This window comes from Halichoerus grypus, chromosome X, assembly GCF_964656455.1.
Source record: "Halichoerus grypus chromosome X, mHalGry1.hap1.1, whole genome shotgun sequence".
Classification (NCBI taxonomy): Eukaryota; Metazoa; Chordata; class Mammalia; order Carnivora; family Phocidae; genus Halichoerus; species Halichoerus grypus.
The window spans coordinates 46,925,095-47,041,521 of NC_135727.1; the positions used below are offsets into that span (position 1 = coordinate 46,925,095).

Consider the following 116,427-nt stretch of genomic DNA (forward strand, 5'->3'; position numbering starts at 1 on the left):
ACCATAGGTGGTACTAACCAAGGTTGTTGAGGGCCTACGCTGCCATTCCTTGAAAGAATGGCAGAGAAGGTGATGCCAGGTGTTGGGAGAAGCAGACACCACATGGCCATGTCTGCATAGGTACTGAAAGTATATCCAAGGCCTTGTTCAGATAGTTCATTTGAATGCTACACCAATCACAAGACAAGAGTATCCAGTTGAGGGCTGGCTTTGTGATTGGCTTCCCTAAAACAGCTGCTTCAAGGCAATGCCCAAACTTGATACCTGACACGGAAAGTGAGCCAACAGAAGAGCAGATAAGAATACACACTAGGAGGTTACCCAGGCCATCAGGAGGTCCCACTGTGAAGACAAGCAAGTGGAACTGGTCACTACACACAGTCAAAATGACAAATGCTGCGATAAAAGAAAATTGAATTACTACTTTGAGTAACTCCTATAAGAAATGCTAAAGCAATTTGACAATTAAATCATTACATTCTATGATACCTTAGCAAATGAGGAACATTTCAGCAATTAGCCATTTAATGTATGAACTAATAAAATTTGTATTGTGTATCTAAAACTATTTTTAATGCATTCTTTTTTTTTAAAGATTTTTATTTGACAAAGAGACACAGCGAGAGAGGGAACACAAGCAGGGGGAGTGGGAGAGGGAGAAGCAGGCTTCCTGCTGAGCAGGGAGCCCAATGCGGGGCTCGATCCCAGGACCCTGGGATCATGACCTGAGCTGAAGGCAGATGCTTAACGACTGAGCCACCCAGGTGCCCCTCTAAAACTATTTTTTAAAGATTTTATTCATTTATTCATGAGAGACAGAGAGGCAGAGGGGGAAGCAGGCTCCCTGTGGAGCAGGGAGCCCGATGTGGGGCTCGATCCCAGGACCCTGGGATCACAACCTGAGCCAAAGGCAGACGCTTAACGGACTGAGCCACCCAGGTGCCCCTAAAGCTATATCTTAAAAAAATCACTCAAGAAGGCAAAACCTATACAATATAATTATGGTACTTTTCTGTTACACAGACATACATAGAAGGGACAATTAGGATATAGCAAGCCAGGATTCAGATGTATTGATCAGGAACTCTAGATGAACAAAAGGGCCAACAGAATTCTGAGATCTATCTGCAATATAATGATAATAGCTGTGCTTCGCTGAGGGTATGCATACTATTTGCCACATACTGTGCTAAGTATTTTACATGGGTCATCTTTTTAAAAATTATAACTCTATGAGAGAAGAACTATTATCACCATACCCATTTACAGATGGAGAAGGTGAGGCTCAGAAATTTGAACTTATTCAAGGTTACACAGCTAATAAGTTAGAGGGATGGTATTTGAATCCAGGCAGTTTGACCCCAGAACTAATGGTTTGAACTACTACACTAAACTACCTCCTAAACTTCCTACCTAAAGATAGGAAGTAATGTTTCTTTAAAAGGAACATTTCATTCTAGAGAGCATGGTATGGTGGAAAGAGCATAGGCTTTAGAGTTTCAGAGTTAGGCAGAACTGGGTTCAAATCCTGATTCCACCTGCCAACACCTGTGTGACCTTAGGGACGTCACTTAGCCTCCGATCTTCAGTTTCTTTACCTATAAAACTGAAAAGGTAATGCCCACCTTACAGGGTTGAAAGAAGAAATCACATGTAAAGCACTTGACACACTCTAGATGTTTAAATGGTAGCTCTTTACTACTATTTTTCAGAACTGAGCATCTTTGATAACCCTGGTGGAGCCATTACCTGGGAGAACAAGAGAAAACAAGTCACTTAATGAAGTTGACTAATTGAAGTGGCAGAGCTAATGGAGCATATGATATTAAGAATTTTGAGTTTTATCTCGCAATCAATGGAAACTATTGGAGGATTTTAAACAGTGGAATAATATAAGGATATTTGTACTTTTTAAAAAAGACAACAGTACTACATGCATGTTTTAAAACTTTCAAACAGTATAGAATTGTTTAAAATAAATGAAAGTCCTCCCCTTACCATCATGGATGTATTTCGATCACTTTAACAGCTAAATGGTAGCTGGGTTAAGGCAGAGAGAACGGTAGTAAGAGTATTTCGCTAATTGAGCCAAAAGACTGTGGAAGACTGGATTCAAATAGTGCAAGTGGGGACATATTAGGAATTTGGGGGAGCTGTGAGAGAAATCTGGAGTAACGTGGAAAGGGAGTAAAACAGGAAAGGAGGTAGGGTATAGGATAATGTGCCAATAAGGGGATGCCTTGAGGTGCAAAGGGCAGCAAAGGTGAGCAGGGAGAGAGAAGGTATCAACTGATCACACTGAACAGGCTGCAGAGAGGAAGGTACACAAATGGCTATCCCCAGTTCCATAGTTCCAGTGTCTGGGTAACCCCTGGAAATGTTTCTTGCCATCTTCCGATTTAAGGAACATAAGCATACCCCTAAAGTCAGAAATACTTAAAAGATTACTCATAGATACAATGTTCTATGTTCTATAAACTTCTTAAAAAATATTTTATTTATTAGAGAGCACGAGCTGGGGGGGAGGGGAAGGGCAAAGGGAGAGGGAGAAACAGATTCCCCACTGAGCAGGGAGCCCGACATGGGGGCTCCATCCCAGGACCCCAAGATCATGACCTGAGCCAAAGGCAGATGCTTAACCGACTGAGCCACATGGGCACACCTAATGTTCTGTAAACCTCTAACAGGAAAGTTGAGAAAAAAGCCAAAGAAAAAGTAAGATAAAATACCATTTGGGTTTTAATACTGTACTTTGATAAGGAAAGGAGGCAGGAGTCGAATGACAAAAAAGAAAAAGAAGGAAACGGGATTCAGGGACTCAGCAATATTTGTTAAACTGTACTTGAGACCTATAGTCATTTCCTTAAGGCTTAAGCCATTTTCTATATAATGTGACTGACTTGTGTACTAAGCCAGTGTTGTCCAAATTAAAAACCTAATGTGGTCATGATATTGCTAGTTGTACCTTGTCACAAAAAAGGAAACATTATCGACACTGTCTAGTTCTTTTAATTTTCTTTTTATCTAGTTCTTTTTCTAAACAGCTCTCTTTCATTATCATTGTGTGGCAGGTTACACCACCAGGTCGAAAGAGCTGATCCCCATTTTTCAAGCACTTTCTTCTTTTTTCTTCCCTCAGGCAGGTCCCAGGGATGCTTTCTTTTCCTCTTAAAGCTGCCAACACTTTGGGATTCTTCTTCCTACCAGATTAACTATTATTCCCAATTCACCCCATTCTTCCTATTCAAGACAAGCACATAGGCCCTCAACATGTCAAGGGCTTTGTTTTAATCACTCTGGGGAAATAGACATGGGGACAAAATACAGAATAAATATGGGGAAATTGCAAAGACTGGAATTTTAGAAATTTCTAACGGTCAACTGATTCACATTCTCTTCCTTACTGATATAGTGATTATTAAGATCCCCCCTCCATCTTTATTGAGTGAGCTTTCACCAAGCTTCCCCATTTCACACAAAACTCAAAAGCCATAAAATAAAAGGTTGTTAGTTTTGTCTACATAAGAAAAGTTCTGAACAGCAAAAACTTCCATTAGCAAAGTTAAAAGAAAAACAGGAAACAAATATTTGAAACTTTTCTACAAAGGACTAATTTCCTTATTACATAAAGGGCCCCTACAAATCAATAACAAAAGACCATTCAGTAGAAAAATGGACAAAGGATATAAAGAGACAATTCAAAGAAATGGAAATACAAATGGCTTTGAACGTGTAAAAAGATGTTTATATTTAAGAGAAATTTAAAAACCTGCACTGAAATATCACCTCTCACCTCTTAGACTGGCAAAGCAAAAGCCTGATAACATAACTGTTGTGTGGCCAGTGTAAGGAAACAGTTGTCCTTACATTCCTGGTGGGGGTATAAATTGGTACCATCTCCATGGACAACAGTTTAACAATATCTACCAAATTATATATGCATAAACCTATTCCAGAAATCTGACTTGTAGGAATTCATCCTATAGATATACTCACATGTTCAAAATGACAAAGTTATGCACTGGAAACAACCCAAGTGTCTCTCATTGAGATGTTGATTAAATAATGTTCCTACAATGAGTGACTTAACTATGCAGCTATAAAAATGGATAAGGAACCCCTATATATGTACCAATATGGATTGAACTCCAGTACATAGTTAAATTAAAAGAGCAAGATTCATGACACAGCATGCTACCATTTGTGTAAAAGGGGGGAGATTAAAATATATGTACACATTTGCTTGAATAAGCATAAATTATCTCTTGAAGGATATTGTGAAATGTTGGTTGCCTCCAAGAAGAGGGGCTAGGTGGTTAGAGGGTAAGGATGGGGAGAGACTTGACATCTTTTCTGTATGCCTTTTGAATTTTGAATCATTTGAATGTATTACCTATTCAAAAAATAAATATTATTTTAAAAATAAAATTTCTTCCCACTTCAGAACTCTGAACTCTGTACTATAAATAAATAAATAAATAAATAAATAAATAAATAAATAAAATATAAAAATAAGAAAAATAAAAAGTGGGGAGGTAAGATGGAAACCACTTCCAGGAATAAAAGCTCTATATTTCAACTGCAATACTTTCAGATGCCCACTAGTTTCAGATGGATTATTTATATACCTAAGGATCTCAAGCAAGTGTGGGATAAGTGTGGGATGAATAAGGCACTCACCGTGTGCACAGAATTTAAGGGGATACAAAAAGAAAACCTCCATAATCTAGATAATTCCGCATTTGTCAACTAAAATTAATGCAAAAATCCATGATGAACAGAGTATCAAAATTTTAAATAAGGACAAGATCAACAAAAGTGCCATATTGAGCCGTACTGGAGCTTGAGGCAAAAGGAAAAAATGTGGGCCCCATATACATGTTTTTATGTATTCCTGAATGGTTAATTTTTTCCAGAACATTAAAGCAGTCGAAAAATTGCAAAGTAGATACATTAAAACTCACAGCATTAAGGCTAAATATTTTATTTACGCCAACACCAGAATTTATTAAAGTTTACTTTTCTGGCTTTAATGAAAGCAAATTCATCAATAATATTTTCATTAAAACCAGTAATATTTTCGTTAAGTATTTTCTTGGGCCTAATAAGAATATGTAGAATTTGGGGGAAGTGCTAGTAATCTGGTGCAACTGAAATGCAAAGTAGATACTGGAGAATCTCGAGATAAGAATCACGAGGTAGACATGGACTATTTATGCTATGCTAAGGAGTTTGCATTTCATTTTGAAGGTGATGGGGGAACATCTAAAGTATTTTAAGCACGTGTTTCAGGCAGATTACAATCACAACAGGGCCAAGGACTGAAGGACAAGACTAGAGGTGGAGACTGGATAGATTTTTAAGGTAGAAAGGTAATTACAAGGTAGATAGGCTGGGTTTTGATGACTCAGAGAAGAGGGAAAAAATGAGGATGACCAACCATTCAAGATTCACCCATTTACAACCTATTCTGTATCCATATTATATTATACATTCATTCTTGAAATGTGTGAAAGGAGATAAATCACTCTCTCCTTTCTAAAAGGCATGCCAAACAGCTTTTACTTCTGTAACAGAGCTCACCAAAAAACTGGAGAACCATTCATCTGATCAATTTTCTCATATTAAAAATGACCCATCCATAATAAACACACATATGTGAGAGGTATCCTCCCCACCTTCACTATAGTCCTTGGCAAGAAACTGGCAAGAAATCTGGTATTCTGCCAAATGTACCAAGACTTGGATAAAAAGATTAATAAAAGAGGCAGCAGACCTCAGGTAACTGGTAGGTTGACAGTTTTGTTTCCTTTTTTAGGCAAGCAAAAAATATTTAAAAATGGAGTAGGGCAGAAAAAAGTCCATTTACACTCTTCTGTGAAAGGGGGATGGCCTCCTCAATAACGGAGTAACATCTAAGCCAGTGCTGCCTGCCATCCTAAGATTATTTTCCTTTAAAAATTATCTTTCATGTCCATTTCCAGTAACGTGGTGAAAATAACCTGGAAGTCTGTCCATACTGTAAAACATGGAGAAATACAGAATAAAATATAGCATCCTTTCAAATGTATAGCTGAGTTTGCAAGTAAGTAAAGGAAATCATTAAGGGTCCAAACACAAAGTGGGAAACCCTAAACCAGAGCATTTAGCAGGAGCTGAAGCTTTAGCCGCTTTAATGGTGGGATGCAGGTGGCTTAGGTTTTGAAGACTATGCAAAGGCAGTAAACAGAGCCTTGGGCCTAAGACAGGGGGTTGGAACTAAGACACCTGTAGAAAGTTGAAACTTTCAAGGACTGCCCCTACAATAAGGGTGAACCAGACAAAAATCCACTCACTAGCATAGGGAAGACAGCCTGGTATCTGGGAAGGCAGAAAAAAGGTCTCCCTATGAGGATTTGTAATCGCAAGCCTGCTTTCACATGTGTTTGGGATTTAAAACGTATCCTGCAAGGTCCAAGAATGCTACAGGTCAAAATATTAGTAGAGAGTGGTTCCTAGCTGTTGTTATCCCTTGAACTACCTGGCAGAAGCAACATAAAACAGCTCTAGGGGAATGAATCTTCCACAAGATCCCCACAGGTAAAGCCACACTGAACACAATTTATAATAAGAATATTACAGAACACATGAAGCAATACCCCATCAGTAGCCAATGCCTGAAGACACAACAGCAGGATTAGACTCCAAATCTTCAGATAACTCTTCAGTGTTAGAATCATCTAACACAAGAACTCCGTGTAAAATGATTACAGACATAATTGAAAACATGAGACGGGCGCCTGGGTGGCTCAGTCGTTTAGCGGCTGCCTTCAGCTCAGGTCATGATCCCAGGGTCATGGGATCAAGCCCCGCATCAGGCTCCTTGCTCGGCGGGAAGCCTGCTTCTCCCTCTCCGGCTCCCCCTGCTTGTGTTCCCTCTCTCGCTGTGTCTCTCTCTGTCAAATAAATAAATAAAATCTTAAAAAAAAGAAAACATGAGAAAAGGACGATTTTTTTTTTTAAAAACAGACCAAATAATTTTTTTTCATCAGCAGAAAGGATCTCATTTCAATCTACCTGCTGTTAAATCAACATTTGTTGATTTCTGCTTTTTTCACTATCCCAAATTTTTAAGAAATAATTCTAGAAATGAAAAAAATAGTTTTAAAACTAAAACCTCAATGGACAGATTAAACCACAGATTGAGCACAGCTAGAGAGAAAAAGTGGTAAACTGGAATATAGATATACAGAAAACAGCACAGAGAGATAAAGAAATAAAAATATGAAAGAGAGGTGAAGACACATAGAGGACAAATGGGGGAAAAAAGTAATATTCAAAGAAGTAATGACTGGGGGTGTTCCAGAACCAGTGAATTAAAGATGTGAATTCTCAGATTCAGGAAGTCTGAGTCCTGAGCAAGATAAATACTACTAAATTCACATTTAGACCATTTTGGCAAATCTTCAGAACATCGAAACAAATGACCATAATGATAATACGTTCCATTTTTTATGTGCCAGGACTGTTCTAAATGCTTTACTTGAAAGATAATAATTTTAATATGTTGGCATATTTTCTTCTAGCCTTTTATCCATATATATATGTGGATATACATATATATAAATTTCAAAGAAAAATCAGAATAATACTACATAGAGTCTTGTATTCTACTTTTTTTTGCTCAATATTTTCCCATAGTCATTGTCCCGTGTCAGGAAAGCAGCAGATGCTGCAACAGCACAAATAACAGCTGACATTTTAGAGTTTTGGTCATGAACATGGGTTTCGAAGTCCAAATTTCTGTGTTTGAAGCCCAGCTCCCACTTACTAGCCATGTGAATATGTGAACTTGGGTAAGCGACTCGTCCTCTCTCGGATCCCATTTTCTCATCTGTAAAAACCTACATCCTAGGGTTATTGTGAGTTACTATTTACTGAGCTACCTGCCAGGCACTGTGCTAAACACATGAAAAAACTTGCCAAACCTTCACGAAACCGCATGGCCTGAAACTCTTATTGCCCCTAGATTACAGGTAAGTGGGGCTTAGAAAGACTATGAAGTGATTTGCCTCAAATCACTCAGCCAATGATGGTGCTTCAACTTGAATCCAGATCCGTTTTCCAAAACTTATGCTCTTGGTGCCTGGGTGGCTCAGTCGGTTAAGCGTCTGCCTTCCGCTCAGGTCATGATTCTGGAGACCTGCTCAGCGGAGAGCCTGCTTCTCTCTCTGCCCCTTACCCCACTTGTGCTCACGCACGCTCTCTCAAATAAATAAATAAAATATTTAAAAAAACCAAACCTATGCTCTTGATTGTTATGCCTCACTCTTCTTCGATATATTTGAATGGCTTCAGAATATGTACAGATCATAAAGCTCACCACCATATTCCCCAAATGTTGCACATTTAGATGCTGGTTTCCACTTACTTCCTATCACAGATAACCCAGTGAAGAATATATTCGCACATAAAACACTGTGTGCAAGTTAGATAAACCCTTTAAGGTAGTTACTCTGAAGTGGACTTACTAAGTCAAAACGTATGAACATCTTAAAGCTCTTATATGCTGGCAAGCTCCTTTCCAGAAAGGTCAAAATCATTTACATACCATTGGTACTGTATGAGAGTAAGGTTGAACATTTCTTTTCACATATTGACCACCTATTGATATGCTTTTGCATATCAATTGTTTCTTTAAAGATGTTCATTTTTCTAATTTGTTTGCATGTTATATATACTATATGTTATATGTGTATACATGTTACATATACTATATTGTCATATATTAACTTTCGTATATAGTTATATATTATATATTGGTCAGTGTTATCATACACACCCTCACGTATATATATTCTTTTTTTGTCATTCTCATGTACTTTTTTATGAAGTATAGTTGATGCACAATGTTACATTAGTTTCAGGTGTACAACATAGTGATTCCACAAGTCTCTGTAAGTCTACATATTATGCTACACTCGCTACCATGTGTTACCATTCAACGCTATTACAATACCATTGACTATTCCCTGTGCTGTCTCTCTTATCCCCATGACTTATTCATTCCAAAACTGTATCTCCCTCTCCCCTTCACCCATTTTGCCTATCCTCCCCACCCCTGCGCCTCTGGCAACCATCAGTTTGTTCTCTGTATTTTTATCATATATATAGTTTAACAATCTTTTTTATTTTAGAATAGCTTTAGAGTTCCAGAAGTTGTGAATGGGACACCTGGCTGGCTCGCTCAGTTGGTGGAGTGTGTGACTCTTGATCTCGGGGTCATGAGTTTGAGCCCCATGCTGGGTGTAGAGATTACTTAAAATCTTTAAAAAAAAAAAAAGAAAGAAAAATGGTGACGATTGTACCGAGAAGTTTCATATACCCCACACCCAGTTTCCCCTGCTGTCAACAGCTTACATTAGTATGGTACATTTGTCACAATTAATGAACCAATATTCATACATTATTATTAACTGAAGTCCATACTTTATTCATATTTCCTTATTTTTCACCTATTGTCCTTTTTTGCTTCCAAATCTCATCCAAGATACCACAATACATTTAGTCGTCATGTGTCCTTAGGCTCCTTTGGCTGTGGCTGTTTTTGTCTATCACATATTTTTACAAATCTTTTACTTCCAATTTATAATCTGCTTTTCTCATTTATGTGTGTTGTTTTCTAATGTGTATAAAAAATTAAATTCTATATATAGAATATATATATTAAATTCAATTATATCAACATTTTCTTCTGTGATATCTTCTGCTGTCTTTATACTTAGAAAGTTTTTCCTTATACCCAAATGAGGGAAATGTTTACCTATATAATTTCTTATTGTTTCACGGTTTCACTTTTCATATTTATATCTAATTCGCCAATCCATATGGAGTTTATTTTGGTATATGGTATGAAGTAGGGGCCTAATTAATTTTTTTCCAAATAGTTGCCATTTCTCTGAAACCCTCTCTTACAAAATCCTTCTTCTATTTAAGATTTTATTTATTTATTTGAGAGAGAGCATGCACAAGCAGGGGGTGGGGAGAGGAAGAGGCAGGTTCCCTGTGGAGCAGGGAGCCCAATGCGGGACTCCATCCCAGGATCCCGGGATCATGACCTGAGCTGAAGATAGATGCTTAACTGACTGAGCCACCCAGGCACCCCAAAATCCTTCCTTTTCCCACTGATTTGTGATTCCCTCTTACCTATTAAGGTTTGTTTCTGGGCTTTCCATTCTTTTCCACTGTTGGGATGACCAACCATTCTAGTTTGTTCAGAACTGTCTCAGTTTGGGCACTGAAAGTTTTGTGTCCTGGGCAACCCATCACTCCCAGGCAAACTGGGATGTTTGGTCACCCTATCCACTGCCTATTCTTATGCCGTTGCTATACTATCTTATTTATTGTTAACTTTAGAATACATCTTACTATCTAGTAGAGCAAGTACCCCTCACTGTTCTCTCCAAAAATTGGCTGTTTCTTCTCCTAGATGAAATTCAGAATATTTTACCAAATTCCAAAATAAAAATCCTATTGGGCTTGCATTATAATTGCAAATAATTTGAGAACAGATATTTTTGCAATACTGAGGCTTGCCCTCACGAAACATGGCATACTTCTTTCAAGTCTTCTTTTATGTTTCTCATTAAAGATTCAAAGTTCTTTCCATATAGGCCCTTACATGTATTTTTATTCCTAAGCAAGCTAAAATTTTACACTGCTGGGTGCCTGGGTGGCTCAGTTGGTTAAGTGTCTGCCTTTGGATCAGGTCATGATCCCGGAGTCCCAGGATCGAGCCCTGGATGGAGGCCTGCATCGAGCTCCCTGCTCAGCAGGGAGTCTGCTTCTCCCTCTGCCCCTCACCCCGCTCATGCTCTCTCGCTTGCTAGCTCTTTCTCTCAAATAAATAAATAAAATCTTTAAACAAAGAAAAATGTTTAAAGTTTTACACTGCTATAGGACATGGGATCTTTTTTCCCCCATTATATTTTCTAAATAATTAAAAAATATTTTCACATATATCCACACAATTTTACCTAAATGTGTAAATGTGAATACATGGATGCTTTATTTATTAACCACAGTCTTTTTTTTTTTTTCTTTTCTTTTCTTCCCTCTCTTTTCTTTTCTTTTTCCTTTTTTTTGGCTTGGCTACCCCAACTCTTCTTCATTTCTACCCTTGTCACACATATTAACAACTTAATATATATCTTTCTACTCCCCCGTACGTAGATAAGGATAGATAGAAAGATAGACAGATAGATATGATTTTGATCATAGATTGTTTTAAAAAATGGGATCGTATTATATGCATCTTTAACATTTTTGATATTGCCAGATTGCTTACCATGACTATGATACTAAATATTTCTACCATCAATGTGTAAGAATACTTACATGGAAAAAAAATACTCTTCTTCCTGTGTTTCTCTTTACTCTCACACTACTACCGCATAATACTTCTGACACCAGATGTGTGGGTTTTCCACACATCAGGCAATTCTCTGACACCAGGTGGGTGTCTTACAATTCAATTCGGTTCCAACACTACCTAGAGTTGGCATCAGATCCCACAAGTTAAGGGCTCACTCCCACAAGACTGCCCCACTTCAGACACCAGTTCAAAGTCCCAGGTTGTCACCTGAACTTCTGACTGACCAGCTATAAATTGGGGTTCCCATGACCCCTTCCTTTGGTTTGATAATTTGCTAGAATGGCTCATGGAACTCAGGGAAACACTTAATTAGGTTTAACGGTTTATTGTAAAGGATATAATAAATGCTATGACTGAGCTAGATGAAGAGAAACATAGGGCAAGGTCCGAAGGGTCCTGAACACAGGAGCTTTCGTCCCTGTTGAGTTGGGATGTGCCACCCTCCCCCCAGGTATGTAAATGTGTAAAACTCAGAAGCTCTTTAAGCCCTATATGATTGGGATTTTTATGGAGGCTTCATTACATAGGATGATGGATTGTTGATTCCGTTTCCAGCCCCTTTCCCCTTCCTGGAGGATGGGGGGCCGGGACGAAAGTTCTAAGCTTGTAATCATGGCCTGGTTTTTCTGATGGCTAGCTCTAATCATGAAGGCATTCAGGAGTCCACTAAGTGTTGCCTTGTTAGAATAAAAGACAGCCTTATCACCCAGGAAATTACAAGGGATATAGGAGCTCTGTGTCAGGAACTGGGGTTAAAAACCAAATATTAGGGGAAAAAATCCTACTGATGCTCTTATCACTTAGAAAATTACAAGGGTTTTAGGAGCTTTATGCCAGGAACTGGGGACAGAGATCAACATATATGTTTTCTATTATTTCACAATACCCTTTCCTCATATAGCCAGTCTTAAATCACCCAAATTTCCATCATAGGAGATTTTCTGGGTAAAATATGGTACATTGGAACAACAGAAGACCATACAGCTGTAAAAATAAATAAGAAAGGTTTCTATATGCTGCTAAGGCGTGATCTCCAGTATATACCGTTAAGTGAAAAAGCAGAGTGCAGAGCAGTATTACAGTATGTTAATTTTTATGAAATAAAGGGGGGATATAAGAACATATATAGCTATTTATGTTTTCAAAAATAAACAATGAAAGTATAAACTAAGAGCTAATAAAAACAGTTACATCTAAGAAGAAGGAACAGGCTGTCAGACTTCTCTGAATGTGTCTTTCATAGTTTTGACTTTGGAATCATGTAAATTTTTTTCATGATTATAACAAAACTTAAACCAAAAGCCCATAAAAGTTGAAAACAAAACAAAACAAAACAAAAATACAACAAACGACTCTAAATATATATTAGCTGTTGGCAGAACTACACAGAGAATTATTCCAGTTTTCTTTAAAGCACAGCAATTTGACTAAACTGATGGGCTATGCTCCAAAGACAAAAATAATCACACAGAAATATTAAATTAATTCAATAATCATATTTGTTAGCAATAATACTAGAATTGATATTTTAAAACTATTAGATATTTAGTAGAATAAAGTAAATAAATAATTATGTTAATGTCACTAGCAACTGAGATTTCAGCATAAGAGAAAAGAGATACAATTATAAAATCAAAAAAGTTGAGTACAAATTCTATGATCTTAATTTTGAACTGGAAATACCAGAATGAACTAATTTATTTTTCTTTTTTGAAAAAAATATATTTCTAATATTTGTATAGTTGAATAGGTCTAGCTCTTCTTTTAGGTAGCTTATTATATCCATAAGCCATATCCAGTCATTATTAGAAAGATTTCTTCTGCCACTGCCCTGTACCCCCAATCTGCCAGACTCTCCATGTGTACCATTTTACTTTTATATTAAGTATTAAGACATCTGGAATTTATTTTTGAAATTGTGTAAGAATCCATTTTTATTTTCTTCCAAATGGATAGCCAATTGTGCCAGTTTCAATTATTAAATAATCTACCCTTTTCCCACTGAACTACTGACTTGGTCATACATTAACTTTTCACGTACCCTGGAGTCTCATTCTGGATTTGTTATTCTGTTACATTGACCTGTCTAATCTTGTATTACTATTATGCTGATTGGATCACACTGGCTTAATAGTATTTCCTAATACCTAGGAAGGCAAACCCTCCCTCAGTGTTCTTATTTTTTATACTTTTCTTGGCTACTCATTATATCCAATTCCCTCTAAAAAAAATCTTGTGGGGATTCTAATCAGAATTGCATTACATTCGGGGCGCCTGGGTGGCTCAGTCGTTGGGCGTCTGCCTTCGGCTCAGGTCATGATCCCAGGGTCCTGGGATCAGGTCCCACGTCCAGCTCCCTGCTCGGCGGGAGGCCTGCTTCTCCCTCTCCCACTCCCTCTGCTTGTGTTCCTGCTCTCGCTATCTCTCTCTCTGTCAAATAAAAAAAAAAAAAAAAAAAAAAATCTTAAAAAAAAAAAAAAAGAATTGCATTACATTCATATGTTAATTCCAGGAGAATCAACATTTTTATGACATTAAGTCTCCCCATTTGAGAAGACTGCATGTGGCTTTTCATGAGTTCATGAGATTGTTTCATATTTATAAAATATTTATAATGAGATTTTATAGTTTTTTTTGATGTTTTAAACATTTTATTTTTTTTTTTTTGTAGTTTTTAATTTTATTATATTATGTTAGTCACCATACAATACATTATTAGTTTTTGATGTAGTGATCCACGATCCATTGTTTTCGTATAACACCCAGTGCTCCATGCAGTACGTGCCCTCCTTAATACCCATCACTGGGCTAACCAATCCCCCCTCCCCCCTCCCCTCTAGAACCCTGTTTGTTTCTCAGGTCCATAGTCTCTCATGGTTCATCTCTCCCTCCAATTCCGCCCCCCGCCGTTTTTCCCTTCCTTCTCCTAATGTCCTCCATGTTATTCCTTATATTCCACAAATAAGTGAAACCATATGATAATTGACTTTCTCTGCTTGACTTATTTGACTTAGCATAATCTCCTCCAGTCCCATCCATGTTGATGTAAAAGTTGGGTATTCATCTTTTCTGATGGCTGAGTAATATTCCATTGTATATATGGACCACATCTTCTTTATCCATTCATCTGTTGAAGGGCATCTCGGCTCTTTCCACAGTTTGGCTATTGCGGGCATTGCTGCTATGAACATTGGGGTGCCTATGGCCCTTCTTTTCACTACATCTGTATCATTGGGGTAAATACCCAGGAGTGCAATTGCTGGGTCATAGGGTAGCTCTATTTTTAAATTTTTGAGGAACCTCCACACTGTTTTCCAAAGTGGCTGTACCAACTCGCATTCCCACCAACAGTGTAAGAGGGTTCCCCTTTCTCCACAACCTCTCCAACATTTGTTGTTTCTTGCCCTGTCCATTTTGGCCATTCTAACTGGTGTAAGGTGGTATCTCAGTGTGGTTTTGATTTGGATTTCCCTGATGGCTAATGATGATGAACATTTTTACATGTGTCTGTTAGCCATTTGTATGTCTTCTTCAGAGAAGTGTCTGTTCATCTCTTCTGCCCACTTTTTGACTTGATTATTTGTTTTTTGGGTGTTGAGTTTGAGAAGTTCTTTATAGATTTTGGATACCAGCCCTTTATCTGTAGTGTCATTTGCAAATATCTTCTCCCATTCTGTGGGTTGCCGCTTTGTTTTGTTGACTGTTTCCTTTGCTGTGCAGAAGCTTTTTATCTTGATGAAGTCCCAAAAGTTCATTTTTGCTTTTGTTTCACTAGCTTTTGGAGATGTATCTTGAAAGAAGTTGCTGTGGCCGATGTCAAAGAGGTTACTGCCTATGTTCTCCTCTAGGATTTTGATGGATTCCTGTCTCACATTGAGGTCTTTCATCCACTTTGAGTTTATCTTTGTGAGTGGTGTTAGAGAATGGTCGAGTTTCATTCTTCTGCATATCTTTCAATAATCACTCTCAACGTGAATGGCCTAAATGCTCCCATAAAACGGCACAGGGTTGCAGATTGGATAAAAAGACAGGACCCATCCATATGCTGTCTACAAGAGACTCATTTTGAACCTAAAGATACATCCAGACTGAAAGTGAAGGGATGGAGATCCATCTTCCATGCCAGCAGACCTCAAAAGAAAGCTGGGGTAGCAATTCTTATATCAGACGAATTAGATTTTAAACTAAAGTCTGTAATAAGAGACACAGAAGGACACTATATCATTCTTAAAGGGTCTATCCAACAAGAAGATCTAACAATTGTAAATATCTATGCCCCCAACATGGGAGCAGCCATCTACATAAGCCAACTGTTAACCAAAATAAAGAGTCATATTGATAACAATACGTGAATTGTAGGAGATCTCAATACTCCAGTCTCAGCAATGGACAGATCATCTAAGCAGAAAATCAACAAGGCAACAAGAGCTTTGAATGATACATTGGACCAGATGGACCTCATAGATATTTAAGAACATTCCACCCTAAAACAACAGAATACTCATTCTTCTCGAGTGCACATGGAACTCCAGAATAGACCATATACTGGGTCACAAATCAGGTCTCAACCGATACCAAAAGATTGAGATTATTCCCTGCATATTCTCAGACCACAATGCTCTAAAACTGGAACTCAATCACAAGAAAAAATTTGGCAGAAATTCAAACACTTGGAAGCTAAAGACCAGTCTGCTCCAGAATGTTTGGGTCAACCAAGAAATCAAAGAAGAACTTAAACAATTCATGGAAATCAATGAGAATGAAAACACATCGGTCCAAAACCTATGGGATACTGCAAAGGCGGTCCTAAGGGGGAAATACAGAGCCATCCAAGCCTCACTCAAAAAAATAGAAAAATCCCGAATTCACCAACTAACTCTACACCTTAAAGAACTAGAGAAAAAGCAACAAACGACTCCTAAGCCATGCATTAGAAGAGAAATAATTAAAATTAGAGCAGAAATCAATGAATTAGAAACCAGAAACACAGTAGATCAGATTAACGAAACCAGAAGTTGGTTCTTTGAAAGAATTAATAAGATTGATAAACCACTGGCCAGACTTATCCAAAAGAAAAGAGAAAGGACCCAAATTAATAAAATTATGAATGAAAGGGGAGAGTTCACGACTAACACCAAGGAAATAGAAACAATTATTAGAAATTATTATCAACAACTATATGCCAATAAACTGAGCAATCTGGATGAAATGGAGGCCGTCCTGGAGACCTATAAGCTGCCAAGACTGAAACAGGAAGAAATGGACAACCTGAATAGGCCAATAACCAGTAATGAGATTGAAGCAGTGATCAAAAACCTCCCAAAAAACAAGAGTCCAGGGCCTGATGGATTCCCTGGGGAATTCTACCAAACATTCAAAGAAGAAATAATACCTATTCTCCTGAAGCTGTTTCAAAAAATAGAAACAGAAGGAAAACTTCCAAGCTCATTCTATGAGGCCAGCATTACCTTAATCCCCAAACCAGGCAAAGACCCCATCAAAAAGGAGAATTTCAGACCGATATCCCTGATGAATATGGATTCCAAAATCCTCAACAAAATCCTAGCTAATAGGATCCAACAATACATTAAAAGGATCATCCACCATGACCAAGTGGGATTTATCCCCGGGATGCAAGGGTGGTTCAACATTCGCAAATCAATCAATGTGATAGAACGCATTAATAAGAGGAGGGAGAAGAACCATATGGTCCTCTCAATTGATGCAGAAAAAGCATTTGACAAAATACAACATCCTTTCCTGATTAAAACTCTCCAGAGTATAGGGATAGAGGGAACATTCCTCAAGCTCATAAAATCCATCTATGAAAAACCCACAGCGAATATCATCCTCAATGGGGAAAAGCTGAGAGCCTTTCCCTTAAGATCAGGAACACGTCAAGGGTGCCCACTCTCACCACTGTTGTTCAACATAGTACTAGAAGTCCTTTATAGTTTTTTTTCAAATAAGTCCTGTGTGTTTATGTTTAAATGTATTCCAAATATTTTATAAGTTCTTTAAACATTTTTTACCATCTGTATTGAGGCATACTTGACAAATGAAATTTGTATATATTTAAGGTGTACAAGATGATGTTTTGATATATGTATACATTGTGAAATTATTGCCACAATCAAGTTAATTGACATATATGTCACTTCACATAGTTATGTTTTGTGTGTGTATGTGTGTTTGTGTGGTGAGAACATTTAAGATTAAATCTCTTAGTAAATTTTGGACAGAACAAACCACAAATAAAGGAAGAGAAGAGACCACAATGAAGAAGGAGCAGGAGACATAACTGGCTTTTCTAACACAGAGAAGAAGGGAGAGACTTAGACAAAATGCCAGGACAGAGGAATTTATCCCAAATGAAAGAACAAGATAAGGCCACGGCCAGAGATCTAGGTGAAACAGATATAAGTAACATGTCTGATGGGGAATTAAAAACAATAATCATAAGATACAGAGCTTGAGAAAGGAATAGAAGACATCAGTGAGACCCATACCACAGACATAAAAATTAAAAAAGAATCAGAGATGAAGAGTGCAACAAATAAGATTGGAAATGGGCTTGAGGGAATGAACAGCAGATTGAAAGAGGCAGAGGAACGAATTAGTGACCTAGAAGATGAAATAATAGAAAATAATGAAGCTGAACAGAAGAGAGAAAGAATTATGCAACATGAGAATAAGGCTAAGGGATCTCAGTGACACCATCAAACGTAATAACATTCGTATTATAGGAGTCCCAGAAGAAGAAGAAGAGAGAAAAGGCAGCAGAAAAATTATTTGAAGAAATAATAGGTGAAACTTTCCTAATCTGGGGAAGGAAACAGGCATCTAGACCCAGGAGGCACAGAGAATCCCCATCAAAATCAACAAAAGCAGGCCAACACCAGGACATACTGTAGTTAAATTTGCAAAATATAGTAATAAAGAAAAAATCTTAAAAGCAGCAAGTCAAAAGTAGTCCTTAACTTACAAGGGAGGACCCATAAGGCTAGCTGGAAATTTCTCAACAGAAAGTTGGCAAGCCAGAAGTGAGTGGCATGATATATTCAAAGTGCTGAATGGGAAAAATCTGCAGCCAAGAATAAGCTACACATTAAGGTTATCATTCAGAATACAAGAAGAGATAGAGTTTCCTAGACAAACAAAAACTAAAGGAATTTGTGACCACTAAACTAGCCCTGCAAGAAATATTAAAGGGGACTCTTTGAATGAAGAGACCAAAAGTGACAAAGACAAGAAAGGATCAGAGAAATCTCCAGAAACAATGACAAAACAAGTAATAAAATGGCACTAAATACATATCTATTAATAATTACTCTATATGTAAATGGACTAAATGCTCCAATGAAAGGACATAGGGTGTCAGAATGGATGAAAAGAGACCCATCTGTATGCTGCCTACAAGAGACTCGTTTTAGACCTAAAGACACCTGCAGATTGAAAGTGAGGGGTGGAGAGATTTATCATACAAATGGCTGTCAAAAGAAAGCTGGAGTAGCAATACTTACATTGGACAAACTAGACTTTAAAACAGAGTGTAACAAGAGACAAAGAAGGGCACTATATCATAATAAAGGGGACAATCCAACAAGAAGATATAGCAATTGTAAATATCTATGCACTCAACATGGGAGCAACCAAATATATAAAACAATAACAAACATAAAGGACCTAATTCATCCTAATACAATAATAATAGGGGATTTTAACACCCCACTTACATCAATGGAGAGATCATCTAAACAGAAAATCAATAAGGAAACGATGGCTTTGAATGATACACTGGACCAGATGGACTTAACAGATATATTCAGAACATTCCATCCTAAAACAGCAGAATACACATTCTTTTCAAATGCATATGGGACATTCTCCAGAATACATCACATATTAGGTCACAAATCAGACCTCAACAAATACAAAAAAGAGTGAAATCATACCATGCCCCTTTTCTGACCACAACACAATGAAACTGGAAGTCAAACACAAGACCACTAATACATGGAGGTTAAACAACATGCTACTAAACAATGAATGGGTCAACCAGGAAATCAAAGAAGAAATTAAAAAATACATGGAAACAAATGAAAATGAAAACACAACAGTCCAAAACCTTTGGGATGCAGCAAATGTGGTCCTAAGAGGGAAGTATATAGCAATACAGGCCTAACTCAAGAAGCAAGAAAAATCTCAAATAACCTATCCTGACACCTAAAGGAGCTAGAAAAAGAACAACAAACAAAACCTAAAGCCAGCAGAAGGAAGAAAATAATGATTAGGGCAGAAATAAATGATATGGAAACTAAAAAACAAGAGAACAGAACAATTAAACCAGGAGCCGGCTCTTTGGAAAAATTAATAAAATTGATAAACTCCTCGCCAGACTTATCAAAAAGAAGAGGGAAAGGACCCAAATAAATAAAATCACAAATGAGAGAGGAGAAATAACAACCAACACCATGGAAATACAAATAATTACGAGAGATTATTATGAAAAACTATATGCCAACAAATTGGACAACCTGGAAGAAATGGATAAATTCCTAGAAACATATAAACTACCAAAACTGAAACAGGAGAAAATATAAAATTTGAACAGACTGAAAACCAGCAAAGAAACTGAATCAGTAATAAAAAAAAAACTCCCAACAAACAAAAGTCCAGGGCCAAATGGCTTCACAGGTGAATTCTACTATTTAAAGAAGTTAATACCCATTCTTCTCAAACTATTCCAAACAATAGAAAAGGAAGGAAAACTTCCAAATTCATTCTATGAGGCCAGCATTACTCTGATACCAAAACCAGATAAAGACTCCACTAAAAAAGAGAACTATGGGCCAATATCCTTGATGAATATGGATGCAAAAATTCTCAATAAAATACTAACAAACCGAGGAGCTCTTGGGTGGTTCAATCAGTTAAGCATCTGCCTTCAGCTCGGGTCATGATCCCAGGGTCCTGGGATCAAGCCCCGCGTGGGGCTCCCTGCTCTGCAGGGAGCCTGCTTCTCCCTCTCCCTCTGTCTGCCGCTCCACCTGCTTGTGCTCTCTCTCTCTGTCAAATAAATAAACAAAATCTTTACAAACAAAATCTTTTAAAAAATACTAACAAACCAAATCCAACAATACACTTAAAAAATCATTTACCATGATCAAGTGGGAATTATTGCTAGGTTGCAAGGGTGGTTCAATATTCACAAATCAATCAATGTGATATACCACATAAATAAAAGAAAGGATAAGAAACATATGATCATCTCAATAGATGCAGAGAAACAATTTGACAAAGTACAACATCCATTCATGATAAAAAAAAAAAACCCTCAATAAAGTAGGTTTAGAGGGAACATATGTCAACATAATAAAGGCCATATATGAAAATCCCACAGCTAATATCCTCCATGGGGAAAAACTGAGAATTTTCCTCTACAGTCAGGAACAAGACAGGGATATCCACTCTTACCACTTTTATTCAACATAGTACTGGAATTCCTAGCCACAGCAAAAAAGAAATAAAAGGCATCTAAATCAGCAAGGAAGAAGTCAAACTTTCACCATTTGCAGATGACATGATACTATATACAGAAAACCCTAAAGACTCCACCAAAAAACTACTAGAATTGATAAATGAATTCAGTAAAGTCACAGGATACAAAAGCACTGTACAGAAATCTGTTGCATTTCTATACACCAACAATGAAGCAGCAGAAAGAGAAATTAAGGAATCAATAATTGTACCTAAAACAATAAAACACCTAGGAATAAACCTAACCAAAGAAATGAAAGCCCTGTACTCTGAAAACTATAAAACACTGATGAAAGAAATTTAAGATGACACAAAGAAATGGAAAGATATTCCATGCTCATGGATTGGAAGAACAAATACTGTTAAAATGTCTATACTACCCAAAGCAATCTACACTTTTAATGCAATCCCTATCAAAATACCAACAACATTTTTCACAGAGCTAGAACAAACAATCCTAAAATTTGTATGGAACCACAAAAGACTCCAAATAGCCAAAGTAACCTTGAAAAAGCAAAGCAAAGCTGGAGGTATCACAATTCTGGACTTAAGTTATATTACAAAGTTGTAGAGATCAAAACAGTATGGTACCGGCACAAAAACAGATACACGGATCAATGGAACAGAATAGAAAATCCAGAAATAACCCACAACTATAAGGCCAATTAGTCTTTGACAAAGCAGGAAAGAATATCTAATGGGAAAGAGACAGCATCTTCAACAAATGGTGTTGGGAGGACTGGACAGCAACATGCAAAAGAATGAACATGGGCCACTTTCCCACCATACACAAAAATAAATTCAAAGTGGATTAAAGACCTAAATGTAAGACCTGAAACCATAAAAATCCTAGAGGAGATCACCACAGGCAGTAATGTCTTTGAATTTGGCCATAGCCAACTTCTTTCTGGATATGTCTCCTGAAGCAAGAGAAACAAAAGCAAGAATAAACCACTGGGATTCTGTCACAATAAAAAGCTTCTGCACAGGAAATGAAACAATCAACAAAACCAAATGACAACCTATGGAATGGGAGAAGATATTTGAAATGACGTATATGATGAAGGGTTAGTATCCAAAATCTATTATGAACTTATAAAACTCAACACCCAAAAAACAAATAATCTGATTAAAAATGAGCAGAAGACATGAATAGACATTTTTCCAAAGAAGACAGACACATGAAAAGATGCTCAATATCACTTATTATGAGGGAAATACAAATCAAAACTATCCCCTTACACCTGTCAGAATGGCTAAAATCAACAGGATAAGAAACAACAGGTGTTGGCGAGGATGCGGAGAAAGGGGAACCCTCTTGCACTGTTGGTGGGAATGCAAGCTGGTGCAGCCACTCTGGAAAACAGTATGGAGGTTCCTCAAAAAGTTAAAAATAGAAGTACCCTATGATCCAGCAATTGCACTACTGGGTATTTACCCAAGGAATACAAAAATACTAATTCAAAGGGATGCATGAACACCTATGTTTATAGCAGCATTATCTACAATAGCCAAACTATGGAAACAGCCCAAGTGTCCATTGACTAATGAATGGATAAAGAAGATGTGTTACACCTGAAACAAATAATACGTTATATGTTAATTAAAAAAATAAATGAGAAAAAAAGAAGATGTGTTACACACACACACACACAGGAATATTACTCAGCCATAAAAAAGAACGAAATCTTGCCATTTGCAATGACATGGAATGGAGCTGAGAGCATTATACTAAGTGAAATAAGCCAGTCAGAGAAAGACAAATACCATATGATTTCACTCATATGTGGAATTTAAGAAACAAAACAAATGAGCAAAGGGAAAAAAAAGAGAGTGAGGCAAACCAAGAAACAGACTCTTTTTTTTCTTTTTAAAGATTTATTTTATTTATTTGACAGAGAGATAGTGAGAGCAGAAACACAAGCAGGGGGAGTGGGAGAGGGAGAAGCAGGTTTCCCGCCGAACAGCGACCCCGATGCGGGGCTCAATCCCAGGACCCTGGGATCATGACCGGAGCAGAAGGCAGATGCCCAACAACTGAGCCATCCAGGCACCCAGAACAGACTCTTAACTATAGAAAACAAACTGATGGTTATCAGAGGGGAGGTGGGTGGGGGGATGGGTGAAATAGGTGAAGGGAATTAAGGAGGGCACTTGTGATGAGCACCAGGTGTTGTATGGGAGTGTTGAATCACTATATCATACACCTGAAACTAACATTATACTGTATGGTAACTAACGGGAATTTACATAAAAACTTAGGAAAATCTCTTAGTAAATTTCAAGAATACAATACAGTATTACTAACTATAGTCGTCATTCTAGACATTAGATCTCCAGAACATATTCATCCTACATTAATGAACCTCTGTCACCTTTGACCAGCATCTCTCCGTTTCCCCCATGTCCTCTCCCCAGACCCTGGGAGCCACCATTCTACTCTCTGTTTTTATGAGCTTGATTTTTTTGGATTTCACATATAGGTGAAATCACGCAGTATTTGTATTCCTTTGTCTGGCTTAGGGGCTCTTTTTTTCTGCTATGGTAAGTGTGACATTTTTTCTCATTTCCATTTCTAGGTATGTATAGCTATGGTACAGAAAATTGTTTATTGTGTGTATTTATCTTGAATCCAAACTCTTTTAATAATTACAGAGTTTTTGTTACTGAAGTCTTGGGTTTGCCATGTATATAAGTATACACGAGGCAAAAAAGATCATTTAATCTCATCTTTCACAGTATATACACAGATTTTCTTATCTTACTTCATTCTCAGAATAGCACTGTCTAGTGGAATGTTCTGTGAGGATGGAAATGTTCTATAGCTGTGCTGTCTCATAGAGTAGCAACTAGACACATGTAGCTACTGAGCACTTTCAATGTGTCTAGTGAGACCGAAGAACTACATTTAAAATTTTATGTAATTTTAATTAATTTAAATGTAGATAGCCACATATGACTGGTAGCGATCATACTGAACAGCACAGGTATGAAATATCTAATGTTGAATAATAATAATAGTAGGGATATCTGTATAGTTTTTTGGTTTTTTTTTTTTTTAAAGATTTTATTTATTTATTTGACAGAGAGAGAGAGACACACAGTGAGAGAGGAAACACAAGCAGGGGGAGTGGGGAAGGGAGAAGCAGGCTTCCCGCGGAGTGGAGAGCCCGATGCGGGGCTCGATCCCAGGACCCTGGGACCATGACCTGAGCCGACGGCAGACGCTTAACGACTGAGCCACCCAGGCGCCCCTAGTTCTTTGGTTTTTAAAAAGATTTATATATTTATTTCTTTCAGAGAGAGAGAAAGAGAGAGAGTGAGTGGGACGAAGGACTGAGGGAAAGAATCTCAAGTAGACTCCCCGCTGAGTGCAGAGCCCAATGTGGGGCTCAGTCTCATGACCCATGAGATCATGACCTGAGCCAAAACCAAGTGTCAGATGCTTAACCAACTGAGCCACCATGGTGCCCCTGTATAGTTCCTGCTTTTAAACAAAATGCTTTGTCTTTTGCTACTTAGGATACTCTTTGTTGTTGGTTTTTGGTAAATATACTATTATTTAGGGTTTTTCTATTCCTATTTTACTTAGAGTTTTTATTAGGAATTCCTGCTGAATTTTATCAAATTCCTTTTCACTATGAACGTGATCATAGGGCTTTCTCCTTTAATTTGGTGATACAATGGATTATGATGATAGATTTTCTTATATCTAACCACCCTCATTACTGGAATAAACCATATTTGGTCATACTTATTATTAAGTAATTTTAAAATAAAAATTTTGAAGTGATTTTTAACCAGAAATTATGTTTTAGTTTCTTCAGTCAGTATTTGGATCTTTCAATTTCTCCACCACCTATGACAAGGTAGAATTCTGCTGCCCCTTTTGGGCATAGATCATTATTACTGTAGAGCCCAGAACACTCAGGATGTAGCCCATCTTTCTATGCATAATCAATTACTTCATTCAAAAAGTATGAAGATAGGGGCACCTGGGTGGCTCAGTTGGTTAAGCGACTGCCTTCGGCTCAGGTCATGATCCTGGAGTCCCGGGATCGAGTCCCGCATCGGGCTCCCTGCTCGGCAGGGAGTCTGCTTCTCCCTCTGACCCTCCCCCCTCTCATGCTCTCTCTCTATCTCATTCTCTCTCAAATAAATAAATAAAATCTTTAAAAAAAAGTATGAAGATAAAAGTGAACTAGGGTGAAACAGATAAAAAGTAAATAAACCAAACATAGGTTAGGCAACTCTTGGAAAAATTCTTGGTAAAAATGACCAAGTCTACTACAATTTCCTTATACCATACAGATTTTTTTCCCTAGTGTTTTGATAGGAATAAAAATGGCTGATAGGAATAAAAATGGTCCTAGGAACAAAGTAAGAAGCAGCAAAGGGCGTGTAAGGCAGATAAATTAACTAAAGAAATGTTATTGTACAAGTAACAATTTAAGGAATGTTATAGTTGGAGGGCTTTATATAAGGGCAAATATTTGTTGAAATATATAGTATCTTCTAAACACAATAAAATTTAAAATTTCTCCTAAATGAAGAGATAAGGAAAATAAAAGACCATCTTTGGCAGAAGTAAAATACTATCAGAACTAATTTGGGAGTATAAAAATTAAAAATAAGAATGAGAAAGATAGAATAAAAATTATGATGATGTTAACAGAAGTCCCAGATAAAGCATCTTAATTCTGCTTACCTGACTAATATACTCAGTGCACCCAGGGGATGCTAGTGCAAAGGCACAGGCTACAAAATTGGTAGCTGTTCCAATTCCCACTGCAAAGGAGACATGAAGTTCATGACTAAGTGAGGGAACATGACTATAAACAAAACTTGGCATATCTGTACTATTTTTTACATACACTACACTTCCTCAAGTCAAGTCCAGCCCATGTAAAGAATCAAAAGCTCTTATACATACATTTGTGCTAAATAAACTCTGAACATCTACCAAATTCCAGTTTAGTGCTATGTTTTTTCCCAATTCAATAAAATTCCACAGTAGCTATAAAATAGGATAGTTCTTACTGATGCTCTAGTAGTTATCATTATTCCAGTGAGCCAAGATTGATAGGTTTTTTTAGGCTGATAATTTCTAACATGTTATGACCCACCAATCAAAGTATCCGCAAATACGTGTAAATGACTGGTAAATGAGAAGAAAATACATCATGTTTTCCAGAGAAATGAGCAGTAGATAAGCATTTAATTTCTATTTCACTATGATTAAGAAAGCTCTACTTCTGCCAGAAAAGAAGACCAAAAAGGCAGGATTTTATTGAAAGGTTCACAGACAGTCTCAATTTCTAGAGTCTGACATCAACATTATCCTTATCTCTTTCTGTTATTTGTTCCCAAAATGCTCCCTCATTTGGAGACCTTTTCTGGGAAAGTTGTTTACCCATAGTGTAGGCCTTGAACAGTGAGACTCAGCTATAACTCTAAGCCAAGTCAACGAGAGCTGAAGTTAAATTTGCTTTTGACTTAGCTACACAGAAACGGATCTGAATGTAGGGCAGAGACAAAAATAGACTATTGAGATAATTTTTTATTATAGAAAAGTAAATAATGTTTATGTGACTATTTCTGTGTATATGAGTATACAGGTAATTATGGGAGGAAATGATATTTTACTGAAAATATCTGAGAAAAAGAGAAATCCTGAATCTCTGTTGGCTTATTCTAAACCTGACTGTGATCTCCGAAAAAAATAAACTCAGTTTTTTTAATATGAGCATTGGGTTAAATATAATTCCAATAGGTTATAAACTGAAGAGTGCTTACTGAATATTAGTTCAACCCACCAGAACCATTCTTTCAGGTATGTATGACCACCATGACCTAAAGAAAGGCCAAAAAATTATTAACTATCAATTCTAGAACACTGTAATATAATAAAGTAATACTTCAACTATTTATATTTTTCCTCAGGTGAAAAGATAATTGAAAAATGTAATGTTCTTCATGAGCATTAGTAAGGAGCTTGGATGCTTCCTATCACATTCATGAAACTTTTTATTCCAATTATGAAACAAGATATTTACCTGTTTTTGAAGAAGCTTGATTTTTTTCAGATTATAAAATTGACATGTATGTTAACTGCAAAGAAACAGGAAAATACAGACAAGTAAAAGGAAGGAAATGTGCTAATGGAAAGAAAAGCAAGAGGGAGAGAAGAAAAGCTAAATAACCTTTTTATTTTTATTTTTTGATTATTCTTTAAAAGTTTATTTATTTTTAAGTAATCTCTACACCCAACATGGGGCTTGAACTCACAAACCCAAGATCAAGAGATGCACGCTCTTCTGACTGAGGCATCCAGGTGCCCCTAAATAATCTTTTTTCTTTTTTAATGTAGAGATTTCTCTAATAGAAGTACTGCTGGTCATTTTAATAAGTCCTATCTTCTTTAAGATAGAGCTTCCTCCAATGAAAATGCTGGAGCTGAGAGCCAACACTAGGCTAATATAGACAACAGAGTGACCAGACTTTGTTTCCTTCCAGCAATGATTCTCTGGTGGGATAAAATACTGGGATGGGCAATTTGTCCAGATACAAAAAATTCCTGTGTTTGAGTGACATCAGCAAAAATGACAGAGTAGGAAACTCCAAAAGTCCTTCTCTTCACAAAAGCAGGAAATAAACTGGCAAACACTCTCAAAATCAGCTTTTTAAGAACTCTGGAAGATAATAACAAATTTACAGCAACTATGCTTGTTGAGTGACATCACCAAAAATTGCAGACTAGGGAATCCCAGGGTTCCATCTCTTCACAAAACAACTAATTAGATGGGAGGCTGCAAAAGGAAATATGTGGGAGAATAAGTGTTTTTAACAGCTCTCATGTATACTGGGAAATTGAGAAAGCCACATGCATGCGCAGAGCTGCACACATGCTCAGAAAAGGCCTGAGAAGACCTACGCTTTCACTCTGGCTGACCTTCAGGATTTGTGCCAGTGAGAACTGAAGGTTAATGCAGAATTGTAACTGGGTTTGGCTAAGCATCGAAAGAGTCCCCCAACACAGAGCCAGTCTCCAAAAATTGGGAGAGTACTTTTTTCTTTCTCTTTTTCCTCTTCTGTTTTTCTTTCCATGATTCCAGACATTTAAGGAAATTCTGTCAAAATACTAGTTGACCACTAAGCTAATGGAATACAAGTTTCATTGGCCATATTCCAGAATAGAGACTTTACAAAAATAGTTTAGACTATTAAACAAACAAACAATAACCACCTACAACAACAAGCAAAAACACACCCTGGGGAGTGGGGAAAATAATATTCCAAGGGTTCCCATATTATAATATTTAGAACATCCAGTTTTCAACAAAAATTGCAAGGCATGCAAAGAAAGCAGAAAGTATGGCCAATTCAAAGATAAAAAGAAATTAATAGAAACTTCCTGAAGAAGCTCCTTGAAGAAACATTGGATTTACTAGACAAAGACTTTAAATCAACTGTCTTAAATACATCCAAAGAGCTAAAGGAAGCCAAGAGCAAAGAATTATAGGAAACCAGTAGAAGAATGTCAAACCAAATAGAGATTATCAATAAAGAGATAGAAATTATAAAAAGGAACCAAAAAGAAATTCTGGAGTTGAAAAGTACAATAAGTGAAATGAAAAATTCCCTAGAAAATACAAATCAAAACCACAATGAGATACCACCTCACACCAGTCAGAATGGTTAAAATTAACAAGTCAGGAAATGACAGATGTTCGCAAGGATATGGAGAAAGGGGAACCCTCTTACACTGTTGGTGGGAATGCAAGCTGGTACAGCCACTCTGGAAAACAGTATGGAGGTTCCTCAAAAAGTTGAAAATAGAGCTACCCTACAACCCAGCAATTGCACTACTGGGTGTTACCCCAAAGATACAAATGTAGTGATCCGAAGGGGCACCTGCACACCAATGTTTAAAGCAGCAATGTCCACAATAGCCAAACTATGGAAAGAGCCCAGGTGTCCATCAACAGATAAATGGATAAAGAAGAAGTGATTATATATATACACACACACATATACATACACACACACACACACACACACACACACACACAATGGAATAGTACTCAGCCATCAAAGTAATGAAATCTTGCTATTTGCAAGGACATGGATGGAACTAGAGAGTATTATGCTAAGCGAAATAAATCAATCAGAGAAAGACAATTTTCATATGATCTCACTCATATGTGGAATTTAAGATACAAAACAGAGGATCATAGGAGAAGAGAGGAAAAAATAAAACAAGACAAAATCAGAGAGGGAGACAAACCATAAGAGACTCTTAATCATAGGAAACAAACTGAGGGTACTGGAGGGGAGGGGGTGGGGGGATGGGGTAACTGGGTGATGGACATTAAGGAGGGCATGCAATGTAATGAGCACTGGGTATTATATAAGACTGATGAATCACTGACCTCTACCTCTGAAACCAATAATACATTATATGTTAATTAATTGAATTTAAATTTAAAAATAAATAAAATAAAAATTAAAAAAAAAAGAAAAATTCCCTAGAGGAGAGAGTTTTGAGCAAGATTTGGGCTAGCAGAAGAAAGAGTCAGTGAAACTGGAGATAGATCAATCCAGATTATCCACTCTCAGGAGCAGGAAGAAAAAAGAATGAAGAAAAATTAATAGAGCCTAAGGAACTAGTGGGACACTATCAAACATATTAACATATAAATAATGGGATTTCCAGAGGGAGAGAAGAGAGAAAGGGGGGAATAAAGAATATTTGAAGAAAGTATAGCTGATACCTTCTCAAATTTGATGAAATACATGAATCTACAGGCCAAGAAGCTAACAAACTCCAAGCAGGATAAACTCAAGGGACCCACACAGATACATTATAGTCAGATGGTCAAAAGCCAAAGCCAAAGAGATAATTTTGAAAGCATAAAGAAAGAAGCAACTCATGATGTACATGACAGACTCAATATGATTAACAGTCTATTTCTCTTCAGAAATCATGGAGGCCAGAAGGCAATGGGGTCACATATTCAAAGTGTTGAAAAAAAAACTTGTCAAGCAAGAATTCTGTATCTGTCAAACTACACTTCAGAAATTAAGTAGAAATTAAGACATTCCCAGATAAACAAAAAACTTAATTTGTTACTAATAGACCTGCCCTACAAGAAATGCTACAGAGTCCTTCAGGCTGAAATGAAAGGACATTAGACAATAACTCAAAGCCATATGATAAAATAAGGAACAAAGCAAAGGTAGCTACAGAGGCAAATGCAAAAGCCAGTATTATCATATTTTTGGTTTGTAACTCCTCTTTTCATCTTCTACAGTATTTAAAAGACAAACACAGAGCAATAATTATAAGTCTATGTTATTGAGCACACAATTTATAAAGGTGTAATTTGTGACATTGAGAACATAAAGGGTAGGACAGAGCTATAAATAGAAGTAGAATTTTTTATACAATTGAAGTCGAGTTGGTATCAATTAAAATTAGATTTTTATAACTTTAAGATGTTATATGTGTTCCCCATGGTAACCACTAAGGAAATATCTATAGAAGAAAGGGAAGGGAACCAAAACGTGTCACTACAAAAAAGGAACTAAACACAAAGGGAAATCAGGGACAAAAAAAAAAAAAACCCTATAAGTCATGTAGAAAACAAATAGCAAGATGTCAGAAGTCCTTTCTTATTAGAATTTACTTTAAATGCAAATGGATTAAATTCTTCAGTCAAAAGGCAGAAAGATTGGCAGAATAAATAACTATTGGGCAAAAGAAGAAATCACAAGGAAAATTAGAAAATAACTTGAGACCAATGAAAATGAAAACACAACATAATAAAACTTATGGGATGTAGCAGAAGTAGTGCTAAGAGGGAAAGTTTTAGCTAAAAACACATTTAGAAACATCTTAAATCAACAACCTTACTTTACACTTTAAAGAACAAGAAAAAGAACAAACTAAACCTAAAGCTAACAGAGGGAAGAAAATATTAAAGATTAGAGCAAAGATAAATAAAATAGAGAATAGAAAAACAATGGAGAAAATCAATGAAACCAAAAGTAGATTTTTTGAAGTTATCAACAAAATTGAAAAATCTTTAGCTAGACTAAGACAAAAAAGAGAGAAGACTTAAATCAATAACACCAGAAAAGAAGCTGGGGACATTACTGTCGATTTTACAGAAATAAAAAGGATTACAAGAGAATGCTATTAACAATTATATATCAGCAAGTTGGAGAGCCTAGATGAAATGGAAAGATTCCTAGAAACACACAGCTGCTGAAACTGAATTATAAAGAAATAGAAAATCTCAACAGATTTATTACCAATAAGGAGATGAAGTCAGTATCAAAAACCTCCCAACAAAGAAAAACTCTGAATCAGATGGCCTCACTGATTAATTCTACCAAACATTAAACATATTAACTCCTACATTTTCCAAACTATTCCAAAATATACGAGGAGAAAATACTTCCCAACTCATTGTATGAGTAAGTGAAAGAATCCAGATACAAAAGGACAAATATTATGACTCTACTTATATGAGGTACCTAGAGTAGGCAAACTCATAGAAGCAGAAAGTGGAATAGAAGTTACTAGGGGCTGGGGGGAGCAGAAAATGGGGGAATAACTGTACATCTAATTGTGTAGGGGAAGTCTTTGTAAACATCAACACAGTCAAGGGACCTGGGATTACATTACGTATTGGCTCCACCATTTACTACATGTGTGACATGGGTCAAGTTAATTAACCTTTCCAAATCTCAGTTTATCTGGAAAAAAACCCCAGGTTCATAGTCACACCAAACTCACAGAGCAATTGTGGGGGTTAGATGAAATAATACATACAAAGTGCTTAGTAAGGAGCTTAGCATCTAATAAGTGCTCAATGAATGTTAGCTATTATTAATCTTAGAGTGGTTTCTGGCACATAACTGAATACATTTCTGTTGAAGGAAAACATGCAACTGCATACTTGCTATAATGATGAAATTGATCAAAGTCACAGTTGGGGGAGAGGATGGGGTCCAGAAGAACTTATTGGAAAGACAGCAACATGACAGAACAGAGCCCAGAAATATATTCTGTATCTATTTGACAATATGATAATATGCGTATGACAGGTTTTTTATCTGTACATCAGTGCTACTTCTTGGATCAGCTCTCTTCTAGCAAGATGAACCACAATTTTCATGCCCTTTTTCTTCTTGCACATTTTATCCCCTTCTTCCTTAAGAAGGGGCTGGAAATCTGGCAATAGAGGAAAAATTACATATATGTATGCCTGTGTCTTAAGGGTAATTTTTGCCTCCTTCCATGAAACTCTTACCATATTTTAAGCATCTAATAAATATTTAAAATCTAGTCTGGCACGTGAGATTTCCAACTAACATTTGTTGGATGATTGAATTTATACGTGAATAGTTACTATGTTCCCTTCCTATAGGGATGTTCCCCATAACACTTGTCAGAGTACTATTTTTATTTATCTACTATTTATATCTGACTCTCCTCTTTTAATGTTTTTAAAGTGATTAAAGTGATCTCTACACCCAAGTGGGGCTTGAACTCAGGACTCCCAAGATCAAGAGTCACACACTCTACTGACTGAGCCAGCCAGGCACCTCTCTGATTCTCTCTTTTTAAAAAAATATTTTATTTATTTATTTGACAGAAAGAGATCACAAGCAGGGGGAGCTGCAGGCAGAGGGAGAGGGAGAAGCAGGCTCCCGGCAGAGCCGAGAGCCCTACATGGGGCTATCCGTCCTAGGTCCCTGGGGTCATGACCTCAGCCCAAGGCAGATGCTTAACTGACTGAGCCACCCAGGCGCCCCTCTCTGATTCTCTTTTTAAAAAAGTTTTGAGGGGTGCCTGGCTGGCTCAGTCCGTAGACTCTTGATCTCAGGGTCTTGAGTTTGAGCCCCACAATGGGTGTAGAGATTACTTTAAAAAATAAAAAATAAAAACCTGGGGCACCTGGGTGGCTCAGTAGGTTAAGCCTCTGCCTTTGGCTCAGGTCGTGATCCCAGGGTCCTGGGATTGAGCCCCGTGTTGGGCTCCCTGCTGCTCAGCGGAGAGTCTGCTTCTCCCTCTGCCTGCTGTTCCTGTTTGTGCTCTCTCTCTCTGTCAAATAAATAAATAAAATCTTTAAAAAATAAAAAAAAACGTTTTGAAGCAGCCTTCAGTGTTACTGCACAAGATAAAAATAATTAGGGGATTGGGAGAGAATATGGTTATTTTTATTTTTTTTTTGAAGATTTTATTTATTTATTTGACAGAGAGAGACACAGCGAAAGAGGGAACAGAAGCAGGGAGAGTGGAAGAGGGAGAAGCAGACCCCCCCCCCCCCCCGCTGAGCAGGGAGCCCGATGCCGGGCTCGATCCCAGGACCCTGGGATCATGACCTGAGCCGAAGGCAGACGCTAAACGACTGAGCCACCCAAGCACCCCAGAGGGGATATGGTTATTTAAGATAACAGAAAGATCAGCATATGCCAATAAAGTTCACAGTGGTTCCAGGTGGATTGTAAAATTGGTTCTGAGCTTCCCTAGCAGCTATCACAAGGAATGTTAATTACATAATTCACATGGTCTATATGATTCAAAACACAATTACTCAGCTATTTCAGTTACCAAAAAAGGAATTTTTCCTTTGAATTATTTTTTTTTTAGATTTTATTTATTTACTTGACACACACAGAGAGCGAGAGAGAGAGGGAGAGAGAGAGCACACAAGCAAGGGGAGCCGCAGGCTGAGGCCTAAGGAGAAGCGCGCTCCCGCTGGGCAGGGAGCCCTAGGTGGCGCTGAGCACGCAGGACGCCAGGATCATGACCTGAGGCAGATGCCTAACCCACTGAACCACCCAGGCACCCCCCTCCTTTGAATTATTAAAGAAATATTATGTGATATAAATGCTTTCAAGAATATAGTACACTACATGAAAAATGAGTTTCATTGGTCTATTTTGTATTACAAGCCTTGATATAAAGATCAGTGGATGGATTCCAAAAGGGACCAAAACAATTTTGTCTAGGTCTGAAACTTTGGATAATTTAGCTTCACTGAATGAAAATCTTACCCAGAAGAAATGACTGTACAATAATGAGTCTTCCAAAAATATTTATCCCATATGATTAAGTTTAGATATGTATTAGGCAGTAGAGATTTCACCGCCATCTTCTTTAACAGGCACCAGTAATGTCCCTTAATATTATCCCTATGTCTTTAAGGAGGATACCTTTGACATCATTTTATTAAAGTTCTGGAACCTTCAGGGTCACATGACTAAGTCGGAAGCCATTTTACAACCTCGAGGAGTAGACCATGGAGCACCCTGAGGGACAGCCTCCGGATCCGTTAGAAAATGATTCCACACTGAGAGTTTCAACATCAGAAGTAACCGGCTTGCAAGATCCCCAAATTTCTGTCGACAACGGGGCGGAAACCGTCGGCGTCCAGGGCGCCGAAAATGCCAGCTACCAAGTCACCCAAACTGCTGCTGACCATGTCACCCAAGCGGATGCCGACAGCGGCGCCCAGGCTGGTGCCACAGCTCCTCCGGAAAACTTACCAGAAGGGAAAGGTAAGGGGCTTTATGTATGTATGTATGTATGTATGTATGTATGTATTTTTCCTCATAGGTTAAGGATATTTTGGGGGAGAAAACTGCTAAAAGTTTATTTGAACTGAGACTCCCTTTAGGAGAAATAAGCCGTGTCACTGGTGTCCCTGTCTGAAAGATGTACAGTGGTGACTCTCTTGAGGAGAAGAGAGCGGCTAATTAGGTGAGAGTAGTTTGGGCGCGGATTCCAGTTATTTAATGGTTTTGCGCGGCGGCGTATTTGTCACCAGGCGAGGTCGTCTCGCCAAGGAACAAATCGGTCCAACCTAACGGCTTCGAGGAGCAAGCGAATGTACCGCCCCTTTTACAAATGCCACTATGTACCGCTAAGACTCCCGCGGCCGCCCCGAAGGTCGCCTCCCTGTAAAAGGAGTTTGTTTGGAAGCTTTGCTCAGCAAGGTCCCCGCCGCGCTCAGCGCCTTTCAAGCCCCCCCGCCCTGGCACGCGGTGAACTGGCCGCCTTCACGAGGCCACCCGCGGGTCCAGTCGGGCCGCGGCCCAGGAGGCGTGGCTAGGCGGGGAGGGGCGGCGCGCGCGGCTCCTACCTGTCGCCACGCCGTCGGTCCGCAGCCCGCCTCCACGCCCGCTGCCCGTGAGCCCACTCACGCCCTCGCCGGAACCCGCCCCCACCCCCAACCCAGAGAAGAGAGGCGGGTCCCCCCGCCGCCCCGCTCCCCGCGCGCAGCCTCTCCGGTCCTGGCGCGAGTCAGCGGAGCAGCGGGTGAGTCGGGGCCGGCAGAGGGTTCCCCGGCCGGGTCAGCGCCCAGCTACCGCGCGCCGCACTTCCCTCCCCAGCCCGCCTGGACGGCGAGGCGCGAAGGCTCGGGACCCTGGGCCCCGCGGGAGGTTTTCCAGGAAAATTGGGTCAGGGCCTAGGAGCTGGACTCTTCCTTGGAAGCTGAGTGCCCCTGGGATAAGGATGGGGTGGTCATTGCCTCCAAATTGCAGCCAGCGGCTATGAACTTGAGAAAATACCAATTTACGCTTGTGCTGACTTGTGCTGCCTGGAGCATGCTGTTAGGCACCCTCCAGCTAGCTGTAATTCTAATTCCAATTCTGATTTCGCTGAAACGAGATGGAGCTGGGGATGAATGGTGGAGAGCGGTCCTGTTAGTTTAATTACTTATCGAAGAGTGCTTGTCTGAAAAAAAAAAAAAAATGGATGCCTTTTTTTAAAAGATATACGGTACACCGGGTTCATTGGGTAAATGAAAGTAAAAGGTAACAAATTTTACAAATAATTAAAACTCGTTTCACCTAGGGTCGTCCACCTTCTCTGAGATAGTTTTGATTCTTACATTCTTTCTCTCTTAAGAGAGGAGTTGCCAGAAAGGCATTGAAATGAACAAAATGCCCTAGTCTTAGTTCTGCTGAAAACTCTAAAAGTTACTTCTGATCTGATAAAATCTTGCTTAGCAGCTAGTTCTTCAAATAATCTGTATTTCTGCCCCCAACCTTATATTTGCTACTTTTCGTTCTGTTAGGCAGTGTGCCCAGCCCCAAGATTTTTATTTAATTTATTTTAATTAATTTTTTCCTTATGTTCACAGTTTCTTTCTTTCTCTCTCTCTCTCTCTCTCTCTGTGTGTGTGTGTATATATACACAAATATATATATATATATATATATATATATATATAACTATATAAGCAGGAAGAGAAGAATCGACTATCACAAATAATCAATCTTTCTCTCATCCTGGGTGTCTCCTTTTCCACGGCTGACCTCTCTTTTGCTTTCAGTGCCTTTCTGGTAGTTTCCGAAGTCATACTAAAGGACTGGTGAATGATTTCACCATAATAGGATCTCAGACTCACTTGCATGTGTTTTTAAAAATGGTTCCAATGCTTTTAAGTGAGATTCATATGGTTTACTGTGTATTGGGAGTATTGGGAGCTGTGCTTAACTGGAGATTTTAATCTAATTTAAGGTATAATATTTTATAACTTGGTGTATAGCATAATGTCCTTAGAGCATAGGAAGACCTTGTCAGGTTTCATATATGTATATTGCTTTCTTTCCACCTTTTGAGAAAAAATTTCCTCAGAAGTGTGAGCCCAACATGCAAGTCACTTACAGATATATCCCAAATAGATGGAAAGTAAAATTAAAAATTAAGATGAACGTTGATGAGATTATTCACTTTACAGAAGTTTTTTTTTTTTTTTTAAATAAAGGGATCCATCTTAAGATTCCTTTAAATAACTTTTAGGGGCATTTCAAGTAAGTGGTGGTTATGAGGATTAAATGAAATAATAGACCTAATGCACTCAGTGAAGTGCCTGGCATATAGAATGTACACAGTAAATGTTAGTAATGAATTGATTAATTGGGTTTTCTGATCTTTTATATCACCCCTTCAAGAAAGTGTCTATTCCGTGAACTTAAGTGTACTCATATAGATGGCCTAGCCATAAGAACTGGACTCCTAACTTTTCTCCAAGATAGCCCAGAGCCGTTGATGCTGACTTTAGAGTTGTAAAAGCTACCTGCTATCCCATGGGCTTAATTCCTACCAATCCATTAAGGTGAATGAAATATTAAAAATTATGCTCTTTCCTTCAAATCATCATAGAACATTTCTGCCCATGGTTTTGGTTGATTTTGGCCTTTGGTTGGCACTCTTCCCTGCAGAGGCATGTAGTTTGCTTCGGTAGCCACCACTGAGTTGATGAATTGTGGTCCTTTACCTAAGAGTCTAAGAATATCATTAAGAAGACTAAATCATGTTTCATAACAACTATTACTTCATTTGTTATCATGTAATTTGGACTATCCTTGGAAAGTCTGCATATATTAGAGGGGAGATAAGGTGACTTTTAGAAATAATCAAGTTATGTCAAATAAGATACTTCAGAGCTGTGCACACATCATTCCAGTGAGGGTTATGGGCAAGATCTTGTATAATGTAACCAGTGCTACCAGAAGTGGTCAGCAGAGGGAGCAAGATGAGTTTTTGGTCACTTTCTGTCGATTTTGTTTTTGCTTTCATGAACTCAAAAACAAAGAGATGAGTAAAAGCCAGGATGAACCTCCTCACGAACTTGAGAACCAGTTTATATTGCGTCTGCCTCCGGTAAGAAACCCTTGTATCTCAGACCAAATATCTTCAGTGCATATGTATTAGCTCTGCTTGGATTCTGTGGTATTTCTATTTAAGGTATGCTATAAAAACTAAGGACATTTGTTTCCCAGGAATCACATTCTATTCAACAGTCCTATCCTAGTGTGTACTCTTTTAGCAGAATTTCTTTCATCCTGTACATGCTGCCTATCATGTGGGCTGATTTCCTGGCAAACGGCTGTGACAGTGAGGGATTCAGTCACTTACCAGAGGTGCTAACAGCCTGTTCACTGGACAGCCAAGATAAGACTCTTTTAAAATCCTGTCACCTCCAAAGGGGCAGTGAGAAGGACCATCACTATTTCCTCAAATTTATCACCATGCCAGGCTGTTGAAGCTCATCTTAACATTGTGTTAGGGTCTCTTCTCCCTTTGATACCTGGATTCAAGTCGTATTTAGTCTAAGAAAGCTATATTAAAGACGGGTTTCAGAAAGGTATTTTCCCAATTAGGGCTACTTAATATACCCAGTAAACTGCAGCTAAGCCTTTCCTTAGCAACTACAACTGAAGGGCAGCCGTGAGAGGCAGGAATGTAGAGCTAGAAGAAGGCATTAACTGTAGCTACTAAGAAACAACACTGAGACTAGAGTCAGCCTCATCCTAACTTGTCTTACACAGTGCACGGTATGCCATGGTGCATGGCATTGTTCTTAACATTTGGCAGGTTTAAGGCTTTATTTAAGGGAGGACTGTCTGTGACATATCTCTTCTATTAGTTGCCAAGTAGACAATTCATCCTTCTGATTTTTCAACCTCCCTTCTTTTTAGGAACATGCATCTACTGTCAGGAAGATACTACATTCTAGAAGTGTTGCCATGAAGGATAAACTCAAAATTGACTTATCTTGTAAGTAGTGACTGTCCATTTACCATACATTGAACAGTAATTTATTCTGGGATTGCTATGTGCCAGACACTATACTAGATACTAAGGATATGACAAAGAACAGAATATGGTCTCTGCCTCGATAGACTCTAAGAAGTCTTAAGAAGCTTTAAGTCACTTTCATAGCTTCTTACTGAGGAAAGGAAGTAGAAATTATGTAATTTGAGGTAATTATTATAGTGTGTATAAGGAAAAACATGGGGGCCAACTGTGCGATTTGTCTACTGCTGTTTGGCTTTGTGATTTCTAACTGTCCAGGGGAATGACAAATGAATACTGTTCTTTGTTTATAAAAGTGACATATCTTTCTCTCTTTTAAATAATATTTATTAGGTGTTTTAAGTACAGAGAAGTATATAAAGAAGAAAATTTAAAATGGTCTATAATACCATCACTCAGGTAGCCCTTATTAACATTTTTAAAAAGGTAATACAAGTTCATGGTTAGAAAATTCAAATAAAACAGAAGAGTTCAAAAAGAAGAGTGAACCTCTCCTTTGCAGTGCTCCAATGTTAATGCCAAAGATAACTAATAATAATTGTTTCTCCTTGTGTTTCCTTACAGACAAAATTTTTATGCACAATACCAACATTTAAATCATCTATATCTTTAAAGTTACTTTAAAGAATTAAAGACACAAAAAGAATCATGTCCAACATCATTCTGCATTTTTTTCTTTTTCACTTACTATTAGAAGATTTCACTTGAATCTTCTTGTGTTAAAGGACATTCATGTTTGAGACATCTGGGCAGGAGTCAGGTTGTCAGTATATGAATATATATATATATATATTCCTACCGTATATGGATATTGTGTAGACTAATATCTTTGTGAAGGTAACTAGAGATTGTAACTTCAGATTTACTAGCACCATTCTGGGATCAACCCTTCCTTCACTCAACCCTTCACTCGACATACCCATGTGCAATGACGTAAGTGAGTGCTTCTGATGGTGTCAAAATGAATGGGTTTGAATGGAGTTTGCCCTTCAGGAGGAGAATGAAGCACTTACCACTTCATCCGCATTTAGTTCACAGTGATTACAAAGAAACTTAGCTACTTTTGATCAAGTAGCATAAACATATACCCTGCCTTCTTTTCTCTGGGAAGTTACTAATTACATACACAATTCTAGCATTATGAGAAATAGTAGGGTTCGCTGAAAGACTAGTCTGTCCCACGTAAGTCTTCATTACTCAAACTCTAGGAAGCTTAAGAATGCATTGGGAAGATGTCAACTTTAATTTTTCCTACCTCTCTTCAGCTGATGGACGTCATGCAGTTGTTCAGGTAGAAGATGTCTCACTAGCTGCAAAGGTGGTTGATTTGCCATGCGTTATTGGAAGCCTGAAAAGTCTTGATAAAAAAACTTTTTATAAAACAGCAGATATTTCTCAGGTATGGACGAGTTTTCTTAATCTACTAGCTCTTACATCGTTCAAGGAATCCCTTTCTCCCTACTTTTCTCTTTCTTTCAGTGCTCCTTCCCACTTGGTGAACGGCTGCTTATCATTTCTAATTCCAGCTCAATTGCACAGGAATACAATGTCGTGTTCTGGTTTGGTGTTTGAGCCATAACTTTTGACTACTTAATTTTATCCAAATAGCTTTTAGATAATAAAGGTTTATGTTTGCCATTTATAATGATTTTCATCTGAAAAAATGAGGATCTGGGATCTTCTTTTTTTTTTTTTTTTTTAAAGATTTTATTTATTTATTCATAAGAGACAGAGAGAGAGGAGGCAGAGGGAGAAGCAGGCTCCCCGCTGAGCAGGGAGCCCGATGCAGGACTCGATCCCAGGAGTCTGGGATCACGACCTGAGCCGAAGGCAGACGCTTAACCATCTGAGCCACCCAGGCGCCCGAGGATCTGGGATCTTCTGAACTTTCTGCTAAAGCAAGATGCTGTGAACTCTGGAGATTATATTTGTTCTTTTCATCATCTTGTTGTTGATTTCTTGTTTGTCTTCTAAATCAAAATGCTAAGACGTATTTGTTTTGAACATATTTCCTCTGCAGTGGTAAGCATTTGAGCTAAAACAAACAAACAAATAAAAAGAAAACCCAGAATCCATATACAATGCTGCCAAGACAGACAGAGAGAATGAATATGTATGTATATTAATACTTGGTTTTCTGGAAATGCCAAGTAACATTCTCCTTACTTCTGTGCTCCAGGATTTCTGGTAGTAAAAATCATCACAATTCATTACTAACCCAAGATTTGTGGCTGTAATCAACTTCTTTATCTTTGTTAAATGTAGATGCTTGTGTGCACTGCTGATGGTGATCTCCATCCTTCTCCGGAAGAACCAGTTACCTCTACTGATCTTAAAGTAATCAGGAAAAATGAAAAAAAAAGACAGAAACAATATGTCTGGAAGCATGGCAGTAAGTCACCAGCCCCTTGCTCATTCTGGCTGACTACATTTATCTGCTGAATCCTAATTACTCATGAGCCAGGGACCTGTTACCACACTTAGGTGTTTGGTTCGTTAGGCATCCAGACACTCTTCAAGGAACAGGTCATGTCATGAGCTAGTGGCTTATAGCGTGACCTTTCTCTTTATCAAATTCAGATAGATGTGTGACTACCAACAGTCATATATACATTTCACCATGTTGAATTTATTTTAGTTACTCCACCACTTAAGAATGTCAGAAAGAAAAGGTTCCGCAAAACAACAAAAAAGGTTAGTTGCATGCTACTTCTGTGTCTACTGGGTGGATTGGAAGAGGATTATGAGTGGGGAGGAAAGGGAGACAGTCAGTTGGGGATTAATTTGTTCATTCCTTTATATGTTCAATATGTTATTGTGAGCTAAATGCCAGGCACTGTGTGGTAGCAGTTGGGATTCTATAGTGAACAAAAACCAGACCTGATCATTTAGGGATCATTTAGGGATGTGTCATGAATTTGAAACTTCTGCTAATGCTTTCAGTTTTCAATTGCAAGACCTAGTTTTACGGTGAACCCATCTAGAACCTGAGAATTGAGAACTGTGGTTATATTCCTAACCTTACCTCAGACTTGTAGAACCTTGGGCAAGCTACAGGATTATTGTGGCTTGGCTTCTTCTTTTTTAAATTAACTTTTGATTTTGAAATAATTGTAGGTTCACATGCAGTTGTAAGAAATAAAAGAGAGATACCATGTACCCTTTATCCAGTTTTCATCATTGTGACTTTTTGCAAAACTATGGTACATTATCACAAACAGGAAATTGATATTATACAATTCACCAATCTTATTAAAATTTCTCCAGTTTTACTTGTACTTGTGTTTGTGTGTGTGTGTGTATGTTTAGTTCTGTGCAGTTTTATCCCATGTGTATGTTCGTGTATCTGCCTACACAGTCAAAATACTGTGCAGTTCTGTTACCACAAGGATCCCTCATCTCACCCATTTTTTAAAGATTTTTTAAAGATTTATTTATTTATTTTAGAGAAAGAGAATGAACGGGGGAAGGGGCAGAGGGAGAGAATCTTCAAGCAGACCCACCACTGAGTGTGGAGCCCGATGCGGGGCTTGATCTCAAGACCCTGAGATCATGACCCGAGCTGAAACCAAGAGTCAGACGCTCAACCGACTGAGCGACCCAGGCGCCCCATCGCCCTTTTATAGTCACACTCATCTCCCTCCTACCCCACTCCCACAGTCTCTAACCCCTGGCAATCACTGTTGTGTTCTCCATCTCTGTAATGTCATTTTCAGAATGTCATATAGTTGGAGTCATACAATGTGTAACATTTTACTGGCTTCCCCCCCCCCAACTAAACATAATTCCCTTAAGATCCATGCAAGTTGTTGCATGTATCAGTAGTTCGTTCCTGTCAATGCTGAGTAGTATTCCATCTTACGGATGTACCACAGCTTGTTGAACTGTTCACCCATTGGAGGACATTTGAGTTGTTTGCAGTTTTTTACTATTATAAATAAAGTTGCAAGCAGGTTTTTGTGTGAACATAAATATTTGTATCTTTGGGATAAATGCCCAGGAGTGCAATTGCTGGGTCCTCTGGTACTTGAATGTTTAGTTTTGTTTTGTTTTCAGAAGGGGGAGGGGCAGAAGGAGAGGGTGAGTGAGAATCTTTTTTTTTTTTTAAGATTTATTAGAGAGAGCACGGGCGGGTGGAGGGGGGAGGAGCAGAGGGAGAGGGAGAGACACAAGCAGGCTCCTCACTAAGTGTGGAGCCTGATGCTGGGCTCCATCCCCCGACCCATGAGATCATAACCTGAGCCGAAACCAAGAGTCGGATGCTCAACTGACTGCGCCACCCGGGCACCCTGAGAGAGAGAATCTTAAGCAGGCTCCATGCCCGGTGCAGAGCCCGACCGTGGGCCTTGATCTCACAACCCTGAGATCCTGATCTGAGCCGAAATCAAGAGTCAGACGCTTAACCGACTGAGCCACCAGGTGCCCCTTGAATGCTGAGTTTTATAAGAAACTACCATACTGTTTCCAAAGTGGCTTTTTTTTTTTTTTTAAAAATTTTATTTATTTATCTGACAGAGAGAGACACAGCGAGAGAGAGAACACAAGCAGGGGGAGTGGGAGAGGGAGAAGCAGGCTTTCCACTGAGCAGGGAGCCCGATGCGGGGCTCGATCCCAGGACCCTGGGATCATGACCTGAGCCGAAGGCAGACGCTTAACGACTGAGCCACCCAGGCGCCCCCCAAAGTGGCTTTAACATTGTACATTCCCACCAGCAGCGTAGGTGTGATCCAGCTACTCTACATTCTCATCAGAATTAGGTGTCTGTCACTATTTTTTTTTATTTTAGCCATTCTGATAGATGTAGTGATCTAATTGTGGTATTAATTTGTATTTCCCTGATAGTTAATGGTGTCAAATATCTTCTCATATGTTTTTTTGCCATCCATATAGTTCACTTTAGTGAAATGTCTGTTCGTGCCTTTTGCCCATTTTCTAAATGGATTTGTTATTATTGAGTTTTAAGAGTTCTTTTAATATTCCAAATACTAGTCTTGTCTGTAGAAATTTGTAGATATTTGCAAATATTTTCTCCTAGTCTATAGTTTGTCTTTTCATCTTCTCCACAGGGTCTTTCAAAGAGCAAAAAGTTTTTTGTTTGGTTAAGTCCAAAGTATTGATTTTTCCTTTTAAAGATCTTGCCTTTGCATCAGGTTTAAGAACTCTTTGCCTAGCCCAGATCCTGAAGATTTTCTATTTCTTTTTTTCTAAAGTTTAACATTTTACATTTAAGCCTGCAATCCATTTTTGAGCTAATTTTTGAAGGTTTTTTAAATTTATTTGAGAGAGAGAGAGAGAGAGATTGAGAGAACGAGTGAGGGGAGGGGCAGAGGGAGAAGCAGACTCCCCACTGAGCAGGACCCTGGGATCATGACCTGAGCTGAAGGCAGATGCTTAACCGACTGAGCCACCCAGACACCCCTAGTTCAAGGTTCATTTTTTTTCTTGCATTTTGCATGTCCAGTTCCTCCCACACCATTTGTTAAAAAGACTATCCTTCTGCCATTGTATTGCTTTTGCACCTTGTCAAAAATCACTTGAGCATATTTGTGCGTGTCTGTTTCTGGGTTCCCTATTCTGTTCCATTGATCTATATGTTGATCCTTCTGATATCACAGTGCAGCTATATAAGTCTTGAAATCAGCAAGACTGTTCTTTATTTTTCTTTGTCAAGATTGTTGTAGCCATTCTAGAGCCTTTACCTTTCCACATAAATTTTAGAGTATGTTTGAAGTTTAGAAAAAGTTTTCTATGTCTATAGAAAACCTTGTTGGAATTTTGGTAGGAATTGCATTAAACCTATATAGAGATCAATTTGGGGAGAATTGACAGCTTTATTGCGTTGACTCTCTCACTCTATGAACACAGTTGCCTTGGCTTTTCTACTGTCAGTCAACAGCATGTACTGAGTGCCTACTAAATATAAAACTAAGTTAAGAATAATTTTACAATTCTTTAAGCTTTAGTGAAGGAGAACAATCGTAATATAACTTCATTGTTTGTGTTTTATTTCGTAGCTGACTGATTTCAAACAAATTGAAGAAATCAGCTTTCCGGAGGTAGAGCAATCATAATATAACTTTATTGTTGACCCTTGGTGGGTTTTATTTCATTGCTTATTACTTTCAAGCAAATCAAAGAAACCATAAAGGTTACTTTTAAGCCTGCCTTCGTATCTCTAACTGCTGCTGTCATGCACAGACACTGAATTTGATTCACTTAAAAATGGATTCATTGTTTAATGTGTGCTAACTCCTAGAGGAAAAGATACAATTTGGCTAGTGACTCTGTATTCTAATCTGCTTTTTTTTCCTCTGGTACTTATTTTAAAAGCCATTTCTTGGAAGCCAGAGTTCACTTTTACCAGCAGTTTTTTGCAATTGCTTATTCCCCCTCAAAGTTCTAATTTCTATTTGTGGCATGACGAATTGGTTGCTGTGGAGATAATTGTCTAAAATTGGATTTAAGGGAGAACATGTAGCTAAGACCCAGTTTTTATAGGAAAATCTTTAATAATAAAGATGTGGAGAAGTGAACCCTGGGAATTTGGATCTTTAGACCAACTTACTGTTAAATAACAAATAAGGAATTGTAGTTCTTTGCCAACATGGGCCAGGGCAAATAATTAATAACCGAGACCCAAGGGTTGTGCCTTTGAGAGAGGTCTTTAACACAGAGTTGCAGATTGAAAAGATTAAATGTCTCAAGTAATTTGTTTGAATGGGGAAAAAAATAAGCTTATCGTACAAAAACCTAGACCCTGGTCAAAGATTCCTTCGTAAATAGCATTATTTAAAGTTGAAATTTGGTTGTATGCATGTTGAAGAGGCCTAATTATTTGAATTCATTTGTACGTAGGTAAAGGGCATTCCTGCAAAACACGGGGTGTTAGATGACCTTACTGATATTCCCCCTTCCCCCACTTTGGTTCAGTACATCGAGTCTCCCGATGTGGAAAAGGAAGTGAAAAGACTTCTGGGTTCAGATGCTGAAGCTGTCAGTGCTCGTATCCTTTTATACTAAATATTTTCCATGTAGTCTCTTCCACCCCACGTGCACTTGCTGACCAAGCCCTCACTTCTGGTATTCGTGTGCGAATTGTGATGTGTGGAACTTAAGATTTTTTGGAGATGTTATTTCCTAGCTAGGAACAGTAAATTCACATGATAGAAATGTATTTACTTGTGTAACTCAGTATAAGGTACTTCTTCATACTAGGAATTCAGATACAAATGGCCTGAAGTTGGACTAAATTAAATAGCATTTTCAGCCAGAGAGCTTCTTCCCTTTCAACTGGGCCTTCTCCTTTCTTTCTGCTTGTTCCTTAACTGACCCACCTTTCAGGATGGGAAGTAATTGCTGAAGATGAAACCAAGGAAATAGAGAGTCAAGGCTCTATCCCAGGCTTTGCAATATCCTCAGGAATGAGTGACTATAAGCAGGATCGTGTCTCATCAGGTATGTCTATAAAAGCGAAACAGGAGCTTCAGAAAGTGCAGGTGTTGACTGTGTAAAAGGCCAGTCTCCGTAGACTCACAGGCCAATCACAGAAAAAGGAGGCCTTTGCCCTTCTTTCCTCTTATTGGTCCCTCAGTGCTTCAGGGGTTTTAGATTGATGTTCTAATCTCCCACCCATCCCTGGTATCCTAAATTCCTAGAGGCCCTTTGATACTCTAAATGTCTTGATCATTGAATACATGAATGAATGTTAGTGTTTTGCATTTCCTGTCATTGTTCTAGGAAGGGAATAATCTTCCATCAAGAAAATTATTTATAAAATTCATTGGTTGAGTGAATTTGAGGGGAGGGAGTATAACTGCAGCTAGAGTGGGAGTCATTTGAAGATTCATAGAGTTTTATCTTCCTCTTCCTTAAAACCAATAGATTATGGTATGCTTCGGGAGGTGTTCAGTGATTCTAGCAGTAACAGTGATGAGGATGAGGATGAGGATGAGGATGAGGATGATGACGATGACGATGAGGATGAGGAGGATGAGGATGAAGAGGATGACTATGATGATGAGTACGAAGTTGAGGAAGATTATTATGAAGAGGATCTGGAAAGGGAGCTACAAGCCAAGTTCTTTGCATCTGGCCAGTATGAGGCAAAGGAAGGAGCCAGTTCAATAGGTAAGTCACAGAGGAAAAACCAAAGGGATGGGACAGAGTGGGTGGCAGTGCTGAAGATGGACTCTAAACACGTGTTAGATGCAAGGCTAAGTTTGAGAAGTTATTGCTGAAATGTGTAGTGGAGTTTTAGTTGATTTTGATCTCGGTCCACTAGTTTAGGCTATGTTTAGATAAAATTTCTGTCTATCTCTGTTAGTCATGGATATTCAGAAGCAGATTCATTACATGGAGAAAAAGCTCCAAGTGATTCGATGCAAAGCACAAAGACAGAGGCATCTCATAATGAAAGTGGAAAACCTGATGCTCAAGGTAAATTCCTGTTGGCTGGGATAAAGATATCTTGAAATCTTACTTTCAAAATCCCATCTTTGTGTTTCTACTCATGTTATCTCTGTGCAGCATTCTTATTCATTTGCACACCTAAAACAACCTCTTAGAAACCCCTAATAAAACATAGCCCTATTCCTTTTACCTGAGTAATTTTGATCATCTCGCATAAGCAATTTTGGGAAGAGACCAGGAGACCTGAGATAATAATTACCGATGCTGAGCATTTGTTATGTGAAAGGCACATAAAGAGCTAACCATTTTCTACGTATCATCTCATTTCATCCTTGCATTCCTGAAACACAGGTACTGTCACTAGTCCTATTTGACAGATAAGGAATTGGAAATTCAAAGAGGTTAAGTAACTTGCCGAGGACCACAGTAAGTGGTAAGACATAGATTGAATCCTGTTGTTTGTACCAAAATGTATTCATTGCAGTGAAAGAAAATTAACTAAATTCATTTTTAAATGTTATGATGCATGCCTTAACAAGAATAATTATCTTGCTTTATATTTGTTAACACATATTTCAACCAAAGGAAAATGTATGTTTAGGCCATGTTTGCATCCTTTTTTATAGTGAGGGAAATTCTGAAGAATCTGGAAAATTCCTTGCCAGATTTCATTTTCTGGAGAGCTGTAGTCATCAAAATGGAGCAACGTGACACAGAACTATACCTCTTTAGAGTGTTGTCCTTTAGAATAACCAAGTAAGATGATAGATGTGGACACACTTTGGAAGATACAGCTGTATGGTATTATTAGGATGTTGCATGAAGTACTAGTTGGGAATAGTACTCTTCTGCCCTAGTGCAGGGAAATGAATGAGTCAGCATCACATTCCAAGCCAGCTTTTTAAATAGTTCACCACAGTCAAAGGATTTGTGGTAAAACTAAAGAAAGGTACCGTGAAGGTACTCCAACCATTTATTTTAGGGCAAGAAAAAAAATGCTGTGTGTAGGGTTATAAAATCCAATCAGATGGTTCTGTAGTTAGGGCGTACAAGTTCTTAGACTCTAAATCCTTTAAAAAGAGTGCTCTTGTGTTACAACTGACCATTTTCTTTTCAAATTATTTGCCGAACTCTTTGTCTCGCTTGGTTCTCTTTTCCCTTGAGACTCAGCATTCATCATTTATACAATTTGTTTTCCAGGCTCATTTACAGTCTGTCCTGGAGCAGCTTGAGTTACAGGAAATACAAAAAAATGAGCAGGTGAGAAGTGTGTTTTCAAATCACCCGGGAAACATTTGATACAAAGACTTCCCCACCCCCACCCCCAGGGTCATTTCTGGCCGCTCCTGTCGCAGGAGTAGTAATGGCCAAATCTTCTAAATGAAGGGTAGCAGGTCGGAACAAGGTTTTTGTGAAAATTCACTCACTCAACAGATATCGAATGTCTATTAAGTGAAAAGCACAAGATGTACAGACAGCGTTGAATAAGACAGAGCGCTTGTCCTCATGGAGCTAACTGTCTAGCACAGAAGACTGGCAGTGAACAAATTAACAGACAGATCTAAACGTGCAAATCGTGAAGAAGTGCTGTGAAGGAGAAAAAAAAAATCCGTGGTTCTATTTGAGTAAAAAGAGTCGTGCATTAAATTGAATTAAATTAAAATGATCGGCCTTTCTGAGGAAGTGATATTTCAGCTTTGACCTACAGGATAAGTCCAGGTAAAGAGGGAATGGAGAGCCTCTTGGGTGAAGCATATGCCAGGTCCCACACTGGGGAAGAACCTGGCCTCTTGGAGGACCTCTGGAGTATTTAAAGCAAGGAAGAGAGTGACTTAACATGAGGTTGCCGAAGTAGGCAGAGGCCATAGCGTATGGTCCCTTGCAGGCCACGGTGAGGAGGATGGGTTCTCGTGTGAAGTGCGGTGGGAAACCCATGAAGAGTTTTAAGCGGGAGAGTCACGTTTACACTTGATCCTAGCCAAAAGGCCGAGAAGCGATAGGAGGGTCACATTTAATTTAAGCTTTTTAAAGAACACCCTGATTATTATCGGGAGAATGGATTACAGGGGGGAGGACTAGAAGCAGGGAGGCCACTTAGGAGGCTGTGTGGTGGTCTCTCATAAGAGGTGGTGACAACTTGAACTAAGGTGGTGGTGGTGGATTTGGGAAGAATATAATATTTTTTAACTGCAATAAAAAGGTTTCTATGACAGCTTTGTTGAGATATAACACACATACCACACATTTGAACTGTACAGTTCAGTGGCTTTTAGTGTATTCACAGAATCATGCAGCCATCACCACAATCAATTTTAGAACATTTTCATCACCCCAGAAAGAAACCTGTACTCATTAGCAGCCACTCCCCATTTCTTCTGGATTCCTCCCACCTGCCGGACCTAGGCAACCACAAATGTACTTTCTACTCATCTACTGTCCCTATTCTGCTTATTTTATCTAAAGGGAAACACATAATATGTGGTCTTTTGTATCTGGTTCTTTCTCTTAGCGTAATGTTTTCAAATTTAATCCATGTTGTGGCATGTATCAGTAGTTTATTCCATTTTGTGGGTGAATAATATCCTAGTATTCCATGGTGTGTGTGTGTGTGTGTGTGTGTGCATACCATACCACACATACCATGTTTTGTTTATCCATTCATCCATCGATGGACAGTTGGGTGGTGTCCCCTTTTCAGCTATCATGAATAATGCTGCCACAAACATTCATATATGAGAGAATGTATTTTAAAAATAGAATTGATAGGACTTGGGTCAATTAGTGGGTGTTGAAGGAAGTGTTAAGGATGCATGCCAGATTTCTAACTTGAACAACTGTATTATTTAAAGCCACAAGAGAGTGACCAGAGTGCAAAGAGAAGAGGGTAACTTGGGATAAGTGAGGGTCAAGTAGCTGTACAGAAAATGTATGCTGACTTCAGCCCTAGAAAATTGAGGGTAACAGTTTTAAAGGAACCGGAGGTCATATGCTGATGGGCTTCGCATGAGGCTCTGAAGGTAGAGACACCATCCCTCATCCCCATTCCACATGCCAGCAAGGTGAGGGGAATTCTTCCATATATTCCCTTCCCCTCGGCAGATCACTTAACCAAGTACTGCTTATAAACAACCATGTGAACAATTAGTGCCAAATTGCTTTAGCACCCACCAAACGTCTTTGTTTTCATTCACATAAATAGTATTGGGGAAGTGCTATTTTCAACACAGAAATGTAGCTGTAAACTTTATTCACCCACAGTCCTTTATGTTAGTTCATTTAGTCAGCGTAGATGGATGCCTGCCTTAAGCTAGGTTCTGCAGGGAGGTACAAAATGCTTGCCACCCAGTCTCTGCCTCCATCTGGGGAGAGATCCATGAGAGGGACAGGAATTTAAAGGAATGAGGGCTCACTTTTGTCCATAGAGATTAGGGAAAGACTTCATAGAGAAATGGTGTTTGGCTGGAGCCTTCAAAGGTGGGTGGGGTTTTAAGAAGGATATAGGGAAAGGAGGGCGTTCTCTACAGAAAGCACAGTGGCTCAGAGGGGCAGTGGACAGGCTAGAGTTGAGACTTTTGGCATAGGGCATAATGAGCCATCAAAGCTTTTCTATCCGGGGAGTAACTCAAGAAGACTTCTCTGCCAGCAGTAGGTAGGAGAAATTAAGAGTGGGGAGAGACTAGAGGAAGATCCAAGTGACAGAAGGAATCAGAGCTTAACAATTGATTGGATTTACGGGGCAAAAAGGAGAACAAAGAGGAGTCCAAAGCCTGAGCACCTGGAAAATGGTATGGCACTAACAGAAGACACCAGGAAGGGGATTATTAGGGGGCGTTGTGGGGTGTTGGTGGAGAAGGTGATGAGCTAAATTGGAAGCACGGTGCAATGGAAGCACTTTTGGAAAATGGGAGAGCAGAGGTTGGCTCATGCAGAGAAATGATCATTGAAGCTGTGGGGATAGATGAGTTAGCCAGGGCGACTGTTTAGCAAGAAGTCTGAACCTGGGGGTGGTGAGAGAAAGAGCCCACAAAGGGGAAAGAACTGGAACAGTCAGTGGTTGTAATCATGTCAGCATTTGAGTGTAAAGAGCCTCCAAATTACCGTAGGGAGCAATTCTAGTAATTCGGTAGGTGATGTGCAGCATAGAATCATTTTATAATGTTCCGTTCCTTTCATTTCACAGAATGAAAATCTACACTTGGTATGGAGTGACCTAAATTGAGTAACACTCAGAAACAATCTTTGCCCCAAAGATAGTATACCTCTCTTAATGTTATTGGTCACTTTGCCATTTCAAGTAAAAAAAAAAAAAAAAAAAAAAAATTAAATCCTATGCCACGAAAGGTTCAGGACTTCTGACTTAGAAAGACCCCAAACAGCTAGAACATCATCAGGCTCCTGACTGGTCGGGTCTCTGGCTCAGTTTCTCAGTGTCTCATAACATGGCAAGAAGCAGCAGCTAAGACTAGTTTAAGAGTCAGCGTGTTCAGGGAGACAAAAGGCTATCCCAGCTGCTTTATTTTCTGACTCTTTGAATATGGCTACAGTGATCCCCCCCTGTACACTCTTCCCAGAAGCCCAGAGTCTTAACAGCAAGCATATTTCATTTTTAAGCAGATTCAACTTTAAAGCTTCCTTTTATAAGTCTGGCGCAATAAAAACCGCACTCAGCATTGTACATGAATTCACAACCACGTGCTGTGCTTTGGAACATTGCAAGACTAAGATAACCTTATAAATACCAAGTCACAGTAGTTCTTTTTGGTTCCTACAAGTAAATTCTAGATCAAGTAACGGAACTTAAGATTTCAGATGACTTTTTCACGTTTTCCCGCCTCTCCCTACAGCTCGTTTCCCTACGGGAACAACTGAAATATTTTTTGAAGTGAGAGAGCATTCAGCCTGGCCCATGAGCCTGGGATTCACTGTCTAGACCGCTGAAGACTGGATGAATTGTACGTGTTTCTGCCCCTTTTGTTGCCTTATGTCGAGTCATTTGTATTTGTTTATCTGAATCTCTGTTTGCTAGTCAAATTTGGAGTTTAGCAGGTTGCGTAGAAAGGGACAGAATATAAAAAAGTAGTAGACCTAAAAACCCAACTCAGTATGGAACTTTGCTTCTCTTTATCAATTTGAGAATTGCTTATATTGCTTCTGTTCTGTTGGTGCCATCAAATGATTCAGCCACGCTTGCCAAAGCAGATAGTCCCGCTTGAAGGCCACACAGCTGGTTTGCATATGTTTCCAGTTCCCTTCTCCTGTTAATTTTAAATATTTCCTAAGACATGGAATGAATCATTTCTACCAAAGGCTAGGACCTGCCACAGTGAATTGAGTGCCTACCTCGCAGCAGTTAATGCTAGGTTTCGTCCTGTCTCTGTTAAGGTAATAGGAGCTGCTTTCCTGCTCAGGGATGATTTCTTGCTGCTGCTATCTTTGTTCTGTTGCATTTTTAGGATTGTGTCTGGTTATTATTTGCCAGCTAAGAGAATAGTTAGAGCAGAGATGAAATTCTGAGCTGTTATCCTTATTCTGAGCCTCTTCATCCTAACCCCTGCCAGAAAAGGTTAGGAAAAATCAGATGCCTGTGAAGCCTCCCTTAAAAACCCTGGGTGGGTTTGTTTGTTTTCTGCTGTATTGTTAAAGTTTTCTGGTCTGTGTTCTTTAAGCAATAAATGAATTTCTCATTTTAAATGGATTGCTGTCACTTTATGAAACTGCTCCCATGAGGAGTGCACTCCTATCCAAAAGGAAACTGGAGAGACAGGCAATAAACTCTACCATTAGGAAATGACAGAAGATGGTGTCCGTACTGGGGCATCCTTCTAAAGAGCCCTTGGGATAACTCCTAATGAACCAAGCAAATCATCTCCTATCAACCATCTAACACTGGAATTTCGAGAAAGAGTATAGAGAAGTGATAAGAATGGCAGCTCCCGTATTTGCGTCAAAGTACGCTGTAGTGGAAAGAACACAAGGTTGGAGTCCTGGCTCTGCCGTTCACCTTGGGCAAGTCCCTCCACCCCTTAGAGCCTCTGTTATTTTCTCATCTGGAAATCAAGGGTGATAATGCTTATGACCAAGAGGCATCTGGGGGTTTTCTGGAGGTCGTTCAGCTAGACCCAGGTCTGGTCCCAATTGATGGAGTCAGTGCTGCTCTAGGAAATGTACTCCCAAGTTTTCTGTGCCACTTTTAGTGCTCCCGTTCCAAGTTGAAGTTAATAAGCCAGGGGCAATGAAGAGCAGGTCAGTGTGTATGGGCAGGGCCCGCGGAGGAGGATGGAAGACGGAAGGAATGCTGGGGGCAAATGCAGGGAAGAAGTGGGACTAAGGGGGCTAGACATGTTAAGGGCAAATGAAATGAAGTTAAGATTAGGAGAGAAGTTAGAGGACAGCTTGAAAACCAAGACGATATAAAAACGATTTTTTTTTTCAGGGGCGCCTGGGTGGCTCAGTCGGTTGTGTGTCTGACTCTTGGTTTCCGCTCAGGTCATGGTCTCAGGGTCATGGGATTGAGCCCCACGTCAGGCTCCATGCTGAGCGTGGAGCCTACTTGGGATTCTCTCTCTGCCCCTTTCCCTGTGCTCTCGCGGTCTCTCTCTCTCTCATTCTCGATTTTTTTTTTTTTTTCAGAAACCCAGGCTTTAAAAGATGAGAAGGAGAGTGGGGGAAAGGAATTGAGTGTCAGAGGCAGAAGGTGTGGGGGAAGAAGCAAGGTTTGCAAAGAAGACAGGCCTTCCCAGATGAAGGAAGGCAGGGGACTGGAGCAGAAACAGATAGAAAGCTCCCTGGGGACATGGCTGGAGAGACTGAGGCTAGCGAGGTGACACCTAGAGGTGAGAGAGGTAGAAGCGCCCTAGTTCAGCATCTTGTCCAATACTACAGCCCAAGAGCAGCCAGAACTGTGCTGCCGAGAGGCAGGATGGAAGGGAAGACAGCAGCCAAGGGGCAAGGGCAAATCCACGTGTCGGCACTGACCTTCCATTCCCTTTGCTGCCGCATCTCACCGTAACCCAGGGTAACTGCTTCACCACTGCCCTCCAGTCCCCCAAGGCTTACTGCCGCCCTGACTGTCCACCTTACCCCCCTCCCACACACACACACGTGATACCTCATGAGGTGTTCTTTTTCTACAGTCCCGTGATTCTGAATTTTGCATGGTACAGACCTGCGCTGGCCAATATGGTACCCACCAGCCACACGCAGGCTTCGAGGCCTTGACATTTGGCTAGCTCGAACTGAGACATGCAGTGAGTGTAAAATACACTCTGGGTTTCTGCAGGGGGACTGCTCCGGGCTGGGGCCCTGCCGACCTTGCACTATTAACACAGGCCACGTAGGCGAGGCTCCACTGCAGGCTGCCCCCGGCCTTGGCAGAATGCCCCGTGATCCTCCCGCCGCAACACGGGAAGATAGGCCGTCTCATGAGAAGTCGCTGCAAGACCATTTCTCACTCACCTCCCTATCTCGAGGGAAGCTTCTGGGAGGCTGTTTCTCATCGGCCTCCCTCATTCGGGTGAGGCACAGAGCTTTTGGCCTGCCACACCACCCGCAAAGGGTGCAGGGTAAAGGCCATAAAACTGCTTAGCGGCAGTGTGGAATTGGCCACTCAGCAATAGGGTGTCCCACCATTCATGTTGCGTGTCCTTGGGCCCCTTCTGTCGCGGCGTCATCCTGTGGGACGAGGAATGCAGGGAGGTGATACCATTGCCGATCTTGCTTTTGCTGTCTATATGAGTAATAAATTGTCGGGATATATGTGGGTTTCTTACTTTGTTTTGTTTTGGTTTTTTCCCAGCTGAATCTGTCAGCCTGCTTGGCAATTTCTAGGACTTAGTTAAAAAAAAAAAAAAAAAGGATTACAAAGTATCTTAATAATTGTTTTATACCGATAACACGTGGAAATGATGTTTCGGATATACTGGGTTAAATGTTAAAATGAATTTCACCTGGGGGCGCCTGGGTGGCTCAGTTGGTTAAGCGACTGCCTTCGGCTCAGGTCATGATCCTGGAGTCTCTGGATCGAGTCCCACATCGGGCTCCCTGCTAGGCAGGGAGTGTGCTTCTCCCTCTGACCCTCCCCCCTCTCATGTGCTCTCATTCTCTCTCTCTCAAATAAATAAATAAAACCTTTAAAAAAAATGAATTTCACCTGTTTATTTTTTTTAAAATTTGGCTGCTAGAAAATTTGTGTACATGGCTCACATTATATTTCTATTGGGCAGTGCTTTTATAGATTGGTGAGAAAAAAAACTGGTGGTGGGGAAGAGGGACTCACAGGGTTTTATTTTGCCAGAAAATGGCATTTTAAAAAAACTATGTTCATAGTTTTATTCCCATAGTTACAGGGACATTTTAACACTCCAAATATATGTAAATACCCATAATGAAGGACAGACCTTTAAATTGAATAAATGTAACTCTATGGAAACTCAGTGCATTGTCCTGATTTTTCTCATATTGCTTCAGGCTGGTGAAAAATCCCTCAGATTGTTGAGGATGGTATTTAAGTACTGTTGGTGTAGAGAGCTCCACCTAGGAGGGGATAACTGGCTAATTTGTGTGGGACCTTGAGAGGCAACCAATCCAGGTAACAATAGTGGATGGGGCTAGTGCAGGTGGGTTTCTTTTTTCTTTTCTTTTCTTTTATCTTCTTTCCTTCCTTCCTTCCTTCCTTCCTTCCTTTCTTCTTTCTCTCTCTCCCTCTTTCTTGTCCGGCAGGTGTTGAACTCATCTGGTAGCCTATGTTTTTTAGTATTCCTGTGGCTTCTTGGCCCACGCTCTCTTCCCACACCCAAATAAGGGAAGGGTGTGGAATATCAGAGTATAACCGGAAGAACCAAAGTAAACAAATACAAATTTATTATTTTCAAAGCAGAGTTCCAGGGAAAGGGGAAAAGCACCACGGTGAGTGGCAAAGTTAACCAGTTTGTTCCCAGCCCCGCCCCTTTGTCCCAAACTTTTCTAGACTTGTGTGCCACCCTTGCCACCTCCCTGTCCCCTGGATCCCTTCCCCAGCTTCCATTGCTTCCATTCCCGAGACCAGTTCTTGCAGCCAGCAAGCAGCAGAGCAGGCTCCACTCTGGCCTCAATACTGCCCTGGGGACAGCAAGGACATTCAGCAGGTCTCCCCCAAATGCAGCAGCTGTGGGAGGAGATGGAGGCAGGGAGCTGAGCCCTGGCCTTGAGCCTTTCCCTCTCCCGAAGCTGGTGGTGTTAAAAGAGTAAGGAGCTGAAGTATTCCTTTGTTCCCAGGGCAAGATTTCGGCAGGGAGGCCTAGAGATAGAGCTGCCCAGCTGAGCAGCTAAGCCGCCACGACCCTAGGGCAGGGCCCCCAGGCTCTCCCCCGGGACTGTTTATCTTAAGGCAGCTTACTTTTCTGGACCAGCTGTCACCCATGTCAAGGGAACTTTAATGAGATTCTTGGCCTGAAACCGTGTCAGAGGCCATGAGCCGGCCACTGAGACTGCGTGCTCAAGGAATGTTCTGGCATGAAGCTGGACATGGATGGAGCCCAGATCCCAAACACACACCTCAGGCAGCATGGGTATTCCTTAAAATTAACCTGGAGGGGAAAACCTCTCCCAGCACAGGCCTCTGCCTGACCTCAGGGTTTCTCATTACTGTGGCCTGCCAGCCCAGTTCCTGGAGCCCAAGAAACTCAACAACAGGTTTCTCTACAGGGACATATTTCCAAAGTTTGGGCCTTGAAGGAAATGGGCGCTTGAGAGCCTTGATCTCAGCCTTGCCATCCTGGAGGGAAGGGCACGTGTCCTCCCGGGGAAGGGCCCCCCTCAGGGAACCGTACAGCAGACAGCTTGGTGTTCTGCAGCCAGTCAGCCTTTTCTGACAAGTTCCCAGTCAACATGACTCCACTCTGCCCTCATTCGGAGCAGAGGCCCCCTCGTAACGGCTTTCTTGGCCTCTGTCAGATTCCGTCGAGAATCAGTCGCCTCTCGATTCTACCTATTCCCCGATACTATTTGACAACCACCCCGGCAAACACTCACATTCCTTCGCATGGATGCTGATCTCACGTCAGAGGTTTTCTTTAGGCTGCCTCCCCGGAAACTCCCTTTACCACTCCTCCAGCACAGGGCCATAAATTAATGCAGCATCGCAAAAGATACCTCTAGGAGACAGATGCCTCACAACCTGCAACACATCTCAGTAAATCTCACCCTGATTTGGATTCACGGTGCCCAAGGATCCATTTACCTCACTGTGGGCAGACGGCCCACACATGTTGCAGTGACTGTCACTGGACCCTTGAGTGACATACCTCGGGCACACACACAGGTACACACAGGACCACACACAAAGTGTCAGCGGCCCCACTAGTGAGAATTCAACTCTTATCCTGCTGCTTCGGTCCACCCACAGCACAAATCCTACATAGCAAGATCTACGTCTTCCCTACCATGCCTAGCCCACTGCGGCTGCCACAGGCCCTCAGCAGCCCAAGATTTCTTGGGTGAGGTGCGGGGGGGCGTATAGAAAGGGTTTTCTAGGACTTCCCTGGTAAAAGATTGTTTCATAACATCTGCCCTCCTAAGGCTTGGGCAGGATATGCCTCAAAGACCCTGAGCTCCCTGACCTTTAGCACATTTCTTCTATCCCATTCCTGCCCACAAAATAGGGCCCTACAAATATGGCCTCCTTCTGCCACCCCCACACCCACCCCCAACCCCCCACCCCCGCCATGGACAGATGCCCATGGTCTGTGTCTGATGCCTGCCTACTACCTGTTCACCATACATCCAGATACCCAGTCCTCCCATCCAGACACCTCATGAACACTGAGGCAGATGTCATGGTTAGGTCTGATACCCCAGACCTGTGGCCTAGTGCTCCCTGGCCATTCGAGAAGGAAGCAATCCTAGGCTTCTGGACCCAAGCTACTGCCCTCCCTCCCCTGCAGCAGAGAAATCTAACTTCCCAGCAGTTCTACCCATGGACGGATGCACTACGTGATTATAACAGAGCACCCCACCTATCTCATACCCTCCTGACCTTGGTGGCAGCCACTGCTTTCTTTAAGACCCTGAGGCAGACTTAGGACCTGGAAGGGGCTGGAGGGTGTTCTCTGTGTCTTAGCCTGGCAAAGGCCAACAAAAGCCCATCTGTTCCTTCTTGTCTGCATGGGATGAGTAGAGCTTGCCTCTGTTCTGTTTTGGCACCTGAACCGTTGTTTAAGGGGAAGCCCAGGAAAAGTTCATCCAGGGCCCAGGTCTCAAGGGAACAAGATTTGGAACGAGTGAAGAAAACAGAGTGACTCTTCCCGTTAGATCCCACTGTGGCCACAGGCTTCTCTTGCTTTGGTCTGGAGGACAGCTCACCCCAAACATGAATGGAGAGACATCCTAGGGGAGCGGCCAGGTTGCATGTCTCTGTCCAGCCGGAGGCTGGGGCTAACAAAGAGCAAGGCAGAACATTAATACTTTAAGAGGTATTAGAATTTAATGTGTGAGTGAGGCCAGGGGAGTACCGCTGTACAGTACCTCTGCAGGACAGATATGTATGTATATAAACTTAGGCAAATTAAATCAGCTGCAGGGCTCTGGGTTATAAAGCTTCTTTTGCAGAAAGCTGCCTAAGTGCGCTCTGACTCTGTTCAAATTCCCCAAGCCCACTCCCCCGCGCCCCACCCCCACCCCCTGCTATCTACTCTGAACGGTTTCTGGATAAAGGGATTATGGTCTAGGCAGCCTAGCAAGAGTTAGTTTACTTGGAGGATCGGGTTCACCTTCCAGAGTTAGAAAGAACAGTTTTATGCAAAGGAAGGCCTTGCTGTTGTCTGGGTGGGAAGTGGCCAGCTTCCTGATTTGTGGCCAGCGGTTCCTGGGAAGGGACCACTATTTAGGGCTGCTGCTTGCATCTGCCTTGTGATTAGCTGGGGACAATCAGCCGCCTCATCTGATTCCGCCTGAAAGAAACAAGGGTCACAGCCTGCAAGAGTGTTGGGCAGTCACACTCCTCCAGGCTAGTGAGTGGCTTCCCCTTCCTCACCCAAGGAGAGCAAGACCCCCTTGCTGAGCAAGCAGCTGCCCCTGCCCCAGGGCTGTGAGGGCAGACCCGGAAGAGTGAAGGGTGGCTTCAGCTGGATTTCCGGAGCAACTTCTGGTGTCTCAGGAGGCTGAGGCCTTCAGGAAGGAGGGGGGTCGGGGTGGGGGGTGGGGTGGGAACTAAGCCCATAAGTATCTCTTTAATGTTTCCAAGTGTATGGTGTAAGTAAGAATCAGAATGAACTTGAGCAAGGGCGGCCAGGGCCTGAGGCAGAAGGAACTGAAGATATTCAAAGGGGAAACAACATCTAGGGAGCATCAGGATGGGTAGAGAGAGACGCCGTCAAACTAAAGTAATAGGACACATGCTGCCCAGACATTTTCAGGGGCACTTTTTTTTGGGGGGGGTTGTGTCTTGGGGATGCCCTTCTGCCTCCCTGAGTTGGGCCAGAGAGTAGGGCTAACCCCTGTGGGTTCCTAATGCTGGAACCGTGGGGTCATGCGGCTTCCTTATCTCCATAATGCCATGGAGAAGGGAAAGGGGCCAATGGGCACTGCTTAGTTCTGCAAGGCAGCTTCTCTGCTCCCCATCTGCCCGCACCGCGACAGAAACATACATAAGGGACTGGTCTCAAACTTGAGGATTAAAGGGCACGTTTCTAGAGTTGGGGGAATCATGCCTCTCCCTCTCCCAGCCCTGAAGCATCCACTTCACACATGGGCAGATCCCTGCTGCTGCCCCGAGCCCAGATAACTCTGGCTGAGGAATGTGGGCCCGGGAGGGACCGGAAAGGTTGGGTGAAGGCGTGAAGGAAGACTTGGACCAGAACCGGGAGAGGACTGTGGATTATAGGATGGGGATCTGGCTCCATCAAGAGGCCAACAGGGGGTTGGCAGTCCCATCAGAGCTTTGCACACCGGGGAAGGCGTGGCGGAGCTTCTCCATAATGTCCTCCAAGCACAGGCTGACATCGTGGCTCTTGGACCCCACATCATCTAAGTTGGAAAAGAGAGATTTGGGGAGAGAACTAGGGATTCCCTGCTGAGGCCAAGGGGCTGAGGCGGGAGGCTGCCCGCTGAAGGACGAAACCCCACAGCGTTTGTGTCTTCCCAGCACAACGCCTAGAACATAGGAGGTGCTCAATATACACGTGTAGAATAAGCAAACAAACGCTTCAGTCGATAAGCCAGTATCCCTGACACTAAGCTCAAAGCCACGAGGGGAAACCCATGGTCCAGCCCTAGCAGGACCTTGGGCAGATCTGGGGCAGGATGAAGCCATGGAGGAAGGGGCTGGGAGGGGCCAGGGGGAACTTACCTGCAGCTTCAGTATCTGGAGTGGTCTGTCCCTTCTCCTGGGGGTGACTGCCTTCTGACTGCTGCGGAGAGGAAGCTAGGGACGAGCCTGCAGAACCATTGCCATCTGATTCGGTGGGTGGCTGGCAAGAGGTAAGGCATGACTTAGGTGGCTTTGCTTTTCTGACCTCACTTTAACAGACTCCTGAGCTTAGAAGGGGTTTTAGAGACCTCGTGCCCATCCCTTTGCCCTGGGACTTTAAGAAGTTTTCGGTAGTGCCCCAAACAGTGGCTTCCCCTTTGAAGAAACTTCTTAGAATATTCAGTTACCAGTTAACCTTCCTCCTTCAACATGTGTCAAAGACTCCCAGTTGCACCTAAAGGTCTCTTGCTGTCCATCTCAGCTATAATTAAGCTATTTAGAACCCGGATCTCCCTGAAAATATAGCGTTACACACCTGATCCTCAGTTCATGATATATGTTAGGACCTTTAGGAATTCATCTAGAGGCTATCCCTCAGAGGATCTGGGGAAGAGGCATGGGGTGGTATTATTGGTACATATAGTGATTATACAGTTGACCCTTGAAAAATGTGGGGGTTAGGGGCACTGACCACCCCCGTGCAGTCAAAAATCCACATATAATTTTGACTCCCCCAAAACTTAACTGCTAATAGCCTACCGTTGACCAGAAGCCTTACTGGTAACATAAACACTAAACATTTAGTTTGTATGCATTATATACTACATTTTTACAATAAAGTCAGCAAAAGAAAAGAAAATGTTATTAAGAAAATCATAAGGGGCGCCTGGGTGGCTCAGTCAGTTGAGCGTCTGACTCTTGGTTTTGGCTCAGGTCATGATCTCGAGGTTGTGAAATCAAGCCCCAAGTTGGGCTCCGCACTTAAGGGTCTCTCTCTCTCCCTCTCCTTCTGCCCCTCTCCCTCACTTTCCCTCTAAAAAAAAAAAAAGAAAAAGAAAATCATAAGGAAGGGAAAATACATTTACAGTACTGTACAGTAAAAAATCCGCATATAGGGGCACCTGGGTGGCTCAGTCAGTTAAGCATCTACCTTCGGCTCAGGTCATGATCCTGGGGTCCTGGGATCCAGCCCCACATCCCCACATCGGGCTCCCTGCTCAGCGGGGAGTCTGCTTCTCCCTCTGCCTCTGCCCCTCCCCTCCTCATGCATGCTCACGCGATCTCTTTCTCAAATAAATAAACAAAATCTTTTAAAAATCCGCATATAAGTGGACCCACACAGTCCAAACCTGTGTTGTTCAAGGGTCAACTGTAATAGGTAACGTTTACAAAGTATTCCCTACATTCTTGGCATCGTGCTAAATTCTTTAAATACATTATCGCATCTTAGGTTCACAATTCCACGAAGTTGGGATGTTATTATCCCTGTTTTACAGATGAGGGAACTGGGGTAAGTGAGGCCAAGTAACTTGCCTAACACCTGACAGTCATGAATTGGCACAGCCACATTCGAACCCAGGGCTGTCCGACTCCAGAGCTACACCATGCCATATATACAACCCCTCAAGGAGGAAAGGGACAAACAGGAACGAAGAGCTCCCTTCCCGGCAAACATCATTGTCTCCCCCAGCATGTCCAAACCTGCTTCTTTCCAGCAAACATCACGGTAGCGAAATCAATGTTTTGGATGATTCTTTGAGCTTCGTCCTCTCGATACCAGATTCAGATGGGTCGTGGGGAAGTGAGCACTCAGACTTGGCCAAGAGCACACCGGCCCCTTCCCGAGTCCCCTTCCCTAATCGTCGTCAGCCCAGTTCTCTTCAGAAAGTCATCCAACAACAGCCACCGCCAAGGAGCGCTTTCGTTCCTGCCCTTTGCTGCACTCCCCAGCTCCCCACGTCCAGGAGGTGGGGGGGGGCAGTCAGCAGCTCTGGTCCCCCCCCCCCCCCCCCGGGCTCCAGCCTCACCTGCAGGAGCAGCTCCCTTAAGCGCTGCAGCTGAGACTCCAGTTGCTTGTTGTGGTCCTCGAGGATCTGCATGCGTGTCTCCAGGCGGCTCTTGTGCTGCCGAAGGATCCGGGCCTCGGCCAGGAGCTCCTCGTTGCGGTGGTCCTGTGCTACCTCGGCAGAGCCCTCAGCCAGGGTGGGGGCCTCGGCAGCCTCCTCATGCTGCCACTTCAAGCGCTTCAGCTCTCCCTGGAGAATCCTGCCAAGGAGACAGGAGCCAAGACCTATGGCCTTAACAAAGTACTGACTGTCTGGGTCCCAGATGTCCCCTCCTACCTAGTGGTGTGCGGTCCCTTTGCTCTCCCAGCCCCACCCCCACCCCAGCCATGTTCGGGCTCGAATGGCCATATCCATTCTTCTCCAGCACACATGTCATTTACTCTGCCATCCTCGGGCCTCAGAGCAGAGAGAGCTGACATTTCATCTAACAAAGGTCTCAGGGCTTTGATGTGCTGCTTCAGGGATTAATTCTGACCTTAAAATCAGGCAGAAACATAGTCTGCAAATAAATGAGGCATTAGGGCCACAGATTCACCTACTCCATTTTTAGATTTTTAGATTCCAGCGGAAGACAAACAAAAGATCACCCATCTTGCCTCTTCTCTCCACCTACCCTCCTGTTTGGCCCCCTTTGAATACCCCTGTTGAGTCATCAGGAAACAGAATCGCTCTCTCACCAATGCTTCCCCCGGGCCTGCCCACTGCTGATCTAACGCAGTGCTTCTCAAACTATCCGTAGCAGAAAACCAGGGGAGGTGGGGGTTCAATCACTGTGGACCAATAAGTGGTCCAAATGCCTAGGGCCAGCACACAGCTCCCATCACACGTGACTTGCCACACAAGTTCAACAGCACGCAAATGGGTCTATGGCTGATTCCATGAAAAGTCCACTAATTATGTGCCTGGAACACATGGCCATGTCGAATTGCTCTAAAGGTTTCTAGAAGCTGACTTTCTATGTCTGTATTTATCTTGTCTTGAACCAGTTAGCGAACACTTGGCAGACCGGCCCTGTTCTAAGGACTTGCCACTCCAAGTAGTCTGGGGGCCAGCACCATGGGCATCCCCTGGGAGCCGGTTAAAAATGCAGAACTCAGGCCCCACCCCAGACCTGTGAATCAAAATCTGCGTTTTACCCAGCTCCCCAAGTGACTTGTATGCACACTAAGGTTCGAGAAGCACTGGTCTGAGGAATCCTTTGGGTTTTATCGAATGCCCCCAAAGTGGCTTGGACCCTTTGACACAGGCTGAAAAGTACCAAAACCCGTATTTTATGGAGATTAATGTCATCCTCGTAATCTTCACCTTCCCTCTTCCAGTCCTCACATACTCCATGCAATGTCACCCTTCTCTTGTTTTATTACTTTCAGTGAGTGATAAGTGCCTCTTTCCATTTCCAACACAGAAAGTTCCTCGAGGGCAGAGACATGCATTCTCTCTTCTGTATTCTCTGTGTTTGCACTCTCTCTGCTTGCATCTACTGGGTACTTGAAAATATTTGGGTTGGGTTAAAAGGATTCCAATTATGATTAGAATTGCTAGCATTTATTGAACCCTACGATAAGCCAGGTACTGGCTAACGCATTTATATGCCTGATTTCATTGGAAATTCACAAGTGACCCTAGGAGGTAGATACTATTATTGTCATCCTTATTTTATAAATGAGGAAATGGGGGATCACTGAGTAGAAGTCACATAGCTAGGATGTGGAAGTGTCAAGACTCGAAATTAAACTGTTTGACTCTCCCACCCGCACAGATCTGTGCCATCACCGCACCCACCGGTTCTCATCCTCTAAGTGGGCCAGGATCTTCTCTAGCTCCCCCTTGCTTTCTGTGGCCATGCTGCACGGAGCCTGCTGTCCAAAGGCCGGCTCCCGGTCTGTAATGGGGCTGGAGTGCCGCAGCAGGTACTGGTCCTCATCTCTGCGCGGGTGTGGGGAGAGAAGAGGAGGTGGCCAGGCAGTGAACCAAGAAACATCTCAGGGCAGGAGTTCTCAGCTCCCAGCTCAGGCCCCAGGAGACATAGGCTGGAAGATTCACTTCTAAGTCACATAGAGAGGGAAAGCCTATATATTCAGGTTTAAGAGGGATAAAGGTGTTTAAAGGTGGCAGAGGTCGTGGTTGAAGGTATAGGAGGGAGTGTTTTCGGGATGCTGGGGCTTCTGGGTTCTACCTAAAGCCCCCTGGGAAACAATGAGCAAATCACTTCCCGGTGTGTGCTGTTCCCTGACCTCGTCCTCCTTTGCTTCCTCACCCCCCCCCCCCGCCAGGGGGCTCACTGCCTGTCTAAGTTCCATCGGGGCCAGCCTCATCCATTGGCCAGTAGCTCCTAAGCCCCCTGAGCTTGTCAGGGACCTCCCTAGGGATAAGGGGCCCCTTCTCTGAGCTATAGCACCAGGGAATCCCTCTGGCCACACTTCAGTCAAGTCCCTGGTGTCTCCCCAGGGTGTGGCACTGGACGGGGCTTTGGCACCTTGAGCGGAGATAATGGCTCATTTCTGCAACTTTAGATGAGGGCATATTCTCCTTCCTTCAGAGTTAGGCATGGAAGGACGGGATCTTGCAAGAGGAAGGGACCTGGGCATACGGCGGCTCAGTCAGTCGATAGAGGGCTTCTATTACTAAACACTGTGCCCAGAAAGCAGCCTTCCTTCCTTGGGGCCTCTGGGACCCTGGCCACCACACGTCCCTCTCCTGGAGGATATATCCTTCCCAAATGGTGGCAGAGGGATCCTAAGGAGAACTCTTTCTGGAAAATACGCAGCTGTGAAAACTTACATGCTGTCATCTGGGGACAGGCTGTCATTAAAGAAGGAACAATTCTGACTTTCCATCTCAGCAAGCCTGAGAAGAAAAAGCAGGAACAGAAGGGAAAGCAGGATGTGGGGGCTTGCTTTCATCTCAAGGACTCTAATCCCACAATAGGATCATTAGCTTTGGGGGGCTGCCCCAACCACCCTGGAGTGTTGGGCCTCGCTGGCTGCCACATACCCCACTGTGCACACCCCCCTGGTCTAGACGCCATTCTCTTTGCCCTGACTGAAGACCCCCTCCCCCTTAGACTCTTTAAAATCTCCCTCCCCCGAACCTGGTGGTACCTGCTGGCAAAATGCTCAATGCGGGAGTGTGTGTCGGCGTGTGGCAACGTCGGGGAAGAAGCCAGCCTAGAAGAAAGCAGCGGACTCAGAGGACCAAGGCATGGGCAGCTGAGCAGTCTGTTTCCTTATCACCACCCTCTCCACCCCCCCCCACCCCCCCACTAAACTAGGCAGATGGCCAAGAGTTGATGGGAACAGGATGCAGGGGCTGGATTCTAATCTATTTCTCGGGCCAGCTCCCTAGCCAGGCCCAAGCTGACCCTCCCTGTTGCTAGTCAGGTTGGCCTCGGAATACTCCTCCGCCCCTACACGGTGCATCCCACCCCCAGCCCGCCAGGGCCCGCAGCCCCTCCGCTCAGCGCCTGGTACTCACGTCTCACTGTAGTCCGCCTCCAGCACCGACTGCACGGGCAGATAACCTCGCTGAGGGTGTCTGCTGAAGTAATGCTTTGAGCGGAATTTGTTCTTTAAGGTCGTGGCGAAGTCCCTCATGTTCTCACTGGATGTGGTCTAGGGGCAGATAGGGCAGAGGGACCCATCTTAATGGCTTCGGGGTGCTGGGGAAGTGGGGATGCTCCCCCAGAGCAGGGAACATGACCGGTCATCTACTCTTGTTCATGCCCACCACGCTCCACTCCCAGAAAAAGGTCAAGAAGGATGTACTGCCAAACTGTGAACACTGGCTGCCTCTGGGAAGTGGGACTGGAGAGGTGGGGGCGAGGCTGAGGAGAGAGGGGGACTTTCGTTTTGGACTTTATACACCTCTAAGGAATTGGAATTTTTGCAGTAAGCATATATTTGTTATTTTCTAAAGGATCTTTATATAAATCCTAGGGGTGCAGAAGATGAGCAGGAGGTAGAGGATTATCAGTCTACCATCTCAAGCCAGTTTTCTCTGTATGTTTATTTTGAAATGATAATAGAAGAAAAATAAAGGCAAGCCCCCTGCTCCCACTGGGTGACACATCCAGTGAGAACATGAGGGACTTTTTTTTTTTTTTTTTTAACCTCCAAGAGACTGAGTAATTGATTTGAGCACAAACTTGACTAGCGGGAATGGAAGAAATGACAAAGTAGCCGGTGAAGACTAGGTTGCAGGAATGCTCAAAGTTATAGCCAGGAATCCCCCAAACTGGTGAAACTCTGCCCTTCATAGCTACCTGAGCCCAGGTTGGTCAGCATTCCTGAAATCCACTCACAGAATTTCTCCTCTGTTGTGTTCAGGACCCAAAACTCCAAGCTTAGCTCCCTGAGTGGACTCTACTCCCCAAGCTCTTTTATCCTTTTCTGCCCCACAGATACTCCCAAGTCCCAAGCATATTGCCAGCTCCCCCCAATGTTCTCTCCCACCCCACCTCCCCACCTTTCAACGCGGTTCCCCATAATCCATCTCTCCAAATCGTCATCTCTTCTCCAATGAAAACCAAGTTAATTTGGGGACCCGGGTAAAGAGCATACTCTTTTTTTCTTTTTTTTTTTTACCTCCAAGAGACTGAGTAATTGATTTGAGCACAAACTTTGGAATTGACTAGGAGGGATGGAAGAAATGACAAAGTAGCCGGTGAAGACCAGGTTGATGGGAGCAATGCAGGAAGCTAGGCAGGAAAAATTAAAGTGAGCAATGGAAGGAAGGCCAGTTGCCTGGAACTGTCTTGCTCTCTCTATTTTTTTTTCCTGAGACTTTGCTCTGCAGGAAAATAGTAAATGCCTTTTAAATGGCCATGAGTGTCCTGGGCTGCTATAGCCAGGAATCCCCCAAACTGGTGAATCACCAGGACTGCTCGGAGAATGCTCCCCAAAGGAGAACGGAATATAGCTAGTCCATGCTCGGCCAAGCAGATCAAGGGCCTAGAAGCTGACTGCTGCCTCCCCAACCTGCTCCGCCCAGAGGCTCCGTACCGGTGTGTAATACTCCATGATGGGGTAGTGAAGTTTGTTGCCTTTGCTGGCCCTGCCTGTCAGGAAGCAGGTCTGGCAGATGTCCACATTAAATTGTTTCAGACTCCGGTACCTTGGGGAGACGAGAGGTGGTAGGACAGAGAATCCAGCGGACCGTAGTGACCTCCCCATTTCCCTAACTTCCAGATATACACACACACGTTAGAAGGGGGCGAGGCATGGAGTCATAATGGGCTCAACCTCCCATACGTAACAGTGGCTGCGTCCTCACTAGATGACTAGCCTTATTCTTTTTTTTTTCTTTCTTTCTTTTACATTTTTTAAAAGATTTTATTTATTTATTTGACACAGAGAGAGAGAGAGCACAAGCAGGGGGAGCGGCAGGAAAGGGAGAAGCAGGCTCCCCGCTGAGCAAGGAGCCCGTGCGGGGCCCGATCCCAGGACCCCGGGATCATGATCCAAGCCAAAGACAGACGTTTAACCGACTGAGCCACCCAGGCGCCCCGCAAATAGCTTTCTAAACGAAGATGTCTCCGAAGGGTCCTGTCTCACAGGTACCACCATCTACGTTGGAGAAGTTACACTTCCAATACGAAGGCTCTTATTCTACCAGCCTTGGGCAAGTTGGCTAAGTTATTTCCAAAACTTGTTTATAATAATAACTCGGAGTGCCTGGGTGGCTCAGTCAGTTAAGCGTCCGACTCTTGATTTTGACTCAGGTCAGGATCTCGGGGTTGTGAGATTGAGCCCCGAGTCAGGCTCCGCTCTGGGCTCCGCTCAGGCATCAGCCTGCTTAAAGATTCTCTCCCTCTCCCTCTGCCCCGCCCCAGCCACTGCTCATGTTCTCTCTCTAAAAAAAAAAATAATAAATAAGTATAATAATAATTCTATTATTACTGAATATTGACTAGCTCTTCAGATCCAGGTCCAAAGCCTGGCTGAACTGCCCAGACCTAGTAGTACAGAAAGGTGAAATGCCTAGACTTATGGAAGTCAGAGGAGCCAACATCTAGTCCTGGATCTACATTCACCAACTGTGTGAACTTGGGCAAGTCACATGACACCTGCGTGCCTCATTTGCTTATAAAAAGCAGGGCCTTTGTAAAGAGAGTGCCTTCATGCTTTCAAAAGTTGAAAACTTGAGCATTTTATGATGAAAGCCAAATTCAGGGTAGTGGGAGGAGAAGGGGAATGTAACCAGGGAAACTTTAAATGTATTGCGATCGTGCTTTCTTTCTTCGTCTTGGTGGTGGGTGCACACTTCTGCGGGCTAGAGCTGGCTCAAACCAGCTCATGAGAGCCAGTTGTTAAAATTTCAGGGATTTTTTCCAAGCCAGTTGTTAAACACAACCATTACAAAAAATATATATAAACTCACAATTAAGTAAATGATATTAAAAACAAAGGTAACAATTACTCAGAACTCACCACCTCCTGATTATTTTTCTATTATCTATGCTCTTGAGGTTCAGTCTATTGTATCTGTAATGTGGAAATGCTGTCAATAGTATACAACCAGGGACGATGCCTGGGTGGCTCAGTCGGTTAAGCGTTTGCCTTCAGCTCAGGTCATGATCTCAGGGTCCTGGGATCGAGTCCCACATCAGGCTCCTTGCTCAGCAGAGAGTCTGCTTCTCCCTCTGCCTGCTTCTCCCCTGCTTGTGCTCACTCCCTCTCTCTCTCTTACTCTCTCTCTCTGACAAATAATAAATAAAATCTTTAAAAAATAGTATCCAACCAATGCATCTCTTCTCAACCTCTTGTGGGTAGCTGGACATCAGCCACGGTGGGAGTATTTACGTCATGGAAATTAGCAAATACTACAAATCAGGTTTGGGTTTCTGTTTGTTTCTCTTGCTTTCTGGGGAGTCCCTTGTGAACCATTTGCCAGCATATCATTTGGTACAGAAGTGTTCTTATATGTCAGGATGCTGGGGCTTCTGGGTTCTACTTAACGTTCCCTGGGACACAATGAACAAACTACTTCCCTCTCTGTGCTGTTTCCCCACCCCCAGCCGACCCCCTTTTCACTTTTCTATACATTCTTGGTAGGTCTGGACTACTTTGTAATATAGACGAAAACAAAAGAAAGTATTTCACCATTGCCGATTTTTTTAAAACGTCGAACATTCTGCAGTGGAAAGGATTAAAACAACATAGAACAGTGTGCTGTAGATGAGCTGTAATTATATAATTACGGAATACATTGTTTCATAATATGTGCTTCTATATGTAACGTGGCCCCTTTATTATTATCAGTCCAGCAGGTGTTGCCTTCCTTACCTGAAGCCCTTGATGGGGCACTGCCTACAGATAGAGCACTTGGTCTGATGCTTCACTTGCTCAGCAATGGTGACCCGATGCAGAACAGCTAGCCACACCATGGACTGGGGCTCCAAGTTGACCCACTCTAGGAACTGTGAAGCTTCAATGACTGGCTTCCCAGTGCTCTAGGGAAACAAGAAACCCAATGACAATGACTGAGGCCCTTGTCCCCAGATTGGCAGCCCGCAGAGGGGCAGGAGAACCAGCAAGACCTGGGCTGGCCTATGGCCTATTCTACAGAGGTGTCCACCTTCTGCTAGTTGAGCTGGCATCGCTCCCCGCCCCCGCAGGACTCTGGCCTTAAAAGCCCAGAGAACCTTCTGCTTTGTTATTCCATCTGAGCAAACTCCCTTACATCTGAGTAGTTCAGATCGGAAACCTCGCTCTTAGTTCTCCCTCCCTTCCTCCCACCCTCCCTCTCATCATCCCTCTCCAGTTCCATACTCACAAAACGGAAGCAACTACGGACACTGGGCTCCACATTGCTGCCCCCAAAGGCTGCCACTTCCCCCAGCTGACGGGGCACCTGAATGGCCTCATGAAGCAGGACGCCGAGGTGGCGCTGGTCACACTGGCTGCCTGAGTTGGCTACTTGGCTGAAGAGGTCTGTGGGCCACACCATAAGTCATGGCCCACCCCGAAGCAGGAATGGCCAGAGAATGGTGTAAGGAGAAGGAGCAGAAAAGGAAGACAGGGAAAGAGCACATCGACTTAGCTAATAACTTTCAAAACTGGAATACTTAAAGGTCCATCCCTGACCTTCTAGAAGCCCATGAGTTCTAAAAAGAGCATTCTCTGAGTTCAGAGAGAAAAAGACACAAAGAGAGAGAGGGAGAGAGAGGGCACATCAGAAACAGAGGGAGAGAGAGAGAGATGTAGACAGAGAGCAGGTTGCATGTGAGACCAATGCCAGACACAGATATGACACTGTTGGGAAAACAGACTCAAGTAGCAAGATGAAGGGGCGTGGGGTTTAGGGGTGCCTGAACATGAGTCCCCTCCTGCTCATGTAGCTCACGGAGCCTGACACTGCAGTAAGCTCTCAACTCTCCACTCAAATGGAAAGAAACACTGGCACGGATAATCCGCAGACAGGAGATGATCATCTAAGAATTACCTCTAAGTGATTGTGGAATAGACCATGGTACTTATATTTGAATCGGGGCTCTATCTGCCCTGTGCGAACTACCCCCATCCTACCCCAACCTTAGAAAAGCTCCTTCAAAGGTTCTTGTCTGTCTCATACATCGCCTATGGCTTAGAAAATACTCAGAAGTAGAAGGCAGACGGCCTGAGTTTTAGTTCTGGATCCATGACTGACTAGCTTGGAGGACCTTGGGTAAGTGAGGAACCTCTCTCTGCTGCAGTTCCCTTACTTGTAAACTTAGGAGAAATAATCACTGCCCAGTCCTTTTCAAAGGGATGTTGGGAGAAATCAATAATATCGTTGCTATGACCTTGCTTTGTTCTGTCTCCTTCCCTGCAAAGCTTTCCCAGATCCGTCATCCCTCTTCTATGATCTGATATAGCACATACCCTTTGCCATTCAGATTATTCTAATTAGCACTTTCAAAAATGCTTTCTGTGGACTTCCATCACCACCTCTGGACCGTCAACAACTTGAGCAGGGACCGTGTCTACTTGCACCTTGTACTCACCGCACTTAGCACAGAAAAGCACAAAATGCTGTAGAGAAGATGGAGGATGGAGGGAAAAGCAAAGGTACTAGAAACCAGAGAGGTTAAAAACTACAGGCGTACCTACTATTCACCTCCCAATAATAATCCCGATGGGGATTAGTGTGCGCCCCCTGCCCGCCCCATGCAATCACATGGGAAGTCTCCAGTAGAATGTGTGACATGGCTTGAGCTTCAGACTGGGAGAGGGCTAAGCCCGATAGGCCACAGGGGAAGGGCACTAGGAAGTCGGACCCTTGGATACCCCAGGATGCCAACTCAGAACTTGGTCAACTAATTACATTAGATCAGAAGAAGCCAACCCCCTTGGAGTGACACTGGAAATAGTAACAGGCCTTAGACCCATCTTAGCCTTTGGCTGTTGTGCGTTCTTTGCATAGCCTGGACCACCATTATAATGTAGCCCGAGTTGTACTCTGCTGACTAGTCATAAGACCTACCTTCTGCTTATTTTCACCCTTCCTCCTCCCACTACACCTCTCCCTCCACCCAACTCCACTCCAGACTTTGGAGCTGTACTCACACTGCAATTTTTCCTTCACTTCTGTGCCGCACAGGCATGCAATGCCGGTCTTAAAGGACAATGCCCGCATCTTCCCACTGCGACCACTAGGTTTAAGAGAAGAGACTGAGAACATGACTATACGGAACGAGTTAACATCTTGGCATTAATTCCCCTCACAGAGTTGATCCTAGCAGGGCTCTGTGCCAACCATGCCCCAAGCTGAGCTAAGTCTGAGTCCACTGTGGGAGCAAGCCCTTCTCACCATGCCCACTTCCGATGTCCCATTGGATTTCATCCTGGAGGCTTCCAGGGGTACAAGCCCTCACCTATCAAAAACATTGAGGAGCCAGTTGAGGCTCATGTCCACACAGAGTGGCACGTTGACCAGGATGCCTCTTTCTTCCTCCAGCCGTTCATATAAGGCCGTCAGGCAGTGAATGACCTCTACCACATCCATCACATGCTCACTGGCCTGCAGATCATGCTCATTGAAGATCTCCAGGGCTGTGGTTAAAGTTACCAGGTCCACTGGGAAGGAAAAGAGACAGGGGGAAAGGATAGCCAAAAGTAGAACTCCCAAGACTAGTCAAGGAGTTAACACACCACCATCACCAAATTTGACTCCATCTCCAGACCCACCATTTGTAAGTAGGATACAAGATTGCCCTTCACCAAGACCCTTATCCCAAAGAGGGGGATGGCAGCGAAAGGCCCCCTAAATTAACCTAAAATGTATATATACCCCTACGTTCTTTGACATCAGTTTCAAGAAGATGGTAGGAGGTGAGTAAATTCACCTCCTTTGTTGTATGAACTCCTAAGGGGTCAAGTCCCATTTCCAGGCGCCTTCCATTGTCCCCAAACCCCAGACTTGTTTCCAAAATAACCATAATCCTCCTCCTCCTTGTCCCTTCCCTGCCCAACATGGAGAGTCAAGCAACTATTTTGTGGCCAGAAGTATCCCAGTCCAAGGTTTGGAGCCATCAGGGGCGCCTGGAAAGAGCAGGTACCCACAGCCAGCATCTCCCAGCCTTTGGAGAATTCCCGCCAAGCCAATCAACACCCCGGGCCTGAGGTGGGATAAAAATGGAGAACAGGAAACAGATGAGGAAGAGTGGGAGTGGGGGTGAAGGCCACGGAGAGATGTGAGGGGAAACTTACAACGCAGTGCCTTCTGGACTCTGCGTAGCTTCATGGCAGTGCGGTAAGCTGAGAACTTAATGTTGTTCAGATCAGCTGCAAAGAATGGAAAGAGCCACACTCAGATCGGGGAAATGCACATTAAAACCACCACAAGATACCGTATCACACCCACCAGCTTGGCAAGAGATTAAAGTCTGACAATAGCAGGTGTCAGAAAAGACGTGGACAAATGAGGAGGGCTGGTGGAAGCATGAACTGATACAATCACCTCAGAAAACAACTTGGCATTACCTCGTAAAATTGAACAGTCACGTATCCTGCAACCTGCTGGCTGTGTATCCCTACAGCAGTGATTTTCAAACATTTATTGACTAAGACGCATGGTAAGAAATTCATTTGGCATCACGGTCCAATATGGACACCCATGTGTGCATGTATAAATAACTGAACGAAACATTTCAGGAAACAGTGCCTTGCTAGATTTGGTAAAGTAAAAACATAACAAATTCCAAGCAAATAGGACTCTTGCTAAGGATCTGTTGCACTTTCAAATTTCCTAGTCTATTCATGATGCACTGAAATGATGTTAGACCTGTAGACTGAAAGACATGCACAGAACGTGTCTTCAAGAGCTCTTTAACAGCACTGTCCTTTATGAGTTCCAAATGATAAACAACCCAAAAGTCCATCAACAGTAGACTGGATGAAGAAACTGTGGTATATATAATGGAACACTCTATGGCAGGGAGAATGAATGAACAATATTTACACACATCAACATGGACAATATTTGCAACCTAATGATGACTCTCTCTTAGTAGCCAACACTAAGGCACATGAAAGTCACACTCATCATAGCCTGGACAGTGTCTTTAAAAGCAGAGCTGGTTCACATCTCTAAGCTTAAGTCCCTAATGTGATAGTAAATGGTCCAGGAGGAATGTAGAGCCTCCAGTTGAGGGTGGGGGTGCAGAGGGGAAAGGAAGGAAGGCTGCTGGAGAAACGAGAAGGCACTCACTTCTGCCCCCCACCTGCTTGTTGAATGGAATTCCCTTCTGTTCTTATAGGAAAAAGACAGCTGTATAGATCTCCACCCTATACAGGAATCCCGAATTCTTACCCAGGGTTTGGTATAATTCCGTCATCTTGGGATGGTCCCAGCAAGTGGTCTGAGCCTGGTGGCTACAAACAGAAGCATCAATAATACCAGGGTCCATGCCACCCCCCCAAGCCCCCATACACATGTGTGCATCACTCAGTGATAGGTTGGATGCAAGGAGCTTCAGGATCCCAGGGTGAACCATGAAGATCCCAAAGCACAAGCGTTCACCTTTACCCAGGTAGAATCTTGAGCTCTTGAGATGAGTAGGAGGAAAAACTGGACTGGATGGAGGAATCCCAACAGATAAGGAGGGACAGGGAGAAAAAAAGACAGGCAAGGGAGGGGGGTTGGGCAGGTGAATGACCCGCTTCTAATTCAGATGGTCACTCACTTGATGTAGTAGGGAACTTTATTGGGTGAAATTGCTCTTTCCCAGGGAACCTGCACAGAGGCTGGTAAAAGAGAAGAGAGAGAAAGAAGTTGGCCACTTATGCTCTTCAGACCCCCAGGGACTCCCCTGCTCTATCCTCCTGAGCAGGCGGTCAAGCCCAAAAGGGGATTCCTGACTCGCCCTGCCAGCTCTTAACAGCCCCTGAAGGTGGGACAAAAACTGCACTTCTCTCCCTGATGTTAGGGCAAGGGAAGAAGAAATTGTCACTGATACCCTCATGTTTCAGCCACCCTGACAAACTCTTCCTTGAGCAGTCTGCCATTTCTACCCATTCGGCTGTTGAGGATACGAAGGGGACCCCCAAACCCCTTCCCCCACAAGGTCAAGCTTCTCGGTCCTGTGGGGCAATGGGGAATGGTATTGCCCATTTCTCTCTGGCGAGGAATTCTGGAAAAGGATGCCCTTCTCTGCTCCATGTCTTTATCTTCCAGATGTTTGAGGAGAGGCTTCGTGACTTGGCCAACCTCACCGCAGTTTCCCTGGGTATAAGAGCCCACGGGAGGTACAGCTACATGCCAGCGATCATAAGAGCAAGAGTTCTACCCGCCATTAATGTTTATTGAGTTCCTACTATGAGCCAGAGACTCTGCTAAGTGCTTTGTGGACATAGCTGATTTTCATATCCGGACATTCTCACCATCTCCACTGCCGCCACCCCGACTTGGGTCACCATAATCCCTCACCTGGATGATTACAATATGTTCCCTAACAGGTCTTCCTGCTCCCGCTCTTGCCCCCCAACACTCTGACTCTGTCAGATCATGTCATCTTTCTGCCCAAACCCTGCAAAGGCTCTCCATTCCATTTAGAGTTAAATCCCAAGGTCTGACCATGCCCTACAAGGGTCCTCGGTGCTCTGGTCTCCTGCTACCCTTCTGATCTCCCATTTTCTCCTCTCCTTCTTACTTGTACACCAGCCTCCTTCTTGTTCCTCAGGCATGCCCCTGCCTTAAGGTCCTAGAAGCTGCTGTTCCCTCTGCCTGGTGTGCTCTGACCTCAGCTATCCACGGGGCTCATGGCCTCGTCTCCTTGAGGGTGCTACTCAATTGCCCTGCTCTCAGTGAGGTCTTTCCTGACCATCCTATTGAAAATTGCAATGCCTCCCTCATCGAGTCCAGCACTGCCTTTTCATGCTTTCCCTGCTTTACCTTCTACCACAGCACTGGTCACCAGTTTACCTTATATATATTGTACTTGTTTGTTTACGTTCTGGCTTCCCCTACTAGTGGATAAGCTCAGCAAGTCTAAAGACTTTTGTCTGTTTCGTTCACTGAGGCGGCTTCAGTGCCTGAAACACTACTGGGCCCACATCAGGTCCTCAATCAATGTTGAAAAAATGAAGCTATTTGACTCCCGTAACCCTGTGAGTTAGGTAATATTTTCTCCTCTTTTTACATATGGGGAAGATTGATGGCCAGAAAGGTTAAGCTATTTTTTTCAAGCTTGCCCAGCTATGAAGTCAAGGAGCAGTGACTCAGACCCTGGCCTCTCCGACGTGACAGCCTGTCCTTTCAACCGCTAAACTATGCTGCTTTATCCTTACTGCTTCTTGGATGCCATGATATCCTGGGCTCCCACCAGGTCCCCAAGGGACGAGAGTAGACTCTCTTGGAAGGTATCTGAGGTTCTGCTAAGTGAAGTCTAGTTTGTCTCACGTACAGGACAGGAAGTGCTGTGACCCAGGCCCGAAGTCCCGGTGGGCATCCTGGAGCTGCTTAAGCCTCTCACCAACTGACACCTGCGGAAAGAGGCAGAAAGTCAGTGAATTCATTCCAGATATTTAGTGTGGGATTTCCAGGCACCTCTGGAAATCTTTGTGAAGTCCTTTACAGGCTAGCTCCTCCCACAGCTGCCCAACTCCTAGCCCTTCCACATCACTCCCAAGGGTCAGAGAAAAGCATCCTTAATTCCAGGCCATAGTCACTCTTCATCTGCCCCTGTCCACCCTGAATGCCTACATTTAGACAGGTCCCTCTCAGATCTTCATTTTTCAATTACTCCCTGCAGCCTAGAGGTTGAGAAGACTGTTCCCTGGCCTGAAATTCTCTACTATTCTTTTCCCATGTAGGTCCCACTTTAATGCCCCTTCACTTTCTTTTGGCCTGAAGATTTCCCCCAAGCCTAGTTATATCAAAGCTCTTCCCTATGGCTCACTCCAGGCTTCTCTTCTACCTGTAGCTGTTTCCACCGGACATTGATCTGCTCCAGGGCTCGGGAATTCTCCATTGACAAGTGTACATCAGAAATGGCGAGTTGGTGGGCCAGATCATTCACCAATTTCACTCCATCTTTCATGGGGGAGAATTCTTCTTTGAACAGCTACAGAACCAGAACCCAAGTCCCACAGCAAACAGAGAGTGGGAAAGAGGAACCATTAGTCATTCACCTCAACTCCTCCCTCTTCACGACCAACAGCATGACACAGGTGCTTGCTATTAAGCCATTTGGATTCAGGTGTGGGGGGCCACTGTCCTTATTCTCTTCCTTTCCCATTCTCAGAAAACGCCAGGGGAAGAGAAGACAGTGGGAGGACAGAGGAGACTCCAGCTAAACCAGCTGCCAAAGCCAGCACATAAACTGGGAAAGGCTCAGTTGCAGTCTGGGCCAACAGTGAAGCTTCAGTAGCAGGGACTGGGAGGAGTGTCAGGTCTCAGGGTGGGCCATAGCCAGGTTAGGTGCCTGCATACCTTAATAGCCTGGATGTGCTCAGGGAGTGAATCAATGAAGAGATCCCCAATGGGCTCCCATGTGGCTCGGACTCCCTCAGCCTGGGTCAGAGTATTGCTTAATTCCTCCATTGCCCCTTGGATCTCCAACAGCTGCTCCAGAGTGCGCTCAATATGGCGGTGCTGGTCCACACAGCGGGCTGTCAGCTTCTCCCATAGTTCACTGGCCACTGTTGCCTGCTTCCACACAAAGCGGCTAAGGTTCTGGATCCGCTGTCTGGGAGAGGTATCTGTAAGAGCAAGCAGGAAGCCAGAGTCAGGCCAACCTGGCAGGGGCAGCCCAGGGAAAGACAGGGACAAAGAGAGACCTTTGTAAAATGTGTGTGTGTGTGTGTGTGTGTGTGTGTGTTTAGCACTATGTGATTTATCACACGTGTAGGTTCATGGATCCCCCACCACAGTCAAGACGCCATATTGTTACTTTTGCCCTACTATGAGGATTTCCTCATATTCTCAAAAAATGGGCAAGGTAAAATATTTTAAGAGGTGCCGTGAGGTAAATCATCCAGAGTCCTATTCACATGACTCTAGAGCACTATTTTGCATTAGTGTCTGCTGCCCACTTCCATCCAAAGGAAGGAGGCATTTTATGCCCAGGAGAGGTTAGCATAACTTGCCTAGCTTTTCCACCGAGGCACCTAAATTGGGGGTTTCTTCTTCCTCCCCCAGATTTCCCCTCAGGAGTAGATTCAGACCCCCAAAACTCCAGGCTGGTCCTATCTGAGGCCCACTGGGCAGTAAATTGACTACTGGCCTCCTACTGAGGGGCTGAAAGTAAACTGAGCAAGTCAACAGCTTTACCAAAGGGCTCAATTAACAAAGGGTCCTTCCAGGCTATTCATAGCCAGTCTTGAAAGGCAAAGACTTCCTGGAGGAGAGGACCTGCTGAGCTACCACTCAGACCGAATCACCATGAATCCCCCGATGCTACCTTATTTGAACCTAAACCTAGAGTGGCCTACTTCTACTGAGGAAAGGGGCCAGAAGTCACCAGGGTCAGTAGCAAAGACCCATGATAAATTTTTCTCCTAGCTTTTTAGATTTTAGAAAGATTTTTTTTTTTTTTTTATTGATCAGAGCATCACTGCATGTCTCTCTATGTTGGAATGAAGCAGTACGTTTTTAAAGGACATACTACTACTACTTTTATTCACTGAGTCAGCTCAATGTGTTCGAGCCTTTTGTGTTTTTTCCTTTTTATGTCTCATTAGAAGGCCACACATGATGCCCCACAGAGCCACATACAGCTTTGGGCCACACGTTGGTCTCCCCTACTCCAGGTTCTGTTCTCTTTGCTTTTGCCTGCAATGTGAATCTTGCTTCTTCCCAACTTTGGACCCCTAAGAGAAAATTAGCCTCCTAGAGAACAGCTGAGAAAATGAGTTTGGGGAAGGCAGGAAGGTGTTTAGCAGTTCATAGCTAAGAAGAAAGCAAAAGAGAGGAAGACCACCCACCTTTGCTCTCAGAACGAGGTTCCTCTAATTCCTCAAATGGGTGCTGGGACAGGAAGGCCTGAGCTGACTCCAGCACAGAGTAGATATAGGGGCCCCGAGACTTGACATCTTCCATAAAGGCCTATGAAGTTTAGCAACATGGTCAGCAGGGAAGTAAAATCTTTCAATTGCTTTAAATTCCACTCTGCAATTGACAACCTTTCTTCTCTTCGGTGCAACTTGATCCTTAAGCATTATCATGTATCTTCGGGCTACCCAGACAGAAAGGGGTGCAGTCCTCCCTATAGCCAGAAGAATGACTCTGACACTGGGACGTCTATTTAGTATGAAATGGGTCTGTTTATGCCACAAGGTAGAGAGAAATGCGGACATTTGGGGTGGGAATCTTGGTTCTCTGGAAGACCCAGAAAGTCCCCTGTAAGGGGCTTAGAGAAATCAAAACCAGATAAGCAGGATTTATATTATAATTTTTTTAAAGATTTTATTTATTTGTTTGACAGAGAGAGAGAGCACAAGCAGAGGGAGAGGCAGAGGGAGAGAGAGAAGCAGACTCCCCATTGAGCAGGGAGCCCGACATGGGGCTCAATCCCAGGACCCCAGGATCATGACCTGAGCTGAAGGCAGATACTTAACCGACTGAGCCACCCAGGCACCCCTATATTATAATTTTAATTAAATTTTTTGTTGAAATATAGAGAAGAGTACACAAATCAAAAGCGTACAGCTTGGGGAATTTCCATAAACTGATTCCATATCTGTAATCAGTACTGAGATCAAGAAACAGAACTCTACCAGCATCCCAGAAGGCACACTCAATGACCCCTTCTGGCCACTATCTCATCCTTCCCCTTTAGGTAACCACTGTCCTGACTTGTAATACCACTGATTAGTTTGGTCCTTTTTGAAATTCATATAAATGGTATTATACATTACAGTACTCTTTTTGTATCTGGTTTTTTTTCACTAAACATACTTTTGTTTGTTTGTTTTTTTAAAGATTTTATTTATTTATTTGACAGAGAGAGACACAGCGAGAGAGGGAACACAAGCAAGGGGAGTGGGAAAGGGAGAAGCAGGCTTCCCGCCGAGCAGGGAGCCCGATGCGGGGCTCGATCCCAGGACCCCGGGATCATGACCTGAGCCGAAGGCAGACGCTTAACGACTGAGCCACCCAGGCGCCCCTAAACATACTGTTTTTAAGAGTCATCTATGCTGTGGCATGGAGTTATAGTTTATTTTCTTGCTGTACTGTATTCCGTTCTGTATCCACCTTTTAAATTGAGATATAATCGAATATACAATTGTATAAATTTAAGGTATACAACATATTGATTTGATACATTTCTATTGCAATATGGTTGCCATTGTCCCCTTAGCTACACCTCTGTTGTATCACGTAAGTATTTCTTCTAGTGCATTCTGTATTCATTCTTAAGAAATATCTGTTGCTAGTTTCTGATTATAAGAGGTAATATATGTCACAGAAATCCTAGAAATTTCAGAAAAGTATGAAGAAGAAAATTAAAAAGAACTCTAATTTCATCACCTAGCATTAACCATTGTGAACTTTTTGATATAGTTCTTTCTTACGTTTTTGTATATGTGTATACGTGCACACACATCTATGTAGATTTTTGTACAATTGAGATCCACCTGGATATAGCTCTGTATCCTATGTTTATGTTTTTTTCACTTAACATTATAGTATGTTCATTTTCCCACGTTCCCACTGAAAATCAGGGCAGGATTTTAAAGGGAGGCCAATTTCTGATGAAACGGCTAAGGAGAAAAGGTTTGACTTACTCTGGTGGATTTTTATCCAAAAACCAGTAAAACTGGATCCAGCCTTCTGTTACTTCAGGTGTCTAAGCAGAGGCTAGGTGCCCATCTGTCAGAATCCGGCAAAAAAGATCCCTTCCCAGCTGAGAGGCTACACACGGCAGCCTCCGTAACTCAAACCTACCGCATGTGTCTCCTTCTCCTGTTGCACCAGGGCCACGTCCCCTTGCAAGGGCAGCTGAGCTGACAATTCTTCATCTTTTTGGCTGAGCCAGTCAATAATCTCTTGGAGAGGGAGCTGAAGCTTTCCACTGTGGTCTGAGAAGGCCTCTAGGCGAGCGCTGCACACAAGGCGTAAGACCAGTGATTTTCAATCTTCTTTTTTTTTTTTAAGTGGCAAAACATCTTTTCCCCCAAATACTTACGTGTTACTTTAATGCATAAAACAAATTAAAGAGGAGCTGCTCTGGTTGAAGTGGGAGGAGGCCCAGAGCCCTCCCTCCTCCTCACCCACAGAGGTTCAAGGCACCTTCACATGGAGTGCAGTACTAAAAGCCAATGGGTAGGTCCATGAGTGGGAAGCGTCAGCGTGGACGTCAGTTAATTCAGTTGCATGCCCAGCATCAGGCTGGGAAGGGGAGGAAACTGAGCAAGGGCATTAGGGGAGACAGCTGTCTGGTTGCCGTCTTGCCTTGGAGGAACTCAAATCATGCCAAATTACTCATCAACAGAGGCTTCTCAGAGCCTGCCCTCTGAGCAGAAAAGGATACAGTAAGTAGAAAGGCTAAGTCAGGTGACTGAATGCGGGCACTCACATGTGTGAGGACACACACAAATATACGCAGCCCAAGGGTCCCAAAAGATGACAGCACCATAGGCTAGAGATTTGACATATGGAAGGAGAAAAATGCGCACACTATAGTCATCTCAGTATGCCTCCCTCCACAAATGAGACGTGAGCTGAGGACCAAGTGGTAGGAAGCTGGAGGCCAGCCTAGGTACAGCCATCAAGCCCATTCCCCATAGCTGACAATAATAACTATTCATTGCCTCCCTACTACCTGGGCTAAGCCCTTACCTAAATGATTGCTTCCACTAATTCTCAGAGCAGCAACCTTATGAAGTAGGGAGGTTAAGTAATTGGCCCAAGGTCACACAGTTAAATAACCGGTAGAGCTATGATTTGAACTCCGGTTTATTTACTCCAGAGCCTGCATTCTTTCAACTTCTCTATGCCACCTCATTCCAGCCAAAGCCTACCAACAGGCAGGAGTTTGGGCTTTGATAATAGGGAGTGGAGAGGAAAAGTGTGAGGGGTAGGTTATATAGAAGGGTAGGGAGAAGAGGGACAACTGATATAGGAATCGCTTTCATGCTCTTACTGATTTGCCCTCAGTTTGGGGAGGAATAGGTGGGCTGATAACCAATGGATGGGAGTAGAAGGCATAAAAGGACAGGAAAGAGAGCAGATAAGATCTACTGAGATGGAGGGCAATTACGAGAGGAAGAGGAGGAGGGAGTAGTCATATCCTTCATTTATACATCAGTGCTTTTAAGTTCAGAAAGCATTTTCCTATCTTATAAGAATCCTCACAACAGCACTGTGAGGTAGTTAGGACAGTTCCTTCACTTGTTTTTTTTTTCTTAAAAAAAAGAAAGAAAACAAAAGTGAAATTCAGATAGCTCAAACCATGTATCCAAGGTGACACAACTACTTAAAATCAAGCTACTTAAAATCCAAGGCTCAAATCTAAATCTCCTGACTTCCGACCCAGGGTCCTTTCCAAAGTCCAGAGAAGGAAAGGGAGAAGTGGATGATGAGGCTGACGAGAGGGTGACACACAGGCTGAGAGGAGAATGACAAGTTGCAGCAGCAAAAGGAGCCCAACACTGTCCCAGCCAATCGCCTAAGGCTCCTGTTTCTAGGGGCCAGGCCTTACCGGAGGTTGTGAGACTTCTTTTTGATTTCATTCCAACACAGATTCATGGCTGGTGGTTCTAGGGGTCCAGCGGCACCAACAGACCCGTTGAAGAGCTTTGGGCTTAGGCAGGAACCCCCAGCACCATCCTGAGGAGGCGCAGGGGCGGTAGCAGCAGCTCTAACCTGGACAGAAACACAGACATCCTGCGATCCCCGGAGTGTGTCACACCCTGGTCTGCACCAAGCCAAGGATGGGACAAATGTGAACAGGGGGAGAGAAAGCCTTGTCCCAGGGTGTGTTGGGGGGGCGGGGTGAGATAAAGGAAGACTCTGTGGCTCTGTTCATTGCAAGGTCCTCTCTTGGCCCAGGTCAGTGACTTTGAACTGCTCACTATTATCATTATTACTCTTATTACTGTGAGTTCTGCCAAGACTACTTACTGCCCGGATGGGATTCTGGAAGTACTTGCTTTAGATAAGAGCTGCTCAGAATAGCCCAAACACTGGCAACCACAGCATTCAAGGTAAGCCGTAGGGTCATGCGTCAGTGTCCCCCAGTTTACCCAACCTGCTAGAAAAGAAAGCTGATGGGCTGCCTCAGAGATTCAGGGAGACAGAGAGCAGACCAGCCAGAGAGAGCTACTGGTAATAGATGTCCGACTTCCCAAATGAATCTAGGCCTTCCTTGGTGTTCCCTCTCCCTCTTCCCCACCTGCATTTTCCACCAGTCAGGAAGCCTAGAAATGGTCCTAAAGAGCACTGTTCATCTTCCATGGGTGGAGAAAGAGCTAAAGCCACATTTTTGATCCTGATCTCCAAAGGACCCTGAACGGAGTCAGCAGCTAAAAGGACCAGCCATAGAGTCTGCCAAAGGCTCGCCTTGTGCCCTTAAGCTCAGAGCCTATCACTTGCTCGCCCTGCAGGGTATCATAAGGTTTAGGGGAATGAGGGTAGTGCCAAATAGCCCTTAAGTAGCTAGCTACCTCTAGCACAGTGCCAGGACTGCCCAGCCAGGGGCAGAGGGGGATAGAGGGAAGGAAAGTATGGGGGAGGAAATCTCAGCCTGTGCCACTCAGTCCCAGCCTGGGGAAACTCACCTGCCCATCCGCCTATCTACCTGCTTGCCTTTTGCAGAGAGAACATGGTTCTGGGGGTGGCTGAGACTCTTCTAGTCTCCCTGTCCCCCAAAACCATACTTCCTTCCCACACAAGGCCCTCCAGGCAATCTAGGAAACCAATCATCCCATTAAAACCACAGCTCACAGCCACATACTGAAAGGGAAGTGAGGGAGCAACCCAGCTCAAGGGCAAAGTTCTGAATTCAGTCACCCTGGGTCCCCATGAGCTGACCCTACCTGTGCTGCCTGGGGACTCCATTGCAGGATTCGGCAGCTCCATGATGATCCCTCAGCTCATGTCCAGAATCAGTGTCTGGTGAGCCGCAGGCAGAGTCCCAACAGGCTCTAAGCAGGCTCCCTCAGGGGAGGCCAGCAGAGCTGAGCCAGGTCAGGAGGCGGGAGTTGTCACCCTGTTTGTTTACTGACCCCCCAGGAATCTGGAGGGGGCGGCTCTGTCAGGGCTCAGCCGGTGAATCAGAGCTTTGTCCCTGGGGAATTCCAGCTCGCTCCCAACTGGGCCCGCCACACCGGGGCCAGGAGGACCCTCCCAGGCTGGCAAGGATGGCGGGAGTGGGACTGGGCATTCCATGGTGCTGAGGAGGGGCATGCACAGGGTAGTTTCTCTTGATCTGTTCTCCCTTTCCATGGAAGACACCAAGGACTCACTGCCTCCAGCCCCCCCACCCCGAGATAGAAGAAAAGATCAGCCCACTTGGGTGACAAACCTCTGGTAAGCTATTTCCCCAAAGCCTGGCAGGAGGATGGGCTTGGAAATAAGCCTTGTCTTTAACTAAGTAAGTGTGTGCCCAGAGGCAGTGAGTAGTGGGTGTTGGCGCACCTGGGGACGGAGCCATGGGAAGGCAGGGTCAGGAAGTTGGACAGCAGAAGATTCGTCTAAGCCCACTGTGAAAACAAGGGGGTGCTCTGCCCTGCCTTTGGGAGGAAGAGCTGAGAGGAGGGAGAGTCATTTTCCACCCCCCAGACCTCTCCTTGCACTCTAAGGCTAGGGGGAAATAGATGGGTCTATGGGCATCCCCTTGGACCGCTGCAGGGAAGGGAGAGGGCAGAATGGAACCCAGCAGCTCTGAGGATCCAGTGCCCTGCTGTGCTGCCCTGGGCCACAGGCCTGAAGGGCAGGGCCCCTCCTGGAAGTGACCCCTCTTCTCTTTCTCCAGCAGACTTGCCTGGGGGAAAGGTTAACATTCCCTAGCTAGGCCCCCACCCCTTGGCCCTGAGGGAAAACACTTCGTTTTTACCAAAAAAGGGTTCTGTTCCCATCCTCATTTATCTCCCACAGAGTCTTCTGGGCTTTCCACAGTTCCACATTGTTTCCATGCTGAGGCCCACCTACAGGAATAGTTGGAGCAGCTGCCTGACCCTTTCTGGGGGTCTGGGGTGGAGCCATTCTGGGTGGATGGGGGATGGCAGGGGATGGCAGGCCAAGAGCAGGGAGGGGCTCTAGCTCCGGGTCACAGCTTTGCTTATGCTGGGATAATTGGGCTCAAGCCAGTCTCACAGAGTCCCCTAGACTGGGAATGCCCCAGAGCGCGAAATGGCTCCTTGTGACCCAGCAACAACCAAGTTTTCTTGTTTCTGAGAGGAGCGCCCACAATGAACTGGGCTCCACCCATATTAGGCTGTCATTCCCTTCAGACTTTTTAGTTTCCCAAATCCCCATTTGGCTCCCTTACTATACCCCCATTACCCTGTTCTCCCTTCCTAGTTCCCTCTTATATTCACAAGTCCCCCTAGCAGAGCCAGGCACACAATAGGCAACTGATGAATAACAACATTTTTCGTTCCCTACCACTGGCCTTCTACTTCTGGCTTTTGTGGCCAAGATGTTTGCTTCTCACCCCAATCCCCAGAGGGCTCTCTTCTGATCTCTTGAAACTTTAAGACAAAGTCGGGGCCATTGGGAAGGAAGAGAAGAAACTGAACAGTGGCAGAGGAGAGGGGTTGGTCTCACTATTCTCAATCACAAAGTGAAGCCCTCAGGTCCCTCTGCCGAGGTGGTGAAGCTTGGAGAGGGGTGGATGATGTGCAGGGCAAGCGTTTTGGAAGGGCCCAGGCTTCTCCATCCCTTGACCCTATATGTCAGTCCCACTCTGGGGAAGGGGTGGGTACACTGGGGGATGCTAAGTTGACACTGGCTTGAGAATATGTTAGAGGCAGCAATTTCTCTCTGGTTAGGTGTGGGAAGACAGCTCAGGAAGACCTGGCTGTTATGCCTCTCTGGACCTTTCCCTCATTGTTCTCTGCAAAAATGGACTCCCCAGCACCCACATTCTCCATCCCTGCTGCCGTTCTCCCTCCCTTCCTCCTCCTTGTATATTCTGCTGCTGTCTGCACCCCCAGCAGTGACTCAGCACCGCAGCGCATCTGTGAGATACTAGGAGACATAGTACTTTTTCACACCCTCATGGCCTCTGGACCCCAAAACATTGTAGAACAAGCCAAAACATGTTTATGCCTCCCCCTTGTCCAGTTAACTTCCCATGGACCTCCCTCATTGTCAGGAAAAGGGGCTATCTTCTTGGGATTACTGCCTCTCATACGTCCTCTACCCACCCACCAACATACATAGGCAGGAACACATAGCACCATCATTCTACTCCTAAGGAGGAGAGTGGAAAGGAGAGACAGGTACGAAGGTCAAGGGACTCGAAGTGGGGCTGAGCCAGGAGCTGTAAGACTAAAGACTTGAGAGGAAGAGCCAATGGAAGGAGAGAGAATATTCTGTAGGTGCAGAATATAAAGTATGCCATAAAGAAGCTAAGGCAAAGGAAGGTCCTGCCTTGTCCTAGGTCACACCCTGAAGGGTCACTGTTCTGGGACCTCCCTTGGGAGGTTAACATGGAACTAGTCCCCCTCAGCCATGGGGGCCCTGCCCAGCCCAACACATTTCCTTGCCCTATGCCCCCTATAAAAGGCTTCATGAGTGACAAGGGATGAGCCAGAAAGAGGTCCCATGCCCTCCAAAGGGTTTCATCTATATAGAGAGTGCTCCAGAGCCTTAGGAAGCATGGACACCCACAAGAACACACACAGATCCTGTGTCCACTCTTTCTCCACAGGACTTTGTCTTGCTCTCAGCCTCTTACCTGAGGCTGGGGGCAGGTGCTTCGGAGGCTGCTGCTGTGATGGAACTGGTCAGCTGCCCGCCATTCATGACATCGTGGGAGGGTATAAGGGCATCCCTGCATGACCATAGGTTGCATCAGAACCAAGGCTCATGTGGGGTGAGAATGGGCAGTGCACCGACTGTTGACCATAAGCACCTGGAAAAGTAACAAGGAGAGATTCAGAGTCAAGACCCAGAAAAGGCCTACGAGCCCAACACTTACCCAACGGTGCCTTGACAGGTTATGTAAATAAGTATTCAAAGCTTACTGGTCTACCCAGTAGTTTTTTTCCCAGGCCGCCATATACCATAAGGGACTTTATTTAATTATTGACCAAAGAAGTATTTATTGTTTATCTATTGTGCTTTGTGCTAGAGACACCAAAATGATTTGCTGTCTGAGATCTCACAGCCTAGAGAAGAGGGTGGGGGAGATCAGGGTGAGGGGAGGCAGTCATATAAGCCCATAACTATAATAAAATGCTTATGTGGCAAGTGTTATAATCGAGATTTGACCAGAAGGCTAGGGGAGCACAGACAGAGGAACAGCTAACTCTGAGAATGTGCAAAGATTTCAGAGAGATGGCATTTGAGATGAGTCTCAAAGGACAAGTAGATGTTTGCCTATGCAGAGAAGGGGAAAAAGGGAGAAGGGTGTTCCCAGAAGAGGAACCCACCTATGCAAAAGTGGATGTCACCCAAAAAAGCATAGCGTGTTCAGAGTACAGTAAGTGCCACGTGGCTAGAGTTTAGGAGGCACAGAGTTGAAAAAGACACGGTGCCTGCCCCCGAAGAGTTCACATATAGAAAGAATAGACATGGGAAAAGTCAAGCCATGAAGTGCTACTTGCATTAATAATAGAAGTATTTATGGGATGGAGTGAAGGGATAGATGAGGTGAGTTCTACCTGGTCATATCAGGAAAAGTATCCCCAGACGAAATACACTTGAGGTGAGCCATGAATGAGAAATCAAGATTGTCATTAGGCGGGGGAGATAAGACAAAGTAATAATAATAATAATGGTAATAATAATAATTCTAAACAGCACAAAATGAAATGTATGGCATGGGAAGCAGTAGACGAGGCTGGCCGTGGCCAGATCGGGTCATGCCTTGAATGATAAGCAGAGAATTCTGGGCTTTATTTTGTAGACAATAGGGAGGCACTGAAGATTTTAAGCAGAAAGGTGACTCGACCAGATTTGCCTTTCAGAAAGAGCCCTCTGGCTGCCTTGTGGAGTGATTCTCCCTGGGGAAGAACCCCTTGAGAAGCTGTTATAATTGGCAAGCAGTTGCAGCGAGGAGGGAGCAGAGAGCACGGCTTATGAGATACTTACCGAAGAGGTAAAATACATGGAGCTCGGTGATCAATTGAATGTGAAGGGTGAAGGAGGTGGAGGAGTGAAAAGTTTCTAATTTGGGAGCTGGGTGCATAATGTTGCCAACAGCAAGAGAGGGAAGACAGGAGAAGGAGCAAATTTGGTGTGGTAGGGGGTGAGGGCAGTGTGCCATAGTAAGCTATGCTTGAGACACATTCAGCTTTGGATGAGCTGAGAAAAGGAAGACATGAGTGAAAAAGTTAGATGTACAAATCAGTCAACAGTTTAGTGGATGTACACAAGTGGGATGAGAATGAGTAACAAAGACAATGCTTGCAAATGTTAAAAGTGGTATCTTTTAGTGTTGGGCATGCAAACCCTGATTCAAAGAGTAGGGAGTGTGAGCATCTTTGACTCCTGATGTTGATGATTAAAGAGCCACCATTTTTCGTCTCTATTTCAGTGGTTCCCAACAGTTTAGGTGTAAGGGCCCCTTAAGATTAAAAAAAAAAAGAATCGCACTTCACCCACTCATACCTACAATAGTAGCTGTACTTTCAGTACTTACAGAGCGAGAAAAAGCACTTAAACATTTAAAGATCTGTGGATTTCTTGCACTGAGTGCCCTTCCATCCTCCTCAGGGGTCCTTGGTTCAAGACTGGGGACTGCTACAGATCATAAAGATGCAAGAGTTTATGGTCTGAAGGACACTTTCTTGTACTCAAAGTCTCAAGAGATTACACAGCTACATAGCTCCTCATGCCCAAAGAGATTCTCCAAAGAATGGCTGAACAGATGGCCCCCTCTTATCTGACACCAACATAAAATAATTAGTAATTCAGATAAAAACCAAGGTATCACTCTAGGTGTGTTATAAGTGTGAAGGCTACAAAAGGCTTGCCTTCAGACCTCTTTTTATATTAACATTTTTATTTTTGCTGATTACACAAGTCATGCATGTTCTTTATAGAAAAACTGGAAAACCCAAAAAAATCATAAGGATGAAAATTAAAATTACCTATAATACTACCACCCAGAAATAGCTACTACTAATAGGCGTGAAGCCTTGCAGTAGTTTTTCTATGAAAAAAATATATGTCCATAAATCTCCAATTGTCATCCTATGATATATATCATTTTGTATTGTGATTTTTTCACTTACCATTTATATCATGATCATTTTAGAATGTCACTAACTATTCCTCTAAAACCTGATTTCTAATGGCAGTAACTGTGATAGAGCACTACAGTCGAGGCCATGGGCTCTGGCATCACACAGACCTAGAACCAGACCCACACTCTTCATCCTAATAGCAGTATGGCCTGGGATGAGTTAGCCTCTCTGAGCTTCAGTGTTCTCATCTGCAAAATGGAGATGACAATGATACTGCCTTCAAAGAATTATTCTAATTATTAAAATTAATAATGAGTTTTAACAACTTCGCATAGCGTCTGGCAATAGTATACTGCTCAATAAATGTTAGCTGGAATCATTGTTGTATACTACTCAGTTGAATGGATATACCATAATTTTAACGAGTAGACATACGTCACACTGCAATGAACAGCCTTGTGCATATCTGTGATTCTTTTCTTATGATAATTTCCTAGAAGGGAGAATTCCTGGACCAAAGGGTATGAACCAATTTCAGGCTTGTGATTCATACTTCTAAATTGCCCTAGAAAAAATAGTTAGATCACTTTATACTAACACCAGCAATGTATGGGAGTGCCAGTTTCCCAACACACTTGCCAACAGTGAGTATTCTTATTTTTATTTTTATTTATTTTTATTTTTTAAGATTTTATTTATTTACTTGACAGAGAGAGACACAGCGAGAGAGAGAACACAAGCAGGGGGAGTGGGAGAGGGAGAAGCAGGCTTCCCGCGGAACAGGGAGCCCGATGCGGGGCTCGGTCCCAGGACCCCAGGATCATGACCTGAGCTGAAGGCAGATGCCCAACGACTGAGCCACCCAGGCGCCCCAAATACAGTGAATATTCTTATTTTTAAAATATCTTTGCCAATTTTATAAGAGAAGATGGCATCTTGAGGAGTTCTCTGTATTTTTTAATTACTAAAGATGCTTAACCCTACATTTTTAGTGACCAGTTGTGTTTCTTCTTTCATGAACTATCTCTTTATCTCTTCCAAGGTTCACCTCTCTACAAATTATAACTTCCTTCCTTCTTATTCCTCTACTGACCTGATGTCAGGTTGATGCTTCACAAAACAAAAATAAAGCAAACAGGAGTCAGAGAATTCAGATCTTCTCATCCCAGTGCAGGCAGAGAAGGCATAAACCCCTTCTGGTCCTACCTTGATTATCCTCTGCTGTTTTCAGGCTTTGCCACTGACTGTGACGTCAAGTCATTTCACCTCTCTAGACCTTGGTTTGCTAGCCTGTAAAACGTTAATGTGTAAGAGTTGTCGAACATCAGAATACTAGCATTCCCTGTGTTTGTAGAGCCTGCCGTATTGTCTTTCTTGGTCCTCCGTGCAACCTGGTAAGGTTTGGCCCAGCCAGAATTATGATCCTATTTGAGAGACGAAGATGCTGAGACACAAGTGAGCCGGGCCTCCTGACCCCTGGCCAGTGCCCTTTGTTCTACAAAAGCATTCTTCCTTCTGCCTATTTATCTCCATAATGTCCCACATTACCACCTGTACATACTGATTCTCTTCGTCCCCCCCCACCCTGCTGAGCAGGAGCCTGATGCGGGGCTCGATCCCAGGACCCTGGGATTGTGACCTGAGCCAAAGGCAGACGCTTAACGACTGAGCCACCCAGGCACCCCCCAATTCTCTTCCTATCCTTCCTTTTAATTTGCAGAGGCTGGGAGGAATTGGAGATGAATCTCAGTCCCCAGATGGCCAAGTGTAGGAGATAAGACATATTTTTAAGAAGTATAACTTAAGAGAAAAGATGATTCATACCTTATGTGGGACACAGAAACCATGCCATGAGAGGTCACAGAGGAGGAAGTGTTCGTCTTAAATTGGAGGGATTTAGGATGTATTTATGGAAGAGATCCTTTTGAGCTAAGGTGAGAGAGAAGATTTGTACACATGGAGTAGTGCGAAGGATGCTTTCGGGGTGGAGCTAGCTCTTTGGTGCCCTCCCCTAGGGATCCTGCTCGATACCAAGCTGTGGCTTTTTGCTACTAGGAATGTTCTTCCTGGTTTTCAAAGCCACACACAGGCCCTTCCAGAAAGATTCAGGGGGGGGAGACATTATTTCTCTTAGGCAGAGATAAAAGCTTTAAAAACATTTGGGAAATACCAGGATTCTAACATGAAAGCAAAATTATTGGCTGTTGGAGGACAAGGTCTATATCTGATATTTATTTCTATCTCACGTATTTTTTTTAAGATGGTGGCAAGTACACAGCAGGCACTCGGTGAATGTTTCCTGACTTGATTTATGGAATTGAACTCCAACTAGGTCAGTGTACAGGTCCTCAACTTTGTAGGTACAAATCCCAGAAGGCATAAAGGAAAACACTTTGGATACATGTATTTATTTGCATTTGTGTAAAGTGATGTATATAGAATGTTAGCATTTGAAGCAAGCCTTGAAACGGCAAAAAAAAAAAAAAAGTAAACAACCTAAATTTCCATTACTAGGGGACTAGTTAAATAAATACTGGTATAGGGGCACCTGGGTGGCTCAGTCTTTAAGCATCTGCCTTTGGCTCAGGTCATGATCCCAGGGTCCTGGGATCAAGCCCCGCATCGGGCTCCCTGCTCAGCGGGAAGCCTGCTTCTCCCTCTCCCACTCCCCCTGCTTGTGTTCCCTCTCTGGCTGTCTCTCTTTCTCTGTGTCAGATAAATAAATAAAATCTTTTCTAAATAAATAAATAAATACTGGTATATCCATACAATGGAATTCTATACAGCGGTTAAAAACGTAATTAAGAACACTTTATGTATCTCTTAGGACATAATTTTAAGTAAAAAGAAAAGAAGAAAAAATAAGGTGGTTAGTTTACATTTGTGTAAAACCAAAAGGAGAGTATGTGCTTATCGATGCAAAACAATTACATGGGATAAAATAAAAGCATACAAAAGAATCTGTTAATATTGATTGGCTTTGGAGAAGGGAGCCAAGTGACTACCAGACAGAGGTGGGAGAATTCCCTCCATTCTTTTGGGATTTTCTCTCTTTAAAACTGAGAAATATAATACACTTAACAAAGAGTGCGTAAAACAGATGTGTAAAATATACTGAAATATCATAAAGCAAATTCCCATATAGTCACTGCTGGGGTTGAAAAATAGAACCATTACCCACACCCACAAAAGCCCTGTGCCACCCACAAGAGATGCAGTTTTTACTGAATATCCTTCTGTACCCTGTCAATATATTAGCTCTTTAACAGGCACTTCCTCCCTTCCTTCCCACTCCTCACTAACATGCCGTGGACGTCTTCAGCAGTTTTCTGTAAAAATTAGTGCAGCGGCTTTTCCACAGCCAAATAAATAATAACAGTTAAAACTTATTGTATTCCAGGCTTTTCATCATTAATCAGTCTATATAATCAAGTCACTTAATCTTCACGACAATCCCATGAAGGGGTTGCTGTTGTCTTCATGGTGCGGATAGGAACACAGCGGAACAGAGGCAGTAAGTAACCGGTTCAAAGTGATATTGTGAATTATGGGGTGAGGAGCTGGGATTTGTATCCGGGGCAGATGTGTCCCAGAACACAAGTTCTTCACTGTTTACACTATTCCGCCTCTGGAACTTCTAGAACCCAGGCCCTGAGGCACTGTAGTCACTGACCCCTAGCAAGCAGAGATTTTGTTTTTGGCTGTGGGCCACCAGGGGGGAGCCCAAGCACTTGGCTCAGTCATGCCACACCCGGGGAAAGGCACAAGCAATTAAGAGGATGCAGTGAGTCTGGAGGTCTGGGGGATCACCCAGCTGGCAAACCCTACATTTCAATGACTTTCCTAGGACATCCGAGAAGTAAAATTCTGGTCAACTCTCCTAGTCTCACCTCTGAGCTCCTCCCGTGCCTTTAGAACTCAGTAGATATATATATATTTTTTAATGAACGAATAAAGTCTACCTAGAAACTAGAGCAGTCTAGGCACCTATCCTACAGAAATACTTGCAGAAATGGATGAGGATATCTGCTGCAGTATTGTTTGCAGTCGCAAAACTCTGCAATCAACTCAAGTGGTCTTTACCAGGGGACCGGATAAGTGGGCTACTGTCAAGAGACGCGGCACAGCGTGACAGTTAGGGATGTGGGCTCTGAGCCAGGACACCCAGGTTTGCATCCTGGCTCCACTACTTATCAGCACAGGTTTGGACAAGCCCCCCGACCTTACTGGGCGTCAGTCCCTGCATCCGTAAACCAGGGATAACGAAAAGACCTACCTCATAGCCTGGTTGCAAGGAGCTCATTCATGGTTTCTGACATCTAGTAAGTACTCACATCTTACCTATTACTACAGCCACTCATGAGATGAAATATTATGTAGCTGTTAAAAAGAGGTAGATCAGGCGCCTGGGTGGCTCAGTCGGTTAAGCATCTGCCTTCGGCTCAGGTCGTGATCCCAGGGTCCTGGGATCGAGCCCCACATCGGGCTCCCTGCTCAGTGGGGAGTCTGCTTCTCCCTTTCCCTCTGCCTCTCCCTCTGCTTGTGCTCTCTTTGTCTCTCTCTCTCAAATGAATAAATAAAATCTTTAAAAAAGAAAGGTAGATCTATATACACTGATGTGAACAGATATTGAAGATATATATTTTAGATAAAAGAAAACAAGTTCAGAATAATATGTCTGAGAGAACATCAATTATGCAAAAAGCTTTTGAAAAAAATCTACATGTGCATATGCATAGGAAGAAAGCCTGCAAGGAGACACAAAACCGCTCAGCAACATTATTTCTGGGGAGTTGTGTGAGGGGGATTCTCCCTTTGACTTTATACACTTCGTGTATGTGTATATATATATATGTGTGTGTGTATATACACAAACATATGTATACATATATACATACACATACATTTATATGTATGTATTTTATAACAAGCATTTATTATTCTTGGGAGAAAAATAAATAAATAGGGAAGACTTTTAAATCATGAGAGGCTTGGCAAAGAACAAGGCAGTGGGAAGAAGACCCCCCTCCCATGTGCTACAGATTCCTCTCTCAATCCAAGGTAACACTGAATGATGGCACCCCCTCTCACAGCACTGCCTTTCTACCTGACAGCATGGCACTAAGAGAGAAGACACACATCTCATTGGTACCGAACCTTGTTATGTGTTCCTAAAATAATTCTTGCAAGGGAGCCAAAAACTGAGGTTCTGCTTCAGATGCTCTCCCTTAATGAATAAATCATGGAGACTCGGATTGTCAAACTGGAAGGGACCTTAAAGATTATCTAGACCAATCCCCTCATTTATTTTTTTTAAAGATTTTATTTCTTTATTGGACAGAGAGATAGAGAGAGCCAGAGAGCACAAGCAGGGGGAATGGCAGAGGGAGAGGGAGAAGCAGGCTCCCTGGGAGCCCGATGTGGGGCTCCATCCCAGGCCCCTGGGATCCTGACCTGAGCCCAAGGCAGACGCTTAACCGACTGAGCCACCCAGGCGCCCCCAACCCCCTCATTTACAAACAGAAAGAATGAAATGGGTTCCTGAGAAGTTAGTTGTCAAGCAATCTGGAGAAATGAAGTTTATTCTCCAGTGAAAAGAATCAGAGATACATCCCCATGGGGAGCATTTTATTCTAAGGCCAATTAATGCAATACATCTGAAACCTCTATACACTGCTGGTGGGAGTATAAGTTAGTAAACCATTTTGGACAGCAATCTGACAATATCTCCCAAAGGTGAAGATTCTCATCCCCTGTGATGGAACGATTCCTTTCTAGATATATACCCAACAGTCACCTAAGAATATCTATAAAAGACTGATCATAATAGCCCTAACTGTGAGCCAAAAACTGGAAACAGCCTAAATGTCCATAAACAGCAGAACGGATAAATAAATCATGGCATATTCATTAAATGGAATGCTATACAATGGCGAAAAAAATATGACCTAGAGTCACATGTCACAACATGGATGATTCACAAATATAACAGTGAATTTTAAAAAATTGGACCAGAATATATCCCATTGATATAAATTTTTAAACCACGCGAAGAAGTGGTATATGCTGTTTAAAGACATATACGTATGTAGTAAAAGTATAAAGAAGTGCATGAGAATCATAAACACCAAATCCAGGAGAGTGGTTACTTCGGAGGGAGGTGGGGGGGGAGGGAGTTTTAATCATAGAAGGATAGACAGAGGGTTTCAAGTCTACTGGTGATGTTTTTTTCTTAATCTGGATGGTGGGTATTCGGATTCTTATTATGTCATTCTTTGTATCTTTTTGAGCATAGAAAAAATTTTCACAGCACACTGGTTGAAAGAATGTAACAAATCTCATGGTGAAAAGAATCCACACTTTTGGGATGTAACAAAATAACAAAAGAAATGTATAAGATCCAAATGCTGCCCTCCAAGTGACAGGAATATTCCTTAAACCTGTTTCATTTTCCTGGGACTAGTTTCACAGGAGGGAACCTGCCGGAGAAGCAGCAGTAGACCGAGAATCAGGAGATGAGGGTTCCACTCTCTCGGATACTCATCAGCTTTGGAAAGGAGAACAATTTGATTAGTCTGTCAATTTTTCTCGCATTTAAAAAGGCAGTATTGGACTAGATTATCTGATAAGTTTTTTTCCACATGACAATTTCTCCCAGGTTTTTTTGGTTCTGGGTTTTTGAGCAGCAAGTCCCAAAACTGTGTCTGCTAAAGTGTTTTCCATGTAGAAAAGCGTTCCCTGGTCAAATCCGTTTGGGATCTACTGGGTTAAACAAAAGTAAATGGATTTATTTATGGCAGTCCAGCTCAGAGCCTTTTAATATGCTTATATATACATTGTGACTCTCTTAAGAGGAGAATTCGGTTTTGAAGCATTTTCAAAAACAAAAAAAATATTGGACCACGGAATGCACCCCCACACTACCACCACCACCACTCCTTATTTTAAAAACAGAATCTATTAACATTCTCTCAGAACAGTGTTCTGTGAGACATCAGCGTGCTCAGTGCTGTCCAAGAAGGAATTTGTCTCACTTGCTATTTCAGTTGCGGATGTGGGGTTAGAATCCCTTATAAGGGAGGAATGGCGTCTCACGGTATAGCTCCCCATAGAATGGGTTTCTTCTGAGTGTCCCTGGCCAGTTGAGAAGGATTATCTGCTTGGGCTTCATGAGTGACAGCCCCTCCTATCTGGCTCTGTGGCAGACTGAACATCAGAAACTTCTGGGGATCTATACTTAGAAGTGCTGCATCGCAAATACACTCTCTAATTCTGGCTCTTGGGCCTCTGTTAAATTTGCTGCTTCAAGCCATACTTCCTCCTCTGGGTGATTTTGGAACTGAAGGGTGCTCTGGCGCAGAGCTCCAGAGATACTTGGCAGGAGAGCAGAGTGCCTAGGGGAACAACTTTCCATGTGTCTTCTCCCCCCACCCCCTGCAAGAGTTTGCAGGAAGCAGGACTGCAAGCAAGACGAGGACCCAGCCAGGAAAAGAGGGACTCTGTCTTCTTTCAGGGACACGACACTTATCACTTTCACTCGCAGCACCTCCTTTTCAGGGAGGGTTTCCTTAGAAGGCTCCCAAGTTCTCTGGAACCATATCCCACAGGGCCTCTTAAAAGGTGATGTACCTGAGGGCCTTTAGTCTAGAAACAAGGATTCCTTTGGACAAGTCAGGAACTCAGGTGAACTAGACCTAGAGCCTTTTAAAGGCTTTCGGTTCTTTTGAACGATCAAAAAGAAAACAGAAAAGTCCGTTCTCTTGCATTCGGCATGCACCGTGCTCTCGATGGAAACGGGCGGCAGCTGCTGTCTCGATTCCACCCCGCCCCAGGCCAGCCCAGCTACCTGCTTGTCCACAACGCCCAGAGGCCTAGCCCTGCCTGCCTACCAAAGGCGGGATAAACCGTAGCTACCCACACAGTCTCGGGCCCGCTTCCCAGGCTGGGGCGTTGGGCCCGGTGCCAGGAAAGGTACGGAGCCCAGAAGGAGCAGGGTGCTTGACTCCAGGAGAGGTGAGCCCCATTGCACAGCACGCCAAGCTACACTTTCAGGAGTGCAGAGGTACCTCCTGAACGCATGGGGTAGGAAGGAAAGCAAGGGAAGAAGCAGAGGGCTTCAGGGAAGACGGATTGAACCAGGAAGCAAGGGCGGAGAGTAGGATGCGCCTTCAGCACCAGGCTCCTAAGGCAGAGCCCAGTCTACTCCAGGGAGGCACTCCTGCGTCCTGTGTGCGGACTAGACATTCATCTGCTCAGGAGACCTGCTCTGAGGTCCCACGTTTCCTCTCTCCTCCCTTTGCAGCCAGTGCTTTCCACACCCCTTCCCTTCCCTCCCGCCAGGAAATCCACCCTTGGACGAAAGGCATGTCATTGAGAACAAACACAAATGAACAAACAAACAAGCAAGCAAACAAAGAAAGGAAGAATAGCCCTCTCCTCTCTAAGAAGCAAACTGTGGACCTTCCTCTTATTCATTAGTTGCTCACATTGGCTTGAGTTTCTGTTGTTCCTGGGCACCTTTTTGTCCGCCCCCCCCCCCCCCGGAGTCCAAGCAGTGGCCACTTCATCGTGGGCATTTGTTTTTAATGCAAGTTTCCCCCCAAAGGCACATGCAGGCAGCAGGTAGGGGGACACACACACACACACACACAGACACGCGCGCGCGCACACACACACACACACAGTACCTCCGGCGCGTCCCTTCCCTCAGTCCTTTCCCCTCAGCCAGCCGAATAAGGAGAAAGGGCAAGGCTGGGGCATCATCTCTCCGTGGCCTACCTTCGGATTCCGGCAGGTCTGAGGAGCAGGCTGCAACTGGCCGCCGGCAGGCCGGCGCGGGGCTGCCTCTGTGAATCAGCAAAGGAGTCCCTGAGACAGGGATGCTGCCAGCTGCTGGAGGCACACTCTCCCTCCGTCTCTCCCACCTTGCTGCCCTCTTCGCTGTCTCCCCCTCCCCCTCGGCTCTCAGAGCCGCTGGGTGTTGCTATGCAATCGCATCAGGACTAACAGCGTTGCTCTGACCTCCGGCAAAGGTACCCTTGACTGGGCGAATGCAGAAAGCGCAAGGACAGTTTTGTGAAACTACCAGAGCCTCAGCGGCTCTCGCGGAGATTTCAGTTCTTGAGAAGCAGAGGAGGAAAGCGGAAGAGGCTGAGAGGCAGAGGGGGAGATGGGGGGGGAGGCTTCCACTGGGGAGGAGGAGACAAAAGAGGCCCGGAGATCAATACGAGCGGCTGAGTGAGGAGCCTGGGCCCCAACTTCCCCAGATCTAGCCCAGAGCCAAAGCCAACTTCAGAGCCAGAAGCTGGCAGCGTCCCTCAGTAGCCAGTCCAGGATTCGGCTTCTGTGTTGGAGGTTGAAACACTCTGCTCTAGAATTGTCACTGGTACCCAAGGCACAGCCTTGGGCCAGGGCAGACCTCCAGTCATCCCCGAAGTTCTCGGCTCACCCCTGTTAGAGCTACATGGAGGAAAAAACCTCCACGATGAAGGAAACAAAGTGGACCCTGAATGATTGGAGAGAATATATTTCCTCCATGCCTTGCCTCAGCAACGACCCCCGTCATTCTCCCCGCTTCTGTCCACACCAGCCCCTTACTCCTCTATCACCCCTGTTGAAGAGAAGAGGGTATAAGCCCCAAACATCCTGAGAGAATTCGGAAGATCCACGCAATGGACAGAGGGGATTATATCCCTTTACAGAGTGCCCGGCACACAGTAGGTTACTTAATATTTGTTAAATGAGTAAATTGGGTGGATGCATGCATGGATGGATGGATGGATGGAAGGATGGATGGATGGATTGAATAGCAGTCAAAAAGTCACCATCGCTAGGGGCGCCTCGGTGGCTCAGTCGTTAAGTGTCTGACTTCAGCTCAGGTCATGATCTCAGGGTCCTGGGATCGAGCCCGTGTGGGGCCCCCTGTTCCTTGAGGGGCCTGCTTCTCCCTCTCCCTCTGCCCCCCGCCCTGCTTGTGTGCACGCACACACTCTCTCTCCCTCTGTCAAATAAATAAATAATCTTTAAAAAAAAAAAGTCACCATCCCCATCCTCCTACACAAACAAACATACTCATATGTAAAGCTCTAGCAGCTCCAGGCCAGGGAAAAGGATAAGAGAAGCATTCTTCTTTCCTCCTTCCACTTCTGAGAACAGGGTGCATGAAAGAAGAGAAACAGATTGGTATGGGGGGGGTTGGGGGTGTTGCTTAACTTCAGTGATTTGCATCTAAAAATTCTATAAGCTCTGATGGCACTGGAATGTAGATCAGAACATAAGACCTGGGTCTAGTGTTTACAGAGTGTCTACAGGGATTGAGAATTGTTGTTGTTGTTGTTGTTGTTGTTGTTGAAAATCCTCAGCTAGGAAATAATTAGTGTGTAAGTTATGTGTGTGTTTTCTTTTGAGATGAGATTTTTAAAAACTTCAGCTGCTGTTTCCAGTACAAGTTTAACGATAAGGCCTAATCTCTATAAAACAAGCAAACAAAATGGGAACCAAATGCCCCCTCCCCGCCCCCCAGATAGGCTTTCAGAGCTGTTTGCCCTTCCTGCTTGGCCAAACCAGGAGCAGCCAGGCCTCCACGAAGGCGCAGAAAGGGCCTTTGATTTCTGAAGGAACTTTTGGAAGCACATCCAGCTTCTCAATCTACACACCCTCAACGGAGCATTTCTTAGCTCCGCAGCCTAGCCCGGGACTGGCCCTGAGTCCCAGCCCCAGGCTTAGCCCTGGCAGCTTGCAGGGCTTCTCAACACCATCCAGACCTAGGGCCCCAGGAGTCCTTTACAACTGACTTGGAATGACCTGGAAGGGAGAGTTGGCTCGAAGAACGACCGGAGGGAACAATCTGAGAAATTATTTGGGCCAGCACAGATGCAGAATGACCACAACAGACATACACCAAACCCTACTCACCCGGACTCACTACTCACCCTGGCACCAGCTCACCAGTAGGCCAAACACAACCAGAGTCTAGGTCTAGACGGAGGAAGGAGAGTGAGGAGGATGGGGTACTTGCTCCCTCTTTGGCTGCAGGTGACCTTATCCACATCACAAGGGGCCCTTGGAATAATCTTTTTCTTTTTCTACCTCAAGAGAAAGCATTCACCCTGCAGATAGAAAAGGACAGTATCTGCCTCCACGAAAATAAGCCCACAGAGTTTGTTTTGAGGGGTATAAGAAAAGACTTCCCCAAATCTCTTTCCCACTGACCCCATCACGATGGACAAGACCTCCCTTCCTTATTTCTGTTTAAGGCATCAACGGTCCCTGTGAAAATGGGAAGGGCTTTGCACACATTATTTGCTCATGTTATCCTCACCACACACTTAAAATAGCTTCTCGTATCGTCCCCACTTTACAGATAAAGCACTGTGACATAGTGAGGTTAAATGACTTGTCTAAGGTCACACAGCTGATGTGTGATGGAGGTTGACTTATCCCTGATCTCTCTGGGCAACGTCCACCTGATGAACCACTGCTAAGGGCTTCCGTTCATCCAGTCCTGGCCTGAACAGATGCCAGGCCTAGGTAGGTCACTGAGACAAATGTGATTAGAGCAGAAGAATTCCCCAGATAGTTATTCTATCCTTTGTGCCTTTCTCAAGCTATTTCCTCTACTCAAACTGCCTCCCGTCCTTTGGTTAGTGACACAGGGACCTTAGAGGCCAGAGTTCTCTCCCTGAAGAATTCCAAGTGAGCAGACCCCACAAAAGAAATTGGTTAAGGGGCATGTGGGTGGCTCAGTCGGTTGAGCATCTGACTCTTGGTTTCGGCTCAGGCCATGATCTCAGAGTCCTGGGATCGAGCTCCGTGTCGGGCTCCACGCTTGGCGTGGAGTCTGTTTGTCCCTCTCTCTCTCTGCTCTTCCCCCTGCTCTTTCTCTCTCTCTCATAAACAAATAAAATAAAAAGAAAGAGGGGCGCCTGTGTGGCTCGGTCGGTTAAGCATCTGCCTTCGGCTCAGGTCATGATCTTGGGGTCCTGGGATCGAGCCCCGCATCAGGCTCCCTGCTCAGGGGGGAAACTACTTCTCCCTCTCCCTCTTCCTCTCCCACTGCTTGTGCACTTTCTCTCCCTCTCTCTCTCTGTCAAATAAAGAAATATAATCTTTTTTTTTTTAAAGAAAGAAATTGGTTAAGGCCGTGCATGGAGTATGAAAAGGAAAAGACAAATGATCTTGAGATGAGATGGAGTTCTCTGGTTTGCCATGGTTCCCACGTAGCCCATGGTACTTCTCTACTTTCCTGTATTTGGTCAACTTGCTTAGCTCCTGTGGGCTTTTCACTATGTGCCATCTCACAGGCCACCGAAGGTACATACCTTATTGTTGTTGGTCTCCTGAGGCATTTGGAGAAGAGTTGTGTGTTTTGTTTCCTGGAGGGTGTTGGGATAGACAGAGTTTCTAGTTGTGTTGCAGGAGAGGTAAGATCTTTCCTTACCAACTAGACACATAAGTCCGCTCTGACATCTAAACCCCAAGGAGACTCTTTCGCACCCAGGGGACATCTGGACAAATAAGAGCAAGCACATAGGCTAGCTTTAACTATTTCCCTGAGGAGGGCAGAAAAAAATCGAAGTAGTTTGGGCCATAAGCTCTGACTGCGGCTTCACCTTGATAACCTGTAGAAGGATGCCTGAGACCCATCCTGGTATCACTGAGCAGGACTCTGCTAGGTGGACAATAGGTCGGGCATTTCTCGGTAGGTAGAGAGAAAGCGTGTGCAAAGGCACAAAGCGCAGAGAACTCAGCTTGCTAAGGGACTGCAAGTACTAGTTAAGTATGGCTAAGTTAAGGTAGGGATATGGGTGGGAAATGGGAGGTGGCAGGAGATGAAGCTATGGAAGCACACGAGAAGGTGCTAGAACACTATGCTAAGGGTCATACAAGATAATTTTCAAAGGCAAGCAGCATGATCAGATTTATGGTTTAGAAATATTATTCTTTCATTTCAATAGGATGATAAGTGCAATGAAGGATGAATTGGAGGGGGGGAAAGGCCAGAAGCTTGAATGCTGAGTAGGAGGTGGTTGCAGGTACTCATCTGCTGGGGGCCTGAACCAGAGGAGTTGGTAGTGAGGGTGAAACAGTACCCTCTCGGGGTGCCTGCGTGGCTTAGTCGGATAGGCGTCTGCCTTCAGCTCAGGTCATGATCCCAGGGGCCTGGGATCAAACCCTGCCCCGTGGTGGGGTTCCCTGCCCAGCGGGGAGTCGGCTTCTCCCTCTCCCTCTGCCTCTCTGCCGGCTTGTGTGCTCTCTCTCTCTCAAATAAATAAATAAAATCTTAAAAAAAAAAAAAAAAAAACCAGTACCCTCTCCCAGTGGATCTTCGTCATATGATCCTTTCCTTTTTTTCATTTCTTCCTAGCCTATTTGCTAATAGTCATAAGCGAAATAAACTGTGAATAGTTTTTTCGTCCTTTGAGGGAGGGTGCGTGGGGGGAGAGGTAACCTAGGTAATGTCCATTGCCGTTCCACAACCTTATTCATTGGCTCCCTGACCATGTTTATCAAGACTACTTCAGATTGTTTCTACTCTTCTCAAACGCCCAACCCGAGCCCACCTACTTCAGCAAATAATCTCCATTCTTGCTTTACTGAGAAGGTAGGAGCTACTCCTGCAAATTCTTTTCTGCCTCAGAATTTCTTCCAGTTTTCTTCCCCCTCTATCATCCCCAGACAAAGCAAACCCCCATTTTCCCCCTCCTTAAGGTCAATACCTCTGCTCATTATCTCACAACATTCTCTTCTTATCTCCTCTGGGACTTTTTCCATAAATTTTCTTTCTCTTGCTTTCATCTTCAGTCTTTTCCTTGCCTCTGACACTTTCCCTGCTGTCTAAAAACATGTGAGGAGCAGGAATTCTGCTGACTTCTGTGAGCTGAGAAGTGGGAAGAATCTTTCCCTAGAGAAAGGCCCCCTCACACCTACCCCCTTGCCGCAACCCACCACACACACATAACCGCGTCAAGACTGTTTTTACAGACAAGTTGGAGAGGGTTTAGAGGGAAATAAAGTCATCAGGGCAAAGAATTCCCAGGTTTTAGGTCGGGCTGGGAAGTAAAAAGCAGCATTAAGAAAATGCAGAGGGTAAGAATAATATCCTCTGGGGAGCCTGGGTGGCTCAGTCCATTGAGCATCCGACTCTTGATTTCGGCTCAGGTCATCTTCTCAGGATCATGAGATTGAGCTCCTTGTCGGGCTCTGCAATGGGCATGGAACCTGCTTAAGAATCTCTCTCCCTCTCTCCCTCCCCCCCTAAAAAATAAAGAAAGAAGAATAATAAACCTCTGTCAGTTATTCACAGAGTGGTTTTTACCACTTTGTTTTATTTATCTAGCAAAGATTGCTTCCAATGAATGGGGGATTTCATGCAACAAAACCAAAAGGGTTAAGTAGAGGGACAGACGAAGGTGAAATGCCTCAGGAGAAGTTGGGATGTGAGAAGGAGTCAGACAGTAGGAGGAGGGGTTTCATCAAGTGTTTATGACATAGACAAGGAAGCAGGAAATTAGGAGACATGTTGGAGGAACACGTTAGGATGTCGGGGCACAATGCTGAAAAGGCTGGATTTTGTCACTGGAGTTGATAAGGAACAATGCAAAGGCATGACAGACGGAGAATTGAAGTCTCAGTGTTGTCCCAGTCGATGTTCTGAGCATCCTCTGCGGCTTTTGTTGAACATCTCAAAATGCAGAACTCATCTTACACACTTGGTTACCTTCCACCCTCTTCTACTGTTCTTAAAGCTTCTGCTAAATCAGAGCCAGCAGCTGGGATGTTATATAACCAAATATTATGTTCTGTTTGTTTTCAAATATATTCCATTTAGGCCACCATCATTTCAGTTACAGTTAAAGTGGAAAGAACACTGAATTAGGGGTCAGAAGACAAAGGTTTTAATCCCAAATTTGCTACTGTATTGCTGTTAACCTTTTTGATCCATGGGTTTTTTTTTCCTCTTCCAGCTAGAGGATAATATCTGCCTTGTTCACTTGATTAAGTTGTGAATCAAACAGGATAATGAATGTGAACATATATTGAATATATTGAAATTGTGAAGTGCTATTCAAATATAAAAGATTGTGATTTCCATTGCTTCAAGGTCCTAGTGGCTTTCCTATCTGCAGAAGACATAAAGACCAGAGAATCTAATATTACACTGTATGTTAACCAACTGGAATTAAAATAAAAACTTAAAAAAAAAGAAGAAGAAGACATAAAGACCCAGAGTAGATTACAGCAAAGGTAGCAGTGCCAAGAATGTAACTAGCTCTGGTTTCCATGATAGATCAGATATTATGGTGCTTTAAGAGGACATACCAACAAGGCACTCAGAGTCTTATTAATCATCCCTCACGTTATCAATCTCCCCATCCCCCTGGCCAGCCCAGGATGCCAAACACACGCACACATACTAACAACATTTACGTACGAGACTCCAGGATAGGATATACAATGCAATAAGAACCACTGGTTTTCTAGGCTACACAGAACAGCTACCGATTTCTACTTTGATTATGTTGAGGTTGCTGGGGCAAGGTGGGCGTTTCTTGCTCAGAACTTGCATTGAGAGCGGAGAGAGCTAACATTTTTGAGCTCACACTCTGGGCCAAACACAGTGTAAGGCACTTGCCTTGTGTTACCTCCTATGATTCTCACAAGCACTTGGTGAGGGAGGTGAGGATTCGTGTTCCCAGCTCTACAAACAATGAAACTACAGCTCAGTGATGTTAAGTAACTTGTTCAAGTTTATTAAGCTGGTAAGAAACTCAAGCTGGGATTCTGTCCCAACTCCATCCGACTCCAATGCTGATGCTCTTCCAACTTCTCTCCTTCCAGACAGGGCCTCAATATTAAAAGTAGGGCACATCCTAGAAATCACCACTTCTCAGCGCATTCAAAAGCACATAGTGGCATAACATCTGGCCAGTCCCTTGGTCACCGACAGGTAGAAGCCCCTTCTGAGGATACTCTGAAATACTTTTAAATTTAAGTTGCTTTGGAATCTAAAGCAAGCCTGGGCCCAAAAGACAAGAGTTATCAATCTTTTACATCTGGTAGTGATCTCCCTACCGCACACAGAAGAAAGGCAAGATACTTGCCTGGCAGAGGCAAAATTAAAATTTCAAGGTGAGAATCGGTCAGTGATAAAAGGATGCCTCACACAGTGTTGTTCAGCCAATAGCCAATCAAACTCTAGCCTCCCCTCTGCTTCAGTCTTAAATTAAATCTTACAGGAGTGGGTAGAGTCTGTAGGTACCGACTTGGTATGGCTTAAGGAGGACTGAAATGCTATTACTAATCAAAATGACTTCCCGCACTGGTCCTGCCAGGAGGCCTACGGTTCCCTCTTAATCACTTCTTTCAGGTTAAGGCATCTGTCAAAATATAAGTGCTATCTTCAGTCACTATACATTATCCTCATTAGTTTATCACTTTCATTCTAATCACCAGACAGGTAGGAGACACAGGGCAAATGGCTTTGAAGGGGAAGGGAGAGGGAAAGATTCAATGTGACATTTGATGGGCAGCTAGAGTCCAGCAGGGCCAGATCAAGATATTTAGAAACCCAAAGCACCGAAGAGATCATGTTATAAACCCCACACACCCATATAGAATTTAAGATAAAAATAATACCAACCTGTAAAATAAGTATAAAGTGGCTCAACAAAAATCTGATCTTTCCCATAATTACTACCGTAATTCTTTTTTTATTGCCATATAATTCAATCTTGAAGAATATACAATTCAGGAACGCATGGGTGGCTCAGTCGGTTAAGTGTCTGCCTTGGGCTCAGGTCATAATCTTGGGGTTCTGGGATCGAGCCCCACATCAGGTTTCCTGCTTAGCAGGGGTCTGCTTCTCCCTCTCCCTCTGTGCTTGCTCTCTCTCAAGTAAATAAATTTGGAAAAAAAAGAGTATACAATTTAATGACTCCTAGTATATTCAGAGTTGGGCAATCATCACCACAAGCAATTTTAAAACACTTTCATCACCCTCCCTCTGCCAAAACCCCCATTTCAGTCACTCCCACCCCCCTCCCAGCCCTAGGCAACCACCAGTCTACTTCCTGTCTCTGTAGATTTTCCTATTCTGTACATTTTACATAAGTGGAATCACATACAATATGTTTTTGTGTCTGCCTTCTTTGACTTGGCATAATGTTACCAAGGTTCTCCCATGTTGTAGCACATATCAGTACTTCATTCCATTTGATGGCTGAATGCTATTCCACTATGTGGATCTGCCACATTTTACTTAATCCATTCCTCAGTTGGTAGACATTTGGGTTGTTTCCCCTTTTTGGTTATTAGGAGTATTGCTGCTCTGAACATTTGTGTACAAGTTTTTGTACACACATATGTTCTCAGTTCTTTTAAGTATATACCTAGGCATGGAATTGCTAGGTTATATGGTAAACTCTATGTTTAACTTTTTTTTTTATTTGAGAGAGAAAGAGGAGAGAGTGAGCACCAGTGTGGGGAGAGGCAGAGGGAGAGGGAAAAGCAGACTCCACACTGATTCGGGGCTCGATCCCAGGACCCCGGGATCATGACCTGAGCTGAAGGCAGACACTTAACTGACTGAGCCACCCAGGCGCCCCTCCGTGTTTAACTTTTTGAGAATCTGCCAGACTGTTTACCGAAGTGGCTGTACCATTTTATAGTCCTACCACACCAACATTTATTGTTGTCTTTTTTTATTACAGCCATCCTAGAGCATATGAAATGGTATCTCATTGTGTCCATCCCTTTTTGAAATATCAAATATCCAATTCTTTTTTTTAAGATTTTATTTATTTATTTGAGAGAGAGAGAGAAAGAGATCACAAGCAGGGGGAGGAGCAGAGGGAGAGGGAGAAGCAGACTCCCCGCTGAGCAGGGAGGCTGACGCAGGGCTCAAGCCCAGGACCCTGGGATCATGACCTGAGCCGAAGGGAGATGCCCAAACGACTGAGCCACCCAGGCGCCCCCAAATATCTAATTCTTAAAAAAAAAAATCTTTAATGCCTCTATTTATCTGGTTTCCTAATCATATGCTTGATCTGCCCATTATGAGGCCATCCGGGACTGAGATCAGCTTGAATTGATTTGGATCCTGGGGTTGGGGGGCACGTAAGGGAGGGCCTGTCCTGTAAAGCGTTTCCAACACCAAACCAAGATACAGAGATGACTAAGCCATGCTCCTTCTCTAATAGGGGAAGCAGATGTCTTCTCAAACAACCACAAAACAAAGGAGAACGAGAGACGTGCTCTAAGGCAATGGGAGTACAGAGGGGTGTTGCGGCGAGTCCGATGCAGTCCTCCCAAAATAGGGTGCTGAGCAGCCCCAAACGTCACCCAAGCAGCCCAGCTCTCCACCCCTCCGCAGCCACAGCATGAGGTCAGTCTTCTTGGAAACAGCTATTAGAGCGGGGAACAAGGCTCTTAGAGATATACTGCACTGGGCCCGAGACATATATTTGTCACTTTCTCCTTTCCATTACTCTTCATACTTACTACCCACTGGCTCTTTCAGACTTGGCCTCATTACTTTCAGTCTTCTGTCAATTTGTAGGACTGCACTGAAGAATGGCTGTAAAGTGCTATGTAATTCCGAAGTGCATTATGAATAATAATCTCCCACTGCCACCTTCTTACCAACAACACGCAAGTCCTACTCCAGCAGTCTCTCATTGCCCCCTCGTCACTCTCCTATTTTACCTGAATCGTTCCCATTATGGCTCTTTGCAGCACACCCCCAGCTTCTGGAGATAATGCTCACAAGCAGCTCCACCTTCAGAGGGCTTTTGCAGTCTTACAAGTACTTTGATTCGGGATTTTGCTTTGGAAATAGAAAGCAAGCTGGAGAGATCACTCCTATTCCATGATGGAGATGCTGAGGCACCGAGAGGTTAGATGGCCGAATAATTTTGTTTTTTTAAATCACGCGATCAGACTTGAGGTTCTGGGTGTTCTCCCTGTCTTACCATCACCTCTACCCATGGGAAATCTGCAGCTATGAAGGTTGTGAGTTTGGGCTACCTACTCCCCAAGTCTTAAGCCTTTCTCCTGAGAGTGGTTAAGAGTAAGCCGTCTGCCTGAGCAGAGCTAACTCATATTCAACAGCCCAGAGAAGGTAATTTCATTTTTGAACTGCTCTCTACTTTTCTGAAGTGGGACTCAATTGTGCTTGAAAAATGTCAAGCACAACCTCATTGCTCTTAGCCATCTGTCTAAACCCTGCTCGGAGCGCTGGGCCAGGGAGTTGTGAAAACACATGATTCCGCCCGAGGGAGGCCTTGAGGAAGCCCTTTGGAAAAGAGAGACCTCCAGTCATTTATTTATTTATTCCAATATTTATTGAGCACTTACTAATTTTAATACTTCACTGTCGTCATAGCATCAGGGTTACCAGCACGGGTGCTGAAGGTCAGCTGCCAGGGTTCAAATCCTGACTTTAACGCCTGCTTATTTTAGGCTTTAGTTTCCCTCTTGGTAAAATGAAAATAATGAAATTACTCATGACAGGGGGTAGGATCGAGGACGACATGAGAGCTCCCCGTGAAGCGCCCAGCACATGGGCTGGTGCGCCGAAAATATTCGATAAATGTTAGCTACTGTGGCTCTTTGTGCAGAACCACAGCAAACCTGTCAAGGATCAACGGATGGGAGTAAAATTGTACAGCGCCTCAGCCAGTTTCATGGGCCCATTGCAGGAACTGCTCTGGGGAAGAGGCCTGGACCGAGAAGAGTGATAGGAAAGGTGCCCTGATTGAAGGAGGGCAATGGAAATGACACTCGGATGCCAGAGAGCTGCTTCTCGCACCTACTGAAGTTTCAGAAGAATGTCAACACCGAAGTGGAAATGATTGCATGGCAATACATTCTGTTCTAAGGTAAAGGATTCCTCTAATGCAGCCAGGCCCCTCCCAGTCCTGTTTTCCATCACATGACAAAGAGTGCAATGCAGACGTAGGGGCAGTGATTCTTAGGTACAAAGCCCCGGACCCTTGACAAGTCATTCCAACTTTCTTCCCGTAGCATTTTCCCCGGGTTGGTCCTGCAAGTCGGGGTACCCTACATGTCCCTAAGAAAAGGCAAAACTGTGGCCAAGAGAAAATCTAATGGATGAACCAGCGGAAGAGAGGACTGATTTCGGACCACCTTGCGCAGGTAGAGGGAGGGTCTTTGGCTGGGGCAAGGCTCAAAAGGAACGGGGGAGGGTGGGGAGTGGAGGTTAATGGCTGATGGCTCTCAGGCAGGAATCTTTAACCCCCTTCCTGGCTTTCATGTTTATCAAGCATCTACTCTGTGCGCAGTAGTGCAAAGCTTTGTTAAGAGACACCAAGGTAGCCCTACCACCCAGCAATTGCACTACTGGATATTCACCCTGAAGATATAAATATAGTGATCCGAAGGGGCATGTGCACCCCAATGTTTATAGCAGCAATGTCCACAATAGCCAAACTATGGAAAGAGCCAAGCTGTCCATCAACAGATGAATGGATAAAGAAGATGTGGTGTGTGTATGTGTATATATATATACACATACCCACACACAGTGGAATATTATGCAGTCATCAAAAAATTGAAATCTTGCCATATGCAATGACGTGGATGGAACTAGAGTGTATTATACTAAGTGAAATAAGTCAATCAGAGAAAGACAAGTATCATATGATCTCACTGATATGTGGGATTTGAGAAACAAGACAGAGGATCATAGGGGAAGGGAGGGAAAAATGAAACAAGATGAAACCAGAGAGGGAGACAAACCATAAGAGACTCTTAATCTCAGGAAACAAACTGAGGGTTGCTGGAGTGGAGGGGGGTGGGAGGGGTGGGGTGCCTGGGGGATGGACACTGGGGAGGGTATGTGCTATGGTGAGCGCTGTGAATTATGTAAGACTGATGAATCACAGACCTATACCCCTGAAACAAATACTACATTATATGTTAATAAAAAGAAAAAAGAAAGAGAGACAGCAAGGTAGCAACGAAGAGCTTCCTGCTTCCAAAGTGCGATTAAACTGAAGTGGGAGAAATACTCTGCATTTTCTGCCTGTACCTTAATTGCAGACTGAGGAGTACAATGATAACAGCCGCACTAACTGTCTTTATTTTACATATAGAGCACTTAGAGTGAGGGCCTCTTGAACTCGATTCAGAGAGTGACCTAAAACCATGCGTGGGCACTCCTGTTTCTTACAGGATTGTAGCCAGAACTGCGTAAAATTCTCTGCTTATGGTCTCTCATTGGACGGGCATTCCATAGTCTTGAAACAGCAACCAACCCAGTGGAATATCTCTAGTCCTCCCAGGGTCGGGCTGGAGGGCCCAGGGACATACACACAGTGGGGTAACATCACTGGGCATTCCTGTGACATCTCTGCTGTTTTCTCGTAAGTCCTTTTGCCATTTGGAGGCCCCGTTTTTGTTTTCCACTCCTGACGGGCTGAGCCTCAGAAACAGTGGGCAGGAGGAACAACCATTTGTGAACAATCTAATTGTGAGGGAACCAGGGCAATAGCAGACCGAGCATAATGAACCCTAAACACCAACAAGCCACCAACCCACACACTGATACACGCCCCAGATTCCTGTGTCCAAGTTCCTTGCACCTCCCACTTTGGGTAAGAAGGCTAACAGTGAGGGGAGGGACCAGGCAAGGCCAAGTACTTTTCTATGATTATTTTTCTCTTTTACAAGACATTCTCAAAAAGTTCTCCTTTGCTAGTCTGCGGTGGGTTAGGTGTCGTTCTGCTGAAAGCAAAGAGACCATTTCTTCCAGCTATGTGAATCTCTGGTCACCTTTCCTGACTCCCACAAGAGATGAGCCAGGTTTAGCACCCATGCTGTCCTCTTTTCTTCTGTTCAAACCCACCAAGGCCAAACTATCCAGGGGCACCTGGGTGGCTCAGTTGGTTGAGCGCCCGACTTTTGGTTTTGGCTCAGGTCATGCATGATCTCAGGGTTATGAGATCAAGCCCCACATTGGGCTACACACTGGGCATGGAACCTGCTTAAGATTCTTTCCCTCCCTCTCCCTTTGCACCTCCCCACTCCCACTTGCAGGCACATGCACTCTCTCTCTCTTTCTCTCTCTTTCTCAAAAATAAAAAATAAATAAAAATTAAAAAAAATTTTTTTTTTAAGATTTTATTTATTTGACAGAGAGAGACACAGCGAGAGAGGGAACACAGCAGGGGGAGTGGGAGAGGGAGAAGCAGGCTTCCCGCCGAGCAGAGAGCCCGATGTGGGGCTCGATCCCAGGACCCTGGGATCATGACCTGAGCCGAAGGCAGACGCTTAATGACTGAGCCACTCAGGCGCCCCAAAAATTTTTAAATTTTTAAAAAAGAAAGCGAATAGCTGAGTGGGCTGACAGTGGATGGTATCAGAGCAGTGAGAGCGATGTCCAAGAGACTAGATCAAGGCAGGGTGGGGGCAGATTGTAAAGAACATTGAATGGCACGTTAAGGAGGAGGTGGACCCCCTCCTCTAGGCAATGGGGTGTTCCAAGCAAATGACACACAATCCAATCCGCTTTTACAAAATGAGCTCTGGTAGCAGTATGGAGGTTTGAGAGGCAAAGGTAAGACCATTTAGGAGGCTCTAGCAAAGGGCTAGCTAAGAAATAAGAGCCATACGTAGGACAGCGGTAGTGGGGACTGAAAGGTGGCAGATTTGAGCAACACTAAGAAGCAGGGGTACGCTGGTAAACACCAGAAAAGAAAAAAAAAAAAGCCCTGATTTATAGTGTTTGCTGATTTCCGCCTTGTAAATACATCCCCCCTGGCAGATCTCAAGGCACAAACCGGACATCAAGGGACGCGAAATTGAGAAGAGCTCAATCAGCTCTTTTGAGCCAGTGTGTCCCTAGGAAGTGACCAGTTAGATGTGGGGGAAATGAGAGAAAAATCAAAGATAATGGATGTGTCTCATTTGGATGACTCCTTAGATGTTAAATGAATGGAGAGAGGGAACTGCGGAGGAAAACCAGATTTTGTTTGTTTGTTTGTCGGGGATGGGGGAGGGCTAAGAGGTGAGAGGCATACCAGGAGGGAATTAACAATGTTGAGTTGGAAGTGCCAGCCCTGAAATTCAATTTTCAGTGAGGCTCTGCCTTGTAACAATAACCCACGTTAATGGAATACTAACACTATACTAAGAATATTCTTTCCCCTTCATAAGGACCCTATGGGTCTAGCAGAATAGCTGGCATATCGTAGTCACTCAACAAATATCTATTAAATGAATGAATGGATTAGGCGCTCTTGTTTTCTTCAGTTTATAAGTAAGAGCAATGAAACACAAATTGGTTAAGTTACTTGTACAAGAGCACACAGCTGGACTCAAACTTAAGCCTGCTCGATCCCCAAACCACGTTGCTATACTACATGCGTGCTGTGGAGACAAACCATGGGGGACTTTTTTATCTTTCTAACTCTAGTTCATCACAATGCCTGGACCTATGCTATGGACTGAATGTTTGTGTTTTTCCAAAATTCGTCTGTGGAAGCCCTAACCCCCAGTGTGACTGTATGTAGAGATAGGGCCTTGGTGGAGGTTAAGGTTAGATGAGGTCAGAAGGGTAGGTCCCTGATCCAAGGGACCTTAGTGTCCCTGTAAGAAGAGTAGGAGAGACCAGAGCACTCTCTTGCTCACTTGCACCCTCTTTCTTTTTTTCTCTCCTCTCCTCATCTCTCTCTCCAACCACCCCTCCAATGTGCACTCACTGAAGGAAGGCTTTTTTTTTTTGCCTTTTTTTTTTTCCATTTTCTTACCATCTCCAACCAGAGCCGGCCACAGCAAGGCCCTCCTGCCTTTGGATGGTACATACTCTCTCTCTCTCTCTCTCTCTCTCTCTCTCTCTCTTTTTTTTTTTTTTTTTTTTTTTTTTTGCTGAAGGAAGGCTTTTGAGGACAGAGCGAGAATGTGGCTGCAAATCTGGAAGAAAACTTACCAGAAGCTGAATCAGCCAGCACCTTGATTCTGGACTTTCCAGCCTTCAGAACTGCGAGAAAGTAAGTGTCTGTTGTTTAACCACCAAGTCTATGGTATTTTTTAAGCTTTTTAAAAAGATTTTTATTTATTCATTTAAGAAAGAGAGAGAGCACAAGCAGGGAGGAGGGGCAGAGGGAGAGGGAGAAGCAGGCTCCCCACCGAGCAGGGAGCCGGATGTGGGGCTCAATCCCAGGACCATTAGATCATGACCTGAGCTGAAGGCAGACACTTACCGACTGAGCCACCCAGGCGCCCCAAGTCTGTGTATTTTGTTACGGTAGCCTGAGCTGACCAATACCCAAGTATCAGACCGTAAATATTTGTTGAATGAATGAGGACTGATCTTAACATTTATATTGGAAACACTCTTTTTCAGAGATAAGACCTGGTAGGGACAGAAGGAAAAAATGGGAGTTAAAGAAGGCTCCACATGAGAGATCTTTGATGGTGGATTTTTCTCGGAGAAAAGCTTCTCTCTATAGGGCTAGGAAGGGGTTTCTTGCCAGGGTTTACAGGTTATCACTAGCCAAGCCTCAGAAATATCTTCTCCTGAGGATCTTCCTACTCTGTTTCCTCCATTCTTGATTTACTTATGACATTGGGAATGCAATGGGAGAATTAGAAAAGTATTTATTAATTTAACAAATATATATTGAGTATCTTCTGTGCTATACAATATGTCCACTATAGTATTCATTTTTTTTACTACAAGCCTTGGAGGTAGTTCATATTATCTTATAAGTGAAATTACACATTTAAACTCTTGTCTGACTTTAAAAAAAAAAAAAAAATATATATATATATATATATATATATATATATATATCTGTATCTCATCTCCCTTTCTTTACCCTTACTAACCAGCAGGGTGCATCCTCTGCTCAATAATCTTTTCTCTACCTCTTGGCTGCTGCATGTTTCCATTTGGGGGTACTGTGCTAACTGCTCTTTATGCATTCTCTTATTTCCTTCTCATAGCAACCCTAGGCATCTAGCCCAGTACCTAGCTCATAGTAAATATTCAATAAATACGTTTTGGAAGGATGACCATGTAATAATAATAGGAAGCAACATTTATTGATTCTTCTATGGGTCAGCATCCATTCGAAATACTTTACATGCATTCACTTATTTAATTTCCACAGCAACACAATGAGTTAGTGACTACTCTTTTCCACCTTTTAAATGTACCTCCTGGGGCGCCTGGGGCGCCTGGGTGGCTCAGTCGTTAAGCGTCTGCCTTCGGCTCAGGTCATGATCCTGGGGTCCTGGGATCGAGCCCTGCATCGGGCTCCCTGCTCCGCGGGGGGCCCACTTCTCCCTCTCCCACTCCCCCTGCTTGTGTTCCCTCTCTCGCTGTGTCTCTCTCTGTTAAATAAATAAATAAAATCTTTAAAAAAATAATAAATGTACTTCCTGATGATAACTTTTTGGGTGTTCCACAGGCATCTCAAGTTCAACATGCTTAAAATTGAGTACCTCTTCCCCATAGCTCCTTTCCATATAGCCACCTCCCCCCCACCACACATCCTCCTCCCCTGAGTAGACATCTATCTACCTAACATCTTACTGGCCCTGCTTCTACAAAAAGCAGGTATCATTCTTCGGGGGAAACTGGCCCTCCACCATTTTACTGGTTCTTGTGGAATTATGAATACAGCACCTCCCCCTTTCCACCACAGCGGTGGGGTGTGTGATCCAAGCAAGGTTGGACTCTCTTAGAAAACTGAATCTCAAGTGCATATGGAGATGAAAGTTGGCTAGGGTTTGGTTATCTAATGTCAGCACCCTAAAGAGACATCCATAATTTCCTGCTCTCAGAGAAACCTATAGTTGCTCTTATCCTGTCCTTTCTAAGGTCTGACCCAGCTCTTCCTTCAGTTGCGACCTATCCTTCCAATGAATTCCATTTTTTGTGGTTTAAGTCAGTCAGAGTTTTTTTCCACTTAAATTTAAATTTCTTTTTTTTTTTTTGCTGTTTGCAACCAAAGCACTCTGATTAAACCAAACTCAGTGAACAGTACCATTTTTTACCCAGTAGTTTAGGTTAGAAACCTGAGAGTACTAGGCCAATAACACACTCCTATCTTGTCAGTCACAAAGTCTGATATTGATTCTACTTCTTATATCTTCCTAATCTGTCTCTGTTCTTATTGCTACTGCCTTGATTTAGGCCCTGGTCCTGCCTTGATTGCAGCAAAAGTCTCCTTGTTGGTCTTCTTGCTTCTGGTTTAGTCCCTTCCAATATATTCATGCTATAGTGGATGCTTTCTGAAAACCCAAATCTCATCATGTTACTCCACTACTTAATACCTTTTGTGGTTCCCATACCATTGAAGATGAGTTTGAATTCCTTTTTTTTTTAAAGATTTTGTTTATTTATTTGAGAGAGAAAGAATGAAAGAGAGAGAGCACGAGGTGGGGGAGGGTCAGAGGGAGAAGCAGACTCCCTGCTGAGCAGAGAGCCCGATATGGGACTTGATCCTGGGACTCCAGGATCATGACCTGAGCCGAAGGCAGTAGCTTAATCAACTGAGCCACCCAGGTGCCTCGAGTTTGAGTTCCTCAGCTTAGTGCAAAGGGCAACTTAAGACTAAGCCCCTGCCCATAATTCTCCCTCTATTTGAATAAAAGAAAATAAAACCACTATTTTTTGTGGTAACATTCGACTACCCGTCCACCACATAGTGCAAAGCAATAGGCAGGAGATATTTTCAAAATATTTCCCCAAAAGATCTTAACTCCTGGAGGGCAGTTTTATTCATCTTTGTAATCACCGTGCCTACTCATAGTTAGACACATGATACTTAATTCCCTTCCCTCTTTCCCGTGCTGGATATTCTCCAATAATTCCTCAGTGGCATTATTTCATTCTATTTCTTTGTTGCTTTGACACTTCTGTATAAGCCAAAATGTATGCATTATTATCTTTTCTTCCCTTGGTCATCCCCCACTGAGCCCAAGCCTCCCTATATTCATGCTCTATGTGACCTATCCCATATCCTTCCTTTCCCCTTGAATCTTGGCTGGTCTTGTGACTTTTTTTGACCAATAGATAGAAGTAACTATGTGAGTGTTAAGGCAAGGTTGTAAGAAGCTTTACCCTATTACCTGAGCAACTTGGACCACTCCCACTCAGAACCCGGCCATTATGCTAAACTCAGGCCACATGGAAAAGGCACATGTAGTTGCCCCAGTTGACAGCCCCAGTTAAATTCCTAGCCCACAGCTAGCTAGCATCAGCCACCAGTGATGTGAATGAGCCATCTTGAATATCCAGCCCAATCGAGTCCTTCGATGAATCTAACCACTAGCCAAGAATTGCCCAGCTGAGCCTAGTCAGCTCACAAAAGTGTTAGGTAAAAATAGTTTTGACTTTG

General features: G+C 43.4%; 2 protein-coding genes across 3 annotated transcripts; one reads left to right on the plus strand and one right to left on the minus strand.

Moving 5' to 3' along the window:
* Positions 1–34,269: 34,269 nt before the first annotated feature.
* TAF7L (TATA-box binding protein associated factor 7 like) lies at positions 34,270–52,679 on the plus strand. The gene is made up of 13 exons (XM_078065491.1): positions 34,270–34,528; positions 37,576–37,643; positions 38,462–38,540; positions 39,845–39,978; positions 40,845–40,971; positions 41,218–41,273; positions 44,594–44,635; positions 45,510–45,582; positions 45,921–46,034; positions 46,461–46,706; positions 46,903–47,015; positions 48,189–48,248; positions 51,833–52,679. Exons 1-13 carry the CDS (start codon positions 34,270–34,272, stop codon positions 51,872–51,874), a joined length of 1,413 nt encoding a protein of 470 aa, XP_077921617.1. The 3' UTR covers positions 51,875–52,679.
* A 6,324-nt stretch (positions 52,680–59,003) lies between these two features.
* On the minus strand, positions 59,004–98,215 carry DRP2 (dystrophin related protein 2). 2 transcript variants are annotated; one of them, XM_078065512.1, is made up of 23 exons: positions 97,835–98,215; positions 86,602–86,778; positions 82,399–82,562; positions 80,643–80,799; positions 78,680–78,800; positions 77,187–77,455; positions 76,672–76,818; positions 76,159–76,237; positions 74,440–74,500; positions 74,067–74,128; positions 72,965–73,039; positions 72,130–72,331; positions 71,822–71,907; positions 70,050–70,207; positions 69,560–69,726; positions 67,277–67,388; positions 65,751–65,887; positions 65,378–65,443; positions 65,058–65,123; positions 64,059–64,202; positions 62,238–62,475; positions 60,310–60,430; positions 59,004–59,987 (listed from the first exon to the last, which is right to left on the minus strand). In XM_078065512.1, the coding sequence occupies exons 2-23, from the start codon at positions 86,716–86,718 to the stop codon at positions 59,863–59,865; spliced, it is 2,874 nt and encodes a 957-aa protein (XP_077921638.1). In that variant the 5' UTR covers positions 86,719–86,778; positions 97,835–98,215; the 3' UTR covers positions 59,004–59,862. The 2 variants fall into 2 exon arrangements, with proteins under 2 accessions (XP_077921638.1, XP_077921639.1); XM_078065513.1 differs by lacking the exon at positions 82,399–82,562.
* Between the last annotated feature and the right edge of the window lie 18,212 nt (positions 98,216–116,427).

What these genes read in the sequence shown, in the direction of transcription:
- DRP2 (XM_078065512.1), bottom strand. Translation starts at nt 86,718, where the DNA reads ATGCAACCTATGGTCATGCAGGGATGCCCTTATACCCTCCCACGATGT. An exon ending in GGAATTATACCAAACCCTGG is followed by an intron (nt 73,040 to 74,066) that starts GTAAGAATTCGG and finishes CATTCTTTGCAG; the next exon opens with CTGATCTGAACAACATTAAG. An exon ending in TAAGGGAGCTGCTCCTGCAG is followed by an intron (nt 60,431 to 62,237) that starts GTGAGGCTGGAG and finishes ACCTCTTGCCAG; the next exon opens with CCACCCACCGAATCAGATGG.
- TAF7L (XM_078065491.1), top strand. Translation starts at nt 34,270, where the DNA reads ATGGAGCACCCTGAGGGACAGCCTCCGGATCCGTTAGAAAATGATTCC. An exon ending in TTATATTGCGTCTGCCTCCG is followed by an intron (nt 37,644 to 38,461) that starts GTAAGAAACCCT and finishes CCTTCTTTTTAG; the next exon opens with GAACATGCATCTACTGTCAG. An exon ending in ATATGTCTGGAAGCATGGCA is followed by an intron (nt 40,972 to 41,217) that starts GTAAGTCACCAG and finishes AATTTATTTTAG; the next exon opens with TTACTCCACCACTTAAGAAT.